The following is a 144,179-nucleotide window of genomic DNA, read 5'->3' as shown; positions in this document are numbered from 1 at the left end:
TGGTCAACTTTGTAATTTTGTAATTTGGATTGGTATATATATGTAATGTATTATATCATATCCACATGTAAGATAATGAGCATGTAAGAATGTGAATGTGAATAATTGAAGATAAGCAGCAGATAAAGAGTAAATTGTGAAGGCCATATCAAAAGAGGAGCAGCAGAGACATATTCATCACAAAAAGGTGATCAATACATTCAAGGAAACTCTATTAGCAATCTAGTTGTAAGTTAGAGATCTACCGTTTCATTCTAACAAGTGAACCAATCAAAATCCTTTCACAAGGTAGACTTAACAGTCTTTCTTAAAACTCTTAATAGAGTGCATACTTCATTTTCTATTTGTAAAACCCCTAACAAGGTGAAAGTAGCAATCCTAATTGCTCCTTACAGGGCAGATCATTAGAAGTGATCAATGTAAGCCTTAACAGGCCAACTTTATGTTGTAGTATTGAAGTTTTGTGGGTTTCATCCCCACCCCAGTTTTACTTTCTATTTGGAAGGCTTTTGGGTTAGCAATTCATTATGTTCAAGTGTTGTGGATGCTTTTATATTTTCAGTTTCACATGCATGCAATTAGATCAGATGTGATAAATTAAATGTTAAATGGTTCATTGGATTTAGAATTAAAATTGGTGTAGAAATTTTTGAAGTTACTAATTCACCCCTCCCCTCTCAGTAACTTAGCATAGTCTTGGATATTTCCAACATTTCCCTTGACCTTATCTCCTCACATAGGTTGAGTGCATCAATTTTATGCCCTCCCCCATCCACATTGATGACTTACATCTCCTCTCCTCTTCGAGATTGACACTTGCAACATGCAACATTTTTTTTGCCTAAGCTTATGTTTAATAGTGAAGTTTTTGGTTGGCTTTAAAATGAGCTTTCTCAAATAAAAAGCTTCCACAAACATGATAAGATTCCTCCAACCCTTGTGATAACTAAAACCAATCAATTAAAAGTCTTCTAATTCATTCATTTTGATTTCAATATTTTTCAAATTATTTTCCCTTTCATGATGGATCATGAACAATAATTGATAAGCATTCATTTTTTATTCCTTGGTTCTATGGGTTCTCCACTTAGAGATATTAGTTCTCAATAGAGATATTAGTTCTCAATTGTATGCCAAAATAGAGTTAAATAATTTCTCAGAGTTTTTCTTATTTACATGAATGCTAATGATATTCCTATGGGGGAGTATCCTAGCATTGCTAGAAGCATTTGGGAGATTGCTAGTATGATCATATGTTACATTCATGGAAGTATTTGTCATTGATGTCAATATACTAAAGACTAACAAAGTAACATATAGTGTTTGAGATCATATGATTTGAAGATTGAAGATGAGATCAAGCACAGTTGAGGACATGCTCTATAGAGTGTTGTGATGTCGTGGTTAAGAGCACATGCAAAAAATTGAATACTAATGATAGTTATTTGAGATTTACAAAAGACAATATATAAACAGAGTTCCTTAGAAGTGGTTTTTGGTAATTGGATTATATCTCCTAATAGGGATAAAATTTGGTTGAGTGTAGTTAGACAAAGGTAGATGACATCACATTGTCAACGTGGTTGAGTGCGTGAAGTCTAAAGCTACACGTGAAGATTTGTAAAGACTATGAGTCGATAGTGTTATGTAATTGTGAAAAGATGTAACATAGCATGTATTGTTTTATCTTAATGAGGTCCTATTGTAATTGTAAATTGAGAAAGCCTCAAGGCCAACTCAAAAAATTAATATGAGGACTTGGTATAAAGAAAAGTTATTTTCCTTGTGATTATGTATGTGATGCAAGTAAGAAATTAAGCAAACTATAAGTTTGAATTATATGTGAGTAAGTGATCTAAGGGATTTGTGTGATGTGAGTTTTTAGATCTGGTATTGAGATTAAATAGAGGCGCTATGAAAGAGAAAAGTAATTTTATTTGGTAGAGAGTGCTAGTGGATAGTTGATATTTTGGTATTATTTTTAAATGAATAATATAGAGGCTAGTTGGACAGTGAGTTCAGTGGTATTGCCCCTAAAGTTGTTTGGATAGTAAGTCCTTATGCCTTACACAACTCCTAACTGGGTTGGCACAACTCCTACTAAGGGTGAAATCTCCTCACATGAATTCAAAGTTCCTAATAGGGACTAATATGTACTATATGTATTTTATTGCTCCTAACAGAGTCCATCATTTTGCGAGGAACTTATATATTAGTACATCACTATCTAGGTACCATCCCCACTATTAATCTCAGATTGGTTTTGACAAGTGAGTGTTTATACACTTAATTCATTTACTTAGTTCATGTTAAACAAGTAACATATGTTGAGCACAACATAAAAGTTAGAGCATGTCAAGTAAACATTGAGTGTCCAATCACTCATGTGTCGAGACATTCAAGTGTCGAGCAAATAGTATGTGTCGAGTGATTCAAGTGCTAAGCAAGTAGTGCATGCTGACTCATTCAGATGTTAAGTGATAGTATTGAAGTCATAGTTAGTGCCGAGCACTAGGGACTTCAAATGCTAAGTAACACAATTTTGACATAATTGTTTGTATTGACACAAACTACTATGTAAACCATTTTTGGGCCAACTTAGGGATTGAATTATGATATTTTGTTGATAAGGATAGATCTTATATCTGAATCCCTATGTGTTGCATACATCCAATTAGATAAAGGGAAGGTTTAAGCGAAAATATGGATGAATCACAGCCTTTAATTCATACCTAATTCTAAGTCACCTAAGTTTTCTTAAGGAGGACAAAACCCTAAATGTTATATGTAGAGTATGAGTGAGAAGGAGAGTTTGCATGCACAAATAGGACATTCATGGTGACCAAGGTATTATGATCTGAGATATATTGTAGAATTAGTTAAAGGAGAATAAAGGAAGGAAATAGTGAACACCAAAGAGGCATCTGATCAAGAAGGATCAAGAATACATTAGTATAAGGTGATCTAACATCAAGCAACAAAGTGCTAATCACAAGATCATTGTTGAGACATTCTAACTAGTGAATCAATCAAATATCTTAACAAAGTAGTCCTAACAGGTTGTATTGAAATCCGCTAACAAGGTGCTTACTTAATTGCGAGTTAAAATCCTTTAATCATGCACACTTCTTACAAGGTGTTGAAATCCTTTAATAGGGTAAGACATAACAATATTTGTAAGCTTTAAATAGGACAAACCTTTCATAAGGTAGATCATGTTTCATGATCAAACATTGTAACCTTCATTGGATACACTTTATTACTGCAATAGTGAAGATTTGTGGGTGTCATCTCCACCCTAGTTTTACCTTCTCATTGGAGGGTTTCTAGGTAATCATATCTTGTGTCATATATGTGTGAATTCTTACTTGTTTACATACTTTAGATGTCTATGCTTTACATAGTATTTTAGTATACTAATTAAATTGTAAGATGGGTGTGTGGTGAATGTTTTTATGGGTTAAATTTTAAAGCACTGATTCACACACCACCACCCCCACCCCCCCCAAAAGATTTTATCTTTCCTATTGTAATTCCAACAATTGGTATTATAGCTAAGTCCTTTGAAAGTAAAGCTTTGTAGCTTTGAGAAAAGACCTTGATAATGGAAGTCTACAAGTTGAGAAAAGTTATTGAGAACCAAGAGATTGAAATACAACTCATTCTACATTAGTTTAATGAAGCAAGAAAATATATAAAGAAAACATTGAGAAGAAGGAAGGAAATTGCTATTAAGGAGAATGACACACATTACCAAGAGATGGACACTACTAAACTATTTACAGATGGAAACTCCAATGAATTTGATGCAGTAGTTGCAAATCTAATGGAAAAGAATAGAACACTAGGTGAAGAGATCAAAAATCTTAAGTTAGAGCAAGAATCACAAGCCATATTACTATATGAGGTGACTGAATAGAAAAAGAAAGCTATGGAAGACAAAGCCATGATTGAAGATGACAAAAGAATTTTGACCAACAGATTGGAAGAGAGAACATCAGAAGTAACTAGGATTACTAACATGCAATTGGAAACTTTGGGTCAAATGATGATTACAAATCATGAACTGAATGCAAAGGATATTGAGATCACAACACTGAAGTTGTAGAATAAATAGTTGAGCAATGATCTGAGAAGGGAAAAGGATTTTTTTGAAAGCTTCAATAAACCTAGTGAAGCCATCAAGTACTTTAAACAATTGATGAGATCCCTTAGATCTAACAATGATACATCTGGACTGGGATACACTAGTACTAAAGAAGGAGAATCATCCAAAAGTGCTAAAGAAAGAAGTGATAAAGGTAAGAACTCAAAACCTACTTGTCATAATTGTGGTAAGTTAGGACATACTGCTAATATGTGTAGGAGCAAGACTATAAAATAAAATGTCAAGAAAAAGAACATGGGTCACTACCACAAGTGCAATAGACAAGGTCATCAGGCACATGAATGCAGGACCAAGACCATGCACACTCAAATAATTGAAGGATATTGTTATAACTATTAGAAGTATGGACATAAAACTTTTGAGTGCAGATCCAAATCTCACTAGTCATCGAACAAGCAAACAAAGGTAAAGAACAATGTCAACTCTTATAGTTGGGATTATAATACAAGGTATAGTTGTCACTGTTATCAAGAATATGGAAATGTTCCTAAGAATTGTATTAGAAGACATTTCAAAAGTGATTACAAAAGGTGGTTGAGTCAAACTACATGTTTTAGCTATTTGAAGATTGGTCACATCAGCATATACTATCCAAAAAGGTCAACGGTGCCAAGTTGTGAGTTCAACAAAGGAAAAGGCAAGGTAGATATTGAAAATGTCAAAAATGAGATGAAGACATGCAAGAGAAAGGAGGATTGCAAAACATCAAGTGCAAATGGGATCACTTCACCCAATGGGTCAAGTGATCACACCTCATCAAACTAAGCAATCAAGAGGTATGTGGGATTGATATTTAAAAGATTTATCATACATCAGTTCCAAAGATTTTAGCTTTGAAAAGATTACATATGCATGAATTAAGATGAAAAGTGGTGTTAGAAATCAAGGAAAAAAAATTAAGTTTTGCAGTTTTTCATGTTACTACCGAGCATGTAAAGTTTCATATGATTGTTGAGTGAAATGTTAGTTGATGTTGAGCTTGTAATGGTTACCGAGTGTATGGAAATACATGTGGATGTCAAGTGAGATAGAAATTTAATTGATGCCGAGCTTACAGCTGTGTAAGCACTTAGCATTAAATGCAGTGTTTTAAGGGCTATTTGATCGATTTCTTGTTCATCTGACATCATTTGAATTCAAAGAAATACATGAAGAGCTAAAGGAAAATTGGAGAATTTGATTTGAAGCATTTTTAGGAGATTTAAATAGTTGTTTGACACCATTCAAGCAGAATTTATAAGGTATTTACCATGTGTTGAGCTATGCACTTTCAAATTTTGCAAACCCTAGATATATGTAATGGTGTCTAGTTCTTCAAAAGTGAAAGGTGTAGAGGGAAAAGAAGTTCTAAAAGTTTATTTAATTAGCAATGAGATCAAACAACCTATTTTCAAGGCAATTCTAGATATAGCATATAAGCAGGATCCCTCAAGTGCGTTGTCTATGATACCACCACAAGTCTTGATGATTCAAGATGTTAGGAATTGTTACACATGTAAGATAGGATGCACAAGAGACATGGAAATAAGAGAAGCATATTGAAAGCTATGCAAAAATGGAGCATTAAAGGAAGAATTCAAAATTGTAGAGAAGAAAGAGTTAACTCGTACCCTAGATTTCCCCAACATCTTCAAAACTGAGTGGATTAAGATTATGTTAATCAAAATTCATGATAGCTCAATACGGTTAGATAATGGGCTAGTTAAAATCACAAAGAAGATAGTTCATTGGGTAATAGGGTATTCAACCCTAGATCAGCCAAAGACCATGAGAAGTGATTAAAAGGAAGTCATTAAAAAGAACACAAGAGCTATATGGAATAAGAGGGGAATGACTATTAATACTATCATAGATCCCCTGATAGCTTTTGCAATGAGGGTAATAGCACACAAATTGTATCAGTCTAGTAGACTAAATAGTGTACCTTGCATTGTAGTGGATATGGGCTAAAAAAATTGAAGAAGGATCATACTTATGATCTTGTCGAGTTGTAGTTGCAACAATTGATTGAGAATCTAGGAGCTATAAGGAAAACCAAGAGTGTACAGTATAAATTTGGATCTATTCTAGTATGTATTTCTTCTATGTGCAAAATACATTTCCTACATTTGGTAAGGTTGCATGGAAGGTAAATAGATCAATTGCAGTACAAATAGGAGAGTTCATTGAACAATTAGGTGATAACTTTGAGTCAATGATGACTAGTTATTTTGAAGATTTTAAGCAATCTATGAAGAAGAGATTAGGGATGCCAGTCTCACTAGTGGAGGAACATTTTGATGATGTTTTCTTCCTAGTTGATATTGATTTCACTTATGTACAAGTAGCAATTCCTAGGGTAAGATGGCTAAGACCATTAGGATATAAGATCAATGTTGATGAGGCCTCTGCAACAATCACAACATTACTTGCAGAAGAAGTGGACAAGGAAGCCATAGCATCCAATAATTATGACTTGGACAAATCAAAGATCACCATGGAATTGAAGATTGCTTCTATGATTAGGAAGAAGAACAAATTGGTGAAGAAATTGAAAGAAAAATTTGGTAAGGAGCTGAGGAAGAAGAAGAAGAGGAAGATGAGGAAGAAGAAGAAGAGGAAGATGAGGAAGAAGAAGAAGTTACACAAGCTCAAGCACCATTGGCACTAACACAAGGTTAGGGAGAGGATCAACAAGAGGAGGAAGTAGAAACTATAGAAGGTGCCAAGGAAGAAGAAGCTAAGGAAGCACCTATAACTACTGAGAAGAAGAAAAGAAAGGAAAAGACTAAAGTAGTGATAAAACCAAAGAAGGTTGCAAAACCTAATCAGCCCAAACCTAAAGCACCTACCACAAGGGCTAGTACAAAAGTCACTGCACAGAAGGCTAAAGAGGTAGCCAAGCCTAAAGAGTAGGAAGGTGGAGAACTGCATGTACCAAGAAGAAAGTATGTTTCTCAGGCTGAATCTGATGAGGAGAAGATTGAACTTGACGAAAACAGCCAATTCCAAGTGATGAGTTACAACCCCTCCTTAGACCTAGATAATTTATGTGAGAACATTAGAAAAAATGTTGACTTATAAAGTTTCTCTCACATTGAGTTTGATAATCTTGGAAATATTGAGAAGAATCAAGTAGAAGAGGCAGTCAATTCCATGATGGCTATATTTAAAAAGACTCCTCTAGAGCTTGCCAACTCCATTCCTTAAAGCCTATATGATAGAGTTGAGTAGAAATGGCACTATTGTTTAGATAGAGAGAATCAAATTAGGGAGACAACCCTCACTCAAGTTATGCCAGAACATAGCAATGCAAAAATTTCTAAAGCCATTAAGAAATATATTTTCATATTTGTGCCAAAGTATAGAGCATTTAGCATAGTACATAACAACATAGAGGATGTTGTACAAAAGTCCAGGCAAATGTGGAAGATTACATATGGACTATTCACAACCAAAGAAGCTACATAAGAACCTATTGAGGTAGGAGATGATGAAGAAGATGATAATGATAAAGGCACAGTAAAGGGAGGCACTGATATGAATATTGATAATCAGGCACCAACTAAGGAAGAGCAACAACAAGAATAGAGTGTACAAGATACACTAATGTCGAGTGCCAACCCTCCATAAGTGACAAGTGTAATCACTAAAACTATCAAAGTAAAGGATGTTTCTGACACTACTACTCAAAAAATTAATCCACTTACAGAGGAATATTTGAAAAGGATACTTGTCCAATCCACTCTCCAAGCCAAATTATGTGACGACCCTATATTGGTAAGTGTTGATGAAATACAAGAGATAGAATAAAAAACTATAGGGGAGGAGATGAAAACATAAGAAACATCTACAATCACTCCTCAAGTCACAAGTGTACAAACTTCACAGCCCATTGTTATTTATCAAAGGAAGGAGACAACAAGTTTCACTATCAATACACTGATGTAAGACACTCCAATCTCAGAAAATGCACAAGAAGCTAAAAAATACAAGGTTGAGATAGTTGGAGTGGACAAGGTTAAAACACTAGGTAATGATGGGACTACATGCCAAATAGGTCAGGTAGATGTACCTACACCTCCAGCACAAGATTAAGGTGCAACTATTACCACAGAGGTAGAAAAGGACAAGCTTTAAGAGACTAGTTTGACACCCAAGCCTAAGGAGCTACTAGCAATTCAAGCACTGGTGACATTACTAGAATCTAGTACTCCTTCCAGTCAAACTCTTTAGAGGCTAAGCATAGATGCTACACCATTGCAATACTCAGTGCCAAGTCCTAGGTCATCTAAGGTGGAAGAGGTAATTACCTATGGAAATGTTAGCCTAGATGAAGATATTATATTACGAAAATTTGATTATGCATCAATCACAATTGAGTAGATGGGTATACTACAAGAGGCCCTAGCAAAGAAAAAATATCAAGAACTTCTTAGAAGGGAGAATAGGTAGAAGCAAGCTTTGATTGACATCAAAGAAATTTTCTTGGATGCATTTAGTCTACCTACTCCTGACGAAACAAAGCCCATAATTGAACAATTGATTAATATACTAGAAAGGGTTAGTGACACATACCTAGATACTAATGTCAAGCTATTAGAATGGTCTGAAAGGAAGTTTCAAAACAAGGTAAATGAAAAGATATCTAGTGGTATTGCAATAACATGGGTTGAGCTAGTAACCAAGAAAGAAAGTGTGAAGAAGGCACTAGAGAACATTTTGTCTCTATACACCAAACTGTGTAATCTTACACTCTTCACACAAGAAATAAGGAATCACATCCTGAGTTTGGAGACCCAAATGCAGTCATCTGATGCTCTATTTCCCAAGTCTCCAGCTCAAAGTGAAAAATGTTTTATGACCCTCTTGCAATCTCAAAGTCAGTTAGCAACATTACAAGCAGATGAGGCCAACATCAGGGCTAAATTGATTAGCATCCAGTCTAGATTAACTCCTCATATGGAGATTTTACACAAGGAGCTAGGCTATGCAGAAATACTTATGAAGAAATACTCCAATCTTTCTACATTAGATGGCTTAGTACACATTGCTGCCAAGCTGGCCATCCAAATAAAATCTTTGGAGGTAGCTTGTGATAACTTGGATGTAGCTCTTAAGATTATACTTGAGGTCCATAAATCTTTTTTGGAAAAATATTATAAGTGTATTACACATTGACATTAGCGTCAAAAAGGGGGAGTAAGAGCAATGGGGGAGAGCATAAGAGCAGAGAAATGAGATATCTATGCAAAAGGGGGAGCAAGAAATAGAGATAAGTGTAAGAGAACAACAAAATGCAAAAATTGGTTCAGTAAGGAACAGAGGAAGAGTATCAGTTGATAATAGATTTTCGTACAGAATTGAATCAACAACTTAGGGGGAGTTATGAAATTTTGAGGTGAAATTTTGTATAGAAGCCAAACAGACATCTATGTTATGCTTGTAGGAATAATATTATTAATGTATGACCAAGTGTTTTTGACACTCATGTCAAAGGGGGATATTGTTAATCTCAGATTGGATTTGACAAGTGAGTGTCTATACACTTAAGTCATTTACTTAGTTCATGTCGAACAAGTAACATATGTCGAGCACAACGTAAAAGTTAGAGCATGCCTAGTAAATAGTGAGTGTCAAGTCAGTCATGTGCCGAGTCATTCAAATGTTGAGCATATAGTATGTGTTGAGTGATTTAATTATCAAGTAGGTAGTGCATGCCGAGTCATCCAGATGTCGAGTGATAGTATTGAAGTCACAATTAGTGTTGAGCACTAGGGACTTCAGATACCGGGTAACACAGTTGTGACATAGTTGTTTGTATTGGCACAAACTACTATGTAAATAATTTTTGGCTAACTTAAGGATTGAATTACAATATTTTGTTGATAAGGATGAATCTTATATGTGAGTCCCTATGTGTTGTATGCATCCAATTAGATAAAGGGAAGGTTTAAGAGATAATATGGGTGAATCACAGTCGTTGATTCATACCTAATCCTAAGTCACCTAAGTCTTCTTAAGGAGGACAAAACCCTAAATGTTCTATCTATAGAGTATGAGCGAGAAGGAGAGTTTGTATGCACAAACTAGACATTCATGGTGACCAAGGTATCATGATCTAAGATATATTGTAGAATTAGTTAAAGGAGAGCAGAGGAAGGAAATAATGAACATCAAAGAGACATCTAATCAAGAAGGATCAAGAAGACATTAGCATATAGGTGATCTAACATTAAGCAACAGAGTGCTAATCATAGAATCATTACTGAGATATTCTAATAGGTGAATCAATCAAATCTCTCAATAAAGCAATCCTAACATGCTGTATTGAAATCCTCTAACGAGGTGTTTACTTAATTGTGAGTTAAAGTCCTTTAATCAGGCACACTTCTAACAGGGTATTGAAATCCTTTAATAGGGTAAGACCTAATAGTCTTTGTAAGCTTTTAGTACGACAAACCTTTCACAAGGTAGATCATGTTTCATCATCAAAAATTGTAACCTTCATTGGATACACTTTATTACTATAGTAGTGAAGATTTGTGGGTGTCATCCCCACCCCAATTTTACCTTCTCGTTGGAGGGTTTTTGGGTAATCATATCTTGTGTCATATATGTGTGAATGCTTACTTGTTTACATACTTTAGATGTATATGCTTTACATGGTATTTTAGTTTACTTATTAAATTGTGAGATGGATGTGTGGTGAATGTTTTTATGGGTTAAAGTTTAAAGCACTAATTCACCACCCCCCCCCCCCCCCCCCCCCCACCCCCACCCCCCCACTCTTAGAGTTTATCTTTCCTATTGTAATTCCAACACCCCATCAGGGTTTTCCCTCTGATCAAGGGTTTCCCTAGTTAAAAAAGATGGTTTTATTGTGTATAGTTATCTTTTTACAGTTATTTCACTTGTTGATTTCATGTTTCAAATTTAATAAGGTTGATAAATGTTGTCTTGATTGGATAACAAATTCACTCTCCCCACCCCCACTCTTAGTTATCTTGGAGGAATTTACTTTCTAACAATTGGTATCAAAGCATCGAGTCCTTGAAATAAATGTTTAATAACTTAAGGAGATCTATGGAAAGTCATTTTAGAAAGGATAGTCTGAAGTTTGATGGAACCAACTATGATAGTTGGAAAGAGAAGATGAAGACATATTTGCTATGTATGGGTCCAGGATGTTGGTTGATTACTAAGAATGGGAAAGAAATGATTGAAGAAGAAAATCTTAAGATTGTACTAAAAGATAGAGATAGTTGTTCATGTAAACATGCTTGCCATAGAAGCACTCTTGTTAGCCCTTCTAGAAAATTAATACAATCACGTAAAATCTTTAAGATTATCGCAAGAAATTTAGAAACTTTTGTAGTCTACTTATGAATGTGATAAGAATGCTAAGAATGTTAGATTATAGAATTGGAATTTTTTTTCAAGAAGCTAAAATTATGGAAGTTGAATCTGTAAGAAGTTATTTTGGTTGAATATCAAAAATTATTGCAGGAATTAAGGCTTGTGATGGAACAAGAGATGACAATGAAATTGTATGGAAGATCTTGAAAACTTTGACATTTGCATATAAGTAGATAACACATATTATTGAATATGTTATACCTTACACAAAGAAGTTCAAAAGAGAAAATCTTCTTGGAAGATTTGAAATAGTAGAGATAAGTTTGAGATAGAGTGGAAATTTTTCTAGAATTGAGACAATACTCAGCGTATTGAGTGTTAGACCTTCATTGATAAGGAGCACAAGCAGTAGTGGAGAATATGATAGCAACAATAAAGGAAGAACTAAAGAAGACAACAAGATTGAAGAAGGAATTACCTAAATTGTGAGTAGAGAATTTGAAGGTAAGAAAATCTTTAAATGTTGGACTTTTGATGAATATGGTCTTTTTCCTTCTACATACCCTAAGAGAGTAAAGAAGTAAAAGAGGAATTTCAAGCCTAGGAGGCTTGGAGAATGTCTTTATGCAAATGATGAAGATCTAGAAGCTAGTGTGGAAAGATTCTTGAGTTAAAGTGATAACGAAAGCGATGAATTAGGATATGTTGCAACTAAGGAAGAAAGCCCTAAAAATAAAGAAGTTAGAGAAGATAAGGCATTAGTGTCACAAGTTGAAAAGAAGAAATTTGATTGGATCATAGAAAGTGGTTGTTTATATCATATGACTCGTGATATGAATAATTTTTTTGAGTTCAACAATTGTGATGGAGGAATTGTCAGAGTTGGAAATAATGTAGCTTGTCATATAAAGGGAATATGATATATTCCTCTTGATGGTAAAACTAACACTAATGATGTTTATTTTGTTGATGGTCTCAAACATAATCTTCTGAGTGTTGCATAGTTGGTTGACAAGGGATATCAGTTGCAGTCTATAGAAAGGACATGTATCATCAAGGGTAAAGATGGTCAATTGATTGGTACATGCTCAAGATTAAGAGGTAATATTTTTTAGTTGAACCCTAGAGAGATGACATGCTTGGTTTGCAAGTTGATAACACTTTATTATGACACAGAAGGTTTTGTCATATAAATTTTGATAACATTGTAAAAGTAAGCACTACATTTTTGTTAGAGATTTACCTAAAATAGTGAAGCCTACTAACATGGTATGCAAGGAATGCATTATGAAAAAGTAGAAGAAAAGTTTCTTTTCTAGCAAGAAGTTTACTACATCAGCAAAGTTGGAGATAATACAAACATATTTGAGTTGTCCTACAAAGACAAGAGCATTCTATGGTAAAAGGTACTTCATGATTCTTGTTGATGATTTTACTAGGATGATGTGGGTAGCATTTCTTAGAGAGAAATATGAAGCATTTGAAAAGTTTAAAGTTTTTAAGAACAAAGTTGAAAATGAATCTAGATTCAAGATTAAGTGTTTAAGACATGATAGAGGTGGAAAGTTTACCTCGAATGAGTTTAACATATTTTGTGAAGTAAATGGAATTAAAAGGAAATTTTCAACCCCTAAGGAACTTGAGTGGAATGGTACAATAGAAAGGAGAAACAAGTCAAAAATAAAGGCAACAAGATCTATGACATTTAAGAACAATGTCTCAAAGTCTTTTTGGTAAGAAGTGGTTAACACAATAGTATATACAATGAAAAAAGTTCAAATCAAATAAGGTATTGGTAAGACCCCTCGTGAGCTTTAGTTTGGACATGCACCTTCAGTTAAGTATTCAAAAATTTTGGAAGTAAGTGTTACATTAAGAGAGAAGATGACATAGTCAGTTCGATGCAAGTAATGAAGGCATGTTTCTTGGTTATTCATTGAAGAAATCATACATATGTTTTAATTAAAGAACTAAGTCTATTGTTGAGAGCACAAATGTTAGAGTTGATGAGAAGTTTGGAATTCAAGAAAGAATACTTGATTGTGGTTTTGATGAAGAGACTAACCCAAAGGCTAACCAAGAGAATGTCGATTGGTTTTATGAGATTGACACAAAAATAAATAATGTTATACAAATTGTGGAATAGAGAGAAAACCAAGGAGCGAACCTAAAGTTGAAGTAATAGTTGAGATAGTGACACCAAATAAGAACTTGATAGAGAATCATCGTGTTGATCAGATTATTGGTAGCAAGGACATAGGATTAATGAAAAGGAACAAGGTACACATAGAATAACTATGTTTGATTTCTCAAGTAGAGCCAAAAAGTGCAAATGAAGCTAGTAAAGATGACTTTTGGATTCAAGCTATGAAAGAAGAACTAGATAAAATTGAGAAGAATGATACATGGGAATTGGTTTCTAGACCTAAGGACAAGAATGTTATAGGAACTAAGTGAGTTTTCAAAAATAAGATGAATGAACAAGGTGAGGTTGTGAGAAATAAAGCAAGAGTGGTATGTAAAGGATATTCACAACAAGAAGGTATCGACTATGAGGAAACATTTGTACCTATTGCTAGAATAGAAGAATTTAGAATGTTTTTGGCATATGCAGCTAAAAAATTCAAAGTGTATTAGATGGATGTAAAGTTAGCATTTTTGAATGGAGAACTTGAAGAAGAAGTTTACATTGAGTAGCCTGAAGGTTTTCCTTTGACAAATGAAGGAGATATAGTTTGCAAATTGAAGAAAGAATTGTATGGATTAAAACAAGCATCTAGAGCTTGGTATGTGATGTTGGACAAGTATTTGGTAAAATTAGGATTTGATAAAGGTACTGCATACAGTAATCTATATTTGAAGAAAATTGAAAATGGTTTACTAATTATTGAAGTGTTTGTGGATGATATAATCTCTAGAGGTGATGGTGTAGCAAGTAAGAAATTTGTTGGTTAAATTAAGAAGGAATTTGAAATGAGCATGATTTGTGAGATGGAATATTTCTTGGGTTTGCAGATTGTGCAGAATAGTAAAGGTATCTTCTTATCACAAGCTAAATATTTGAAAGACTTATTGAAATATTTGGTCTGGAAAGTTGTAAACCTATTGGTATTCCTATGGTAATTGGTCATAAGTTATCTAGCAAAGATGAGACACCTACTATTGAGAAAAAGAAGTACAGATCTATGATTGGAGGTTTGTAATATTTGACTCATACAAGACCAGATATAACTAATGCAATTGGCATTGTTGCGATATTTAAAGATGATCCTAAAAACCCACATTATGTAGCACTAAAGAGGATTTTTAGATATTTGAAGGGAACGCCTAATTTTAGATTATTGTATGACAGATCAAACAACTTTACCTAATGTGCATATACAGATGCGGATTAGGTAGGTAGTATGGATGACAGAAAGAGCAAAAGTGATGGAACACTTTTCTTAGGAGGAAGATTGGTTTCTTGGCTAAGTAAGAAATAAGATTGTATCTCACAGAGCATAGCTGAAGTAGAGTACGTAGAAGTAACAAATAATTGTAATCAGATCACGTAGATGAAGTAGATGTTGAAGGACATTAAAGTTGAGTTTATAGTACCTGTTGTCATACATTTTTCTAGCACATGTACAATAAGTATGTCTAAGAATCATGTGTTACATTCCAAGATAAATCACATATCTATTAAGTATCATGTTTTGAGAGAGAAGGTTGTAGAGAAAGAAATTAGACTGGAGTGTATTAATACAAAGGAGCACATAGTAAATATATTTACAAAGCCTTTACCAAAGGATACATTTGAGTATTTGAGAGGTATGTTTGGGGTTATACCCCTACCTATTTATGAGTAGATGATGTAGAGATTGCACTAGTCCAATAGTACAAAGCAACATTATTTATCTAAACTGAATGTTAGATGCTTCCTCTATGGGGGAGTATCTATGTTTGAGCTAATTCATGAAGGACTCTTGGTATTTAACAATGTCTTTTGACACTTGAGCTTGATGAAGATATTTGTGCAGTTGAATTGACATAATGATGCCTTTGATGTCAATGGGGGAGAGGAGTACATGAAAAACATCTCTTGGATATGGGGGGGAGTTGGAGAAAATATTGATGTCAAGGAAGAAGTATATCAATGGGGGAGTAGCAACATTGATGGAGAGTTGTTCCTAAGAGATTGATTTGATTGATGAAGAGGATTTGAAAAGAAGATGACTATAGCAATGGAGCGCTTGCAACATAATGGTATATTTTTGTATTCTTGGAACTTAGATTTTTTTATCTATGTTGCCATCAATTCCAAAGGGGAGATTGTTAGCATATATACTGATGATATTCTTATGTGGGAGCATCCTAGCATTAATGGAAGAATTTGGGAGATTGCTGATATGATCATATGGTGCATTCATGGCAGTATATGTCATTGATGTCAACATACTAAAGACTAATAGAGCAACAGATAGTGTTTGAGATCATATAGTTTAAGGATTGAAGATGAGATCAAGCGCAGTTGAGGACATTCTCTACAGAGTGTCCTAATGTCATGTTAAGAGAGCGTACAAAAAGTTGAAGATTGGTGATAGTTATTTGAGATTTATAGAAGACAGTATATAGATAAAGTTCCTAAGAAGTGGTTTCTAGTAATTGGATTATATCTCCTAACATGGATAGAATTTAGTTGAGCACGATTAGACAAAGGTAGAAGACATCATGTTGATGACGTGGTTAAGTGTGTGAAGTACAAGTTTGCACGTGTGAAGATTTGTGAAGACTGTGAGCTGACAATGTTATGTAATTGTGATAAGATGTAATGAAGCATGCATTGTTTTATCTTAATGAGGTCCTATTGTAATTGTAAATTAAGAAATCCTCAAGGCTAACTCAAAAAATTAATTTGAGGACTTGGTAAAGGAAATTTATTTTCCTTGTGATTATGTATGTGATACAAGTAAAAAATTAAGTGAACTGTAAGTGTGAATTACATGCGAGTGAGCGATCTATAGGATTTGTGTGATGTGAGTTTATGGATCTACTATTGAGATCTTTGGTGTAGTAGAGACATAGTGAAAGAGAAAAGTAATTTTATTTGGTAGAGAGTCCTAGTCGATAGTTGATCTTTTGGTAAAGGAATAATACTTAGGCCAGTTGGACAGTGAGTTTAGTGGTCTTGTCCCTAAAGCTATTGGATAGTGGGTCCTTCTGCCTTCCATAACTCCTAACAGGGTTGGCACAACTCCTAATAGGGTTGGAACCTCTTCACATGGATTCAAAGTCTCCTAACAAGTGCTAATATGTACGAAATGTATTTTGTTGGCTCCTAACAGAGTCTATCCTTATGTGAGGAACTTATATATTAGTACATCATTTGCGAGTACCATCCCCACTGGAGTTTTCTCTCTAATCAAGGGTTTCCCTAGTTAACAAATCTGGTGTTATTGTCTATGGTTATCTTCTTATGGTTATTGCACTTGTTGATTGCATGTTTTAGATTTAATAAGGTTGATAAATGTTATTTTGATTGGATAATTGATTCACCCCAACCCCCCACCTCTATTGACTTTACTTTCTAATATTTCAATCATTGTTATTATATTCTAATTAATATTCAAAATTATAATTTTATATTGTTATTATTAAAAAACTAACATTTACATTATTTGTATATTCTACTTAATATTAATATATCATATTTTTATTTTTATTTAAAACCCAATATTTACATTATTATTCATTATGTTAATAAATTACTATTGATAATCATATTTTTAATTATTTATATATTATTAATATGTTTAACTATGCTTTTAGCTACAAGTTATAAATTATAAATTATTTAACTGTATTTTAAATATGTTTACATTTACATAATGTAAATGGGAACTTCCCCCTTCAGGATGGTAAAAGTTAAATTTTGATGGAGCCTCTAGAGGTAATCCTGGTCCAACATGCTTAGGATGTATTATTTATTTAGATAATTGATCTTTCCTAATTAAGCATGCCAAACCTTTAGGAGTAATGTCTAATAACTTAGCCAAATTAGAGGTCCTAATAAAAGGCTTGACTCTAAGTAGAGAGATAGGTGTTAACATAGTAGTTATCAAAGGAGACTCACAAATTATCCTAAATGTATTTTAAAAAAAAGAAAGACCCCAAACTGGATCCTTAATTAGAAACTTGAATATGCTTTATACATCATTGATCAATTCAAATAAATAATCATGAAACACATTTATAGAGAAGGTAATAAAGAAGTAGACAATCTTGCTAACAAAGGAGAAGATGGAGAAGAGATTCTAACAAGACAAGCTAATATGTAAGTATAGGTTAATCACTTTCTCTTGAAGTAAAATTGGTTTAGAACTCTTACAATCAAAATAAACATGTTAATTTCTTTTGACAGGTTTTGTATGTCTATGTATAATTTGTATGATTGATCAATTTAGCTGATATCATGAAAGTTTAATGTTAATAAGTGACTTATTTTTGGTTATTCTAAATTTTTCCTTATATACTATTTGATTTTAAAATTAAGTTAAGAGGAGATAAGTTTGATATCTCATTTTAACAACTTGATTGTAGCCAGGCTTAATTTTTAGGTTATAGTCACATGGAATTATCAAGAGTAAAGCTTTAAATTTGAAAATAAATAATAGACACTAATTGATTAAATTTATTTGAGATATTTATGTAAGAGCTACAACAAGGATACCTATCCATCTCAATCTGTGGTGCCCCGTTGAGTTGGTTTTCTTATCTAAACACAATGCGAAAATAAATAAATAAATGTTTACATTCACATTCTTCAACTTTTCAATGACTATTTATCTTTATTTTTTCAATTCCACTCTACTTAAACATTTTTATATAGGTCTAAATGGTCATTTATCTTTAATTTTTCAACTTCACTCTATTTGAGCATCAATAGAGCATTTTTGACACTTTTGAGTCCTTGAAGCTCTTTTCAATTAATAAGTAGGAAAGACAAATGACATGGGAAGTATATACAAGTGCATGTTTAAAAATATTACAGTTCTAAAATCCATGTATATTTAATTTAATTGCCTCTATAAATAACTACTTAACCCTTTGAAATGAAAGTGAAGTCAAAATAGCCCTTAAAATAAGTAACATGTTTAAGGGCTAAATATTTCATGCATGCAAACAAATTCTAATTTTATTTAGCATCAAATATTATATGTGAGTCAACTTTGTTCTAGGTGTGAGATGGGAAGCCACTTCAAAATTGTAAACTATGACAAAATTTGTTTGATGGTAATTATTCCTTGTGATTCTATCTCTAACTGTTATTTATTAATCAATTTTGAGATCATTTGAAAGCCACATTTCTAGCATGCGATGGGTGTAGATAGATTGCTTAATTTATGAGCCTATTGGTGAACAATCATCACTCATGAAATGAAACTTATAAGTACATAAGATTATGATATTATCAGATGTTGTTAAGAAAAGGGGTAATAATCATTTTAGTCATTATTGTTTAGGTGGCTAATTATTTAGTCATTTATTTTAGTTTGGTTGACTAATTATTAGTTACTAATTATATAGTCATTTATTTAGTAATTTTTAATTGTCTAACCTTATGGTATTATGTGATGACCAAATTATTCATTTATACTTGTAAAATACAAAAACAATGTTTGAATTTGATTAGTTTTAGTTGTGTGACTAAACTTTTTGGTCACATGACTAACATTTTTAGTCATTTGGTCACATATTTTCCAAAATGTACTAGTGATAATTGAGATAGAAATACTCCATTTATACTAGGACAACTATCATATGGTCATTTAATTTGCCCAAATAATCATTATGTTACATTGTGTATGAATGACTATAAATGTAGTGTTTTTGTAAACTATAACCATACAAATCTAATGACACTTGAGAGGTAATGAATAGTTTAGTCCATACAATCTTCCATTTCAGTGTACACATGTATATTTTTATTAAATAGATCAAAATCATACACAAGAATCCTAACTTATCCACATGGGGTAATACTTTAATTTCTAGACATTTCTAAATTTATTATTACTAGGTTTAAATAGATTCAAATATAACACTACAATGATTCTTGATGAGCAATGAAAGTAGTGATAGTTGATGAGAAATAACCATGTATTTTGATATTCAATGGTAATGTACCCATGTAAGATGACAACAACGGTTTAATAAAATTAAGAAGATGTTTATTTTGTTGACAGTTATGTATGGACATATTATTTGATAACTTACTTAAAGAGTACTATAATAACACTGTGAAATAGTAATTGAAGTCAAAATGAAGATCAAAGAAATAATACATTGAAAAGAAAACTAGAAATGAATTGAACATCAAGGAAGCAATACAAAGAATACAAATAAAAATGAATTAAACATTAATGAAACAATAGAAAGAATACATAATTTAACATTGTGGAAACTATACAAACCATGAGGATGCAAAATAATGAGTAAAAGTATAGGAAAATAAAAAATGCAATGAAACTAAAAATGCAATGAAACTAGAAATGCAATGTGCATCATAAAAATAGTAGAACGAACAATATATGAAAATTGTAAGTATGTAATTATATGAAATAATATGCAAGGTTTGAAGCAAAAAAACTAAAAAATGAGGAAGTAAGACCATAAGCAAGGGAGCATTCAAAACTAAAAATAAAATTGAGAATAAAGAAACAATACAATGAACAATTTGTGAAGAGAATAGAAGTACATGGTTGTATGTAGTAATGAATAAAATAAGCATTTCATCAAACAACAAGGATGTTGCAAAAAAATTATTTAAACAAAAGGGGAGATAAGCATGATTGTATAACAATAAGGATATGAAATAGTATGTTTATATATCAATTAAAAAGGCTTTGAGGGTATATAACAAAACTGTTCCACAAAAGAACATATCCTTAAGAGTAGCAAACAATACTAAATAGTTAAAAAAAAGGGTGGGAGGGAAAAAATATGTTTAGAAAATTGACAAGGAAAGAAATGCAAAGGAAATTGGATAAAGAACATTATGTCCCAAACATCATGAGGTTGAAAAATATTAAATATTTAGAAAACTATAAATATTACAAAGATGAAAGAAACAATGCACATGACATTTATTTAATGCTAGAAACTAAGAATAATACAGTTATGAAGAAATAATGATAGAAATAATAAATGTTTTAAATGTCTAGAATTGTTTTGAATTCTTCCTTCTCTTCTACAGATGTTGTGTCTTTTAAATGACTTAAATGTGGGAAAAAAAAAATGTTAATATGTATAGTTGTGTGTTTAAAGCTTCTTGTATTGGTATGGCATATTTAATGTATGTACTCTTAGTATTTTTGAAATTTGAATTTTCATTGAATTCACATAGTTATCTCCAATTTCTTCTTTTACTTCTAATTTGATTTCCCTTCGATGAAAAATGGTGGCCTTGTACAATTTAATTCATGGATGTAGGTGGTTTATTCTGAAGTGACTAATACTTGTGTACTTGAGCTAAAGAGATGGAACAAGAAGGATGGATAGGTGGGATAGGTTTTGTAACAAAATGTTACTCTAGTCATGTTGTAGTAGGGACAATATGTCTTAGTATTTGTATCTGTATTGCATCACCAATTGTCATTTTATTTTAGGTCGGTGGACTTCCACAAGGAACTTTTAAGTTTGTAATTTTGGTCATGACTATGGTAGTGAACCTCACTTGAATTTTATGTCATGGTTGATTTTTCATTTACATTGATATGGTACTTTGGATTATATGCTCCACTTTGGGGCATGAAAAAACTTGTCAATGAAATAGACAGGTGGTGATTGTTTATGGTATTGACTATCCAACAAACTAAAATGTAAATTATATAAAGGAAGTTTGAAAAAACATAGTGTGTCCCCTTTCGTAAGATATACATTTAGTTTGTTATTTAGATGTTTTCATTATGTATGGCCCACTTGATTGACCAAACATAAATGTACTAAATGTTTATATGGATGCACACACGTACACAACACATATATACATAAAATAAAATACTCACTAATAGATACATGATATTTTGCTAGTTATCAATTCATTTTGTATGAATTTTTAAACTTACATTGATACGTACTGATGACTAGTAAATAAGTGTGCTCCTAATCAACCCACTCATATATCATGTTCTAAAACCCACACATTTTTTTACTCCTCTTCCCCATCTTTGAGAGGAGGGGGCAAAACATTAGCCAATCTAGACCTCTAAATCTCATTTTGTCTATATCCTGCAAAAAACATCAATAGGTAGGCACAAATCACACATTCTCTAGGCATCATGAGCTAATATATTTTTTTTAGGTATTACTTCTAAATAGGAATCAATAGGTAGGCAGGGATCACACATTTCCATCAACATGCATTGTTTCCAACATATAGGATTTTCTAGGCAATAATTCATTCATTGTTTCCAACATTTATGGACAATGATTTAGGTATGGGTAGTTTTCAAAGGTTTTGTCAATAGTGTAGGATTGAGGGCTTTGCTTTACAACTTGTGAGACCAAGGAATTTTTCTTTGTATAATAGGTTAGGCTCCGTCTCTACTAGTGGTTTCCAATTCCCCTTTATTACAAACCACTTTCTTTTCTTTCTATTTTGGTTGCCTCCAATAAGCATATGTGTATTCATCTTTATGCTCTATTTTGACTTTTCTTCTACTATATCCTAGCAAGGGGTGTTCACCCATCAATATTCACACACAAGGAATAAGAGATCCTTGGGGTCTATTGAGAAAGAGATCCATGGGGTCTATTGAGAAAGAGATCATTGGGTCTATTGAAACACATCATTTAAATCAAGTATAGATTATCTCTACCATCAAATTAAGAAAATGGGTATGGATGAAAGCTAAGAAATCTCGGGGTATTATGAAACATAGACCTATCCATTTATAATGGGAACACACAACTAAAAAATGCATACAAGAGAAAACTATTTTGGCCCTCCACAACAAATATGTGTTAAACAAGATTCCTTTGCAAGGTTAAAAAATACAAGTCCAAAGACAACAAATGTATTGATGATTATGTCACATATTGTCCAACTTCAACACCTCTCACTTGGTCTTCTCAACTCTATGTGCAAGAGTTACTAAACTCCAAGAGAAAGTCGGAGGCTTTGGAAGTCAAAGAGCATACAATTCACACTTAATGGTTGTAAATCAACTATTAGTAGAAAATAATAAAGTTCTAAAATAGAAAATGGCATTGTTGCATGATATTGTCTTTGTTGGGAAGACTGAATGACAAGATATAAAAGTAGAATGACATATTATGAAAATTTTAACTATAGAAAATGTAGATATGGTGAATTTTAAAGTATCTTAGCTTGAAAGTAAAGTTATTGATCAGGAAAACAAATATGGAGTGAACGAAAAAGAGGAATGGAAAGGAGGTTCTTCAAAAAATTATAATGTTTGGTCACAAATGTTTTATAACTATGATAATAAGAAGGCAAAAGAAAACACTTGTGGTGAGAGAATGCAAGACAAAGAAACCAAGGAAAGGTAAATCAAAACAAAAAACATAATTATCAAAGGAGTGAAGGATTATGGAAGAAATGAATGCACTATCAATCTTGGAAGTGACTTCCTAAGAGAAGAGCTATTTGGGAAAGGATGGATCTATCGAGCATGGAGGGTAGGAAAACTCGGTGATGAGATAACTAAGCCCATAAAAATCATTATGTAAAGTGTACACAATAAACAAAGTCTCCTAAAAAGGCAACAAATCTTGTGGGAATCTTACTTCTTTCTAGATAAAAATCTAACTACTAAACAACAAGAGGAAATAAAGGAGGAATTATCAAAGTTTGCAACATCAAAGGAGAAAAAGGGCATGGTCATATGTAGGAAAAGTTTTTATTGCCTCTTTAGTAAGGAACTTTGCAACAAGGGAATAATGAAAAAGTAAGGATAAAGATTCATCTCTAAGTATTATGCATCAAAACAAATAGCAATCAAATCCTAGTAAGGTTCTCTTAATATTAGTTTTTTGGAATCATAGAGGTTATCCATGGAGGTGGGGACCTAGGTTAGAGCCTATTGTAAAAGATAGATACAAAATTTATCTCATAGAAATGCGTGAACATGAAGGGCACAAGACACCTTTAGCTAAAGGGTATTTGAAAATGGTTGTGAGGAATATAGTTATAGAAAATGACAAAAGACATGTATGTATTGTGATCTTAGTGAAGGAAAAAGAAGATTGACGCATTAAACTAGAAAGAGAAGACTCTAAAAAACAATTCATATGGTTTGAAAACTCATAAAATAGAAATCTTATTAGGATTGTAGCATGTTATTTTTTCTCTGCTAGTTTTAAAAACTTACAACAATAAAGGTCTTGATCACAAAGATCCCTTCACAACAATGAAAAGGGATATTATAATTTTTTTCCCAACCAGGTGAAGCCCTTCTAGTGGAGGACTGTAATGCCAAGGCTACAAGTGAACAAGCTAGTATTCTTTATTGTAAGGAAAATTATAATAGTATTTGGTTGATAGAAGAAAGCAATCATCAATGGGTAATTTTTTTTGAAGACAACGAAGGTTGCAGTTCTTTTGGGGAGAAACTACTTACTCTCGGTGGTGCATTTGATTTGTCATTTGCAATGGTTTGGCTAGATGGTTAAGTGTAGTCATTCCACTTGCAATACTATCTACAATGGCATAAGTGTAGTAGATTATGCAATTTTTTTCACATGGCTTATGTGAGAATATAAAGGAGATCATAATTGGCGAACAACTTTGTGATCTAAGTTTTGATCATAATCCTATTTATTTAAGCTTTTATTGGACTCAAAAGTAGTAGTGTGAGACAAAAACATAGTGCATTCAAAAATCTTCGTCAAAGTGTAAAATTATTTTGACTCAAAGAAATTGTAGCACATTCAAGCTAGTGCTTGAGAAATTTGTTAAGAGGTTTTTTTGATACATGGCCTTTACGACAACCCACTAACAAACAATATGAAGGATATAGTGACAAACTTATAGAAGTTCATTTGGGTGAGTTTATTATAAGACTTCTTTTCTATGCATATGGCCTTATTTTGATCTTTAATTCTTCTATTGGCTTATAGAAACACCACATTCTCTTAAGCATTTTTGTAGAATGATCAAGATGCAAGTCAATATCAATAAGACAAAAGGGATGGTTTCCTCTAATAAAAGAAAACATAAACAACATAAGTTTCACTTTGAAGGTAGTACTCTTGAAGAAGTGTCAGACTACAAATATCTCATAATTGACTTCGATAGAAATTTAAGTTGGGAGAGGTGCAGAAAGAAGATTATTTTGGGAGGTTAGAGAGCATTTTATGCTACCCAAAATATATCTAGATAGGTAGAGCTATGGGATTGGAAACTTAAGGATTTGAGCAATACAAATCCACAAAGCCCGAAGAATACTTGCATACAAGAACCTGCCACAAAGAAGAAAAAGAAAAGAAAAGACAAGGGTTTTGCTCTAAGAATATGCAAATTATATTATCAGACTGAAAAGAATGAGAGATATTTAAAAAAGATCAATCTTTATAGGAAGAGATCAAAAAACCTAAAATGGAAACCCTAAGAGGTAAATGACATTTAATAATTACTAATTAATTATTAAATAGAAATGCAAAGTGAATAAAGTGAAATCTTAAGAAGGGAGTAAAGATAATTTAATTAATTAAATTAAATTAATGCTTTACTCTAACACCCCTCTTAAGATGAGCAATAATGCAACTACAAACAATGTAGAAAAAGCACGAAAACTACAATGCAATGCTTAAAGAAAACCTGGGTCCTGGCAACAAGGCCTGATGAGGTACCCAATCACAACCAATTCTCTATGATATAGGGAAATAAAGAAACCCACGTGGGAAAAACTCTATTCCAAAAAGAGATATCAAAGAAAAAAGTACAAATCATATGTCTTAAGAGACTCTCTCAAAACCATAAGTACAATGAAACCCCCCATGATAGAGGCTTGAGACTCCATAACCCCCCTAGAATGGCAGAACTCTTGTGTCGATGAATTTACCAATGTGGCTCCAATTTGAAAGAAACAAAGACAATGGACAAGGAGGGTGAAACCCCTAAATGTAGAGTGAATTTGGAAGTCCTAACTCATGCGCAAAGGAGAATGCATGAGAATCCTAAAATAGAATCTGCAATGTAGGTGGGATAACAAGTGTGTTGAATCTATCGTATGAGAGGAGATGTGTGTCCTATGTTATATCCTCAACAACTATAGTAGGTGGCTCAATGACTGGAACTAAAATGGTAGGAAATGTTGAAGAGTAATCATGTGTAATGGATGGAATTTGAACAGGAGGTGGAGGTATAGAAGTCACAACACTAGTTTCAAGAACAACACATAAGTTTAAGTGACCTAACTTCACCTTAGTAGTCTCTCGTAAAGAAGGAGAGTGAGTCTCCAATAAAGGAGATGGTGAACCAAAATGAGAGAGAATTTAGATGGGAAGAGTGATCAACAATACCTATAGCAATAATATTGATTGTCTCACTATCTCTAATGTGCACTAAATCTTGTGCAAACTCAACTGTCTTCCCTATCCCACTGTGTGTAATCTAATAAATAGAGAGAAGGTTAGAAGAAAAAGATGGAACACATAGTACATTATGAAATGTACCATAATTAATGCCAATAGAACCTTTCACATGTACAATCATAATAATGTTGTTCCCCATCAAAATGTGTGGAGTAGGAGAAGCCTAAAAAGAAGAGAACAAATCCTGAGAAAATGTCATGCAGTGTGAAGCACCTAAATCCAGTAAACATCTAGAAGAGTGTGGAGTAGTAGTTGCATATAGTGTATGACTCTTTCCTACATCTTTATCATCTAACTAAATTGATGATGATGAAGAAAATCTGTGAGAAGTAGAAGGAATATCAATGTTGCTCTTTTGAAGGAGAGCTGTCAAATTTGAAACCTATTTGTCATAGCCATCTAACTTCTTCTCATAGTAATGTGATTCATCATGATTAAGCTTATAATAATAAGCACACTTCGGTCTTTTTGGATCTGGTTGATCTCCCTTAGGAGGAGGTGGTTCTGATGAATTGTGAGGGCTAGAATCAATCTAAGACTCTATAGGAGGTGACTTATGTTTTTCTCCTTCATCCCAGATGATGGCCGAGCTACCAATGCATAAGTTTGTGAGCCTATGAGAGAATCAAACTAAGAGAGTTTAGCTTGCTTTCAAGTCAAACAATCATAAAAAGGATGACATGGTAAATCTATTACCCAAAGCATCTTTGGTCGAATAGAAGGTAGAAGCAAAAATTAGAGAGTTTCCATGAAGCTTAGAAAGAATCAAGTAAATGTACTCAATGTTAGTCTTGGTTTTCCCACAACCCTGTAGTAAAGATCTTTGTTGTTTGAACTTCATCAAGAAGTCCTCAATAACAGGAAAATATTATGGTACAAGAGAGGTAAGCTCTACCTCAATCTGAAGTGCTTTGAACTTGTTGACGGTACCAAAAAAGTCATTTAACTTGTCCCACATTTCTTGAGGAGCAGAATACTCATCAAGATGAAACTATAAGCTATTTTAAACACTAAAAGAAATTAGACCCATGGCTTCATCCATCTTATTCCTGTGTTGTAAAGTTTGATACTGACTCTGAAATACTAGCTACATTGTATCTAAACAAGACCATAAACCCTTTAAACCAAGAAGTCGCTCCATATGAGATTTTCATGTCTGATAGTTGTGTGGATTTAAAAGTACCAGACAAGAAAAGGTCTCAGCGATTGTTTTAAGAAGGGTTTTTTTTTTTTGATATGCTGATATTATAATAGAAAATAATGAAAAGACACCCCCCATGATGCAAAAAATTGAACCCCAACTTGCAAAAGGAATGTGTATACTATAACAACTAGTTTTCTGGGGTTTTAATTAACAACTAACATACTTAAAGAATATAGTTATTACTTCAATTGCATAGGAAGACAATTATATCAGTCATGTTCATGTGAAAGAGATTGACAGTTAAAAATAGTTAAACAAAATTTCTTAACTAAGAACTTAAATCACCATCAATGAATTTACTATAGAAATTAAAATCCATATACAATGGAATTTGAACCAAAAAATCATTGTAGGGATGTTTTTGCAATCACCCATATTAGTCCACAGATACTACTATAACAATATCGTCTAATGACTTTCATCCAATATTGCTATATCAAAATCAAATGATGATTACCATTAAATACCACTATATAAAATTAGGGCATCACATACCATTGTATCAATTAGGGCATTGATTACCATTGGATCATTTAGGGCATCAGATACCATTATATCAATTAGAGCTTCATATACCACTGTATCAATTAGGGCTTCAAATACCACTGAATCAATTAGGGCTTCAGCTACCACTGTATAATTTAGGGCTCTAGATACCACTAAATCAATTAGGACTTCAAATACCATTGTATCATTCCTTTCCTTCTGATTTATTAACTATGACAATAACTTAAAATTATAAGATATGCTCATATTCAATATTCATATAAATGAAAGACTAAAATAAAAATCTATCAGATAAATCTATCTCTCGCAACTAAGTGTAAAATAACTGTAATGATGTTAAAACTCAATTAATCTTACTTTAGTCTTACATATGCATCATAAAAGTAAAATACCTATTTCTGACAAACAATTGAATGTATAGCGTATCTTTGTCTATTACATGTCTGACAACTTGGAAGAGGTGAAACATTGTTAGGGGCTTAATCATCCAACCTCAAACCATAACTTATCCCCGCACAATTTCTATTGAGAAAGGCCCTCCCTACCTAGAATAGACAGGGATCATCTTGTCATCTATTGAGCATCCTAGTATCTAACCACACCACTTGACTTGATAGCAGGAGATTACAATAACAAGATCATGCATTAGCTATTAAATGATATTATTCTAGATTTAATGTATCATATATGTCTTTTATTCTCTAAGTCATTGCAGACTCAATCTCACCTCTTCACTCTTTTCCATGGCTATACAACCAATGAATCCTAGGTGCTCAGATCTTAGAGCAATTGGCTCAATCTATTGATTCCCAAAAAATTTATGAATAACATATATGTTCTAGCTGATCACAATTTGTGATTTGAAAAAGATATTCTTAAAGATTGTAGAATTTATCATTTAATTAATTAATTTAATCATATCTAATTTCTCTTTTTCATTCTTGCAGATTCATTCCACCTCTTCACCATTTCATGACTACTAGCTAGTGAATCCTAGGTGCATTAAAAATTATGAGCTCACTACCCTTTTTCACCTCTTCACCATTTATGGCTTCATTGCTGGTGATTCCTAGGTGTATTTGAATGAGCATTCTACTCTTAATATCTTCTCATGGTTTGTAAAAACATAAAACTTTGCTAATGATATCATTATTATTCACAATGGTTCTTACACATTATGAGACTCCTAATTCAAAGTCACCACTCAACTTCTTTAATGTTGGTTTGAGATACAAAGAGAAATAAAGAAAAGAAAGGGAAATTCTATATAAATTGCAGGAGACAGTCAGCATGCTACCTATGATGATCACTATCTTAAGAAATAAATGGACTTATATACTTAGCTGGCAGTAGTGGAACTTACATTCAAACAAAGGAAAGAATAAATCGAAGGGAATACTTCATGACTTGATATGTATAAAGTTCGCAGCAACTTGGCTTATGTTTGGCACCCTCTGAACTCAGTAGTCTAGCTGGAAGTCTTGCTTGGCTCAATTGCAACCCACCAATAGACCAGGGTTTAATTCAAAAATCTCAGGGTGCTGCTAGATGTATGAAAATTACCATGAATTTTGGAACTTGGCTTATCGCAAAAGGAATTTGGGAATAGTGGTAAAAAAGATGGTAAGGAAATGAGAATAGTCATGTCCAACTCCCATCACAGCTTCTATTAAAAGGACTAGTTGTGGATTCTCGACTTCCATTGGTTAATTAAAGATTTAAAACCATTCAGATTCCAATTATTAATTCGATTTATCATGCCAAATGTTACTCGGTTAAAATCAAGAATATTAAAAAGAAAAGAATAGAGTTGGAAGATTATAATTTGAATATTATAATAATTCAAATGTTATTATATCTTAAATATTATTATTATAATATATACTTGCATACGTTCATGTAAGTATATCAATGGGGTGACATCATTATATTAAGTTGTTATAATATAATGATGCCATTTCATTTTTATATTTATATGCACGTACATAAATATTTATTATAAAAATATGATGAAAGATCAATTAAAATCCTTTGAGGTACATTTTATATTTTAACTCAATTATTTATGTTTTTCAAATTATTTATTTAAATAGCTCATGCGGGTCCCACAGATTTATCCTGTTTCAAGTTGCCAGGTCCTCAACCCATTTGCCTAGTGATGGTGATGCTCTTGTGCCTAATTCTTTTCTAACAATGCTTCCACCCCTTCGACATGTTTCTTGCAAAGAAATTCTTCACAATTAAATCATATTATCATAACAAGTTATAAATAATCATAATGGCTAGCTACCTTTTCAATTCCATGAATTCATGATAAATAATCAACTAGCATGTTATCTTCACATGAAATTATAACGACTAACCATCTTATCATTTCACTAGATTATAACCAATTTAACTGTCAACTGACTTCATGTGAACCTCAATGAATATATTTCAAATTAGGTCAAAAATTGGGATGTAACATATAGGTTACATTCCAATTCTAAATACTCCTTTATAATGTTCATTACAATTTCAATTTCATTGAGGACGATGAAACACAGGGGGAATGGTATCTTACATCCCAAATTTTGACCTAATTTGAAATATAGCCATTGAGGTTCACATGAAGTCAGTTGACAATTAAATTGGTTATAATCCTGTGAAATGATAAGATGGTTAGTTGTTATAATTTCATGTGAAGATAATATGCTAGTTGATTAATTATCATGAATTCATGGATTTGAAAAGGCAGCTAGCCATTATGATTATTTATAAATTGTTATGATAATATGATTTAATTGCAAAGAATTTCCTTGCAGGAAACACTTCGAAGGGGTGGAAGCATTCTCATAAAAGAATTAGGCACAGGAGCATCACCATCATTGGGTAGATGGGTTGAGGACCTAGCGACTTGAAACTAGATACATTTGTGGGATTTGCATGAGCTATTTAAATAAATAATTTGAAAAACATAAATAATTGAGTTAAACTATAAAACATACCTCAAAGGATTTCAATTGATCTTTCATCATATTATTATAATAAATATTTATATACATGCATGTAAATATAAAGATGAAATGACACCATTATATTATAACAACTTAATATAATGATGTCACCCCATTGATATACTTACATGAACATATGCAAGTATATATTATAATAATAATATTCAAGATTTAATAACATTTTAATTATAATAATATTCAAATTATAATATTCTAACTCTATTCTTTTCTTTTTAATATTCTTTCTTTTAACCGATTAACATTTGGCATGATAAATCAAATTAATAATTGGAATTCGAATGGTTTTAAATCTTTAATTAACTGATGGAAGCCGAGAAGCCATGACTAGTTCTTTTAATAGAAGCTATGATGGGAGTCAAACATGACTATTCCCATTCCCTTACCATCTTTTCTACCATCGTTCCCAAATTCCTTTTGCAATAATTTGAGTTCCATAATTCATAGTAATTTTCATACATTCGCCAGCACCCTAAGATTTTCGAATTAAACCTTGGTCGATTGGTGGGTTGCAATTGAGCCAAGCAAGACTTCCAACTAGATTGCTGAGTTCAGAGGGTGCTAGACATAAGCCAAGTTACTACTAACTTTATACATATTAGGTCATGAAGTGTTCCCTTCGATTTATTCTTTCCTTTGTTTGAATGTAAGTTCCATTGTTATCGGCTAAGTATATAAGTCCATTTATTTCTTAAGACAGTGATCATCATAGATAGGATGCTGACAGTCTCCTACAATTTATATAGAAATTCCCTTTTATTTTCTTTATTTCTCTTTGTATCTCAAACCAACATTAAAGAGGTTGAGTGGTGACTTTGAATTAGGAGTCTCATAACGTGTAAGAACCATCATGAATAATAATGATGTCATTAGCAAAGTTTTATGCTGTCACAAACCATGAGAAGACATTAAGAGTATAATGCTCATTCAAATACACTTGAGAATCACCAGCAATGAAGCCATAAATAGTGAAGAGGTGAAAAAGGGCAGTGAGCTCATAGTTTTTAATGCACCTAGGATTCACCAACTGGTAACCATGAAATGGTGAAGAGGTGGAATGAATCTGCAAGAATGTAGAAGAGAAATTAGATATGATTAAATTAATTAATTAAACAATAAATTCAAAAATCTTTAAGAATATCTTTTTCAAATCACAAATTGTGATAAGCTAGAACATATATGTTATTCACAAATTTGTAGGGAATCAACAGACAAAGTTGATTGCTTTGAGATTCGAGCACCTAGGATTCACTGGTTGTATAGCCATGGAAAAGGGTAAAGAGGTGAGATGGAGTTTGCAATGACTTAGAAAATTAAAGATAGATATGATAAATTAAATCTAAAATAATATCATTTAATAGCTCATACATGATCCTGTTATTGTAATCTCCTTCTATCAAGTCGAGTGGTGTGGTTAGATACCAAGATGCTTAACAGATGACAAGATGATCCTTGTCTATTTCGGGTAGGTAGGGCCTTTCTTGATAGAGATTGTGTGGGGATAAGTTATGGTCTGAGGTTGGGTGGTTAAGCCCCTAATAATTTTTCACCTCTTCCAATTCACTAGTACATTAGGCCCCCATTTTCGACCAAAATTTTTGACCAAAGGCTTATTTGGGTTGTTAAATTCATTTTTTTGAAAAAATGGACCCGATATGGTCAAAATTTCAACCATGGTTAAATTGGTTAAATTTTGACCTTCACAACATAAGATGTGGATAATAAAAAATGTCACCGCAGTGTTAATTTTGTTTTGTTTTGGCGCGCACGTGACTGCAGTGGGCAAGAGTTTTGTGCAAGGTCAACAGGAGAGGAGAAAGGAGGTAAGAATCTGGTCATTAGATATCATTCCAAGTTTTTTATCTATCAGAAAGTTGCAGAGGCAGATTCCAAAGCTATTCAATGCCTTTACATTTTCTCTTTCTCTTCTACTCATCACAATTTAAAAAACAAAGCCACTGTTAATTCTTTAAGGTCACAAAGTTGTTTTATAGATGATGATGTTTCTCATAAAAGATTTCTGAGAAACCCGCTACAGTCAAACTTGGGCCTAAATACACCTCTTTATTGCCCACATCTTATCTCGTGTTTTTTATATGGCTCAAATTTGTGATACAAAATTATAGCGCATTGCGTTAACCTTAAAACTTTTCTAAAATGGGATAAGAGTTCTCAAATTACCTGCTCGACTAATTTCAGTTTTGCAGACTACTCTTAGTTCGCTGGAGACCTGTATTCTCTCTATAAGGTCCTATCCCTTTTGGGGCTCAGATTTTCTCTCACCCATTTGGATCTATGTCCAAATATTGAATTCATACTAATGGATGACAATAGACTTTTTTTTAGCAAGCTTCACAAATCTAGAAGTTAGTAAGCACATACTTTACTTGGTAAAAGTCTTGAAATACTAAAATAGTTTTCTATTCCAGTGAAGCCTTGAAAGTTTTTGGTTTGCTTCTCCTTTATTAATTCTTCAGCTATAATGAAAATTTGAAGTAGAGATGGCAATCCCATCCTTTGCTTGGTAGGAAAAGACTTGAAAGATAGAATTGTTTTTTGTAGCAAACCAACTCCTCTCTTCAAGGGGATTTTAGGTCCCCCCAGGCTCAGTATACATGAAAACAAGTTTGTTATGTTTACTGAAGTCTTATAAATGAATGCTCAATTGAAACCTGTCTATACTGTGGAGACTAATAAAATGGTGTCTCAGTATATCAAAAAACCTTGCTTCTTTCAAATACAGAAACATGATTTAATCATGATATGAAAATGAAAATCATATGGCTTGTGCTTCTAAAAATGTAGAATTTAAAACCTAATGACTAAAAATTCTAATCTAAACACATATCATAGGGTTGAGATAAGAAAGAGTCTGCTATTTGGGATGAACAATGTTGGTTGCCAAGCATCTTGGTAGAACTCACACCTGGTGGACTTTAAACCAAACCAAGTTTTTGCCTAAAATGTTAAATGTCTTTTGAAGAAATATCATCAAAAAAATGCCTTGCAAAAATCAAATGCAAACTCCTTGCATATGAATTCCATCAAACAATTGTATGATTATTGAAAGTTGTAGTTAGTAAGAAATTACAAACCAAATAGGTAGTATTCAAGCTTAATTTCATCAAACATAGCAAGGCTTAATACATCAACATTTAATCAAACACATACAGTGATAAAAGCTTCTGATTTTTTATCATAAATTGTCATACAAATGACTGATAACCATGCAGTTTACTAGTGCACAATCACAATAGTATAGCACCAGTTGACATGAAAAAAAACTACTTCAAAACTTGTCTATTTTGTGATTTCATTTGATCAAACATATAGCAGAAGTCTTTCAAGCTCGTACCTCAAAATTAGACTGCTACAGACATTCATGAAATGACAAATCTTTAATTATTATATCACCTTAAAAAGACTCTAGGAGTTTTCAAATTTTACAATACCTCAACGCTACAAACTTAAGAAATTTAACTAGTCAATAATATGTTCTAGACGAAGGCTTGCAACTGTAAAAGACTTGGACAACTAGGGTATGATTGGGACTACACAGACTGTTTATTATCTTTCATCTCTGCCCATGTTCTCAAGCTTTGATGTGAATGGCTACCTCAAATATCTGTTCCAAATCATCTAGCAGCTAATAAACCTTATCAAATACGAAGGAGAAAGTTTCCATATCCTGTACTTGGACTTCTAGACCTGCTTCTATTGCATGTCCTATTCCAGCTATTAGAAATTCTTATTTATATCCAAAATTTGCAATTCAATCCCAATATGAATTTTGATTGAATCCACTAAACTAAACATATGGGTTTTTGTCTAGTTTTCACTTATTTTAAGGATCTTTATCCTTATCTATTTTCAGCAACAATGGAGAAAAAGTTTCAATATTCAATTCTCATAACATATCTCAAATGAAAGGATGTCCTTTCTTATATAACTTTTTAGTTGTTGAATGCTTGTACTTCTAGCAATGTGGGATAAAATATTCTTTACTTTTAATTCCTCCTTATGAAGTAGACATTCTTTACTTTTGATTCCTCCTTATGAAGTAGCTTCTCAAACCAGCTGGAATAACTTAAAGTGACTTTGCATTATAACTTTATTATAGTCACTTTGTATTTCAATTAATGATATGAACTTAATAATTACTTTCTTATTAAAGTATTACAATATTTTAAGTCCACCATTAATCATTGTAAATCAATTCTGACTTCACCAAGACTTAGCCCACTACATTTACTGCTAACTAGGGTGCTTTACAAAAAGTAGTAAGGGTCCATCTCTATCAACCCTCGATTTACTATAATTAGTAAATCTTTGAATACCTGATCAAAACGAAGGGGCCAAAGATCATCACTGCAATTGAGGCCAATCTAGGTGCCTTGTTAAATATAGAAGTGTTGGATAAATGACTTACTATAATTAGTAAGTTTATTAAACTGAACCAAATGAAGAGCAATCCTAAATGCTTGTGTACTTCAAAAGGGTAAAGGCCTCCCATTCTGCTAACTGGGAACCCTCTAACCATTTGACTTAGCCTATGAGGGCCAATGATAAGCTAATCCAAACCACCAACAAAGGTCAGATAAAAGGGGACATTACACATTCCCACACAAACATTTTAAACCAACTTTACAACAACCAGTCGTGATACAGTTTAAAGTATAGATACTACAAATTCAAAGGAATGAATGTTGTTTGCTTTGTTGAAGGACACTCATATAAGCTGCAACATCATTTTCCATATAATTACAATATTCAAACTGGAAACTGGGAGGAAATGAAAAAAGATGATTTAATAATCCAACACAAAGATTGACTGCAAAGGATCTGGCCTTTGTACAAAAGAAAATCTGAGTATAGGTAGATTCTGTAGATTCAATTACAAATTGTTAGAATTTCAATAGCTAGGAGTCATATGGTTCATCCTCCAGAGAAAAAAATGAATCAACTTTTCTAATTTTCTTGGATGATTTGATTTTTCCTCTTAGATTTCCTTTGACTATCTTTTCAACTTTTGCAACCCATTCGATCTACCAACATTACTTGTTTGATTCAAAGGGGTTGGTGCCTTTCACATTTCTCTTAATTCATTTACTATTTTACTTGATTCATTTCACCTGCAACCAAATTAGTTGTCAATCAATAAATATACCACATGACATTGATTACTTTCTTAATTTGGTCAGTAGATTGAAAAAATCAGTTTGAGTTTTCTTTTCCAATGGAAGATTCGCATGTTAGGAATTATACCTGATTTTATTATTAGAACATTTATCAAATTCAATCCCAGGGTGATACGACTTGTCTACCAATGAGAAGCTAGATGCTAAACTTAATCAATATATGGGTTTTTAGGTGTAACCACCTCATCAAAGACAACTCCCATAGCTACAAATAAACCTTGGGTAGGAAATGTTGGAGACACTGTCAATATTAACATTATCATAGCTTTCCTCTAACAATGTCGGTTGTTCACTCTATATTGTTGAACATGGAGAAGCACAAATTAAATCATAGCTTTTCATTAACATTTTAACCATTTGAATAGAAGTGCATAAGTAAATAAAAAACACACAACACACACCACACAAGAAAACCAAGACTTTATGTAGAATACCCAAGAAGGGAAAAACCATGGTGAGGATGAATTCAATATATGAAAGAAGTATTACAAGAGGCTCATTGTTGTACTTGCATTCTATTGATGTGATTTTTATGACCACTTCAACATGTAGAATCAAATACTTGGTATTCCAACTAAAAGACCAAATCTTCAATAGTCTCTTGAATAAGGAAGCTTGTATGCTAAATGATGTATACACTATACAGATTGTGTGATCAAATGAGAATATCCCAAAGTTTCTTCTAGTTGTGGGCTCTCATTCAATTGTAATGATGCGATATGTTGGTATCACAAAGAGACTTATGTTATTCAATCAATGGATATCGACTTTGCAAATGCAGAAGATTTCACAATTGATGCTCTTCAACTTCTTCTAGAAAACAAATTGCAACCAGGCAAAGGGTTTAGGAATCTAATCAAGCTCTAACAATGTAAGAGGCTATTGATGGTGAGATGCAACTTTTAACCAGTCCACGCTTTGTCGTGTCGACTATGCATAGAAGGATGCCTACATCTATGGATGCAGGAGTGATGTTCATATTATTAGTACTAATCAATATTTCTTAGAATTCTTGATAGGAAATAATGAGGTTATGCAGCACAGTAACCATCTCATGATGCCACCAATCATGAGTTGCACCATCTAGATGCAATGTTGCAAACTTAATTGCATGTACTTTTGTCATTGCACGAAGAGTCAAGAAAGTGTTTAATTTACTAATCTAATCTCTATCTGCGACCTTCATTCTGCCATCAAATGTACAAAGCTTGAGCCTGCTAGTAGCATGTTGAAGATCATTATTTTGGTTCCTTAGTCTTCTTTGTTGCCTTGGCCTACTATGCTATCTCTTTTTGAGTCATGAATCTATCAAAGGGCAAGTGATCTTTAACTCTTTGTGCCAATGCTTCCCACTCATCATGCATGGCCAAGACACTATCAACAAATGCTACACCTTCTTCTTCTACACTCCCTTCCTTAGATTCTCCTCAAGAACATTGGATGTGTAGGCTTTTCATAGGTCCCAGTAGAAAATCTTCTTGCCCAAGGGGTCCCATCTCCACTATCATGCTCTTCTTGATCATGACTTTTTCCTCTACGCAAGACATCTTCCATATAGATGCGGCAAGCTACAACAAAACATTTGTCACCAGTTGTTTGTCCCACTACAAAACCCCTGAATATATCCATTGCCTCTCTTTCTTCATTATTTCCTACATTTCTAGGTGGACTACCACCTCTCCTATCACCCATTATCTTTAATGGTAATCTTGTAACTGATCAACATGTTTTTCTATGCTTCCCCTATGTGTATAGTACCTATGTGGATCAAATCATTGCAGTTGCATATGAAACCCCAACCTTGTAGGATGACAGGAAAATGCTTTGATACTGCTGTGATGAACCCTGCTAGTTCTCTTTATCCAACCTGTGACTATTTTTGGTTTGTTTTTGCAATGTTTTGGATTTTATTTGTATTTTTTAGAATATATGCTTTTTATGCTTTCCTTTTTTTGAAAATAATACAAATAAAACACAAAGCTTGCATGAAATGAAATCTGAAACTACTTGCAAATCACAGGTAGGAGTTTCTTTCTATTTATTGATATTTACATTGCAAAGTAATTGCAATTGTTAAATACTGAAATGAGTTTTCATCTTGGATAAAGAACATGGAATTAAATCACATCCCTTGGAGATTTTCTAGAAACCCCTCCAATTTGTGCACAATGTTCTATTTATAGCTGGGAATCCAATAGGATAACAATGAAGCATAACTTCTAGGCAGTTTGGCCTAGAAACTAGATGTTGTGCTGAGAGTCTCATGTGGGGTCTGTAATGCTGTACGACTGCCTTTAAAATTTTTATTTTTAGTCAACAAAATGCAGCTGAAGACCAGCCTTGGGAAGTATCTGCAAACACGCCTTTATTTTAATTACAAAGCTCCCTAGCTTCACTAATTTAACTAAAATGGACCTTTGCATGAAGCCCACAATCAAACAATGATTCAACTAGTTTTTTCATAGCTTTAAGATTGCACAAACATTGAAGATATCATCCTTCAATGCTAAAAATGTTTGAAACCCTAGGTCACATTGCACTCTTCCCTGGAACATCCAATATAAAAGTCAAAACTTATAAACAAAAAATCAATCAATTTCATTTCTAGGGCTTTTATAATTCCTCAATAAAGTTTGACTCATGAGGCTTCACCAATATGTCACTTTAATGACTTATATAACTATTTTTTGCGTTTGAATTAAGTTATGTCATTATTAAAGGCATACTTTTCCATTAAATATAATGGCTCCTCAATAATACTTTATGAAGATAAGTAATAAATTTACAATATAACAATTATAAATAGCTTTATTACTGTTACTATAATTTTAATATCTCATTGATTACTCATCATAAAGGACTATTATTAAAGATATTAAAAATTGTTCTAAAGATTGCATTAATATGTTTTGATCTTTTAGTCTTCTTTATTAGTTGATGGATTAATCACATTACTCATTGCTATCAAGATTAGTCAAGGCATGCTGCTGTTAGCACCTAAGTAACCTTCACCTTGTGACATCTCTTGGAAGCATTTTGCAAATAATTAACATACATTGTCTATAAATCCACATTTTGCAAACATCTAGGCCTTCTAGAAATTATTGGATCATTTTAGTTACATTTGAAAATATTAATTAACAAAAACCATATGTGTAGATATAAACATTAATCACAACATGTCCAATTTATTTGCAAGTATATTTTCCTGTGAAGAAAGACCACGCCTGACAATATGAACCCAGAACAAAATAATGAGACAATGGCTGCATTGTGGGCTCAGTTCCGAAGAAAAACTGATAAATGTTATTGTCCTTGCAAAAAGTGTAAGGGCTTAAAGAATCAAATAATTCTAATCACAACATCCCAGAGTCATTGTAGGCAATATGGTCATGTTGAAGGGGGCCACGATTTTCGTCCATTATTGAATGTGGATTTCCTACTGGAGGAACATGGAGGTGTGAATATCTAAGCTGAGGATAACACTTCCATGGAAGAAGATGATAACGTGCCAGAGGACATGATTGAAGAAGATGGTATTGGGGCAGGTGATGAAGAGGCTCACAATGATGGTACTAGCGAATCTGATAATAATGATGAAGATGGTCTTGATATATCTTTACTTAAGAAGGCACACGAGCCCTTATACGAAGGCTCCCAAACAACTCTACTCTCAGCTATAGTGTTGTTGGTGAACTTAAAGGTTATGAATAGTATATCTAATGTAGCAATGTCATGTATGCTAAGGTATGTCATTTTTGTCATCTTCAATGTTAGCATACAATTACTATTCATTATATTAACAATGCATATTTGTTGTTGTAGGTTGATTAGTGAGTTTTTGTTACCACCATCAAACATTTTGCCTCGTTCGTACCGAAAATTATCTAACATTATGGATCAGATCGGAATGAAGTATCAGACAATACATGCATGTCCCAATGATCACATTTTATATCATAAACAACGTGAATTTGCAACAAAATGCCCTGATTGTCATGTTAGTAGATATCGGTTAGATCAAATAACAAAAAAAGTGCTTAACAAGGTTCTTCGGTACATTTCCATTATTCCACGTCTTGAACGGTTATTTAGGTGCGCTAGCTTGGCACAATTTATGGATTACCATGCATGCAATAGAAATCATGATGACATTATGCGAATGCCTACCGATGGTTCTGCATTTAAAGAGATAGAAGAAACATGGTCACACTTTAAAGAAGAACCTCGTAATATGAAACTTTCATTGGCGGCGGACGGTGTCAATCCATATGGAGATATGAGATCCGTTTACTCAGTATGGCCTATTTTTGTTATTAACAATAACATTCCTCCTTGGATGTCCATAAAGAGGGAGCACATAATGTTGTCAATGATTGTGCTAGGTATTTTTTTATTTTATAATTATCTAAATTAATTTATAAATAGTGCATGAAAATGGTTATAATAATTACGTAATGTTTATGTTCATTCAATTGCTAGGTAAATACCAAGTTAAAGATATGAACGTGTATATTGAGCCCCTAATTGAGGAGTTGTTGAAGTTATGGAATGACATCACTATGTATGACATCTCTAGACCGATAGGACATCAACAATTTCAATTCTATGCAATGCTTGTATGGACAGTACATGATGCCCCTAGGCTAACTCATTTTTGCGGTATGTTATATTGTTAAGATCACATATTTTTGGTCTGTTATAGTGCTTACACATTACTATTGAATGCTTAAGTTGTGCATGATAATTGTACATGATCCAATTATACATGATATTTTAGGTCTTCAAACAAAGGGAAAATTTGCATGTCCAGTTTGTGGTCCAAAAATGAAATGTCGTCATTCGAGAAGTTTAGGAAAGCAGGTGTTTGATGAGTTTAGACACTTTCTCCACAATAATCATAGGTATCGAATTTCCAAAAAACATCTTTTCAATGGGAAAGAAGAGACATCATCAAGGCTACGAAGAATGACACCTCATTTATGGAAGTTGGAATACGATCGACTAAATCGTCGAGGTAATGTCCAATTTGTCGTCGGAAGTTTACAATTTGTATTTTGATATTGTCTTATATTTACTAATGTTGTAATTGATGCTCATGAAGGTCGTAAAGGCATCAATGACCAACTTACTAGAAGAATGAAAAGTTATCCTACTCAATTTAGTAGTTTACCATACTACAAGGATCTCCCAATCGTGCATTTGTTTGATGCTATGCATATTGAAAAGAATGTAACAGAGACACTATGGAAAATGTTGGATGGAAGGCGTGATAGAGAACAAATTGCTAAAAAATTTATTGACATTCATGAATCCAATCATGCACTAAAAGTTTTCATTGAATCAAATAGGAATGGAGACCGCATAAATACAAGTGCCCTTCCTTGGTTATTAACGGAGCAACAAAGTGATGCATTAAAAGAAGTCATAAAAAAAAATTAAAAAAATTCCAACAAGATTTGTTGCAAATATAAGCACTCTTCTATCAAAGAAAGGTGATTTTGGGCTAGGGTTGAAAACACATGATTGGCATACCTTCCTCAAGGTAAGTCATGTTTTCTATTTACAGTATATTTGTAAGATTTAATGTAGTACCAATTGCATTATTTAATAATATATTGAAATGATCATTTTTTAATGATTGCAGTTCGTCCTACCTCTATCTCTTCCACAACAGTTTGACAATAGTATTAAACAAGTTATATATGATCTTGGAAAATACATGAGGTTAGAAGAGTGTTTTTTCTTAGATTTGTAGCTTTTTATCTGAAATCTATTGTATAATTTTATTTGAAATCTCCTTTATGTGTTTTTGCATGTTGAATCTCTTTTAGGTGGTTATCATCTAAAGAAATTGATAAAAAAGATATAAAATATTGAAAGAGAAAAATTCCACAGCTTATGTGTGAAATGCAAAAGTGTTTACTTCCAACATTTTTCAATGCTCAAGAACACTACCTCATACATCAAGTTAAGGAGATTGAATTGTGTGGACCTATACAAGCTAGATCAATGTGGATGGTTGAGAGACATTTGAAATTTATGAAGGGCTTGGTTCGACAAGAGCACGTCCTAAGGGTTTTATGATAGAGGGGTATATGATATACCAGACCATGGTGTATATCAGTGAATATCTTCCAAAGTTTGTAGTAGGTATCCATGTAGATCGCATTTGGGATCCCAATTGTAATGACAAATTCAAAGGGGAGTACCTAATGAGGAAAGGTAGATTGAGGAGGGTGAGAGGTAATTATAAGTTTTTTTTTGTAATTTAACAATTCTTATCCATCATTAATATATATAAGTTGTTTCTAACTGGTGTAATTATCTTCTTTATAGTTGGTCGTGAGTGGGATGCACTACACTTGTATAATGCAAACAATCTTAATTAGATGATAGTATGGATTGAACAGTCTCAAGAAAATGGTCGCTCATTAACATGGGATGGTTTTGCATCGTTGGTTAAAGAAGCTCATCGTAATGGAGATCCCAATGTTACGCCAATGGTACTTGATCTAATATATGGCTTAAGAGATACAAAGGTATGCATAAGATTACTAATCATGAGACATAAGTTTAATATCAACTCACAGATCAATGAGAAGATTCTTGACATATTTGAATAATTGTAGGTCAAAGAACACAAAGCTATGTACTACCATGGCTATAAATTCCACACAAAAAAGTTAGATGAAATGAAGAAAACGTGTGATTTTGGGATAAGTGTTGTCTTCACGGTCACCAATATTTCATCTAGAACTGACATACATCCTCAACAATTTGAAAATTGATACTATGGCATTTTGGATGATATACTTGAGTGCGACTTTAATTCATTCAAAATAGTTCTATTTGTCATCAAATGATTTAGGTTACGACTGAATCGAAATGATCCCGATATGACTATTATTGAACACGATAATGAATTTACTATGATTAATACAAGGTCATTTGAGCCAGTCGGAGATGAGCCCTATGTTCTTCCAAGCCAATGCGAGCAAGTGTTTTACTTAAGTGTTCCACACAAACTACGTTGGTCATTTTTTGTTAGACATGACTCAAGAGGAAGGCCGGTAAAGTATAATGTGATCGAAGAAGAAGATATTGAAGAAGCACAAGAGGAAGTAAATGATTATCAGGAACGACAATTACCTAGTGATGAAGAAGAAGAAGATGGTGATGATTTTGGTCATGCTAATGATAATGGTGATAATGATGATGATGATGCTGACGACGATCATGATCATGTTGATGAAGATGGTGATGATGGTCATGATGATGATAGTGATCAAGAGGATAATGATGGTGATGAAGATGGTGGTGGTGACGACGACGATCAAGGTGACAAGTATGATGATGGTGATGATGATGATGATGATGATGATGACATGGATGAAGATCATGATGATCAATAAAATGTCCAGGTAGGATCAATGCCAACTATGATGGGGTCTTGTATGACCAAATATTTCTTTCCAAACCATATGTGCACATATAAACATTAAGTAGAACATGTCAAATATTTTTTTAGATATAAACATTAGTTATGCTAAATTTTTAACTTAAGACAAATGATTTACATATACAATCTACTTTATTATTAATTTTTTTTTTGGTAAGTCTATTACTTTAATTTGACTGCTGATTTCTAAGACTTGCTAATTTTTTTCATAGGGCGATATGGATGCACCATCTCAGACATCTTCAATAGAGGTAAACATTAATTATTGTAAATTTTAATGTTAATATAGAAACAAATGTCATATTATTATGTTCTTTTCTTTATGGCTTTGGAGTTATTTTGATGAAAGTATACGAATATTTGATGTCACAAATGATAGGAAAAAGCTACAATGATCGCTGATCAAATGCAATCTGAAATACGGGCGTCATATCTACATGACATTGGCCTTAGTACTAACCCTATATTCATCACCCAACAAATTACACAAAGATACACTGATGAACTTGTTAACATTATCATCAAGGGTGACAGAAGTGAGGAGAAAGAGGCACTGAGAATAGAATTGGACTGTAGAATCCAATCTTTGAAGGTAAGCAGTAATTCGACTAAATCAGTAATAGAAGTTCAATAGATATTAATATTTTATAGTATCTTATGGATCATGATCTCTAATTTTATGTGTTCTTGTATAGACATATGTGCCAGTTGCGACATCACATGGTGAACATGGTCAGGGTTGTTACGCAGTACCTTCATGTAAGTAACATTTTGTTTGTTTTGATCAACATTATAACACTTACCTTTTTTTTTGTGGACTTTTCTCGCTAGTATCCCATTTGATCTTTATTCATTGCAAATGTCTTTGCTAACAATATTCTATTCTTCAGCTCATGATGAAGTGCAAACTCCTCATTCGGTTGGAGGTCCACTATTGTCTACCGCATTGTCGGCAACAAGGACCATGCAAACATCATCGTCTATGCCCACTAGAACTAGTAAAACCTTGTTTTGCTATATTTTGTAATGTGCTATATTTTGTAATGTCTTTCTACAAGTTGATGAACAACGAAGTAGCATATTAGTGCTTAAATGATGTCTACAGAAGCCTGCATACACACAAACACATGCATACACACACCACACATACATGCATACATACATACATACATACATACATATATATACCCACACATAGAGAGACATGGACATAGGCAGGGAGGTGACCAACTGAGAGCAGAACTAAAATTGTCATTTAATTGTTATGCTATTTTAGTTGATAGACCAACAGAGAGCAGTATTACTGAAGCTGATCTATTTCCTGGAGCAATTCATTTGATTAGTACTGGTTTGTATGAAGGGACATTGTTGCTGAATAAGAAAACTATGTTTCCATTAAAAGAACGAAAGCTTCCAAGTGCTTTAAAATTTATATTATTTAAAGTGTAAATTTAGTTTACTTTTACATTACTCATTTTGGACTGATAAATCCTTTATGTTTTTGTAGGTAATAATGCTTTCTTTGAACATCTTTTTCATATGACATTGAGACTATTTGGACCCACCATACATAAAAGGTACATAGTTTCATATCATTGCTACATAATTTTTCTTTTCTTCTATTTATTATAATATATTAAAGTTATTGATCTAACAATCTATTTGTTTTTAAAAAAATGGAATTTACAAGCAGTGGAATTAAAAAATCAGCTGATTGCATCTATTGAGGATGAATTTCAGAAAAACATTTTTGACACTGGCCTACTTCTGAAAAGAGTAGCAAAGCATATAAAGGCTGTGAAGGATCAATATAGAAGGGCTCTTAAGGATAACCCAAAGTACGACCGTCCTCCTATGATTCCACCGATGGAGTGGAATGAAATAATAGAAGATGCAAATGAGAAAAGGCTATGTGAAGATAGAGATAATGAAGTAGCACAGGGCAAAAAGAGGTATGTCACTATAGTATTAAGTACATTGTAATCATGCACTAATTATTAATATTTGTAAATATATAATCTAAGATGTTTGAAATTGTTCATAGATTGCAAGACACATCCGTGGCTACAAAAGCGAGAGTAGAAAAGGTTGGCCAACACAAACTTGGCTCTGGTGGCTATATGAATCTCTAGTCTCGACTTGTAAGTAGAACAATGATTTTTTTTTAAAAATATATATATATAATGGTGCAAATAGTTTTGTTTAATGAAACCATACATGGAAAACTGACGTTATCAAGCAAAAAAACACAGGACACAGATTTCAATGTGGAGGTCACAGATGAAGATAGAAAAATTGCCTTGAAGGAAGGCTATAAAGTTGTGGTTGCATGCCTACGTGAAGAATCTATAAGCCTTGCCCAAGAATCCAGTGCACCAAATGATATCTCATAGGTAAATTGGTCAGCTGAAAAGTAAATGAAATTAAATAGTTGAGAAGATTCTTTTTTGGTATTAGTTTTAAATGTAAATTGACTACATAACAATGTGCATAACATTTTACTGCAGCCTTCATATCCTACGACAGAACCTGCTCGTGACGAAGGCCATGATGTGCATTATAGTGGTGGAGGTATTAATTTGCTATTGGAAATTAATTATGTAATTATGAATACAAATTTAACATCTTCAATTGGAATTTGACGTGTATCCTTTTTTTGAATATTTCAGAGCATGTTGAACATCATGCTGAAGGAGTGGACCGTGTTCCAAGTGTTCAACATGTTGACGCGGTGGCAGATCAAAATGTTAATGTACATGATGTGGCATTGTCAGGTAAGAAAAATGCATTTTATGTTGTACTCGTACTTAATTACAAACTTGTAACAGTTAGAAAAAGAAAAAGAGTATGCCAATTTATCCCATTCACTTGTTCTTGCAACAAAGCCCCCTTTAGTGCAGCAACCTCCTACTCCTCCAGAGAGAAGGAGCCATCGTAATTTGAAATTAGACGTGCCAAAAGAGGAGGAGAATGATGCAGATATGGATGCTCCTATGTGCGCTTTTCTTAAGAGAGCTCATAAAAACAAAAAAAAGAAATGATGTTTTAAAAATCTTCTTTGATAAACCTTGTTGGATAATGAAAGAACTTTGTTTTAAGTAATTATGTATGAATGATGCGTATTAATACAGATTTTTATTTTATGTTAATGAATATTGTTATGTGTTAATGAAGTTTTGATTAGTATTGTGTATTAATGAATTTTATATCATATTAATGAATGTTATGTGATTGTATTGATTGAATGTTATAGTTCATAAATGGATGAATGAATGAATGAAGTATGTAATTAGATGATAATGGGTACTTTAGATTGATGTTAGGGGGAGGGGGTGAGGCCAGATGAGCTTCCACCTTCACGTGGTTAGCCTTTTTAAGTAGAGAATATTATAGTATTCTTGAAACCAAGTGAAGCTCAAACTAACATAAAATGGACACTTTGCATGTCGTAGGTCTAAAATGATCCACAACTACTACTGCCCATGACATCATTTCCTTGGTTCTGAACCCGTGCAAGAGCAACCTGGCTTGGGTTGCACCCTTTTCTTAAATTAATCTTACTTAGCTTTAGGAATAGATCTTAGTTCCGCTCAAGATTCTCACCTTAAAACCTCAGATTCCCTTGTTTAATAGATCAATTATTATGATATGAAACAATCAACAATGACAAAATCAAATCAAATTAATTTTCACCTTTATTGTCAATCTTGTCATGTAGATTTTTGTTTAGATTTTACTTTGTTGTTCAGTCTCAATGTTTGAACTCAAAATCAGATCATCTTTAAAATGGTACAATTATTAAATGGAAAAAATAAAATCCTATCCTTTACCTTACGAAGTCATTATCTATCACACTTTGAAGAAGTTTTCCTCCTATGCTAAAGAAACCCATGCCTAAAGGACTGTATGGAACAATCCCAATCCCCAACACCCTATGAATGGAATAAAATGAAATAAAATAAATATAAGTAAGCTTGTATTCCTTATCTAAGTTCAAATGGAACAAAGTTCAAAAAAAAATCTTATTAAAAACTTCAACTTTTGGTATATACTGCGAACCCAATTCACAAATATTTATTCTCAGTTCTCTACAATCTATAAAGTAAACATTGAATCACGGACTGTTGAGGTATTATATCGTCACAACATTTACCTGGAGGTGGGAATAATTTGGGCCTCAGAATCCCTACTCCAGAGAGACCATTCAAGCTGCACAACAGTGATTGGATGCACTGCATGGGCCCTACGAATTGTTGAAGCAGAGGCTTCAGACAGACCCACATATTTTATATTTCCTTCTTCTACCAACTTCTTCAGTTCACCCATCTGTATAAAAGGAAAACTCATTTGCTTGTTATCAGATTTCTTTTGTTTTGCTAGGCCTCGGTAAAGAGCCAGAGGGATACAATCTTGCCCTCCAAAGCCATACAACCTTGATTATTAAACACATATTTTCTAGTGAAATTAGAGGTTTGAAAATTTGATTTTTTTTTGTTTCTAAGACAAATTCATTGACTCATGTTACATTAGCTTCATAAGAACTCATCTGTCATGACAACAAGTTGGACTAGTACTGCAATTAGTGACCTTTTGGAAAGGCTTAATGCTTCACCTTATGAGCATCATCTAAATGTAATGAGTGCTACGCATTCCATTCATTCTTATGAAAAATGAGTTCTTGTGAACCACTATTAAAATAACTTGTGTCAATGCATTTCACTAGAAAACCACACAGTTGAATCTTTGTAGTAAAATCACAATTTGACTTGCTGTAGAAAATATGTCATACTTATCAATCTCAAGAATTGATATGTAAAATATATTTCTCACATCAAATCAAATTCAAGATTCAACTATGTAGCTTTTGGAGAAAAACCATTGCCCAAAATTTTATAAATAAGATTAAAATAAAAAACCTGTCACGGTAGTACATATTTTGAATCTTAAAACTTACAGTGCCATGACAAAATAGTATTTTGGTGCAAGGTTAAGGGTTTGGAATTTGAAGACTTATAGTAGCTTCTATGGGTACAGTAATATCCACCCTGTGCTGGTAATAAAGATCAATGTGGTCTATATCAAGCCTCTTGAGGCTTGCTTCACAGGCAGCCCTGACATATGCAGGACCTCCCTTCACACCAAATTCTCCATTACTCCAAGTCAATCTAAACTTAGTTACAATATGCACCTTCTCTCTGATACCTTTCAGAGCCTATTTAGGAAGGAAAAATAAAAGCATTATGCACGGTGTTAGAACAATCAAGCTCAGAGAATTAATAGATTAAGAAATGGAAATAGTAAGAGTTGGAAACAAGATATGCATCTTGATAGCTCCTTTTTGAGAATGGCAAATTTCTGCATTTTGGTGAATTTTTAAAAATCTTGTCTTGATAGGGTTGGGATCATTTCTCAAAATTTTAGAAAACCCTAGTCATTTTTATAATCATCATGTCTCTTTAACCCTAGGCCTTAAGTATGAGCGAGTTTTCATTTTAAAGAAAGGAAAGAATCAATTTTTCTTTGATCTTTTCTGATCTTACGAAAAAGGAATTGACGTAACATCGCGGGCTTGTGTTGTGGTCTCTTCGATCTCATGATAGTCCTTGTATCATGTCATCGAAGGAGAATTTCATTTCTTTTTCGATCCCGCGGTGATCTTTATATCGAAAGATTGTATTGCGTTGTGTTTTGCTAATAAAAGGGGTCTTTTATGATCCCATGATTAGTGTTTGCTCATGGCATCGGGAGCAGAAGACAAAGGGGATCACGATCCTGCGATAAAGCTTTTGTCGTCAGGTCGCAAAGCAGATAGATGGAGCCCGACGATCTTACGAGGTGTGTCGTATGAACGGAGAATGAAATCAAATGGGTTAAGACATTACGACGAAGGCATTGTCGTATGATTGAATGATGGATAAAGATGTGTTATGATGGTGAGACACCCTGTTGTCGTAGGATCGTGGAATTCATGAATGCAAGCGTGTCACTTGCTGACATGACAAATGTCAGATTCCTGTTGAAATTGAGCCAGTATATAGATGCCAAATGTGTTCAGAATCAACATTAGTGGGACCAAGGGTAGTGAGATGGCGCATGGATAACGGTCTTCGATCTTATGATAAGTTCTTTCATCGTAAGATCTCAAAACTCTAAGGAAGGGTTTCCCGATGATGCGACTAGGGTTTGTCATAGCATCGCATGGATAATTTGTGTAACCATGATGTAACAGTGTAATATTTTTAGCTTAACCGTAACATCGTAGGACAAAATATGATGGGTTGCGATGCTACGAGGCGGTGAGTTCAACTGCGATCCTGGGATCGTAGGACTTATGACTATGACTTACGATGCCCCAAAAATGTTTGTCGTGGGATTGTAAAACATAATGAGTAAGCTGTCGATGCTGCGATAAAGGAGTTATCGTAGAATCATGAAAGAATGTCATTTTTGCCGATTGCTCGATGTGAAGTTTTTTATAGGACATCGTGGAATCGGAGAGCCGTTAACATAATATTGTGATATTACAAAAGGTCTTTTCAGTTGCCTTGTCATAACTTTGACCAATGCCTAACAGTTTTCTACCAAGCATTTGACCAATGCCCAATAGTTTTCTACCAAGAATTGGTCAAAATTTCAACCAATGCCCTGTAGTTTTCTACCAAGCATTGGTTGAAATTTCAACCAATGCCTTGCAGTTTTCTACCAAGCATTGGTCAAAAATTTGACCAATGCTTAGCAGAAAATGTGTTGGCAATTTCAAAAGTTTTCGACCAACGTATTGGTCAAAAATTCGACCAACCTACTAGTTGGTCAAAATTTCGACCAGAAATTTTTTGACCAATGTGTAGGTCAAATTTGGTCAAAAACTGGGTCAAAATTTTGACCAATAAAGGTCAAAAAATGAGCCCAAATGTACTAGTGCAAGTTGTCAAATGTATAACAAACAAAGATAAGCTATACATTCAATTATTTGTTGGAAACATGTATTTTACTTTTATGATGCATATGCAAGACTAAGGTAAGATTAATTGAGTTTTGTCATCATTATAGTTATTTTACACTTAGTTGCGAGAGATAGATTTATCTAATGGATTGTTATTTCAATCTTTCATTTATATGAATATTGAATTTGAGCATATCTTCTAATCTTAAGTTGTTGCCACAATTAAGAAATTAGAAGGAAAAGAATGATATAGTGGTATCTGAAGTCCTAATTGATTCAGTGGTATCTGAAGCCCTAATTGATTTAGTGTTATTTGAAGCTCTAATTGATTAAGTGGTATTTGAAGCCCTAATTGATACAGTGGTATTTGAAGCTCTAATTGATACAATGGTAATCGATGCCCTAATTGATACAATGGTATGTGATGCTCTAATTTTATATAGTGGTATTTAATGGTAATCATCATTTGATTTTGATATAGCGGTATTGGATAGAAGTCATTATATGATATTATTATAGTAGTATTTGTGGACTAATTTGGGTGATTGCAGAAACATCCCTACAATGATTTCTCAATTCAAATTCTATGGTATTTGGATTTTAATTTCTATAGTAAATTCATTGATGGTGCTTTAAGTTCTTAGTTGAGAAATTTTGTTTAACTATTTTTAACCGCCAATCTCTTTCATATGAACATGACTGATATAACTATCTTCCTATGAAATTGAAGTAATAATTGTATTCTTTGAGTATGTTAGTTGTTAATTAAAACCCTGAAAAACTAGTTGTTACATATACAAGAATAGAGAAAAATACTTCAGTTGTGTATCACAAATACTTGGTATAAAATAATATTGAAATGATAGAGAATCTGGAAAGTTCTTGAGAAGAGCTTTCTGAATCTTTTTACAGATCGAAAAATGGAGCTATAATGAGAAAGTTACGCTCCCTGAAAGATTGAAGACATCATCCAAATTCGAGTGAAAAAAAAGGTACCAAACTAGGAAAAAATCCAAAAAATACTTGCACCATTGTCTCCATCTCTGAATTAGCCTTCCTGCGCTTCTTTCAGATTGAAAAATACCCTCGTATGCTCAAGTTAGAGCGAAAAGACTGCCAGGGCCTCTAGAAGGCAAGCAATTTTAATTTTTTTTTAACAAAAAAATTGAAAAAATACATTGAGCAGAGCTTGGGCAGTGCGACCTGGTGGCAGTGGCTCTCGAGTGACGCTTTGGCTAAGCGACGACGAGCTCTAGCAGTGGTGATGAAGCTGTGACAACAGGATGGTAGTGCAACGACGGTTGCGGTGGTCACGAGGCTGTGGAGCTCGTTGCAGTTCCATTGCGATTTACAAACCACGATGATGGTTACTACGGGTAGTGTAATCACGATGATCAAAAAACCATTGTTTTGCAATTTTTTTGCCTCAAATTATGTGTAGAGGCCATACGACCTTGTTATGAAAAAAAAATTGCCTCCCTAGTCAACATTATCCAAAATCAACAAATCTTATATGATTATAAGGGTTTTGACGCCTTCTAAATCTAATTGTGAGGTCTGTTTGACCTTAAAGTGCTTTGAAAATAAAAGACCCCCTATTTTCATAGAAAATGCCAGATTTGTTCTGTCAAACCGTTGTTCTTCTTTTTCTCCAAATACTAAACTAGCTACAACAGATCCAACTTTGATACTATGAAGGATTTGAGCAATACAAACCCACAAAGCCCGAATAATGCCTACATGCAAGAACTTGCCACAGAGAAGAAAAAACAAAGAAAAGGCAAGGGTTTTGCTTTGAGAATATGCAAATTATATTATCAGACTCAAAAGAATAAGAGATATTTACAAAAGACCAATCTTTATAGAAGGAGATCAAAAAATCTAAAAGAGAAACCCTAAGAGGTAAATGACATTTAATAATTACTAATTAATTATTAAATAAAAATGCAAAGTGTATAAAGTGAAATCTTAAGAAGGGAGTAAAGGTCATTTAATAAATGAAATGAAATGAACCTTTTACTTTAACATAAATTACCCTCTCTCTTTTGGCCTTTAGTGATTTTGGTTGTTCTCTATGTTTGTGAAAATGGGCCAACAATACTTCTAATTTATAGTGTAAGGAGCTTTCAAAAAAATTCAAAGATGCTTGATCTCACACAAATTCAAAATTAAAAGTTCAATCCCTTATGGTATCCTATTCAATGAAGTGGGGACTGCTCCTATCGCATCAATTGCTGTGTTGTGACTAAGATATTTAAAAATAGTTCAACAAATGGATGAGGATAAATGACGTAAGGTTGTCTTTAGCAATAGAAAAGAAGGAAGACTTGGAAGCGATAAACAACAATTAGTTTAATAAATGAGATATTTACTTGAACTCATGCCCCATAAATAATAAAGAGATAAAGGTCTCTGCCACGAATAAAGTTTACAAGCATCCTTAGGATAAAGGCTTAACAAGAAAAAAAAGTACTATATTGCAAAGTTCAATCTAACTTGTAATTATCATAAAAAATATTACATTAGGGTCAATATCTCTTGGCGAGCCAAAATTCTTATTGTTCAGTTAAGCACAAAATATCATCAACTTCTCTATAAAATCGAGCATTGGAAGATATCAAAAGAAGCTTCGAAGGAAAGAGTGTATTTTCGGCACCTCCAACAAAGTGGAAACAAAAAATAATTCATTTTAGAGTGTGATGCCTTCAAGGACAACACAGACAATTTTGCTACCCAATACTTGAACGTGTTCCAACGATTGTGGTAGGAGTTGTTGATTTGATACTCATTGATTTTATATCCATACTTATTGACTTAATGTCCAATTTTTTTGATAACATTGCACCCAATAGTAGTGACTTTAAATTTGTTAGTCCAATGATGAACACCCATAATTGAATGAAATGTACCCTTAGTTTTTAAAAACAACTAATAATGTGATGTCACATCAGTTGGACAAGTATGGCTACTCTTTTTGCACAATTCTTGATCTTACTTTTTAGTTGGACTGTTTTGGACAATTTGACAAAAAGAATGTTGATGTGGCAACATAATTGATGACGTGGACTTGAAACTTTAGTAATAAGAAAATGACTTTCCAAATAAGCTACTATAAAAAATATGAACAATTCAAATTTTTAGGTAGAATTTTGATAAGCCTGAAAAAAAAATGCTCTAGTTATCTCGAAAACAGACTCTTGAACATATATATTCAGCGAAAGGACTCTTGATGAGCGAAGAACGCTCACCACTAAGTTGAACCAAAAAAAGACCAGAAAAATCAATTTGTGAAGCGGTCGGTCCTATAGGCTATCTTTACCCTCATGCACCTTAAATAATTTATTTCTCCCTTCCCATGTGACCTAGAGCAATACCCATACGCGAATATGCCTTGGTCTCAAATACCGAGTAACATGTAGCAAGAATGAACTCGGGAATCCTTCCATCCATATTTATCACGGGGGGCGGCGGCAATGGCTTGTATCTTGCGACCAGCGGTCGTAAGCCTTGAGGTTCGTAGTTGTATTCTGTGTCGTCCACTTACTAAATCACTTTGCAGAGGTCGCTTACTTCACAGGGGTCTTAAATCAGCCGTCCCACCACGTTTGGTTGGGAAATTTCATGGCGGCCACGTAGAGGGCTTGAATTCACTAAGTCATGGCTTCTGTGTTAGGGCAACGGATGTGTCCGATCCTGGCTCTGTTGATTCTCCCATGATGCAGGCAATGCAAAATAAGGTAACTTTTTCTTTGCATTCCTTTCTTAAAAATGGTTACTTTAAAGTCAGTCTACTCCTAAGGGATTCAAGGTGAATCGAACCGATGCCCTTCTTATGGTCATTATGGCTATTTGCCTCTTCAACAGACTGTTGTTTTTCGAATTATCGACAACAGGGTTACAGGTGTGAGTATATACCATATTGATTAGAGCACAACCAACATATTGAGAACTCAGTTTGGTCTAAGTCTTGAACTTGCTCAAAATAGTTGACGTGCAGTTTGTAAAACTGGGCAAAATATTCAATTAAGGCTTAATCTAAATCACCTAAAAGTTGACCAGAAGCGCATTCACCGAGTTCATGTTACAATTCCTGTTGGATTCTCGTTTGGACGCTTCATAACTGGCCTAAATGTTGAAGTGCGTTTTGGTAGGTTTTTCTTTTTTCTTTTGCTTCTGCATTTTAAAATTATTGAGTGGCAAGTCTCGAAAGTCGAGTTAGCTGGTCTAGCCAGTTCTCACTTGTTTTAGGACAAGTTTTCCCAGACTTCAAGGGTCTGAAAACTATAGCCTATCTTTAGCCGAGGGGCATTGAACTCTGGAAATACTTTTGTCAACTTCCCAGGCCGAGTGGGAGGGCTTTTCAAACACATTGCCTTAAATCTCAATTTCCCAAAAAAAATGAATAGCCAATGTTCGTCTGATTGTCATAATAGTTTATTGCCATCCTTGATAGTTTGATAGTTTAAGTAAAACTTATTTGTGCTGTAGCATTGACTCAACATATGTGTTGGCTCTTTCAGATTTAACTCTGTTAAGCAATTTTCAATTGCTGTTTCTGAAATCGATTGTGTAAAGATTTTTTTCCATCAATGTTTCGGATCACACTCTGTGATCCATCATCAGGATGAGAGAGAAAACAAAAGGAAAAAATGAGATGTGTTGCAGATTGGACCTCTCTAAAGAGAAGGGGAGTTTGAAGAGGTGGGAGAAAGGTCAAATGAGACCACAAGAAGTCAAAACAAGCCAAAAAAGGATACAAAGAGAGAGAACCAAAATAATTAAAAAAGAAAGAACCCCAGATAGACCCATAAGAAAATAAAAATAAAAGAGACACAAAGTACTAAGGAAAATATATAAAGAGTTGTAAAGAAGTAAAACTTAAAAAATAATAAATAAAAAGCTAATCGAATTATAAACATAGAATATAATACTATGGCAAAGTACTTAATTAGTTGATAAGCAATGCCAATTCTTCCCCAGTTTTGAACTTTCCAGGCTAAGAGGGGCAGGGTCATTTTAAAATATAACCTTTCAGATTGATTTCCACAATCCTATACTCATCAGCTGTACTGTTTGCCAGAATCTTTTACAGCTATCCTTTGGACTTCCCTCGGCTGAATGCGGTTAGGTATTATTGAAACATTGCCTTACATCTTTATTTCCACATATTGCACATATATGGCAATTACATTTTATGTCATAATAGTTTTTAGTTGTCATTTGTCATATAAGAAAATTCAGTTGCTGCAGTATGGCAATATTTTATAGCTATTCTTGACATTTAAGGAAAATTTAAACTGCTTCGTCTGGATTAGTTTAACGGCTATGTCAACTGTTTATTTACTGAACCCTTGTTGAAACCTTAGTCAAAGAATAATGGAGGGCACACTCTTATTTCAATACATGTGTGGGATGAATTTTGTCCTCTTATGTGGAAATCGTTATGGCCTCATCCGAATGTATTTATTTATTTTCTCAACAATTATTGCAATGCCATTGTTTGTGAAAATTCCAGAACAGGTCTGATGCTTCATTTTAGTCATTTAGAATGAGGTGTGTGTTTATTGGTAGAAAAATATTAACAGTACTAGACAAGAAAGAGGATTTTTTTTTTGAGAAAATTTGGGTGAAAGCAGCAAGTTTTGTATGATTTCATTTAAACTCAGTAAGGGCCCTTTCCCTTAATGTTCACTCCAGTAAATAGACTGCTACCATAGTTTTCTCTACGCAGCCATTTTGACAGTTGAACGGATGCCCGATTCAAAACAAATGCAAGCAGATACACAACTGGAACATTTTATGATGTATATAACAGTGATCACTTGACCCGCCCATTTGATTTATTTAGAGACATGAATCATTCTTATTACATCTAGTTGCTAAATTGAGAGCCGATCTTGTCTGTTCAGATAAAGTAAGAAATTGGAGCAGAGTTTACCTTATGTATTGTGCCCACTTGAATTCTAACTGTATGCTCATCCATCTGTAGTGGCACTCCATTGTGAAATGAAAAAATAGAGCCATTGAGGCCACACTGAATATAGATAGGTATGAAGCAATGTCATGCTTGAAGCACATTCATTAATGAAGTAGCAGAGAATTGAGAATCATACTCACTTTTGCACTGCTCAGTATCATATTTGAGCAGGGTGAGTGTTCTCTCTAAACAAGCCCCCTTACAATCTATAAAGTAGGTAGAGCTAAAATGAGTCTATTACTTCATGTATTGCTCGAAGAACCAATGGAGGAGTTGTCGAGGGAGAGAAAAAGGATATTTTTGAGTGGTTCACATAAGGTGATCTCAAGATTGATCGAAGGAAGTCTTGTCTCCTCTCTTTGGCTAGTAAGGATGGACAAAAAGCAACCTGAGTCCAAAGCCTCCTACTAGAACATTGACCCTTGAAGTTTCTCTTGATGCCTTAGAAATTTTATTTTAACACCACTTCAAAGTAACTTACATGGGCATAATATCTTAGTAGTTGGTTCACTAGTGTTTCAGATTTCTGTTTAGCGGTCAAAATCACCAATTGTAATATAGAAGCTGCTAATCAACATTCAGAAACATTTTCAGGGATCAAATGGTTTAATTGTTGGCTGATATATCATTGTAGATGTAGCGGATATCTAATCTCCACATCTTCAGTAATAGTAATGATTCATTTTGACATCAATATGACTCAACTGTACTTGCCACACATTTTTGAAAATGTTGGCAAAGGGACATTGGTCAAACAGGTGAATTTTAACCTGAATTTTGATTGGTCCCTTAGGGAGTCATTTGAAAGCTTCAGGGATTTGCAGAGGCTTTACGTCTTGAATGCTCAAATAGTTACTAAATGATGATACACTTTGATTCTAGCATCTCATTGTTATCCCATTTGCATCGTACAACAATGGTCCAAATGCTATTATTTCAGATTTGTATCATCATGTAGACTGAATTTTGAACAGAAATATGGTAGTGCTTTGTTTTCTTGATTATAACCAAGCATAGTGCATAATGCATATGTTGTAGGGGTAGTGAATCAGTTGTATGTCAATAATAACTTTAAAACACTTAACTAAATTACGAATCTGAAAGATCCACAATAATGTAAGATCCACAACACATAAGATCCACAACACATAACATAATGATAGGGAAAACCCTGGTGGGAGTCTAACCAACAAGATGAATGTACTTTGCTAAAAGTACTGCCTGGTCAAGAGAAAAATAGAGAACAATAGGATGCACAAGCACCCATAGGCGTACTGCTCAATCCGCAAGGTTCACTGCCCAGAGCACACTGCTCACAATACAATTTCGGATCTGGCCTTAAGTCGGGTTCACCAATCTTATCATCAATTACAAAGTGTGGACATATTGTCCATTACAATTGAAATGACTAGTAGCATCTGCAATGCCAATACAGTTCCAATGAAGTACAAACTTTGCCTCAAACGCAGATTACAAATACTGCTAGCTTCGCTTCTTACTCACACTTTTAATTGCACACACACTCCCACACTCAATTACGGAATTATCTTATATTTATACATGTTGAAAGGCCGATCTAGTCCCAACAAAAGATATAATACCGTAAGCTCAATCTTTAATGTGATCCAAGTCAAGTCGGCTAAGACTTAGATAGGACCCAAATCTTCAACCATGAAAATGCAACAACATTGCCAAGGCGTCACTAACAATTGTAGCACGTTACTCCATTAAATCAGTTAGGAGAAGAATGAAGAATTGCCAATGCACTACCAAAACACCAAATCCAATAGCCAAAATCAATGTGTGCCAAGCCAATGGTCATCACACGATCCAAGAACACCCAAAAGCAGCATGACTAGAATTAAGAACCTTTGCAACATCTCCGACACAAAATCCAAACTTATTTTCAACTTTGATCAATAAGAATACCAAAATACTAAATTTTGTCATATCAAAAGATAGCTTGCAGTATTCAGAATCATGAATGGCATCAGTTTAGGACACAATGATGTGTCCAAGTACAAACACCAGCTTTGCAACCTAAGAACAATGTAATGTCCCCATTTTTGTTAGTATGAGAATTTCAGGGATTAGCCCATTATTGTAATTCTTGTAAGCTAATTATTGTGGATAGAGGGTCTTCTCAGGTAGTGGCTTGGCTTGGGAGGGTCTTGTGTTCTCCACAATTCAGTAATCTACAGATTGGTCTTCATTTGGCTCAGATTGGACTTCATTTGGGCTTAGATTTGTGTACTTACTATTTTTGGGAAGTTGGGTGTTGATTGAGATGGATCCTTTCTATTTTTGGAAAGTGCATTTGGTCACATGGAGAAATAATAGGTGTGGTTCCTACTTTAGATGATATATTTAAAGGATGAGTATTTTGTGAGTTATTATATTTTTAATGGCCAAATTATTATTAAATCATTAAATGACTTATTATAAAGTTATAGTTTAACTTTATGATTTCACTTAAGTCGAGGGTTGAGTAATATTTGGATGGGGCCATTTGTTATATGCCTAAGCCAAGCACTAAATATTTAAAGTGATGTTGTGTTGGAAAGTTTCAAGAGATGAGTTCTTTGGGTAAACTTTCGCAGTTTCCAAAGTTGAGTTCTTTTGGAAACTTTTATCAACAAAGTATTATAAATATGAGCTCATTTCATTGGAAAAAGCACGCTTGAATATTTATTTGCTTTTGTTGTCTTGTGGCTTTTCTGAGGTTCTGAATTTTGTTGCCCTTGTTGAAGTATAAGGGTTGAGTCAGAGATTCTGAGAAGTGCTTGTCAATTCATAGCTGAGGTATTGTGAATTGTTTGATTTGAATTTTGTATCTCCTATTTTCTCTGTGGCTAAGGAGAAACTTGCTGCTAATGATTGTGTTTGGATTTGTGAAGGGATTCAATAATGTTTTCTAATATCAATCTAAATCTACATTCTTGAGGTTCGATTTGGCTTTCAGATTGACTGCGATCATTTGTGAGACCACGTTTTGGTATCCTTTATTATTTTCTTTTTTTGATATATGGTTGAGGGTTTGTGGAAGTGTGGAAATTGTTCTCTTGCAAATTATTGCTGAAGTATAATAATTTGCCTTCTCTTCCTTTATTGTCTCATTCTGTGGCTGAGGAGAGATATTTGTGAAAGGTGTAAACATTGATTACAAGGAAGTTGTGAATTGCTGAAGTAATAATTACCTGCATTTGGATCTAGAGTTTGATTGTATTACAAACTAATTGGTAAATATTTGCTTAATATTAACAATGATCAATAGATCAATGTATACAAAAAGAATGAACAATGTTTCCTTAGGAAACAATCGTAAAGAATAGAAACATTCTATTCTAGCTAATAGAAAATTAATAGTTAACTATAGGCTAACTAAAAATTAGAAACATTCTAATAATTACAATAGATTACAGATAGATAACCATTAGATAATAATGTCAAAGATGGTAGCTATGATAGAGATCCTTGGAAATATGAACGTTATTACCGTTATTGTTACGTTCAGTTGAAAAGGACACTTATGTTTAAATTGTAATATTAAATGTAATGACATGTGTTATTCGACATGCATTGAGGCATGGAAACTCAAAGAGTTGTTATTTTATTTGTAATACAGAGTCTTGTTTTGGGAATTTGGAGAGACCTTCGGTTGGAATGTGAAGAGTCTCTCCTTAAGTTATTTATATCGGATTAAGCAATAGACATTGTACACTTGAATTCTATTATCAATAAAATGATAAGTTTTGTTGTGTAGCTGGGTTTTTCCCTTCATTCTAGAAGGGTTTTTCCAGGATATTTTTGGTGTCTTTGTTTCAGTTTTATCTCTTTCTTTTTGCTGGTTATCTTCATTGATTTCTGGGCTCTAGTTTTAACATGGTATCAGAGCCAGAATAAATAACAACTTATAAGTAACTTTTTCTTGTTTCAATATTGTGCTTCAATTTATATATCTGTGTCTGAGTCTTCAGATCCTTAATATTGTTTTTATTAAATTATCTTTTGCTCAAATCCTATGGTGATGTGCACGTCAGGTGGTTCAGTGGCTTTCGTCAGATCTCTCATGGGCGGATGTGTCTAAATGATGCTCAGATTGATTGATTAAGAAGCTTTCTTTGATTTCTGTCTCTATTGCTTATGCTGTCTCGTTTATCGATTTCGTGTGTATTCAATATTGGGCATCTACTTCGATGTAACATTTAAGTCTATTTATGCTTTTAATTTAAGTTGCGTATAGTAAAAATCAGGCAAATCATTTTGATTGGGTATATTGTAAATTCTAAGCAGGGTGTATTGTTTTTCTTTTCGATTAAGTGAAAATGAAGGTTTCACCTTGGTAATTGATGACTAGAGTTTATTATTTTATTGGTTCTTGTGCCATTTGTCTTCCTCTATTGTCAATGTTTACCCTTGATATGCTTTGTGACAATGTAATGTTGTCGATCGTTTTATTTTATTTTTGGTTTGGAATAGTATTGATGACTGTTTTTTATAAGTTTCTTCCGTAATGGGTTGGTAGTCTCATCTTTTATTTATGTGCAGTGACATTATCATGCGCACCCTTTATTATTTTGGATGGTGATTCTTTTGATTTCGTGTGCTGAGAAGAGTTTTTTGGGTGTTATTTGTTTCATACTCTTCTCATATGATTGTTTTATGGTGTGATGCATCCTTCCTTAGGTGATCAACAATTGATCATTTTGGCGTTCAAGCATCTATCGATTATTAGGGAGTTTAATGCTTGGGAAATATATCACATGCTGTGTGGCGAGCATAGTGCAAGATCCTAATTGTCCAAAGATAGACATTGTACAACATCATTGAGTTTTCCGTGCATGGTGATCATTTTCGGCAGGGGAAACAAGGGAGTCCCTCTTTGTTTTGCAATTACCATAGTATTGAACATGCATGGTCCTTGCAATCACCATAGTATTGAACATGCATGGTCCTGGTCATAGCGGGAGCTATGCTTCAAGCGCATGCTATAGGATAGGCTGAATTAGTTGCAGACTTCTCCTCGCTTGCTACTGGAGTCAATAAGTATCATGTGTTTGTCATGCGAATTGCAGAAGACGTAGCTTGAGTATTCGTCAAGGATTTGAATGGCATCTTCATCCCAAAGTTGTGGTCAAGGAAATAAAGTGTTTGTTTTACCATTTGCAGTGATAAGAGGAATAGTTCCTGCAATAGAGACATACACCAATCCCTTGTTGGGCTTAGATCATAGCTTGAGATAAGTATTATTGTTCTATGTTCTGTTTTCTTTCACGTGGTATTAATATCATATTTTTATATGAAAATTTATATTGATACTATGAGCTTTTCATAAGCTGTAGAGGCACCATTCTGAATCTCTTTGTGTATGTGTGAATTATTGATTGGAGACTTTAGTTGTGACATTCAATTCTGCAAAAATATCAATTAATGTCATTCTATGTTATGTCTTGACGATATTAGAGTCAATACAGTATTGTAGTGTAAGTCTGGTTGGAATCATCTGTGATTACAATCGCTTAGTTATAGAAACAGAGGCATTGTAATTGGTACTGTCTTTGACTAATATTGTGAAAAGTATTCTTGTGTGAAAGGATTTTGTTGAGAAAGCAGCATATACTTCAGGAGTAATGTTTTGCTCTATGGGAGTTCAATGGTTTTATATAGCTGGTAATAGTGTTTTCTTTTCAGTATTCATCTCTTTATAAAATAGATTAGTTTACTAATCTCTCTTCGTTGCATGATACAACAAAAACAATGATTAAGAGCTGATGTTTTAGCTTCAGAGGGAGGTTTCATAATTAAGAGGGACTGCTTATGGAATTCCCTTGCATTATCATATTTGCCTATGATGCTTATGGTATTTGTGAAATTGACTTAAGTAGAACTAAGTCTTATTTTGTTATGCCTATTTTTATTCTTGTGTGAATAAATGAGACTGTAAGATCAGCTATGATAACTCTTTCACTATGCGATAGTGAACATTATTTTGAGAGTCCATGATTTCATCACGTTGAGAGATTCTGTGATGGGAGTTGGATGTCATGTTGAGAGATTCCATGACAGTTCACGTTGAGAGAGTCCGTGAATAAAGGCTTAGCTGTGAGTCTTGCAAATCTTTTTATGTTGAGTGATTCCATGAATATGAGTAATTGTTACAGAGTTTCATGTTGAGTGATTCCATGAATGTGATTAATTGTTACAGGGTTTCATGTTGAGTGATCCCATGAATGTGATTGATTGTTACAGGTTTTCATGAATTTTATAGGATATATGGGATGAGATTTTATCATTAACATTTTGGTTGCAGTCTTGTGTGATTGTTCAGTTAAAGATCTCTCTTTGGCTAAGAGGGAGTGTTGAAGATGGTAGCTGCGATAAAGATCTTTATCTCTGGAAATATGAACGTTATTACTGTTATTGTTACTTTCAGCTGAAAATGACACTTATGTTTAAATTGTAATATTAAATGTAATGACATATGCCATTTGACGTGCATTGAGGCACAAAAACTCAAAGAGTTGTTATTATATTTGTAATAGTCTTGTTTTGGGAATTTGGAGAGACCTTTGGTTGGAATGTGAAGAGTCTCTCCTTAAGTTATTTATATCGCATGAAGCGATAGGCATTGTACACTTGAATTTTATTATCAATAAAATGATAAGTTTTGTTGTGTGGCTAGGTTTTTCCCTTCATTCTAGAAGGGTTTTCCCAAGATATTTCTGGTTTCTGTGTTTCAGTTTTATCTCTTTCTTTTTGCTGGTTATCGTCATTGATTTTTGGGCTCTTTTTATAACAAATAATAGACTTTATATTATCGTAATACCCTCCTTTAATGGTTGATCTATCTACAACATTAAGTTGTCCATCGAATTTGACAAACTTATCAGGACCAAGAGGCTTGGTGAGAATGTTTGTAGTTTGATCCATTGTAGGAACATACTACAAGTCTATAGTCCCATCTTCAACCAATTGTCGTATGTAGTGACAGTGAACATCCACATGCTTGGTTCATTCATTGAAGATTGGATTCAGTGCTAACTTGATAACGCCTTCGTTATCAACAAACAAAGTGGTCAGTCCTGTTGGTGACATTTGCATATCCCCAAGCATCTGACGAAGCCAAACAACTTCACAACTTGCCTTAATTGTCCTTCTGTATTCAGCCTCTGTAGAGGAGAGAAACTACCTGCTACTTCTTACTGGTCTATGTGACAGTACTTGATCCCAAATTGAACACATATCCAGAAGTTGACTTTTTATCATCAATAGAGTCTGCCCAATCTGAATCAGTGAATCTATTGAGTCTACGATTAGAATGCTGTGAGTAAAGAAGTCCATAATCTGTAGCGCCCTTCACATAATGAAGCACACACTTTGTTGCCATCCAATGATCAGCCTTGGGAGTTGTCATAAAGTGTGAGAGGTAGCTGACTGCGAATTTAATATCACCTAGTAGCAGAGAGGTAGATGAGGATGCCTGCTAGTTGCCTGTATGTAGTATCAACAATGGGAGGAGAATTAGATTTGGTTGATAACTTGAGACCTTTCTCCATGGGTGTAGATGCAAGTTTGCAATCCTGTATATAGAATTTGTTTAACAAAGCCCTAACATATTTGGACTGAGAGATGAATATACTAGAAGACTGTTACCAAACCTCAACACCCAGGCAATAATGCATGAGCCCAAGGTCAATCATATCAAAAGACTAGCATAAATTTTGTTTAGACTAACAGAGCCCTGGCATATTTGGACTAAGAGATGAATATACTAGAAGACTGTTGCCAGTCTCAAAACCTAAGCAATAATGCATGAGCCCAAGGTCAGTTATATCAAAGATTGGCATAAATCCTGTTTGATTCCTTGAATCAAAGATATTGAACTGCCAATAATGATCAAATCATCCACATAAATAACCAGAAGGATGATTTCATTGTTCGTAGTCTTCATATACAAATTTCTGTCTGAAGAATTCCTTTGGAAGTCACGCTGTGTTGCCATGGCTAGGACTGATCTGATTGTGCTCATCTTTGCAGTAGAAGCAAAATTCTCCTCATAATTAATGCCTTGATGCTGAGAAAAGCCCTTTGCAACTAAACGAGCTTTGTGCTTATCCAAAGTACCATCAAATTTGTGTTTGATTTTGTAAACCCATTTGCAACCATTGGGTTTCTTCCCTAGTGGAAGATCAGAAAGGACCTAGGTGTTATTCTTGAGCAGACTTTGGTGTTAAGATGTCATGGCCTATTCTCACTTTGGAATTCCTTTAGCCTCGGAATATGTTTGAGGTTCAAACACATTATAAATGTTGGCAATAAGAGCAAAATTAACTCTCTGTACGTGTGCCCTTTTTCCAAGCAGTGCTCTCATTAATGAACTCATCATCTCGAAGATTAGCAAGTGTTTTAGCCCACCACTTAGGTCAAAGAGGTGAATGACCAACATTAGTATCAGGAGATGCTTTATGACCAGGTTCCTCATTGGAAGAATGTGGTTAAAACTTAGGTGAAGCATCTACAGATTTGGGTGATCTTGCAGGAGAAGTTAGAGGTGTTTGTACAGGGATCACTAACATAACTGGAGCTGCAGGAGCTGCTAGAGCACTCCCATCAGGTGGACCTAATGGAAGCCTAACTCCCAAATCATGAGCCTTTGTAGGCTGGTCTGCAAGATCAGGAATATGAGAAACAAGCATGAATGGTCCTCATTGCTCATTAAAGGCTACATCACGATTGATAGGAGACGAGATGTCTTAGTGTCGATCAAGCAATAGGCTTTGTAAAGACTACTGTATCCAACAAGCATGAGTTTCTGACTCTTGGCACCCAACTTGGTGCGTGACGCACCAGGGATCCAAACAAAAGCAAGAGAGCCAAAAACCTTCAAGTGATTGATTTTGGGCTTGTGACCTAACCATGCCTCTTCTAGAGTCTTACCTTTGACCGCCACTGTGGGTGATTGATTCAAAAGATAAACTGCTTTGTTCATTGCTTTTGCCCAAAACTTCTTCGAAACATCTTTGTGTTCAAGCATGGATCGAGCCATCTCGGTGATTGTTCTGTTTCGACGTTCAACTACACTATTTTGTTGTGGTGTGTGGGGTGTGGTTAACTAGCGTTTGATGCCTTGAGTATCCAAGAAGCTAGAGAATTCATTACAACAAAATTCCCCCCATTATTTGATCTAAGAGTAATAATAGATTTCCTAGATGCTTTTTCAACTAAAGGTTTAAACTTCAGAAAGACAGTAAATGCCTCTGGTTTCTTTTTAAGTAAACATTCCACATTTTTCTACCGAAATCATCAACAAACAACATAAAATACCTGGACCCAAGAACAGAAGGAGTGACAATAGGGCAGTAGATATCAACTTGAACAAGTTAAAGTATCTAAGAGGCTCGCTATGAATCACTACTGGTGAAAGATGTGCAATGTGGCTTCCCAGCTTGGCATGCATCACAAACTCCAAGCTGTCGAGTTTGAATCTCTGGCAAATTGAGGACAAGCTCTTCCCAAGCAAGCTGAGAGAGATAATGTGTTAAGTTTGTAGTTGCAATCATATTGATTTGATCATGAGATACACTGTTGATGGTAAATCAGCATTAGATAAATATTCTTATATATATTATATTATATATAATATATATTTATTACATATATTATATTACATATAATTTCATATATATATATATATATTATACAAATGGTTATCTATATAATTATTATATTAACTAATGATGATTAACTATAGAGACATGTCTCTTCATGAGACATGTCTTCCTCTCATATTTATGAGTCTTCAATTTGCATTTGGAAGACATCAATTATATTGGCAATGTTAGTACATTTGCAGAAAATGATCCATGTTACTCAACATGGTATTAGAGCCAGGTTCCTTCTATAAAGTCTAACAACTTGAAAGTAGATCTTTAGAGCCAATCTAAGGAAGATCCAATCAGATTATATAAGCAGGGATGAATCAGATATGAAGGAACAATATCTGTAATTATCACTTGTCACCATGAAGAAATACATGGATGTTGTTTGAATGTTCAGTCTGTAGCTATACTCTTAATTGCCAATATGGATCAGATTCTAGTGGTAGTAGCGATTCAGAAGGAATATTGCAATATAACTTGTCATGCTTGAGGGAAATAATTCCAAATTGCAATGTGCACTCAATTTTAATCCTCTATGACCTTCGGATGCCTGTGACCACGACCTCTATATATACAAATCTAGAAGTATGATACACGAAGAAAATCTGTGTTCTTTGATATGTGATGTGCACTACATAATGAGCTGTGTATGATGATCCATTGATGTCGTGTGTCTACAAAGGATGTTCGTTGTCAAGTAACAAAGATCTATAGTGATACTGCCAACCACCCAAGTATATAAGGAGGTCTTTCATACATTGGAGCATTGTTGTTTACTTTTTAAAGTTTGTGCAACTTGAGATATTCATTTTTTGAATACTCGTATGTTCAAAGCAATGAAGACAACAAACTGGTGTATATATCGAGTGGAATATTATATAACCTCGTTAATGTATAAAGTCAGTCTTGACCAACTTCTTTATACAAGTGTGATGCGCATGACTTCAACGTCTTACCAGTTCGTCTTGCATTGTTTCCTTCTATTGGATGTACAAGTGTTAATCAGACAAAATCTGTATGGTAGGTAGGGACAAATTTACAACTTTATGTTGACAAAGAACAAATAGAATCAAAAATGGTTTATCGAGGTGAAACATCCCTAGCAAATATTGTGGAAGATAGAAAACAAAAGTTGAGTAGATATTGTTTTAGTTTTATTCTAATATGTGTTGGGTCGGGCTAACGAGCAAGGAACAAAAGCATTTATTTATTCATTTGAAATAGTTGTGTTGAATGAACCAGCACCTCCTCTACCATTTCAAACTATTTGATGTTGGATGTTGCCATGTAAAACTACTTATGGCATCAAGCTGAGCAGAGATATATGTTAAGATGCATTTAGTATAAAAAAAAAGAAGGAAACGTCATTATCATTGAAAAATCTTTGCTATACGAGTGAATGACTTGGTGGTTTGAAGGAGGGTGTTGAGTAACATGGATATTTTCTGCAAATGTAATAATATGGCCATTGCAATTGATATGTTCCAAATGCAGATTTGGATCTCATATAAATTAAGAGGAGACATGTCTTTTCATTATCTCATGAATAGACATGTCTCCAAGGTTTGATCATCATTTAATTTATATAATTAATAATAATAATTTGTATATATATAAAAATAAATAAATAAATTTAAAAAAAAAAAAAAAATATATATATATATATATATATATATATGTATGTATGTATGTATATGTGTATATATATGTGTGTGTGTGTGTGTGTGTGTGTATATAAATATATGTAAATGTATAATATATATGTATTATATATAATATATAGTAATATACTATAATATGTATAATAATATATTATTACATGAATACGTATAAATAGAAAATGACGATTTACCAAAAACAACAATGTATCTCAGATCAAATTTATCCAACTAAAGCTACAACTTTAATAGAGGGTGTATGAGTGTTCATGAAATATCTAAAGTGAACATGAATTGTTTGATTTTGCAAATAAGTGTATGAGTTTTAGAGAATAAAATCTTTAGTTTATAGAAGGAATGTTGAACTTTGACCAATCAGAAGTAGCACCTAGGAATAGCAGAAATCAGTATTTACTAACCAAAAGATGCATTTAGTCTAAAAAAGGAAACGATGCATTTAAAATTCTAAGTTATCTATCGCATATGCAAACAGACAACTGTACACAACCATGGTTTCTTGGCCATCAAGCTATTAACGAGGGCATTTATATTAAAGCAACCTTCCTTTCTTAAGAAAGAATTTGGAAGTAATGTGGGCCACTGGTATTATAATGACAAATAAGCAATCAATATATTAAGGTGTGCTGCTATACCATGCTCATTATTATTCTGATGTGGTAACAGGAGTTTGCCATTTAATAATTATGGAGTGGAGGCTTCTGATGCATGAAGAATGGCAATCTACTTACTACCACTGAGCAAGAGGAGCAGTCAAAGGAAATATAATTGTTAAGTTGAATAGGATCGTTGCAAATGTAGTAGGCACTGCTAAAGATAAGGAATGTTTCAATCACAGAACTGTTATTGTTCTCTAGATCTTGCTTTGTATTTATTGATTTCAATACTTACAAGAATGAATTCATTTGATATGTCTGCAATGACCATTCACCCTTGTATCTTAACATAGATTAGTTAGCAATGACAGTTGCTAATGCAGATTGGTTAATATTACACCGATTCATTATTGTGTATAACTTGCACATAATACTTGCATGAATGATAATGCCAAATAAGGATTGACATTTCTAGTCAAACCGATAATCATATGAGATAAACAATGGTCGGCATTTACAGCCATGCCGATTATCATATGAATATATGAACTTTTATCAATGAAGTATATGTAAGTGCATCGGTTGTATTCAGAAAGCAATATCAGAATAACACAAAACTTATGCATTGATAAATATGTATATATACATATATCAATATGCAAGTCATATGATATGATATATGCATGCAGTTCATATTTGTTACTCATAGTGTTTGTCTGACCGAAGCTACATACTTTAACAATAATAGTATATTGTTTAGGAAGAAAGACAAGGCCCATATGTGCTAGACAATAAACATTTCAGTAGTTAATAATAATGAAAAGAAGATAGTAATTGCTAGGAAAATGCGATCATAGGGAGGAAGGTAGCCTCGGTTGGTGATAAAGATTATTAAGAAGACATCAATTGTTGCCACTAACCAGATCCAAGAAGACGAAAAGCATTTGGGATACTTAAGAAGATTGTAAATAGGATTTGAAAAGAAGCGTGCAAATACCAAAGAAGGGCCCACATTACCGAGTAAGAGGTTTGGAAAATGGGCGGTCAACTACAAAGGGCCAGTGACATTGGATAAGGTGCAGATCGGGCATTGCAAATGGTCACACATGATTTTACCACATCAAGATCATAATGATCGGTCACCAACCGACCAAGGTATGTGGGATGTTATTTAATAATTGTTTTCATCTTATTAATGTTAAAAGGGAATGTGTATTCATAAATGACATTAGGTATATGGTAATTATAAAGGTATATAAAGTGCATTTATTATTTCATAAACAATTACTAATGAATTTAGTCTGTAATAGAAATCTATAATGCATGTAAGATTATAGATTGAAATAATGAATATCAAGAATTATAATAAGGATTGATTATAATATATTAATAAATTTGTTGAATATTGGACTATACTTAATTCATTATGAATCAAAATTTTAAATGTTCTTATAATTAAAACTACAATAATAGTCTTATTGAGAAAAACGGTTAAAAGTGATTTTTTTATTATAAGAGCTACGTGCCTTGATTTTTTTTTCCTCTAAGAATGTTATTGCATGTGAGGGAGTTTGAGATTCCAAGGGAGCCAAACATTTCATTAGAGGCAACCTTGAAAGAGAGGGAGCAAATAGAGGAAACATATATTCTGAAGAGTAAAACATATACGACCTCTTTAAAACCAAGGTAAACCCTACTACATATCAAAGTGGAAGGTGAGAAATATTCTACAAGGAAACTACAAAGACCCTCTTGAAATTGGAAAATCAGATAGGATCAAAGCCTCTGTATAAAGGGAACTTTACATACTCACACGAAGGAGATGATGATATGAGGATATGAAATTATCGCTCATGAGAACTAAGTATCACTAACAATGTTGATGGAATGAGTGAGAATTTTACATTGTGGGGGAATAATAATCAACGTTTCATTCCCATTGGTTGACAATTGTTGATATAGAGACATCGTCTTATTTGATATATATGGACTTTCATTGGAGCAACTTGTATCAAGAAAATTAATGTGCAGATAAGTATTTATTATCCTTGAGTATTATATTTACTTGCTTATTGTAGTCTCTCTCTTATTTGTAATTCTACACATACTATAAGAATTATTTGCCTTGATCATTTCCTTTGTATTTGAAGTTGATCTTGTAGGAAAAGAAGAATGACACATTAGGCAACTTATGATGGTAGCTTGAAAGAAGTTGTGATCAGGTTGGATAGAGTGAGATTGGATAAAGTGAGGCTCTTGAAGCAAATATCTTTGATGATTGAGATTATGAGTATCCTTAAACATTAAGAGGGAGTATGACACTTCTTCGAAGGCAACACAGGAGCTTAGAAGATTAATACTCAGAGGGATTCTAGAAATACATGTGTGTAATTGCATGATTTTGATGGGCCTACTTTTGAGTGCATCATGAGGATGTATTGACTTATCACTAGAAAATTAGAGGATTGATATCAGATTCAAAGTGAGTCTGACAAGAATCCTTGGGGCAAGAGAGCCTCTAAGGGAGTACCTATTGGACTTGACTTCCCAGGATCATTGTTAAGAGGGAGAATTTTGAGGTGCAATCCTTTGTGAATGGTATCGTCTCTATGAGAAGAAGTTCTAAGTGAAGTTCCTTCTAATGCATTCTTCTCTTTGAGAGAGAATTGATGTGAAAGCCTTTATACCACCCTCTGACTTGGTTCATGTTGATTACTTTTCGCATATGATATGTAATGAAAGGTGACGATCTTTCATTGACATATATAAATAGAAGGTAACCATTGTAAGGTGACAATCTTATTAATGGTAGACCTGTTATCATGATAGACTTCATTAAGTTGTTGTTCCAGAGTGCTGGAAGTCATGATAACAAATGTATCATGATTAGACAGAAGGTAACCATTGTAAGGTGATGATCTTATAAATGGTAGACCTGTTATCATGACAAACTTCATTGAATTGTTGTCGTAGAGTGTTGGAAGTCATGATAACCAATGTATCATGATTAGACTTCATTAAATTGTTGTCTTAGAGTACCGGAGATCATGATACTTGTCATGATAGAGACCATGACATTGTGACTTCTTGTTATTTGATAGACTATATTAAATTGTTGTTCTAGAGTGCCGGAAATCAGACAACTCATATCCCTTCGAGGATATTACATATTCTTTTGGTAGGCATCAAGGATTTGATGCCATTGCACATACCAAAAGAATATACATAAGATGAATATCATATGATTGATATTTCTTGTTGAATCATACTTCAGATTATATTAAAAGATAACATCTAAGTTGATGGATTTACATTAATATCCTTAAATATGCCATTCCAGGAATATCATACCAAGATGATATCTCTCCATATACTCAAGAGCATAATGTGTTCTATATCAATCCTCCCTAACTAAGAGGGAGTGTTAAGTTTGTAGTTGTAGTCAGATTGATTCGAGATACATTGTTGATGGTAAATCATGATTAGATAAATATTCTCTTATATATATTATACATATGTTTATTTATATAATTAATATATTAACTAACGATGATTAACTATAGACACATGTCTCTTCACGAGACATGTCTCCTCTCATATTTACGAGTCTTCAAATCTGCATTTGGAAGACATCAATTATATTGACAATGTTAGTACATATGTAGAAAACGATCCATGTTACTCAACATAATGCACATTTAAGTGCCCATACTGCTGATGCCAAAGTGTGCTGACAGAAGACCGTTGAGTAGTCATACCTAAGTTTCGAGATTCACCAGAATCAGTAAGTTGGAAAAGACCACGATCCTCGAGACCCATTGCAACAATAGACTGAGTCACCTCATCAGTGATGGTACACTGATGTGAATTGAAGGTGACATCCAACTGTGGAGAGTGTCGCAACAACTAAATGACTTAGAGTCCATCCCTCAAACGTAGGAAAATGAGATTCCTCCCAATAGATTGAATTTGAATGTTGCCTTTGCCAACAACAGTGTACTCTTCTCTGCCACCAGAAATAACGAAATTTGAATAAGGCTGGTAGTCAGTGAATCAATTTCTGTGGTGGGTGAAATGACAAGAGGCACTTGAATCAATGTGCTAGGCATACGACTTCACATCATTTGTAGGTCTTTTAGCCATGAAGGCGTAAAAGGAAGATTCAATTTGCTTAGTGTGCTTTGCATTGTTTGCTTTGGGTTGCAAACTAGATTGCCCAGATTGGGTAGATAAGTATTTTCGACATTCAACCTTCATGTGACCATACTTGTGGCAATAGTTACATTGAATTCTTTTTTTATCTGGAGCCTTTTGAATCTGGAGCAGAGGACTTCTGCTGAGAAGATTGCTGAGACTTGCCTTTATCCTTATGAAAGGATTTAGTAGCAAAGACTTGCTCTATGGAGGTAGAGGTGGAGCTGTAGCTGCTACTGAATTGTTGTTTCTACTGATCTTGCTGAAGCAGAAGTGTGTAGAGATTTGTGAACATCAGATTAACACCAATAGAAGTGATGTTGAGAGTCTCGATAAAATGCTCGTAGGACTTGGGCAAACTTTTGAGGGTTATGACCACAATGTCCTCTTCCCTCCATCTTGCATCCAATGGCAAACAACTGATCACGGATTTCCTGAATACTATTCAGGTGTTTTTGAAGCAATTTCTGCTCATCCATGATAATAGAAAAAGGGTGTTCTTGAAAAAGAAGGCTTTGCTTTTGTTTGGAGTCTCATGAAGATTTTTGAGATGCTCCCATATTTCAGCAATTGTCTTGCCGGATGGAATTTGAGGGAGTTGATCATTAGCTACAGATAATTTAAGAAGCATCACTGCCTCTCGATTATTTAGATCCCCTGTATCTTGATTAGTACCAGTTATAGTTGGACGCTTTGTAACACCCAGAACAATTTGATCAATATTCTAATATTCAGAGATTTCTAGTATCCGTTGCTTTCATGTGCTATAATTCCGACCATTGAATTTTGAATTGCCCTTGAGCAAAATATTAGTTAGAGATGCCATAACATGTTTTTCATTGAAAAAGTGTGAAAATCTGTTAAGGCATGTACTTCGAGGCAAAAAAAATGAAAGACCCAAAAAAATTGAAGGGGTAGCTATAAGAGAGCTTGAAAAACCTAGAAAGACTATGTTGTTGGTTTACAGATTTGCTGGCTCAAAAATTGAGGCACTCAAAAAAATCTGACAACCCAGTTGAGCTCTCGAAAAACCCACCAAGAATATGTAAAAATATTTTGGATTTGGTACAAAAAATTAGGGTTTCGAGCAAAACCCTAGCTGACTGCAAAATGAGCTCCAAACAATGGGCAAAAAGGTTGCAGAATTGGACCACAAAAATGGTGATTACCAGAGGTGACGTGTTTTGTTTGAGGTTGTGACAGTCTTATTTGGCAAAAACTAGATGAATGCAGATGTTTTTTCATTTCAGAATAGAGAAAAAAGACGTCTTAGTTTCAACCAAAAACTAGGCGCAAAGATGAACACGCACAGATTAGGTGACGTGTGTTGTTTAGGTTGCATTAAGGGTCGCAAATATCAGACGTGAGTAGGAAAAAAAAGACCCTTTGTTGGGCACGATTTTTTACCAACAAAAAAACATGAATATTGACGGCTGTAGCAGAAATTGGGTGTAATTTTAGACAAACTCTAGTTTGAAGCAAATGAAAGTAATTTCGAAAATACTAGGCAGATAATTATGAGCAAGAAATTATAAATATTTTCAAAAAAAAATTAGAGTGTTGGCTCTAATAGCACATTATGAAGTAGTTGGTAAATATTTGCTTAATATTAACAATGATCAATACATCAATATATACAAAAAGAATGAACGATGATTCCTTAGGAAACGATCGTAAAGAATAGAAACATTCTATTCTAGCTAATAGAAAACTAACAGTTAACTATGGGCTAACTAAAAATTAGAAACATTCTAATATTTACAATTGATTACAAATAGATAATCATTAGATAAAAATAGACGCTATCTATTATCGTAATAGATTGTGCATTGAAAGAGGGCAGATTTAGCATCTGGTGGCTGCATTAGACTTTATCTTTGCACTTGCAATTATAATTGGATGTTGCCTACAATTCTAAACAACCTGCAATCAGGAAATAAAGGTTCGGGCAAGTGCATACCAGGCTGCGTGTGTTAATTTCAGGCCTGCGATTTCAATTCGTGGAGGCCACACACTTATCAAAGGCAGCAGCAGGTTTATTTGGAAGCTGCAATTTGTTAATCAGCAGCGACTGGGAGTACAAAGGTATACTGACAGTGAAAGGAGTGATTAGGGAGCCGCCCAGCTTCAACGTGGCTTTGAGTGAATTGCATGCGGGCCCATGTACAGTCATTTCCATCAAGGGCTGCGTGCTAAATCAGGGTTTTCCATATAGTCAGTAATTCCTGTTACATTGATTGTTGTGATTTCCATCAAATTTAAAATTGTTCTTCATAGATCATTTGTTGCATTTACATATATTGTTTAGAAAATTTCAAAAAAACATAATCCAAAAATCTTGAAAAATCAAGAAAACCCCAAAGTATAAAAAACATCTATATTTTTCCATCAACATTTCAGTTAGAGACAAGAAAAGGTCTTTACAGTGGTATCAGAGCGGTTTCCAGCCAGCCTACGGGAATTGGACTTTGTTTGATTAGTGCTTCATTTGGGGATTTGGTTTTCAGCGTCATGGATGGCGATAGGAGATTCATTCCAGGTAGATATTATACTCGCAGAGGGCGTACTTCTCCACCTAGGGATGAAGAACTTGTGATACAGTCCCGTATTCTACAACAATTGAACGTGATAGTAAATGAGTTGAATCAAAAGCACAAACAGATGACCCAACTGATTTCAAATGTGATTTTTTAGCAAAGCATGACATTGCTTTTTTGAAGAGTGAAATGTGATGATATAGTGGTGGCTACAGATGTGCGGGACATTTCTTATGAGACACCGCATGAGTTGGACATGGTAGATGTAGAGTATGATGGGAATTCATGTGAGGTTGAGTTACATGATACAATTGTTGACATAAATTCCCGAGATTGTGCGTTTGATGGCGATGTGGTGATAGTGGAGGTAGGAGCATGCAAGGATATTGTCATATTAGCAACCACAATTGTGTTGGTTGAGCCATCTACTGAGGAGTTTAGCGGTATGCATGCAATTGTAGATGTGTGCTTTGATGATATTACACATGCTATTGATGATGAGGTGAGTGATGTAGAGACAGAGTTATGTTATACTACTGATCAACCCAGTGTTGATGTTTACTTTGTGGACAATCCTATGTTCGACATGGATGCAACATTGTCTTATGACAATTCCCTTTTTGAGATTGATGTTGAGCACTCACCTGAGTGGAGGTGGACTCAATTTTCATCATTTGCAGATTTGGGTTAGTTCTCTGTTGTGACAGTTGGTGATGTTCCCATGTCCACAAAATTTGACGTGGTTACACCTATTGTTGATATAGTTGGCATGAGTGCATATGGTTCTCCTACAACTACATCTTTTTCAGGGATTGTTGATGATCAAGATTCCAGTCCAGTATATATTATATGGATGGCTACAGGGTAGAAGAGTATGATGAGATCTCTTATGGAGTTATCTTGTGGTGATGCCTTGACTTTTACATCATCGGCATAGGTACTAGGCGCTCTATTGCAAGCGATGTTGACGGTCTTGATGATATTGGCATGCAGTTGGTTCAGTGTTGACAGGGATGCTACATACTTCTTCATTTGGGACCCAAGTGGAGGATAAAGTTCACCATGTTGCCGAATTGCTCGAGGACAAGCAATTTCAGGGAGGGACAACTGTAATGTCCCCATTTTTGTCAACATTAGAGCTTCAAGGATTAGCCTATTCTTGTGATCCTCATACGCTAATTATTGTGCATAGACGTTCTTGCGTGGTTTGGCTTGGGAGGATCTTGTCTTCTCCACAATTCAGTAAACTACAGGTTGGTCTTTGTTTGGTTCATATTGGACTTCCTTTGGGCTTAGATTTGTGTACTTATTATTTGTGGTAAGTTGGGTGTTGATTGAGATGGACCCTTTCTATTTTTAGAAAATACATTTGGACACATGGAGAAATAATAGGTGTGGCTCCTATTTCAGACAACATATTTAAATGATGAGTATTTTGGGAGTTATTATATTTTTAGTGTCCAAATTATTATTAAATTATTAAATGGCTTATTATAAAATTATAATTTCACTTAAGTTGAGGGTTGAGTTATCGTTGGAAGGGGCCATTTATTATATGCCTAAGTCAAGTATTAAATATTTAAAGTGATGTTGTGTTGGAAAGTTTAAAGAGATGAGTTCTTTTGGAAAACTTTCGCAGTTTCTAAAGTTGAGTTTTTTTGGAAACTTTTATCAACAAAGCATTATCAATATGAGCTCATTTCATTGGAAAAAGCGCACTTGAATATTTCTTTGCTTTTGTTGGCTTGTGGCTTTTTTGAGGTTCTCAATTTTGTTCCCCTTGCTGAAGTATAAGGGTTGAGTCTGAGATTTTGAGAAGTGCTTGGCAATTCATAGCTGAGGTATTGTGAATTGTTTGATCTGAATTTTATTTCTTTCGTACTGTATTCTCTGTGGCTAAGGAGAAGCTTGCTGCAAATGATTGTGTTTCTATTTGTCAAGGGATTCAATAATGTTTTCTTATATCAATCTGAAACTACATTTGTCGAGGTTCAATATGGCTTTCAGATTGACTGTGATCATTTGTGAGACCACATTTTGGTATCCTTGATTATTATTTGCTTTTGCTTTGATATCTGGCTGAGGGTTTGTGGAAGTGTGGAAATTGTTCTCTTGCAAATTATTGCTGAAGTATAATAATTTGGCTTCTCTTCCTCTTCTGTCTCATTCTCTAGCTGAGGAGAGATATTAATGAAAGGTATAAACATTGTTCACAAGGAAGTTGTGAATTGCTTAAGTAATATTTACCTGCGTTTGGATGTGGAGTTTGATTGTGCATTGAAAGAGGGCAGATTTAGCATCTGGTGGCTGCATTAGACTTTATCTTTGCACCTGCAATCATAATTGGAGGTGGCCTGCAATTCTAAACAACCTGTGATCAGGAAATAAAGGTTCGGGCAAGTGCATACTGGGCTGTGTGTGTTAATTTCAGGTCTGCGATTTCAATTTGTGGATGCCACACACTTACCAAAGGCAGCAGCAGGTTCATTTGGAAGTTGCAATTTGGAAGCTGCGATTTGTTAATCAGCAGCAACTGGGAGTACAAAGGTACATTGACAATGAAAGAGGTGATTAGGGAGCCGCTCAGCTTCAATGTATGTGGCTTTGAGTGAATTGCATGAGGGCCCATTTACAGTCATTTCCATCAAGGGCTGTGTGCTAAATCAGGTTTTCCATTAGTCAATAATTCCTGTTACATTAATTGTTGCGATTTCCATCAAATTACAAATTGTTCTTCATAGATCATTAGTTCTGTATTGCATTTCATTTGTTGCATTTACATATATTGTTCAGAAAATTCCAAAAAAACATATAATCCAAAAATCTCGAAAGATCAGAAAACCCCAAAATACAAAAAACATTTATATTTTTCATCAGCATTTCAGTTAGAGACAAGACAAGGTCTTTACAAACAATCAAATCCGATCCATACTGAACCAAATATTCAACCATTGAACACCATACCAATGTAACACCAACAATCAGTAAATTGATCATAGCTCATTCAGATATAATTATGCAAATCTCTGTAGGTTGACCAGAGTCAACTACAGACATATCAGAAACTCCAACAATACTAACAATAAATCTTCAATATAACATCTGAATATCAGAAATCATCCGAACTGAACAATGTCTGCAACATGAATAGTATGTTGACATCAGTGACAGAACACTAATATCAGCACACATCAACAATCTCTTACATGCACAACCAAATTTCCAACACATACAACATTTAACCTGTAGTTTGAAGATGTGATTGTTATGAAGGTGAACTGCTATGAGTTATAGAAACATAAATGGTGAATTTCATTTTTAATATGACTATGGCCAATCAGTTTTATGGTTCTGCATGGCACACAAGAATACCTTTCCTCTTGGGAGACTTTACACTCAAAGCCTTCATAGATGCACGAGATATGGATGAATTGTTTTGAATCTCATGTTGTCTGTGCTTCACTGACCCACTGAGTTCTATTTTTCTGAGATGGGGATGTCTCTAGGCGCAGGGTATCCCCCACCATCCTGCCACTAAGATGTCTAAAAATTGGCTGATTTAAGGACATTTTCAGATCATTTGCAAACCTAAAATGGGCAATTTATGAGGTTTTGTAGCTGTAATTGCATACATTATAATTATTGCTGATTATGATGGCTAACACCCCCCCTCCAAAAACAAAAAAACTAAAAACCCGTTCTGGGGTTTCTATTTTGGTGTTTCCATCGTTATTTCTACTGTCATATCTATCCAGCAATTCATTATCTAATTCCATTTTCACCTCTATGTTTAATTTCTATGTATAAGTTTTCTTATAAACAGTGTTGAATGACAGTATCGCTGTCTATAAAATATCAGTCACATACGATTCATATTTTTGTGTTTAGTGTTTGCTTTTGCTCTTTTACTAATTTGCCAAAGTTTCATTTGAAATATAGTTCTTATACATCCTTTCATAAATAAATTTTCAAGTAATTTATGTATATCAGCACCAGCCCCCGCACCCCTTGCTGGCGTCCCCAAACTTAGGCTCTCTGTCACTCCGTCCCTGAAACCTGTCCCTCTGTCCCAAATCTCGTGGAATATTGCTATTCTACTGATAGTTTCTCACACATGACTAAAGATTTATGTTGCTCTCTATTTCTTAGCTTCTTTGGTCTAATTTGTAATTGTGCCTTGGGTTACATGATGGGGTTACCTATTTTGTTTGCAGCTTTCAATATATTTGAACTAAATGCCTGATTTTTTGTCTATAAAGTGTGTGTTTTTATTTTATGGTTTGAAGAGAGTACGCTTCATTTTACAGCTTTGACATATGAAATCTTAATGGTCATCAAAGAGACTTATAATCTGATTGGTGCAATACAACACAGAAGTTGATATGATACACAAATATACCTTTAAGATCAATCATTTCACATTTTTAATGGTCTATAAAATACAATGATCTAGAAATACCATCTTTTCTAGATAGCACACACCATAAATTGACTTAGTGCTATGGATAACCTTATGATTAGTTCTAGTGATTTTTTTCTAAGTTACCAGTTGGGGTTCGGGGATGGGTGCAGGTACAAGAATTTGGTACATGGGTACGTGAATTTTTTTAGGGTTTGGCTATGTATGTGTGTATATATATATATCTGCATTAGATATACAAAAAAGAAGAGAAATATACAAAATTCTAAAACTAAATCATTTCATAGTATGATACTTGATCATTGATCAATGCGAAATGCCAAAGATAGTGGAATTTTTTTGAATATGCATATATGTACCCAGTAGGTACCCTGTGCAAACCAAGCAGGTACCCATACTGGGTGCGTACCCAAACCAGGTACAGGGCCTGTGTACGTGTACCCAGTAACATAGATTTTTCTGGACTCTGCTATATTTCAATTTTAATTGTGTGTTTAAATCTGACCATTAGGGGTTCAGAATTGCTGGTTGCAGGATACAACTTGCCAGCCGATATGTACATGCATTTAAAGGGGTAAAATGTTTACTGGGATATGTAGTCTGTATATTTCAAAATTCCTTTTTACATCAATCCATCGAAGTTATCCAATACAAATTGCACTGTTTTGGGTAACAAGGGACTTCAAAAGATTGAATTCTATGCTAAGTTGTTGTAGGTACATTATGAACTGGTTTGGAATGCACCATATTGAATTTCCAACCAATATATATTTATTGAAATATTTAAAGCTACTACAGTGACATTCTGCTTTCTAGGTTGATGTTAGTGTCACCTTTTCTAAAACTCATGGGTAATGAGTTTGAAAGTCAGAAGTTCTCAGTTGGTTTCAAGCTGTAGAGAGTCTTACTGAATATTAGCACTTTTCAAATTTTAAGTCCTCATGTTGCCATGTGGGTGTTAGAACTGCCAATGAATGGTCTTGTAGCCACCAGCATTTAACTACCTATTCACTGCTATATCTTATCATCCTTTATTTGAACCTGAGTGGAATTACATCCTAGCATTATGAATTATGATGTTGACCCATTTCATCATGAATTATTATGTTGACCCATTTTGATTTGTAAGAGTTTGATTTTGTCCATGGATCATTGATCGCAAGATGTTCTTATGTCAACTGGTTGTGAAGAGGGAGAACATTACTCACCCTTTCTCACCCTTGTCGATGTTAGCATTTGGCTTGCAACTATTTTTTCCTTTTTAATTCTAGCACTTCGAACAAATAACAGTTATTGTTCTGAGAGAGTATAAGTTTTAATAGTCTTAGACATTTTAATGTATCAAACTATAATTGTTATCTAAAAGGGTTTTGATCTAATCAATATGATACATTTACAGTGCGCACACATAATGTCAGCCATCTCACGTGTATAGTCTTGTTTAAATTCTGTTGATTCAAAAATCTAATATTTTCTAACTAAGAACACTTTAGGGAATATACTTAAAGACATTCTAACTGGTTTTAGATTTGTAATGACTTTGTAAGTATATTTGGTGAAGACATTTTGTGGGTTATTTGGATATTTGTTGCCAGTCTCTTATACTTTGGGAAGTATAATTGCATGCTAAAATTTTACAGAGGTTGTTTTAGAGGATACCGTTTATGTTATTATATTTAGTCTTTAGTGGACATAAAGTAATTTTGGCCCCCATTAATTTTCTGAAGCTAGTTTCTCATTTAGATGACGCTTTGTATTATTGAGAATTATCAATTGTATAACTTTTACTGGCTCCTTTCTTTTCTTGCCATAGTAGTGGTTAATTGTTTTCAAACATTGATTGCATATATAAAAAAGATAAAAGAGCAATTGAATGCTGAAGAAGTTATCGTCAAAGATGCTTATGGCGATGGTCGTCATGTAAGGTATGCTCCTTGATTCCTCAACTTGATCAAAACATAGAAATATCTCATCTCTAGTTTTTGCATTCTTAGCTTCTTTTGAGTCAGATGTGATAGATAATTGATTTTTTAAATTTCTTTGTTGATAGCTTTTGAATCTACAATTTCTTGTTTGAAGAAGATGGCATTCATGAAATCTTGATCCATGAGTGTTTCTAACATGACTTGTAATGCAATGGTGATGAGGAGCTCTTTTAAAAGTGTTACTGTTATTTATGTTTAAATTTCTCTTCACTATAACAATTCGCCTATAACTATGCTGAGCATTTGGCATAGTTGTATCATGACAATAATAGGGTATATTCTAGCATGACTCATATACAATATTTATTAAATAAGTCCAACTTAGACTAAACAAGCCAAAAAGAAAATGGTTATTGTGGTTTCCAACATCGCTTGTTGATTATATTTCTATAATATTAAAGAAATAATATTGATAATTGCAGCACATCCACACTAATTGTCTGTAGGTAGAGGAAGATAGAACAAATACAAGATGTTATATGTAGAAATGTTGAATAGCTTAAATATGAAGAGCTATTTTCAAGGGGAACAACCTCCAAATGAGAGTAAATAAACAATAGAATTTTAAATAATGATTCAAGATTTGATAACTAGTCCCCTTCTACGATATATTTAGTTTTGGCAACTCAAAAGTCTTAATTAGGATCACTAAGCAACATTTTGAGTTAGAAAATGCAATGACATGCATTTCACAGGTAGGCTGGTCCATAATGTTAGTACAACTCATAAAACATATATGGCAATGGGATGCTTCCTTGCCCCTCTTCAAATGTGTTGAGCACAATGCAAAGCAACTCATGATGCTCATTATGCAGTACTTGTAAAGTTTCTACAAATTCTGATCAACCAATGCTGAAATAATATTTTTGGTCTTGCTGAAAATCGATCTCCTTCAAGTCTGGAATGAATTCTGGAAATTATAATTTATCTCTGATCTAAATCATCAAGGAGCAGATTGCTAGAAGAGCAGACTTTGGTAATTGTGTGTCTTCTATCCACAAACTTGTTCCTATTTTATACATAGACCAAGGGTCTTGTCTTTCCATAAGACACATCCCTTCTAGGTCGGCCTTCCATGAATTAATCCCTTTTCATAACAAATCGGCGGCCTTTATCATTTAACTAATAGTTAATTAGAAATCAACTACAATAGTTATTTTAAGAGGCATATAAATATACTTAATAAAATGCGGATCATTTAGAGTGAGAAGTATTTGTCATGAGACAAGTATAAGGGAACTTATATGCATATCGGATCTGTTTGATCAGGAATATCAGAACATTGATATAATCAAGTTATAAGGATTTAACACCTCCTCTTAACTTGATAATATAAATGAGAGAAACATATCTAGCAACATTGTTTAAGCATAGAATTGTGCTCTATATCTATCTGATTCTTCCATGCATTTTAGTATCATGATACACATGATAGTTATATTACCAAACCTGTAATATGGATTATCACTAACACTCTTGATAACAGTATTACATGTAATGCAATACATAGGATAAAATTTGGAGAATGATAAAATTCTTCCTTTATCCAAATTGTGACTCATAGGTACTGGCACGCCTACAACACAATATGATCCTGAGTTAAGATCTACTAGTTCACAGGATAAAAACTGAAGAATGATTGAATTCTTCCTTTATCCATGTTGTGACTGATAGGCATAGAAATGTCTATATTACAATGTGATCTTGAACTCATTCAGATCTGGCAGTAGTTATTTACTGTTAAGTAGATTCTCTAAGAGATCATCATCTCTCATAATGTCTTTTATACAAGTGTTCATTATCGTAGAGATCATCACCTCTTAAATAATGAATAGAAATGGTGGAGCCCATAACAATCAATAGCCTGAAAATAATAATTTTATCTCAAAATAATTTCATTAATAATTAAACAATACAAATGTATCATAATTCAACCATACCAAGTCTTTTCTTGAAGTGATCTATCTTCACTTGAGAGAGAGGTCACTTGAGAGAGAGGTTTGGTAAGAATATCTACCGTTTGATGTGCAGCGCAAATATATTCTAATTCTACAGTATTCCTATCTACCATATCTCTTACATAATAGTAAGGAATTTCAATATGCTTGGACTTGTCATGAAAAACTAGATTTGCAAAAAGCTTGATGGAACTCTAATTATCACAATGAATAATAGTAGGGTTCATGGGTTGACCAAATAATCTCACAAGTAACTTTCTAAGCCAACCTTCCTCCCGAGAGGCTATTGCTGTGGCAATGTATTCAACTTCTGTGGAACTCTGTGCTACTGATGCCTGCTTTATACATATCCAAGATATCATTGCTAAGCCTAAACTGAAACAACATCTTGAAGTGCTTTTCTTATCAGTAACATTTCTAGCCCAATCTGAGTCTGTGTACCCATGTAAGTCCAAGTCAACTTTTTCATACTTGAGCCCAAGGTTAAGAGTGCCTTGTAAGTATCTCATGATGTGTTTGATTGCAACTAGGTGAATCTCCTTTGGCTCACACAAATCGACTTAAAGCATTAACAACATAGCAAATATCAGGTCTTGTATTTACCAAGTACATAAGAGAACTAATCATCTGTCTGTAAAGAGTAGGATCTATGAGGGTGATTCTGCTGTTGCTTCCTTAAGTTTATGTAGATTAGTCTCCATAGGAGAAGACGTAGGTCTACAGTTCCACATTCCAAATCTCTTCAAGATGTCTAATGTATACTTTCCTTGATTAAGTATGATGCTGTCAGAGTTCTGCCATACTTCCAATCCTAGGTAGTAGGAAGTAATGAATGACTCCTAAATCTTTCATTTCAAATTCTTTGATTAGATTTTTCTTGCATTGATCTATAAGATGATCATCACCTGTTATTAGTAAATCATCAACATATAGTATCAAAATTATCATATCATCTTTATCTTTTTTATAATAGAGATTTGGATTAGCATCATTCTTGGAGAATCCTAAACTGGACAGATAGTTATTGATTCTTTCATACCATGCCCTTGGAGCCTGTTTAAGCTCATAGAGAGCTTTCTTGAGCTTGCAAACAAAGACTTTAGGGTTATGAGTTTCAAAATCCTTCAGGTTGTTCCAAATACATGTCTTTTGTAATCTTTCCATTCATAAATGTTCTTTTCACATCCATTTGATGTACTTTCCATCCCTTCGATGCTGCAATAGCTAGGACTGCTCTTACAGAGGTGTATCTGGCAAGTGGAGCAAAGGTTTCTTCATAATCAATTCCCTTCTAAGAGAATCCTTTGGCTACGAATTTGGCTTCATGTTTTTCAATGCTATCGTCAGCAGCATGCTTGATTTTAAATATCCACTTAGAGGAAACAATAGATTTTCCTTCAGGCCTTGGAACAATTTCGCAAACATCATTCTTAATAATGAATTGGTATTCTTCCATCATAACATTCTTCCAAGTTTTATGTTTAATAGCATCTAAAACATTGGCTGGTTCTGATTTAGATGAATCACTCATGTTTGCTGCATAACTAGAAAATCTTTTGGGTCTTTTGCTTTCTCTAAAGGTTCCAGATGGTGCAACGAAGTTTTGTTCTTCCTCTACAGTCTTAATAGCCCAAAGTGGTCTTTTCTTAGGATTTTGAGTTGCCTCAAGATTAAGATTTTGAATTTCATCTTCAATTTCTTCACTATTCTCCCTTTGAAATTTAGATTCATGTTTTTCTTTAGAACTAGGTATATATGTAGGATCTTCAGAACTAAGGGTTCTTTTGAATGCTAAATCTTCTTCAAATATTACATCCCTACTATTTTCAATATTTTTTTGACTAGGTATGAAAATTCTATATGCCTTCGATATTTCACTATACCCGACAAAAATACCTTTCCTCCTAGAGGGTTCTAATTTAGTTCTCTTTTCTTTTGGAACATCTATGTATACTGGGCAGCCAAATATCCTAAGATAGCTTATATTTGGTTTAACCTTAGAAAAGACTTCTTCAGGGGTTTTATCTCTAAGGTGGACGTGAGGACTTTTGTTTTGAATATAGACAACAGTACAAGAGGCTTTTGCCCAATGAGAAAATTCTAAATTTTGATCAAATATCACAGCTCTTGTTGCTTTTATAGTTTTTATATTCTTCCTTTCTGTTACCCCATTTTGCTGTGGGTTGTATGGAACAATATACCCCACCTTAATTCCTATTTCTTTACAAAAATCTTTAAACATGTCTGAAGTATATTCCCCTCCATCATCAGTCCTAAAAGTTTTAATTTTGTGTCCTGATAAGTTTTCAGTTATGGTTTTGAATTTTTTAAATCTCTTAAGGATTTCTTCTGATTCTTTACATTTTAAGAAGTAAATTCATGTTTTCTTAGAGAAATCATCTATAAAAAGTATATAGTACCATAATCCTCCAAGAGAAGGAAAATACATAGGTCCACATAAATCTGAGTGGACTAATTCCAAAACATTGTTAGTTTTTCTAGTGCTATCATGAAATGATCGTTTGGTGTTCTTACTGAAAGCGCATCCTTTGCGTATGCTTGAATGATCTTTATTCAACTTAGGTAAACCGATAACCATCGTCTCCATAGTTGATAAGGCTTTGAAGTTTAGATGTTCTAACCTTCTATGACATATTTCGTTTATCAGCAACTTCATGAATTAAGGCTTGGAATAGGTTCTATGTTTAATTCATATAAGTATCCCTTTCTTTGACCAATCAACTTTGATTTCTTAAATGAAAAGTTTTTAGACTAGGTCATCACTTTAACGTCTATGAATGCAACACTATGTCCATCATCTTCAAGTGCTGTAATAGAGATTAAATTTCTCTTTATTCTTGGTACATAGAGAAATACCCGGCTTTAGTTTCAAGGTGCAGTTCTCAATTCCTTTGACTGAATGATTGGAATTATCACCTATGGTAACTTCGTCATTAACTTCTTCTGATATTGAGTCTAGTACTTCTTTGTATCCTGTAATGTGTCGAGATGATCCACTATCAGTTACACATGCTGTGCTTGATGCTCCATTTGATAGTGCAGAATATAGTACACGTTTCTCAGGATCATAGTTTTCTTCTTTCCTAGTAATGTTTGTATAGTTTACTTGCTATTTTGAATTCTTAGGGCAATTAGATCTACAGTGTGCAAATTCTTCATATTTGAAGCATCTTATTTTGGATAAATCTTTTTTAGGTTTGTCATTTCTTTGATTACCCTTCTTCTTGAAGTGCTTTTTCTTACCTTTATAGGATTTTCTGTTGAGAACATGAAGTTCTTCATCTTTAGTTTTCAATTTTCCTCATTTCTCAAGTTTCCTAGATTCTTCTTGAAGGCAATCTCCTTTAAGTCTATTGAAGTCTGGAAGATTGTCTCTAGCGCTTACTCCTTGTGAGAATGTTTCCTATGAGTCCAGTAACCCATCTATAGCCATAAGTGTTAGCTCTTTGTCTTCAATTATGGTCCCTATACTTGCAAGTTCATCTCTTAGACTAGCCACCCTTAGGAAGTATGAATTCATAGATTCTCCTTTCTTTATCTGTATATGATTTAATTGCCTTTTTAGTGCAAGGGTTCTAGTTGCATTTTTAACCTCATATGCATTTAATAATGCACTTATTATATTAAATAATGTTTGATGTTTCATTAGCATAGGTACCATTTCATTTTTACCCCATCTAATATGATTTGCTTGGCTTTCCTGTTTCCTATAATCGAGATAGTTTTATGAGGATCAGCATCAGGTCGCTTGGGTTCTTTATCAACAAATTGTATTACATCATTGTCTTCAAGAATCATCATAATTCTGAATTTCCAAGCAACAAAGTGTTCTTTTCCATCAAACCTATCTTCGGGTCTGATTGTGCTAACCATTGAAGGTAGGAGGAGTTGCTAGATATTTTCAAATCTGATTGTCAATGTGCAGAGCCTAGGTTTGACTACCAGAGCTCTGATACCATGTAAAGTTTCTACAAATTTTGATCAACCACTATTGAAATAATGATTTTGGTCTTGCTGAAAATCGATCTCCTTCAAGTCTGGGCTGAATGTTATTGTTTAGGAAGTCTGAAATGAATTCTGGAAATTATAATTTATCTCTAATCTAAATTGTCAAGGAGCAGATTGCTAGAAGAGTAGACTTTGGTAATTGTGTGTCTTCTATCCACAAACTTGTTCCTATTTATACATAGACCAAGGGTCTTATCTTTCCATAAGACACATCCCTTCTAGGTTGGCTCTCCATGAATTAATCCCTTTTCATAACAAATCGGCGGCCTTTATCATTTAACTAATAGTTAATTAGAAATCAACTACAATAGTTATTTCAAGAGGCATATAAATATACCTAATAAAACGTCGATCATTTAGGGTGAGAAGTATTTATCATGAGGCAAGTATAAGGGAACTTATATGCATATTGGATCTGTCTGATCGGGAATATCAGAACATTGATATAATCAAGTTATAAGGATTTAACAGTACTCTTCCTCTTATGATGTATCTTCTACCAGCATTTTCTGCTACTTTATAATATGTACTTGGAGATGGTTCTAATTGCATTATTTATTGGTTAAAGATTTTAGATTTTCAGTCAGATACAATATCATGCATCTGGATATAGAGAAGAGTTGACGGAGATTCTTAAAAACTGACAATAAAACTTAAGTAACAGCCAGCAAGGACAAAAATGTTAATCTATAATGTAGTCTCCCATACAATGATGCCATGTCAGCATCCACATGGCCTCCAAGAAAGAAGAACAGAAAAATAATAAATGGAAGAGAATCCATGATGCCAAAAATGAAGGACTGATACACATTATTGAGAGAGGTATAACTGTCCAGACGAAATGGGAGATGCTGAAGACTTTTCAAAATATGAAACTCTTCTAAATTATCCACATAGCAAATACAACATGAGTGTGAAGAGACGGGTTTGGAATTTAGTACGATGCCTTAGCAACTAACCAGCAGGTACTGAAGAACGCAGAGATGAGAAACACAGGTATTAGATCTATCTTGCAGCTATTACTAAATTCAGCACTCCCTTTTAGCTAGAGAGAGATCTTCAAAGTGCCATCTCATGGCAAGTGCACATAGCTGCAACAAAAAATAATATCAACAAGAATATCGTCATAGATTTTCTCAATAAATCATTATCTCAGCATAACAATATTCACCATAGCTACTCCTAGAGGGTGAATCAGAAAACAGCAATTAAAGTCATGGATTCACACACAACTTTCACCATTACTACCTCCAAAGCATGGATCCATAATAGCTACACCTAGAACGTGGAAAAAGGGAATTCACCTCGAGCTTCTCTCACAGAGAACTCATTAACAAGGGATTTCACCTCGAGCTTCTCTCATAAAGAAGAATTCATTAACAAGGGATTTCACCTCGAACTTCTCTCGTAGAGGGGAACTGATTAACAAAGGGTTTCACCCCGAACTTCTCTTCCACAGAGAGAAGAATCATTAACCACATGCAATGAATCATTGAGGCTGAGACTCTCTCTCAGCAAGAGCATCATTCTCCACAATACCAAGCTTTTTTCAGAAAAAATAGAACTTCATTCTTGGAAGTGGCTTGGTGAGAATGCCTACAATTTGCTCTCTAGTAGAAATGTACTTGAGTTCAATTGCTTTCCGTTGAACCATCTCTCTCATGTAATGATATTTAATTTCCAAATGTTTGGTTCTATCATGGAAGACTGGATTAACCAAAAGCTTCACACAGCTTTGGTTACCACACATAATCATTGCAAGTTCCAAAGGCTGCCCAGACAACCTTGCAAGTGATTTTCGAAGCCACACAACTTTTCTTGCAGCCATATAAACTGCAAGATATTATGCTTCAGCTGTACTTTGAGCAACATGAGATTGTTTCCTGCTGTACCAGGTAATCATGTGCTAACCTAGGTTGAAAATGTATCCTAAAATACTCTTTCAATCAGGCACACACCTTGCCCAATTTGAATCAAAGAACCCCTGCAAGTTCAGCTCTACACATGAAGAATATTTCAAGCCATATCCCACTGTACCAGGGACATATCTCAATATGTGTTTGGCTGCCACAAGATGGATTTGCCTTGGTTCACACATGAATTGCATGAATTGACTCAAGGTTTTAATTGCATTACATATGTCAGGCTTCGCATTAACCAAATACATCAAACAGCCAATTTAATTGCTTGTACATCATAGGATCCACTAAATCTGAAGAAGTTGTATTGTCATGTAACTTTTTAAATTTTGCTTTCAAATGAGTCACCATAGATTTACACTCTAACATGCCAAATCTTTTCAAAATATCAATTGCATATTTTCCTTGACCCAAAATGATTTCATCTGGTCTTTGCATATCTCAAGCCCAAGGAAATGGTGCAACAAACCAAGATCTTTCATTTCAAACTCAGAAGCTAGCTCTTTACATTTGATAATGAGATCATTATCATTAGTGATAACAAATCATCAACATAAAGCACAAGAATCAACACCTTGTCATTATTTACCTTGAAGTATAAATTTGGATCAGCATCATTCTTTTAGAATTCCAAACTCAAAAGATAGTGATTTATTCTCTCACACCAAGCACGAGGAGCTTGCTTAAGGCAATACAGTGCCTTTTCAGCCAGCACACATGAGACTCTCTATAATGAATCTCAAAGCCCTCTCACTGCTCAATGTACACTTCCTCTTGAATCCATGATGCCAAAATCGAAGGACTGATATACATATTTATTATTATCGAGAGAGGTATAACCATCCAGATGAAATGAGAGATGCAGAAGACTCCCCAAAATATTAAATTCTTCTAAATCATCAGCATATCAAATACAACATGAGTGCGAAGAGAAGGGTCTGCAACTTAGCACGATGCCTTAACAAATAACCAACAGGTACTGAAGAAAGCAGATACGCAACATGGGTATGAGATCTATCTCACATCTACTGTTAAATTCAACAATTAAGATGGGCCAAAAGTCTTAGATACAAGCTGTTTGGGTATGGAGTATTATGGGTATCAGATCTATCTCACATCTACTGTTAAATTCAACAATTAAGATGGGCCAAAAGTCAAAGCCATTCATAAGAAAACAAGGAAAATATAGCATGAGATGTATTTTCAAGAATGACATGACTAGGTTTTCTTCCATGCAATGTATTTTCATTTCAAACTCAGAAGCTAGCTCCTTCTTACATTTGATGATAAGATCATCCTCATCAGTGATAACATATCATCAACATAAAGCACAAGAATCAACACCTTGTCATTATTTATCTTGAAGTATAAATTTGGATCAACATCATTCTTTGGAATTCCAAACTCAAAATATAGTGATCAATTCTCTCATACCAAGCACGAGGAGCTTGCTCAAGGCCTTACAGTGCCTTTTCAGCTTGCACATATGAGAATCTCTATATTGAATCTCAAAGCCCTCTCACTGCTCAATGTACACTTCCTCTTGAATCCACAATTCCAAAATCGAAGGACTGATATACATATTTATTATTATCGAGAGAGGTATAACCATCCAGACGAAATGGGAGATGCAGAAGGCTCCTCAAATTCCAAATTTTTTCTAAATCATCCACATATCAAATACAACATGAGTGCGAAGAGAGGGGACTGGAACTTAGACAATGCCTTAACAAATAACCAACAGGTACTGAAGAATAACCAACAGGTACTGAAGAATGCAGAGATGAGCAACATCGGTATCAGATCTATCTCACATACTGTTAAATTCAACAATTAAGATGGGCCAAAAGTCTTAGCTACAAGCTGTTTGGGTATGGAGTTTCAAGGTCGTTCATCAGAAAAACAAGGAAAATATAGCATGAGATACGTTTTCAAGAAAGAAATGACAAGGTTCTCTTCCATGCAATGTATTTTCATTTCAAACTTAGAAGCTAGCTCCTCCTTACATTTGATAATGAGATCATCATCACCAGTGATAACAAATCATCAACATAAAGCACAAGAATTATTTAATCACAAAGCCCTCTCACTGCTCAATGTACACTTACCTCTTGAATCCACAATGCCAAAAACAGAGGACTGATATTATTATGGAGAGAGGTATAACCATTCAGACGAAATGGGTGATGTAGAAGACTCCTCAAAGTATTAAATTCTTCTAAATCATCCGCAGAGAAAATACAACATGAGTGCGAAGAGAAGGGACTGGAACTTAGCATGATGCCTTAACAATTTGTTGGCAAACAGATTGTCCTTCTATAAACTCTTGAATGCCCAAATTCGCAAGAGACGATCATCTACGAGCAGTTGGATAATCCATCATCAGGTTGATAGATTTCCCCTGAATTGAAATTACAACTCCCTTGTGAATGCTATTCAATGAATTTGTTTAATTCTTAAACTAATTTTATACGTTCTTGACCTGAGAACGGGAGAGGAAAACCAAGCCAGTCCTAGAAAGAACTAACTTAGGCAGTGAGTTTTAGATCCTGAACCTAGCCCATCCTAGAAATCCACACATCTTATGACTCCCCGGCATTGGTAATGCAATAAAGTATGAGATACTGGTCTGAGTGTGCAGACCGTACATTACTCTTCTCTCCTTGTATACCATTCTAAGGCATTAAATACATTACACTTCGCAATAGGATGGGCGGTGATCCTTGTTATGCATTAACTATAACTATTTAGTTATGTTAGTTAATACATTTGTTATCTCCTATTGAGCGCCGATTTCTATAAATGAAGTGTGGGCTGACCTAGAGAGGGTCATGTCCCTTTAAGGGACATGCCCTTTGGTCACAGTATAAGAGGTGGGTGTGATTGAAGTTTAAGGACACACAAGACATTGAAGTCCGCTCCTTAAATCAATACTGCCCCAAGACGAATTGTAGGAATTATAAGCATTTCCAGAATTATATTATTTCATTGAAACAAGACTGTTTATTGAAGATCATCTACAACAGACTAAGAAAGATACAATCTAAGTTTGATTCACTTCAGAATTTGAAGAAACTTTACAACAGAGATATCTCCCTCAACCTCGAGTAATACTCTGATTGCCTTCAGTTTGTTGTATTAAAATAAAGAAACAAAATTATGTTTGTCCATTGATCTTAATCTAACTTTAGAGAGGTATTCAAAATCACACATGCAATGGCACAGTAAATTATTGGCATAAAACACATTCAATCTTGTCTCTGCAACACGAAGTACTTCACACCAAAAATTAGCCGAACTTTCTATTGATTATCAAAAGAATTCATATAGAAATCAGAGATGGAGTGTAACAGAAAACAACTGAACTGATTCATCTTCTACACTAGAATGACTCACAGCAAGAAGCCATTTATCGGTTACAAAAGACAGCAACAAATGCTGAATACTGATCTTGCATAACGTGGCAACAAATCTCGAGGGTCTTGGAGGGTCTTCATGTTCTTGTTCAAAAACTCCCGAAACGAAAATAATGTTTTGCTTGGTTTATCGCTATAACACATAGTGATGTTTCATTTTCATCGCTCATCGCCACAACATCTAACTACTCAATCCAGCCTCTGATGGGATCATCACTATAGGATATAGCGATAAACTCTCTTTTGTGTACTGTGAGCTCGATCTTCACATCGCTATGACCTATACCAATAACTTCATCGTCCATCAGTATAACTAAGTTTCATCTCCTGTGCTTGGCGATGATTGTTGAAGGTTGTGGCGATGGACATCTCTCATCGCTCATCGCCGTAATTGAGTTTTGTCTCTTGCTCTTAGCGATAAGCCTGATCGCTATGACCTATGGTGATAACTTCATCGATTGTCGATTCCTCATTACTCATCGCTGTAACAAAGTTTTGTCTCCCGCACTTAGCGATAAGCCTGATTGCTATGACCTATGGTGATAACTTCATCGATTGTCCATTCCTCATTGCTCATTGCTGTAACAAAGTTTTGTCTCCTGTGCTTGGCGATGATCACTATGACCTATAGCCATAAACGTTTCTTGATGCAGGAAAATATAATATGACAATAGTCTGTGTATGTGGCGTCTGTTGACCTTTCAACTGCTCCACAGTGTACATCTTCATGTAGAGCATCATCTGTCGATCTGAGCTTAGGTGGACACTCAAGATGAATTGTCAGACTAGGCCCATCCTTTGTAAGCTTGGGGAAATCTATGGCTCCCGTCACGCAGTGAACATTATCTGATGAGCATCTTCCTTCGCGGAGATAGGAGCATCGCCAGATCTGCAGAATCTTTAGCTTCACACTTAGGGCACTTTGAGTTAGATCTTTAAATCATATCCATCGATCTGCATCCCATTTGACGGCCCAAACCTAATCACATGAATCCCCTGTTTCTAACACTTTGTATTTTGTCCTTCAATGGTTGTCATCATCTGGAATATTTGTTCAGTCCTTCTGCTGAGTTTCTTTATAAGTACACCCTTGTGTCATGTAATTCTTTTTGTGTGTGTTTTTGGAGTAGTAGCATCCAAGTACGCTGCAGGAGAGCATGTGATGAAACATGTTGCAGAACAAAGCTAGTTAGGATAAAATTGTTGATGTTCTTGGAGGCCTCAAGAAGCCATTTAATTGGTGTCTATTTGTAGAGTTCTAGTGGCAAGAAATGGAAAATCTTTACTATTTATTTGAGTTTGTATATCAGTGCTTCCCTTTTGTGTGGTGCAATTCTTCTTCCTGAGTGTTTTTGGAATGGTAGAATTAAGTGCAGTGTAGAGAAGCATGTGTTGAAACAAGTTGCAGAGCAACACTAGTTAGGACAAAATTGTTAGTGTTCTTGGAAGCATCCAGAAGGCATTTGACTTGTAATATTTAAAAGTGCCAGTGGCAAGAAAAGGAAAGGCCTAAATTTTCTGAACTTTTCCCACGTGAGGTTTGTCCAAGGTAAATTGCCTTATGTTTGAGCTCTATTTTTCTGTGTTTCAGTTCTTTCCTTGCTTCTTTGCAACTGCCTTCTATTTTTGGCACTTGAGCAACTTGTCCTGTTGAGAAAACTAATAAGGGGACAAGTATATGAACTATGTTCTGATTCATGTTCGCAAGTTGTCTGTCAGATATCTATGCTAATTATAGATCAGATTATTGTAAGATGAAGTTGTTGCTTGAATATTACTACATTTATTATGTCTTTAATATTAGCAAAAGGCTTTGTATTTGTCAATGGTATCAGCAAGACCTATGTCATTCAGAGCATCTAGATCACTCTGCCAACATTTTCTCTTCTTTCTTGTGTTGTAGTTGGCAGACAGTGATTGGTGGCAGTATTACTTTATCAAAGGAGACTTAGGTTTTATTAACTATCTATGCTCTGCCAATATCACATGGATTTTTTCAAATCTTGTATACTTTGTCATGCCAACCTTTTTTTCTTGTTGTCTGCATATGGCTAGTTCCAACATTCTCTTTTTGGCAAGGAATTAATGGTATTCACTAATTAGTGAATCAGGACGAGCTGTGAACAGAATTGTTAAAGTAATAATTGGGGATTTGATAGAGGAACTTCACCTGTTATACTAACATGCTTTCAACACTTTTTTTTATGAATCTAAAACATTCTGCATCTTTTGAATAATGTCATTTATTTCTCATATAATGTATGTCTGGATCCATTTTGATTTTCCTTCTGACTTATCTTATTGATGAGTGCATTCATCAGTATTGATGTTATATCATCAACCTTTGAAGGACAATCCCAAGTGAATAGGCAAAGGATGGTCTACAAGGCAATATGGGAAGAGATGCAAAGTGTTGTTCATGCTGTTGATCAAATGACAACAAAAACTCCTGCTGAGGTTGCGGATGCATCTAAGTAATATTTAATGTTGGATATTGAAGGTTTCATGACCTAGGTTCAGCTTTCAGTCTATACATTCAATTTTCCTCAATTTTCCTCAAGTTGTATTGTTACTATGGACTATAGAACGGGCCTCTATTTGTTCTTCAGCCATTTGTTCCTTCGCTCTTGACATTTTACTTGAACATTCAATCATCACAAGGTTGAAGACAATAAGCTTATGTACTCTTGCATAAAGGATTCAGATTTATAAAGCTATAGAAATTCAAGGCAGATAGATATGTACAAGAACAATCTCTTAGGATGCCTAGACTACTGAATTTGACATGAGAAGTTAAAGGATTCTGGTTTGTGTGGGATATATTCTGTGTCAATGCTGATACAATATATGAAAATGAATATCATTTAAGAAAATTTTCTTAAATACTCTTGAGAAAATAAATGAATATACGCTTATGTACTCTTGCATAAAGGATTTGGATTTATAAAGCTATAAAAATTCAAGGCAGATAGATATGTACAAGAACAATCTCTTAGGATGCCTAGACTACTGAATGACATGAGAAGTTAAAGATTCTGTGTCAATGCTGATACAATATATGAAAATGAACATCATTTAAGAAAATAATTTTTTCTTAAAAAGTCAAATACTCTTAAGAAAATAAATGAATATAAGCTTATGTACTCTTTGCATAAAGGATTTGGATTTATAAAGCTATAAAAATTCAAGGCAGATAGATATGTACAAGAACAATCTCTTAGGATGCCTATACTACTGAATGACACGAGAAGTTAAAGGATTCTGGTTTGTGTGGGATATATTCTGTGTCAATGCTGATACAATATATGAAAATGAATACCATTTAAGAAAATAATTTTATTAAATACTCATGAAATACCTAGCTGTCAACATTCTCTATTTGTCAGTTTATATATTACAGTATTCTATAGTCATTTACGTGGGTAAGAAAAATATGAATAGTATGTACTAAAGGTGTGATTTCCATGCTCCTTGACCATCTGCAATATCATATTTTCCTTATTAATCCTCATTGTGATTGAATTTCTGGTCTATGCAGATATACATTCAGACAGGAATTTGAGCTTTCATCTTGTTTTTTATGTGGTTGGGTACCATATCGTTTTTTCAATTTTGAAAACAAAACTGATATTTCTGGTATTAGGATAAGTTTCTGGTTAGCCCAAACTTACAAACTGTTCTTTCAAAAACAAACAGTCTAGAAACTTTTCAAAACTGAGCAAATTAAATACTTACCTATGCTCCACCAAGATTTGGGGATGGGGACAGCAGGGAACAGCAGGACGTATTTGCGGCATGAAGGTACATTTAGGTAACTTTTTAGGGGACAACAGGGGATGGTTGTTGAATAAAGGATATACCAGTTTTCTTAATTATTGCCAACACTGAACATGTGTTATTGCATTAAAAAGTAACAGGTTCTGACTGAATTTTGTGGCCAAATGTTTCAATGTGCAACTGTGCATCTTCTTATGCAACTGAGTTTCATTACTCTGAAGCAGCATCTATTGTAGGTTCAGTGGATCAGCTGCCAAAAAATGGTGACAACTGGGACTGATTAGAACTTTGATTCATCTACAGCTCAATTGGTAATGAGTTTCAAATTACACTTACACAATTAACATGAAGTCTGGCAAACCCAGTTGTCACGTTCTTCAAATCCATTGTACCTTTCCTTGCAAGATAAAAATAAACTCAAGTAAACTGTATTGCGTATGGAAAAGGCTTCCAAAATGAAGTCCCCATTACTGCAAAGTTGGTTGATTTGGGTGTTGAGGAGCTGCTAAGAATGCTGTTCGTTCTCAACCACTGCAATACTGCACTTTGGAAGCAAACTTAGCATGTCCCTGAATTTTTTCCAAGTCTCTGCTCAATTAAGGGATGGGCAGTGTAGTTCCAAAATGCCTCCTTGTGTACCCATAGCATTTCTGACATGGTAACAGGGTACAAATGTAGGAGACGTGTCCCCATGGAACACAGATAATTACTGTATAGCAAGTACTTGAAATGTTAGTTGAAAAGATGTATAATTGATAAGTAGGACATAATTTCCAGAACAAGTCAAATTGTCATATTGAGTCAAACTCATTGACCCATGTTTCATGAGTAGTGATTCAAGATGAATGCATCTCTCATGAGAATAAATGGAACACTTGGCACTCATTGGATCCAAATAAGATAAGATAGATTTATTAATGTCCAACAGGAGACCAACGAGGGTATAAGGGATTGGAAACAGTACAAAAGGCAAATGCCAGCAGGGGGGAGCACCAAATGGTGTCCTTAGAAAGAACGTGAAAGCAAAACAACAAAAGAACCAAGAAAAGGAATAACAACAGCTAAGAACTCCTCACAGGCGAGTAGTAGTCCACAATGGAAAGGTGGGCGTTAGAGCAATTAGGTACTTTGAAAGGTTGTTGCCGAGTGTGATCTTTGTAGGGTTTCACTAATCTGATTAAAGAAAGAGGTGATGAGTTGCATAGGGGTCGATGTCGAGCAAAGCTGGAACTGTATAGTGTGCTCGTGAAGCTGCATAGTCTCCTGAAGGTAGAGTGCAAGACAATGCTGCTCAATATATTTGAAGAATGAGGGAAGAGACCGACACTCTCGGAACAAACAATAGAATCTCCCTTGGATCTCATAGTAAATGGGACAACAAAAAATAAAGTCAGACTTGGTCTCAACCTCTTTGAGGTCACAAAGCCAACATATCCTATCCTCCCTGTCGATCTGGGGATCAGTGTGAATATGTAGCTTGTGAGATCCCACTATAAAAGATCCCAAGGAGATGCAAAGAGCATGAGTCCAACGATGAGTGAGATACTAGGGGTGTAAGATGATCCCGTCTTGGATATCAAGGAAGTGCTCAGCATAGAAGGCCATCCGTGGGCGAAGCCCACATGGGGGATTCCTCCAGGTCGTGATAACATACTGTTTGTTGATGTCAAGTCTAATATGCTCATTCAACTCCTGCTGAGATGGAAGAAGATGAGCTGGAGCGTCCAAAGAAAACTGAAAAGGGGGAAGGCAATCCAAACTAATACCAATTGAGCCCAAGAGGGCAGAGACTTGGGTGTACCAGCAACGAGACCTGTGTCCAGAGTCTGAACCTGCAACCTCCATAGAGGAATAGTAGGCCAAGTAGGAATATCTGTGACAACCATTGGAGGAATCATCAAAGCTTTGGAGTTGGTGAAGAAGCCAAACTAAATCAAAGATGGTCCCCAATCTGAAAGGGTGAGCACCAAACTTTGCTAGAATGATGCTGTGCGGTGTGGACCAATGGCATCTGATAATGCGTCAAAGGAAAAGAGTTTGGACTCTCTCAACAGAGGCCCAATGAGGCTCCAAGAGGGAGGGGCCCCAAATAGAGCCATAAAGGATAGTTGGCTTGACCAGGGAGTCAAGAAGGGACATCTTAGTCGTAGTGTCTTGGAAGTGGTGTCGAAAGCACTATCGCTCAAGAATAGCGAGGGGGCCGAGCCCCTTGTTGAATTTGGGTTGCATGGCTGGTCTCAGGCTGAACTGAGGTCCAGAAAACTTAACCCCCAAGTAAGTATATGAAGATGTAATCTCGATCTTGTTACCCTAGAACTAAAAATGGAGGTGTGATATCCTCAAACAATTGAAGACCATAACCCGAGTCTTACCCAGATTTACAACTAGCTCACATGAGTTGCAAAAAGAGGCCAAGCTATCAAGGAGTTGTTGAAGACCATTGGGGGAAGATGCTATGAGAGTCACATCATCAACAAATAGAAGAATAGAGATCAACACCTGATGTAACTAACAATCATTGCTAGGGAGCGAGTAATCATGGAGAAATGCCTCAAGCTTGTCGATGTAGATGCCAAAGAGAGTGGGGGAGAGAGGGTAACCCTGTTTCACCCCGATAGTGCTCTGGATAGGGTCAGAGAAGCCTTGTGGAGTCCTGACTCTGCTCACAATACACTTGTATAATCGCATAATAGCTGTAAGGAGAATCTCTGAGATCTCGATGTCCCTACGATGCTGAAAGAGAGCCGCCCAAGGAATTGAGTTGAAAGCTTTGCGAAAGTCAACACAATAATAGTAAACTTTCACCAAGCGATGGCGAACCTCCTCAATGGTGGCCCGTAAGGTCAAAATGTGATCAATGTTTTGAAAATTTGTACAAAACCCAACTTGACCTTTAGCCCGACAATGTCGTTGATCGAGCTCTTTGGACAGGATACCATTCAACACAGTCGCATAGAGTTTGGCAAAGGTATGCCCAACCATGATGGTTCTATAGTTCCCAAGGTCAGAAGCTGGCCTAGATTTATGTTGTGACCAAGAGTCGAGAAAGCCAACACAAACCTCTCAATTAAAGAGCACTATAAGAAAGAGACCCAGAACAAAGATAACCAATTTGAAGAATTCAGCTTGGAATCCTTCCTCATCTGGAGTTCTACTACCATTCATAACTCTAACTGCCTCACAAATGTGGGAAAAGGAGAAGAGGTGACAACAGGTGGGGAAGAGGATGAGATGTAGAGGCGGCTAGTCAGGAATATCATAGAGAGTGGAGTTGTGGGAGGCAAGGGAGTGAACGTCCAAAGTTGAGGGAGGGGGGTTGCGGGGGGAGGTGGGGTGACGAGGAAACATACTGCGCCAAAAGAGCTTTGGAGACTAGAAGAACATGGCACAAAGAGATCTACATTGCAACAAAGTGAACTTCTGTTTCTTATGGTGAAGACAGCGGCAACAGTCAAGCCTCAACTGGGAGGAAAAGGAGGAAGAAGTGGGTGGAGCAAAGTGAAGCATGCGGTGAAAGGATTTGCAGTCCTCATTGAACCACTGGTTCATGGGGCAAGACTTGCGAGTGGGACGAGGGGTGAGCGAGGAGGTGTAGTGGGGAATAGATAAAAGGGTAGACTCCCACAAGGCGGACACAAGTGAGTGGAACATGGAGGTGACGTCTTCGGAGTTGGAGAAGGGGTGCTGGGGGAGAAGTCATTTGAGGCGATGGATGAAAAGCTCCAAGTTGCCATCGGTGAAGTGAAAAGAAGTGTGAGTGTGGGCGGGGGGGGGGGGGGGGAGAGGGGGGATGCCACTAGAAGATGAGGGGCAAGAAGAAACAAATAAGCAAGGGAGAGGAGGTGTTAGGGTTGCCCAAAGGATGATGCTAAGGAGGGCATGGTTAGCTAGAGGAAGGCGAGAGATGGTAAACCGACAATTGAGAGGGATGGAGGAGGCTGTAGAGAGAACATAATCCACAACGCTAGCACCACCACCATGTGGTCAACAAGTGAAGAGTTCGGAGTCAGGAAAGTAAGAGAGCCCATTCAAAATCACTAAGTCAGATGATTCACAAAGCTAGTAAAGGGCCCCTGGCGATCCTTGAAGAGCCAATGCAGATCCACAAAACCAGGATCAGAAGCAGCCATACACATGGGATCAACCCTATGATCATGGAGGGGAGGTTGTAGGTCTCTGGTCGATGCGTTAAAGTCTCCCAAAATGATGATGTCCCCCATGGCAGAGAATCTGGTAATGTGCTCAAGAAGGTCCTCATAGGGGTCCCCACCCTCAGTGCTTTGAATTGCATTCTACTTAGATGCTAGCGGGAAGTAGTAGACAATGATATAGGTATCTCTATAGAGTGAGGTCCCTCGATCAATGCGAATCCACATGAACCTGGCATTGCTGTTAGAGTGAACCAAGTAAATAGTACTAAAAAGGTGGTTCTGAATAAGACAGGCGACCCCACTCGAACCTCTGACCCCACCAGAGCACCAAACCTCGTCTTTAAAAGAGGAGAGCAATTGATAGCTAGAAATACTGGGAAGAGGACACATGAAACTCTCACGTGTCTCTGTAATAAAAAGATCAATAGAACCAACATCATCGATAAGTAAGCCAAGCATAGACCAGAGGATACCATTATTATTCCAATAGTTGAGGCACAAAGGGCTCGTGCTCAATTACCATTGAGCCCATCATTTGGCCTTAGAGGTCGCCCTTGAAACCCAACCTGTAGGAAAGGTGTTGCAGATTACTGCTTTAAGATTATTGATGATTGCATATTTACCCTCTTGTCCGGCTGCCACAACGAGGGCACGAGATTGCTTGAGTTCGGCTACCTGAGATTGGGTGAAGTCCTCATCTAGGTAGATCTTAGGGGAAAGAGAGAATAACTTTCTCTTTTCCCTAAGAGCTTGCAACTTGTTAGAGAGGGAGAGGAACCAGATGAAGAGAGTGTCCTTTGGGCCTAACCAACACCTATCAAGAGTGATGTTTGAAATGTCCAGCTGATCCTTGAGGAAAGAGTATCCAACAATCGAGGGATCATCAATGGAGGGGAGACCAAGGACTCATAGGTTAAGTTCACGGGTCTGCCTACCCCGCTCGTCGTCCATCTTCCGTTGTACTAACTTTTGAACACCTGAAACGGGAGCCTTAGCCGCAGAGCTACATAAAGAAGCCCAAGACTTCATCTTCAATTCAGTCTTCGTTAATAGTGAAGAATGACTATCCATGATCTCCAATTGTTTCTCTTTGATAGTGTAGAACTCCCTGAGCTGCATGGTAGCAGAGTCCAGAGTAGCCTTGAGGCATGTATTTTCAGTGACTAGAGATTGCACAATGTCTCGTAGAGTGTGGTTCTTGGATTCCAACAAAGCCAATTGTTTTGTGAGTTTAATATAGAGTGAAGTTGACTAAGCAACAACATTTCACAAGACAATATTAGTGGACTCCACTATAGTTAAGTGATCAACGAGCTGTTGGAGTGTAATTGGATCAGATAAAGGTGCCATAGCTCATAAGGAAGGAAGGTACACCTGCAAGAAGCCCCTGGAAATTCACAACTTTACCACAGATCGGGTATTCTTTCAAACACTTGTCACAATGCCACCAAATACCTCCAAATGCCTCCAAATGCCTCCACTAAATGCCTCCACACAACAGTGAACATAGGTATAGTTCACTAGTTAGACATTCTGTCAAACAATTCACATGCAAAGAATCAAACACTGCCTTCTCCCCCAAACCATGTGTTATGGCACCTGTGTGTTAAAGGCATCAAGGGCACGATAGACAGGCTGCGACAGTTGCGACTCACGTTAGGAGAGTGAGTGAGAGTGGACTGGCCCAAGGGCACATAGTCATAGGTCACGGCTCCGAGAGTCACATCTCAGTAGATGCTCTCGGCTCATGGCTCAGTAGATGCTCATGGCTTAGTACTCTCAGCGCTCGGCTCACGGCTCTTGGCTCATGGAGCAGAAGAATATGATAATAAAATATCAACTCATATGAGAATATCGATACCTATGTGCATAAAGTGACATAACTTGTTTGTGGAATCAAATGTGTTGGTGGAACCATGAAAGAAGATGAAACTGTCTCAAAGATGCTAAGATCTTTGCCACCTAATTATGAGAAAAAAGTTTCTGCAATTGAAGAAATCAGAACTATATCTAAGGTGAATAGAGATTTATTGATTGGTAAGTTATCTGCATTTGAAATGACTAGATACAGTGGTAATTTGCCTAAAGTTGAAACTGCAATTTGTTGGTTCCTCAAATGGGGGGTTTGCCCTAAAGATAGAAACCAAGACAATCCTTCAATTTCTTATGGAGAAGCCAATTCCAACGATTAAAAGTATGTAGGTCTTGGACCAACTAACTAGGACAACTCTACCCTTTTGCACTTTGGGCTCTACAACACCTCAGAGGGTAATCCTTGAATTCTATTAAAATATTTACACTAGAAAACACCAACTAAATTTAAACAAACATCTCTCATGCATGACTCAACAAAGATAGGAGAATATTGGAAAATGGCTAGCAATCCATCGATCCTCAACTAAATTAGAGCACGGAATAACATAATATAACAACAATAACAACAACTTAACAAGATTTAACATGATTTATTAAAAACAATTTAGTAAAGTAAAGTAAACCCACAGACCTAGTAAGACCTTATAATAATGACTAGTTTTTTAATTTTCTGGGGTACAAACTCATGAAATGTGACTCATATAGGGAAGAGAACCTCCAAAGGAGATGTCAAACCTTGTAGCTAGATTATGCCGCAACAGAAATGCTCAAACAAACTAATAGAAATGAACATTAAAGTAAGAAATATCATTGTATTATCAACAAGTCCACCTACAAATTTAAATTTTGCATCACCATTGTCAAGATACAACTTGTAAGAAGACAGATACATTCATGACCTTTGACAATTGATCATCCATCAAAGTTATGACATTTCAATGGACCCTAGTTATCCTAGTTGCATCTACTGAATTTCTATCTCTCTTTTCTACCCAGTTCTTATCTTTCAATCCTTCTCTCTCTAGACAAGAGCCACTACCCTAGTTATATACAAGATCATCAACCACAAGTTGGTTTATCCAATCATTAGATTCCAAGACAAAGTAAAACATTTTACAAATAGATAGGTTAAGACTCAAATCCATAAGAACAACCACAAATAGATACATCATACAATGTGAACATACAAGAGGGTCAATTAAACATATTACAACATAGAACAATGCACCATTATGTTGATCTCAGATTGGTTTTGACATATGAGTGTCTATATACTTCAGTCATTTACGAGTTAAAACTTAGCTCATGCTGAACAAGTAATGCATGCCGAGCATAACATGTTAGATAGTGCATGTTGGGTAAACAATAAGTGTTGAGTAAATAGTTAGTTTTGAGTCACTCAAGTGCTATGTAGTCAGTATGTGCTGAGTAATTCAAATGCTGAGTGACAACATTGAAGTTGCAGTTGATGCCGAGCGTCAGGGACTTTAGATGACGAGTAAAACAGTTTTGACATAATTGTTTGTAATGGACAAACTACCATATAAACTGTTTTGGAGACGACTTAAGGATTGTTTTGTGATCCTAGATGATAAGAACGAATCTTAATTGTGAATCCCTATGCAGTACATGCAACCAATCAGTTAAGGGGATGAATTGAGCGGCTAGATGGATGAATTACAATCGTTGATTCATACCTAACTCTAAGTCACCTAGGTCTTCTTAAGGAGGACAAACCCTAAAACATGGTGTGAGCGAAGAGAGAAGTTTGCATGCACAAATGGAGCATTCATGGTGGCTAATGTGTTGTGAATTGAGATACATTGCAAAATCAGTTAGAGGAGAACAAAGGAAAGGAGTTAGAGGACATAAGTCATACATCTCATGATCGAAGAAGGATCAAGGATACATGCAAAGAGGTGATCTATTATCTTGCAGTAGAGTGCTAATTGCAGGATCATTGCTAAGACATTCTAACAGGTGAATCAATTAAATTTGTTAATATGGTAGTCTTAATAGGCTATTGTAAATCCTTTAACAGGGAGCTTACTTCATTGTAAGTTGAAGTCCTTTAATCAGACACACGTCTAATAGGGTGTTGAAATCCTTTAATAGGGTAAGATCTAATAATCTTGTAAGTCTTTAACAGGGTAGATTTTTCATAGGGTAGATCATGTTTCATGATCAAACATTTTAACCTTCGTTGGATACACTTTACAATTGCAGTAGTGAAGATTTGTGGGTGTCATCCCAACCCAGTTTTAGCTTCTCATTGGAGGGTTTCTGGGTAATCATATCTTGTGTCATATGTGTGAATGTTTATTTGTTTTCATGCTACAGATGTATATGCTTAATTTGGTATTTCAGTTTATATGCAAATTGTGAGATGGATGTGTGGTAAATGAATTTATGGTTAAAGTTTTGAAGGACTGATTCACCCTCCCAAAGTTTATTTCCCATATTGTATTTCCAACAATTGGTATGAAAGCTTTGTTCTTTGGAAAGGGAAGCTTTGTAGTTTTGAGGAAAGATCTTGAAGATGGAAGTCTACAGGTTGGGAAAGACTATTGAGAATCAAAAGATTGAAATACAATTTGCACTACATCAGTTGAATGAAGTAAAAGATGAGTTGAAGCGATCATTGAAGAGAAGGAAAGAGATAACTATTGAAGAGAATGACACACAATACCGAGCGATTGGCACTATTGAATTGTTTGCAGATGGTAACACAAGTGAGCTTGATGCAGTAGTTGCAAACCTGATGGAAAAGAATGAGCCCTAACTGAAGAGGTCATAAATCTTAAGATAAAACAAGAAGTCCAATCATAATTGCTAGAGAGGTGACTGAGTAGAAAAAGAAAGCTGAAGAGGACAAAGTCATGATTGAAGATGACAAAAGGATACTAACCAACATACTGGAAGAGAAGACATTAGAGGTGAATAGGATTGCTCAGATGCAACTAGAAACATTGAACCAAATGATGATTGCCAATCATGAATTGAATGGAAAAGATATTGAAATCACAACATTGAAGTTGCCGAATGAACAATTGAGAAACGATCTAAAAAGGGAAAAGGAGTTTGCTGAAAGTTTCAATAGACCTAGTGAAGCCATCAAGTATTTTGAGAACTTGATGAGATCGCCTAGATCCAACAGTGATATTATTTGATTCGGTTACACCAATACTGAAGAAGTAAAATCATCCAAAAGTGGTGAACAAAGGAGCAACAACGGTAATAACTCCAAACCTACTTGTCATAATTGTGGAAAATTAGGACATATTGCCAATGTTTGTAGGAGCAAAATTGCAAATTAGAATCCTAAGCAAAAGTTCATGGGTCACTGCCACAAGTGTAACAAGAAAGGACATTAGGCACATGAATGCAAAAACAAGGCCATGAACACACAAAGATTTGAAGGATACTGTTATAACTGTCAAAAGTTCAGATAGAGCATATGAGTGCATATCCAAGCCCAAGTGGTCATCAAACAAGCAGACAAAGGTAAAGCACAATGGGAATTGGGATTATAATACTAGGTATAATTGTCACTATTGTCAAGAGTATGGACGTGTTCTTTAGAATTGCATAAGATAAGATAAGATAATATTATTAATGTCCAACAAAAGACCACAACGAGGGTCTATGGGACTAGAAGCTTACACCAAGAAAATAGTAGACAAGCGGAGCACCAAACGGTGTCCACAAAAGAACATGTACAACAAAAGAAGAAGAAAGTAGGAGACATCACTGAAAAGACTAGGCATTCGTCCTCGCAGGGAAAAAGGTCCAACAATGACTAATCAATGCGGCTACTAGAGGCCTCGTGATGAAGTTGAGTGCTACGAGAGTGTCACTGGCGAAGAGGTCCCCTATGGGGTCTCACAAATTTGGAATGACCCATATTAGGGAAACTGTAGGGACACTTAACACACTGAACCAGAGTTAAGGGCGAGAAGGTCATAATAAGCTATGTTTGGGCCTGACTCATGGGAAATAAAAGTTGTAAAGTATGATCACGAAGCTGCAAGACTCATGGAGATAGAGCACAATGCAATGCTAATTGGTGTACCTGAAAAAATCCAAGAGGGATCTGTAATCTTTAAACAGACAATAAAATCTCCCTCTAATCTCGTAGTATTTGAAAAGAAAACGAGTCTCACATTTTGCCTCAACAAGGTACAAAGTGTGCACACTCGATCCTCTCTAGCAATATGGTGATTGACCTAGATCTGGAGTTTGTGCGAGGCCACCCTGAAAGAGCCAAGGGAGATACTTAGGGCGCGTGTCCAATATTTGTATAAGTACTTAGGGCAAACAATAATCCCATCTCAAATATCTAAGAAGTGCTCAACTTAGAAAGCCATCTTCAGACGTAGTCCTCATGGAGGATCCACCCAGGTCCGTATGATATACTTCCTGTAAATGTCATGTCTAACATGCCCATTCAACTCCTACTGAGTGGGGAGTAGATGAGCAAGAGCATCTAATGAGAACTGGTATGGAAGGAGAACACATTTCATAAGTGATTACAGTAGATGGTTAAGTCAGACTACATGTTTTAGTTGCTTAAAGACTAGTCACATGAGCAGACATTGTCCAACAAAGTCAAAGGCACCAAGCAGTGAGTTCAACAAAGGCAAAGAAAAGACACATGTTGAAGAAGTCAAAGTGCAAATGAACAAAAAATGGAAGAAGGAAGATTGCAAGGCATCAAGTTCAGATGGGATCACTCATCCAATGGGTCAGGTGATCACACCATCCCCAATTAAGCAATCAAGAGGTCTGTGTGGGACTGATATTTAAATGGGATACCATACATCAGTTCCAAGGATTTACTTCTGAAAAGATTATATATGCATGTAGAAAGATGCAAATTGTTGTTTAGAACCTAGAAGAAATCTTTAAGTTTTGTTAGTTTTCATGTTGTTGCCGAGTATGAAAACTTTCACTTAAGTTGTTGAGTGAAATCTAGTTGATGTCGAGCTATTGTAGGTGATAGTGTTGGTCGAGCTTGTAGTGGTTGCCTAGTGGGTTGAAATTACTATTGAAGCCTAGCTTATAGTTGTGTAAGCACTGAGCATTAATTGCGAAGTTTTAAGGGCTATATGATCGATTCTTGATTCATTCGACATCATTCGAATTTGGAGAGAGCAGGAAGAGCTTAAGGCGAATTGAAGAGATCATTCCAAGTGTTTGCAGACTGGATTTAAGCGCTGTTCGACACCATTCAATAGATTTGTGAAGGTATTTATCGTGTGCCGAGCTACGCTGTTTGAATTTTTGCAAACCCTAGGTAATCAATATGGCATCTAGTTCTTCTGCTACTAAGATTAAAGAGGGAAAGGAAGTATAAAATGTTCAATTAATGAGTAACGAGATCAGACAACTGAACTTTAGAGCAATTCCTAACATTGCATAGAAGTAAGACCCGTCTAGTGTGCTATCAATGATACCACCAAAAGTTTTAATGGTTCAAGATGTAAGATGATGTTACACATGTAAGGTGGGTAGCATAGGTGACATGGAGATCAAAGACCTATATGGAATATTATGTGAAAAGAAAATATTGAAGGAGGAATATAAGATTGTAGGAAAAAAAGGGTTAACTCGTGCCCTAGATTTCCCCAACGTTTTCAAGACAAAGTGGATAAAGGTTGTTTTAAGTAGGATTCATGACAATTTTGTGTGGTTAGAAGATGGACCTATCAAGATTACCAAGAGGATTGTGCAGAGGGTATCATGGTATCCAAACCTAGACAGACCTAAGACCATGAGAAGTGATGCAAAAGAGGTTATTGAGAAAACCACCAGGGCAGTGTGGAATAAGAGAGGAATGACAATTGACACCATCACAGATCCCCTAGTTGCTTTTGGAGTAAGGATGATTGCACACAAATTCTTTCAATCCTGTAGGTTGAACAATGTACCTTGTATTGTGTTGACATAGGCTATAAGATAGTCAAGAAGGATCATTCTTATGACCTTGCCGAGGTACAGTTACAACAGTTATCAGAAAACTTGGGAGCCATAAGGAAAACTAAGAGTGTACAATGCAAGTTTGTTTCAATACTTATTCGTATATTTTTCTATGTGTAGAACACATTTCCTACTTTTGGTAAAGTTGCATGGAAGACAAATAGATCTATTGCAGTTTAGATAGGTGAATACATTGAGCAACTAGGAGGAAATTTTGAGTCTATAATGACTAGCTACTTTGAAGACTTTAAGAAGTTAATGAAACAAAGAATGAGGATATCGGTGTCACTAGTTGAGAAGCATTTCAATGATGTTTGCTTTCTAGTTAATACTGACTTCACATATGTTCAGGTTGCAGTTCTAAGGGTGAGATGGCTAAAGCCTCTAGGTTATGAGATAAATGTGGATGAGGCATCTGCAATAATTATTGCTTTGTTGGCAGAAGAAGTAGATAAGAAGGCTACAACCTTTGGTAATTATGATGAAGCCAAGTCAAAGATAACTATGGACTTGAAGACAACCTCGGTAATAAGGAAGAAGAACAAAATTATTAAGAAGCTCAAAGAAAAATTTGGTGAAGGGGCAGAAGAAGATGACAATGAATATGATGATGATGAAGAAGGGTAAGATGTACCTGCCCAAGCACCACTGACCATTACTCAAGGTCAAGGAGAAGACCAAGTGGAGAGGAAGTAGAAATTGAAGAAGGTGCCGAGGGAGAAGAAGCCTATGAAGCACTTGTAGCCAAAGAGAAGAAGAAGAGAAAAGCTAAAGCTCCTGCAGTTAGCAAACCAAAGAAGGTTGTAAAACCTACATAACCTAAGACAACAGTTCCTGCTACCAGGGCCAGCACAAGAGCTTTTGCTAAGAAGGTTCAAGAAATGCAAAGCCAAAAGGAAAGAGAACCAGGACAACTACACAAGAAGATGAGTCTGAGAAGAGACAAAGGAGAAAGTACATTGCTCCAGCTGAATCCGATGAGGAGAGGGAAAAATATGATGACAATAGTCAATTCAAAGTGGTAAGTCACAATTATTCTTTTGATTTGGACAACTTGTGTGAGAATATAAAGAATAATGCTGACTTATTTGGATTCACACATGTTGAGTTTGACAAACTTGAAAAGATTGAGATGAACCAAGTTGAAGAGTCAATATATGCCATGATGGCAACATTCAAGAAGACTCCAATTGAGCTTGCCAACTCTATACCCAAGAGTCTATATGATAGAGTTGAGCAAAAATGACAGTTTAGTCTCAATATAGAAAGGCAAATAAGAGAGACTACACTAGCAAGTGTGATGCTAGAATTGGATAAGGCCATAATGTCAAAAGCCATTAAGAAGTACATAGGGAAATTTGCTCCCAAATACAGGGCATTTAATATTTTACAAAATGACATTGACGATGTTGTTCAGAAGTCCACTCAAATATGGAAAGTAATATATGGACTGACAACACCTAAGGCAATTGAGCAAACACCTGTTGAGGTAGGTGAAGACAAATGTGAAAAAGAAGTCACTGAGGTTACTAAAGATGAAACTGAAAAAGATGCACATATGGAAGGCACTGTGAATAATGCAGATACACAGGCAACAACTGAAGTTGAGATGCAAATAGAACATAGTATACCTGATATACAGATGCCGAGTGTTAGTCCACAACATGTGACAGATGCAAACATAGATAAAGTAAAGATCAAAGATGTTTCTGATACTGTAGCTTAGAACATCAACCCCCTAACAAAGGAGGATATGAAAAAGATATTACTAAGACACCACCACCAAGGCACAACTATGCAATCATCCTGTATTGGTGAGTGTAGATGAAATTGAGAAGGTAGAAAAGACATCTGTAGAGGAGGAAACACAAGACATATCTATAACCCCTCAATTTACTGTGGTACAATCTACAATGCCCATTGTAGTGCACCAAAGGAAAGAGACAACAATGGCAAATATCAGCACAATGGTGCAAAATGTGTCAGTACAAGAAGTTGCTACAGAAGCACAGGAAGGGACATAAGCTCAAATAGGTCAGGAAGATACCCCTATACCTACAACACAAACTCAAGGTGCAATTGAGATTGACAACCAAGAAAAGGATAGGACTGAAGAGTTAGTCTTGACTACCAAGCCTAAGGAGCAATTATCAATACAAGCACGAGTCACTTTGCCAAAAACTGTTGGTCCTCCAAGTCAAACTCTTCATAGGCCGAGTGTAGAAGCTACACCACTACAATCATCAAGGCTTAGTCCTAACACATCCAAGGCAGATGAAGTTACATCATTTGGTGATGTCAACTTGGGTGAGGTGATTGTGTTGCCAAAGTTTGATCTTGCAACAATCACTATTGAATAGATGAGCATACTTTAGGATGCTCTTGCAAGGAAAAAGCACCAAGAACTACTGAGAAGGGAGCATAGGCAGAAGCAAGCAATGCGAGATATCAAGGATATATTTCTTGATGCATTCAGCCTGCCTACATCTGAAGAAGACAAGCCTATTATGGAGTAGTTGACTAATATAGTGGAGAAGATAAATGATACAAACCTAGATTCAAATGTTAAACTACTTGAATGGTTTGAGAGGAAATTTCAAGGCAAAGTCACTGAAAAGATATCAAGTGCCATTGCACTTAGTCAGGTTGACTTAGCAACCAAGATTGATAGTGTAAAGAAAGTATTAGAGAATATTTTATCTCATTACACCAAGTTGTGTGATACAACTCTGTTCACACAAGAAGTGTAGTGCCATATTGAAAATCTGGAGAGAGATATGAAGATAACATGTACTACTCTACCCAATTCTTCAACTCAAAGTCAAAAGCACTTCAGTAATTTGATGAACACCCAAGGCCAGTTGGCAGCCCTGCATGCTCAAGATGCAAACATTCAGGCTACACTGATCAGTGTCCAACCCATGTTGACCCCACACATCGAGATACTACAGAAATAACTAGCCTTCGCAGAAACAGTGATGAAGAAAGATCCCCATCCTTCTACACATGAAGGCTTAGTTCACCTTGTTGTCGAGTTATCTATCTAAATCAAATCATTGGAAGTAGCATGTGATAACTGGGATGCAACTCTGAAGATAATACTTGAGGTCCATAAAACTTTCTTGGACAAACACACTATATGTGTGCAACCCTTTGACATAAGTGTCAAAAAGGGGGAGAAATAAGAGGAAGAAAAAGAAAGTCAGACAAAAGGAGCATAGGTTCAGATTTAGAACAACACAATCAACTCAAGGGGAGTTATAAGATTTTGAGGTATGATTGTTAAGTCAAGTTTTGCAAAATTTTGAAAATTTGAAATTTTGTACACATGCCGAACAAATATAGTGAGTATCTGAGTTATGCTCATAAGTTAAGATTATTTATGCATGACCAAGAATTTTTGCCACTCATGTCAAATGGGGAGATTGTTGATCTCAGATTGGTTTTGACATATGAGTGTCTATACATTTAAGTCATTTAGAAGTTAGAACTTAGTTCATGCCGAACAAGTAATGCATGACGAGTATAACATGTCAGATAGTGCATGCCAAGTACACAGTTAGTGCCGAGTAGTCAATATGTGCCGAGTAATTTATATGCCGAGTGACAACATTGAAGTTGCAGTTGATGTCAAGCATCAGGGAGTTCAGATGCTGAGTAAACATTTTTGATATAGTTGTTTGTAAAGGCACAAACTACTATGTAAACTATTTTGGAGCAGACTTAAGGATTGTTTTGTGATCCTAGATGATAAGAACAAATCTTAGTTGTGAATCCCTATGCAGTACATGCAACCAATCAGTTAAAGGGATGAATTGAGCAACTAGATGGATGGATTACAATCGTTGATTCATACCTAACCCTAAGTCACCCAGGTCTTCTTAAGGAGGACAAACCCTAAAACATGGTGTGAGTGAAGAGAGAAGTTTGCATGCACAAACAAGGCATTCATGGTAGCTAACGTGTTGTGAATTGAGATACATTGCAAAATCAGTTAGAAGAGAACAAAGGAAAGGAGTTAGAGGACATAAGTGATACATTTGATCAAAGAAGGATCAATGATACATGCAAAGAGGTGATCTGTTATCTAGTAGCAGAGTGCTAACCCTAGGATCATTGCTGAGACATTCTAACAGGCGAATCAGTTAAATCTCTTAACAAAGTAGTCTTAACAAGCTATTGTAAATCCTTTAACATTGTGCTTACTTCATTGTAAGTTGAAGTCCTTTAACTAGACACACTTCTAATAGGGTGTTGAATTCCTTTAATATGGTAAGATCTAACAATCTTGTAAGCCTTTAACAGGGCAAACCTTTTACAGGGTAGATCATGTTTTATGGTCAAACATTGTAACCTTCATTGGATACACTTCACAACTGTAATAGTGAAGATTTGTGGATGTCATCGCCACCCCAATTTTACCTTCTCAATGGAGGGTTTCTGGGTAATCATATCTTGTGTCATATGTGTGAATGTTTATTTGTTTTCATGCTATGGATGTATACGCTTAATTTGGTATTTTTGTTTACATGCAAATTGTGAGATGGATGTGTGGTGAATGAATTTATGGTTAAATTTTGAAGCACTGATTCATCCCCCCTCTCAGAGTTTATTTCCCATATTGTATTTCCAACACATTAAGCATTGTATGTTTTGAATCTTCATCACAAGCCGCAATTCGCCACCGTGACTATTAGAACAAGATGTGAAGTTAGACATAGGATCTCCATGATGCCTAGACCATGCCATAAGGATTACATAAGAAATAACTAAAGAGATAATATAATATAGATTGAGAGTGAGAAGCATATACAAGGAAATAGAGTTAGAGGACATAAGAGGAGATAAATGGTGTGAAATATATAAGCGATAGAGAGGGGAGAGAGATATAATTTTCTAAAATTTATACAAATTAATATAATTATGTAGTTCCATCTCCCCTTTATTGATTAAATGAATAATAATAAAATTAATTTGAACTAATTTGTTAGTTATTAGTTTAAGATTATACAATTTCAATTATATTTATAATTATAACCGAAGAGAGGGGAGAGAGATATAATTATGCAGACCCATCTCACCTTTACTGATTAAATTAATAATAATAAAATTAATTTTGAACTTATTTATTAGTTATCAGTTTAAGATTATATAATTATAACTAATCTTAATAAAATATTATAAAATTGAATAATTTAAACATTAGAGTGAAAATACGTAATTTTAAAATTTAAAAGTGAAAAAAGACTAAAAAGTTATGATTAAAATTATTAAATTATATTATAATGAAAATTTATGGTTGGGGTGGTGTCCTTCGCTGCAAGGCCTTCTCCTGCACTTGTGAGGAAGCCTTCCACTAGTATGACGTCCCTTGTTCATAATGAGGCAAAGACTATTTTTGTTGGTGGTTTTGGTCAGGTGGGCCATTTGATGCTAGGCATATGAATGTTTCCTCCCAACAAGATCAACCTGGGTCATTTCTTCTAGATAACAAGTAGATGTCTTCTAGCGTGTTGGCTAGGGTTTTGGCACTTTTCGAGACTATTGCAGAGCAAGTTGGTGTTGATGTTGGGTAGCTTCAATTGGATAAACTCATGAGACTAAACTGAAGTTACACAGAGAGAGAGAGAGAGAGAGAGAGAGAGAGAGAGAGAGAGAGAGAGAGAGAGAGAGAGAGAGGTATTTGTGTGTGAAGTTAATTAAAGAATAAATTATGTATATGAGATATTATAATATAATTATGTTGTAATCATTTTAATGATTAGACATGCCCCATTAAGGGACATGTCTCCTCTTAATATAATCTCAATACATAATGAGAGATTGCTGCACTTATAACACACACACCAAGGGGCAATGCTATTACATTTGAAGCAGATATGAAAAACCTGATATTAGAGCTAGAAAAGCCTCCTTACTTGTCCTATCAATGCTTAAATCACCAAGACTTAACTTTCCATAGGTGCTCAAATGAGTTTGTTGTTATGGTGTTCCTTTGTCTCGCTTCTTATTCTTTCACCTTCTTTAACTCTTATATTGGATCTACCTTGGATGGCCCTCCCATGTAGTGGAAAGCTAGCCAATTAAACGTTTTTCTTATTCCTTCCATGTTATCCTTTTCCTTCCTTATCGTTTGGTGGGTCTTCCTCAAATATTGACATGACCACTTTTCTGCTTTTATCATTATCTGTTGTGTGAGATGGTGCTTGTATCATTGCTTTCATGGATGTTTCCTTCACATTAGGACATAAAACACATTTATAATGGGGCTTTGTCATTATTACACAAAGGGAAATAAGTAATAAATGGAGGAATTATGAAAGGTGTGTTGAAGTGCTCCAAACACACTCAACACAGAATAAGGGATGTGAACATGGTAAGAAGCTAACCTACCAAGGTGACCACTATGTGGAAAAGTCCCACTGCATACAACGACAAGGAGTGTATAATAAGGAGAAATAAGCAAACCATATGCAAACAGTAAAATTGCAAGGTCAACATACAAACTAAGAAAATGAGACAATGGACTCGACCCCTAATTATAATGGACACAACTATCCTCCCTACAAATTGCACCATTGACTAAATCTCAAAAAAATGAAAACATAATGATTTTTTTTGAAATTTTCCGCATTTGATTTCATGATTTGTATATTTTGTGATTGAGAACAACAATTTTTTAAAGAAAAATTTGTTGTGTTTTCGTGAATTTGAAAAAGAATCATGTTTGACTTTTTATTTTTGTCTTTGGTGCATTTTGTCTGGAGATTAGCCAACGCCAATTATAATCACTAACTTCTCCTAGGCAGCAATAATCAAACATGTCTCTCCCGATGAGTTTTCATACAAATATATGTGATGAGATAACCGATTAAATATATAGTCCTATGTGGACAATAGACTTATCATATGAAGTTAAATCTAAACAAAATCAAATTACTTCATAAAAAGGGAGTACAATGGGCTCTTAATAAGGTATGCATGTTTGGTCCTTTAATATAAGTAAGTATGTACACTTGCAATTAAAATGTCTTATGTATATTGATTACAAAATATGTTAATATATTATATACCATTATATTTGTTAGGGTTTTATAGTCAATCGGATAACTCTTCTTGAAAATTTATGAATTTTCTCATACTTATGAATATGCACATATATAATAATAATATAACGTTTAATGTCATGTCTAGATATAATATGTTATATAAATTCACCGATTATACATCGGGCTGTAAATGAACTAATAGTGACTTATTAGTCATGACCCGATGGTTGTTACTACGAGTCACCACCATCGGGTGACTACGTCGCTCAACAAGCATATAACCACTTTCAAGTATGGTTAATATAACATTGAAATACAATCGAAAATCTCCAGCCTGCAACATTTAGAGTACACTTTGTATTGGACAGTCGACAGCAACAAATAATACTCAGTATTGGAGTCCATAGTAAAACATACAATTTGACATCACAAATAAAGGAATACACACTAGTTATTGTCTTGACCTCCGACTGTAATAACAGATTGTGCGGCTTCTGACAGTCATCTATTACATTCAATCAACTATCTCTCAATTAGAAGGAGACTTCTAAAAGTTGTATAACATCTAGAATTATAATCAAAAGATATAATCTGGAATTTATCATGGTATCAGAATAATCAACGATATTGTTTAGACATATCTTATAGTACTATCAACTAATTCTATTTATAACCATCAACATGACTAATGGTATGAGACTAGATGATATACTTGAAGGAGACCTAGATTTTGTTGGATGGAAACTACGAATGAAATTAACTATAAAGGAGAATGCTCTAAAGAAGTTCATTGAAGACTCAAATCCTCCATTTAAGGGAGGTGACGAATTGGACAAATTTGAGAGATAGAAAACACTAGAGCCATGAAACTGACCGTGGATGGTGTTAAGACTCATTTACTTCCAATCATTTCCGAACTAGACACAACACATGAAATGCTCAAAGCCCTAGAAGAAATGTTTCAAATCAACAATACCACCAGGATAATCACTCTAAGAGACAATCTCTCCAATATCAAAATGAACAAAGGAGAAACCATCTCTTCATATTTCATGAGAATAATTGAACTAAGAAATCAACTATCTACAATTGGGCACATATGTGAAGACAAAGAACTTGCCACAATGGCTTTAAAAGGACTACCAAAATCATGGGAAACCTTCAAACAAGGATTATGCTCTCGATACAAAGTTACCAAACTCAACAAAATCAAAGCCGATTATTTACAAGAAGAATGTATGCTAAAAGCTCGGAATGATGATACTTCTTCCTCAAGAGAGGACATTCAAATCCTTACAATTTAAGTAGACAAGAGAAGGAAACGAAAATTCAAAAGGAAACCATGAGACTACGCCAAAATGCAATGTTATAGATGTGATAAGTATGGTCACCTTGCATACCAATGTCCTCACAGAATCAAGCAACATGCTTCTTTTGCCAAGGCTAGTAGTCCAACTGTACAACAAGAAAACAATGCCTTTTATTCAATACTAACTAGTGAAGTATCAAATAGATCAAACACTTGGCTAATAAGTAGTGGAGCATTGAGACATATTACTGGGTTCAAAGAGAAATGAGACACAACAAAAGAAGACTATAATGATGATGCAACTGTTAGAAAGTGAAGTCCACCAAGATAACTTAGAGGGGGGAAGGGGAATCAGTTATCCAACTATTATAACACTTATGAACCTTATTAATTCTTAAGCATGTGAACAATATAATCAGCAACCATAAGAAGATATACATACACAAGAACACCAGATATGTTTAACTAGAAAAACCCTTGATCAAAGGGAAAACCCTAGTGGGGATGATACCCACAAAAAGATGTACTAATATCAATGTTCTGTGTAAGAAGATGGACTCTGTTAAGAGCCAATGAAATACATTCAATTCATGTTAGTCATTGTTAGGAGACTTTGAATCTCTATTAGGGGATTCCAACCCTTTTAGGAGTTGTAGAAGGCAGGACCCATTGCCCAAACAACTTTAGGGGCAAGACCACCGAACTCACTGTCCAACTGATTTTTGTATTATTTCTTGTAGAATAATAGAAATGAATAATCTTGAACTCCCCAGTCCTCTTGACCAGACCAATCCTCTTCTAATCTGTATACCAGATCACCAACTTTGCGTCCAAATAATCCCTTGGATCGCTTACACATATTTACCAACTTCACATATCACTACACAATTTGCACTTCACACTCTTGCTCTCATCAAATATACACACTTCACCAAAAGAAAAATAACCTTCCTTTATACCATGTCCTCAAAATAATTCTTTGAGCTGACCTTGAGGCTTTCCCAATTAATTATAATAGGATCTCATTAAGATATTACAAAATATTTATGTAATTACAAGTCATTGTCGACTCACAATCTTTACAACTTCTCGCACGTGCAACCTCTAACCTTGCACAGTCACTAACATCATCATTAGGGTGTCTTCTATTATAGTCTAATTGTGCTCATAACGATTCTATCCCAGTTAAGAGATACCAATTAATCATCATAAACTACTTATCAAATACTCTACCTGCTTATTGTCTTCTGTAAATGAAGAATATCTTTCGTATGTCTTTGACTCTTTACACACTTATCCACATCATTAGGATACAGTGTAGAATACATCCTTAACTGCGCTTGACCCGATCATCACTTCACACTTTGTACGACCTCGTTCTCTATCTGCTTCTCTACCAGTCTTCATAGAAACTAGCATATATATATATATATATATATATATATATATATATATATATATAACGTCGAGAAATCGTTCTTGAGGTGCCTATTTTTATTTAATCTCAAGGTTATTTTAATCGAAGTTGGGATTTATGAAAATAAAAATAGGCGCCTCGAGAATGATTACTCTTGACGTAGTATATATAGGTATATATAAGCTAGTGGCAGTCGCGACACAATAGGAAAAATATTTACTTTTTATTTATATTTTGATAAGGTTATTATAAAATTGTTAATTAATTTTTAGCTAGAATTTTTAGTTAGAGTTAGAATTAGAGTTAGAATAAGGGTTAGAGTTAGAGTTAGAGTTAGAGTTAGGGTTATATTTAGGGTTAGAATTAAGGTTAGGGTTAGAATTAGGGTTAGAGTTAGGGTTAGGGTTAGCATTAGGGTTAGGGTTACAATTAGAGTTAGAGTTAAAATTAGAGGTAGTGTTAGTGTTAGTGTTAGTATAAGAGTTAGAGTTAGAATTAGAGTTAGAGTTAGGGTTAGAATTGGGGATAGGATTAGGGTGAGGATTAGGGTTAGGGTTAGAATTAGAGTTGGAGTTAGGGTTCAAGTTAGAGTTAGAGTTAAAGTTAGAGATAGAGTTGGGGTTAGGGTTAGGGTTAAAGTTACCTAGTTAGATTTAGGGTTAGGGTTAGGGTTAGAGTTGGGATTAAGATTAGAATTGGGGTTAGAGTTAGAGTTGTATATAGTGTTAGGGTTAGGATTAGGGGTAGGTTTATAGTTAGAGTTAGGGTTAGGGTTAATGTTAGGGTTAGGGTTACAATTATAGTTAGAGTTAGAGTTAAAGTTAGGGTTAGAATTAGGGGTAGGGTTAGAATTAGAGATAAAGTTAGAGTTAGTGTTGGTGTTAGAGATAGAGTTAGAGTTACGGTTAGGATTAGAGTTAGAGTTAGATTTAGGGTTAGAATTAGGGTTAGGATTAGAAATAGCATTAGAGTTAGAGTTAGGGTTAGAATTAGGGTTAGGGTTAGGGTGAGAATTAGAGTTAGAGTTAGAGTTAGAGTTAGAATTAGAGTTAGGATTAGAGTTATAGTTAAAGTTAGAATTAGGTTAGGGTTAGGGATAGAATTGGGGTTAGGGTTAGAACTAGGGTTAGAGTTAGGGTTAGGGTTAGGGGTAGAATTTGAGTTACAAGTAGAGTTAGAGTTAGGATTAGGGTTACAAATATAATTAGGGTTACAGACTAAGTTAGAGTTAGGGTTAGGGTAAGGGTAAGAATTAGGGTTAGGGCTAGAATTAGGGTTACAAATATTGTTAGGGTTAGAATTAAGGTTAGGGTTAGGGTTAGATTTAGAGTTAGAGCTTGAGCTAGAATTAGAGTTAGAGTTAGAAAAAGGGTTAGAGTTAGAGTTAGGGTTAGAATTAGGGTTAGCACAAGGGTTATAGTTAGAGTCAGGGTTACCATTAGGTTTAGGGTTACAATTAGTGTTAGTGTTAGAGTCAGGGTTAGAATTGGGGCTAGAATTTAGGCTAGGGTTAGAATTAGAGTTAGAGTTAGGGATCAAGTTAGGGTTAGAGTTAAAGTTGGAGATAGAGTTGGGGTTAGGGTTAGATTTAGGGTTAGAGTTAGAGTTAGAATTAGGGTTGGGGTTAGGATTAGAATTAGGGTTAGGGTTAGAGTTAGAGTTACATATAGTGTTAGGATTAGGATTAGCATTATATATAGTTTTAGGGTTAGGATTAGGAGTAAGGTAAGGGTTAGAGTTAGGGTTACAATTAGAGTTAGAGTTATAGTTATAGTTAGAGTTAGAGTTAGAGTTAGATGTAGGGTTAGAATTAGCACAAGAGTTAGAATTAGAGTTAGGATTAGAGTTATAGTAAGGCTTAGGGTTAGGGCTAGAATTAAGGTTAGGGTTAGAATTAGGATTAGAGTTAGAATTACAAAGTGTTAAGGTTATGGTTAGGGGTAGAATTAGGGTTAGAGTTAGAGTTAGAGTTAGGGTTTGTGTTATTATTACAGTTAAGGTTATTTTTGGGTTACTAATCATATTATAGCTGATGTTAGTGCTATTATTACACTTTACCTTAGTGTTAGGATAACTAACAGGTTCAATTTTAATGTGGGTTAGTTCTATTATAGTGCCCATGACTAGTGTTATTGTGATACAAGTTATTAACCTTCATAATAATGTAATCCCTCCCTCTATCTCTCTCTACCCATTAATATCTCCCCACCACTATCTAAATACACCCTCTAATCTATCTCTCTAGTCTCTAGATATGCCCCCTAATCCCACTCTCTAATCTCTAGATACACCCCCTTATCTCTCTCACCCTACTCTCTAGATACTCCTCCTAATCTCTCCCTCCCTCTATGCTCTCTAGGTTAAGGTATATAATTTACTTAATGATTACTACAGTCATATATAGAGGAAGAGTTAGAGTTAGGATCCAAGGTTTACAATTTCATTTATATGACACTCGATGTTATGGTTAGGGTTAATAAGTGGTTAAATATTACACTAAAATAAGGGACATGCTTAAGGGAAGTATGAGATTTATGTGTAGTGTTGGAGTATTTGGAGTACAACTATGGTCAAATTTGGGATATATGTTTTACAAATGACTCGAATAGTGGAAAAAATTTAATACATGAAAGGGAAATTATAAGTCCCACCACAACAATTTAGATGATTTAAAAGAAGTGTGAAAGAATATATAAGAATCAATTTTATGGAAATTATTTCTCCATGATGATGTGAGAACAATATATATTGTTGAATTTTTAATAATGCTAATGCAATTTTTATTGCAATGATTAAGAATCGTAATCAATAAATATGTCTATCATTAAGGACATCTATTTAGACTTATGATTTTCTTTCTTAATTAACATATTTAGTAGCCACATCCATTAAAGAAATGTTTTGTACAACAATAAATTTATTTTGTCTTGTTCTCTTCTTCATGAAAGTTACATAGAACAATGGGGAAACAAAACCGCCAATACAACTAATTAGGAGTAAAATTTTGAAAATGGAGACAAGAGTGAACCATATACAAAAAAATATCTTTGTAATGGCGTAAATACATGTCACATTCATCAATGATTAGGATTCTTTTGCGTCCTTTATTTGAACAATGATTGTGAAAGACTTCTTTCATCATTGATGGAAATCCATCCACTTTTGTAGATATGTCACATAGGAATTTTTATGTATCTTCCATATGCATTACTCTCATTTTCTCAAGATAGTATCAAATGATATTTGATTTTCTGTTCGAGGCATCCATAAATCAAATAGTAACCTGCAAACTTATAAAAAAATCAACACATATAAATAATCATAATAGAAAAGTATTAATAGTTAACATAAATTCTTTCAAATGAATAATGTTCAAAATAACATAAATAAAAATCAAAACTATTTCAAATGAAATAGTTAGATTGTAATGTTTGAAATATGGTGGCATTGCCTTCCACTTTTCCAACATTACAAACATAAATATTAATAAAAATCTATATATACTATAAAAATATATTTAAATAAAACACATACATAATCTAATTAAATAATGACAAAATATAAACTAAATATATGATTTGTTTATTTTAAATTAATCATTAACTTTAATAAAATACAAATTTTATTGATAAGGCGACCTTGCAATCCACATTAATGATAAAATTTAATTATGAAACATAAAAAAATATAAATATTTTGAAACATGCAAATACAAAACTATTATGAAACATACAAATCTAAAACATGCAAACCAAAAGCATTTTGAAATATGCAAATCTAAAACTAATATGAAACATGAAAATGTAAAATAAATTGAAACATGCACATTAAAAATATGCAATTGAAATGTATTATCAAATAGATTTTGAATCAATTTGAATTCTAAATCTAAATCAAACATACAAGACTAAACTATATGAAACTTATTGAAATTGAAATCTAAATCAAAGAAGAATATTATAACTAATTTTGAAACTAAATCTACATTTAAATCTAAATACATAACTAAATCTAAATCTAAATGCAAAACTAAAATTAGAAAATAAAAATAAAAATAAAAATCTCACATGCACAAAAATTATTCCAAAACTTTAATCTACTCCTCTTCAAAAATTCTAATCTGCTCCAATAATCTCCACCTCTTCATCCCTGTAAAAACACAAAATGAAAATGAAATTAGGAGCATTTGTTTTATAACCTATCAGAGACTCCTCATATCCCCCAATAGATATCCTTTGACATTCCACGAATTTGTTTCAAATTCCCCCACTCCCCAAAATAAATAAGCATATTGAATGTGCATGCAAAAATCTATTTAACAAAAAGAAAATGTTTTATATTATCAAATTTAATGAAATTATTTCAACACTATTTTTTTGGCCTTTTTTTTTTGGGTCTTATTTTTTGGCCCTATTTTTTGGGTCTTATTTTTTGACCTCTTTTTTCGGGCTCTATTATTTCAGCATCCATTTGGCTTAACATTATTTTGGCCAGCTATTATTTCGAGAATGTTTTTTTAATAATTTAATAATGATAAAATATATACTAAATATATGATTCATCTACTTTAAATAAATCATTAACTTTAATAAAATACAAATTGTATTGACATGGTGGCATTGTCATCCACATTAATGATAATTTATACTTTGAAACATGAAAATATAAATAGAGTGGAACATGCAAATGTAAAACTATTATGAAACATTCAAATCTATCTAAAACTAATATGAAACATGCAAATCTAAAACTAATTTGAAACATGGACTTTTAAAATATGCAAATAAAAAGTATTATAAAATATATAAATAAAATAGATTTTGAATGCAAATCTAAATCTAAACCAAACATGCAAGACTAAACTATTATATGTAAGCCTAAACAATTTTGAATATAATTCTAAATCTAAATGAAACTAATTAAAATTGAAATCTAAATCAAAATAGAATATTATAACTAATTTTGAATCTTGATTTACATCTACATCTAAATCCAAATGAAAATCTAAATAAAAAATAGAAATCTCACTTGTAAAAAAATTACTCCAAAACTTTAATCTAGTCATGTTCAAAAACTCTAATCTAGTCCTCCAATAATCTCCACCTCTTCCTTCCTGCAAAAACATAAAATGAAAATGAAATGAGAAGCCTTTGTTTTATAACTTGTGAGAGGCTTCTCATATCCCCCCAATGGACATCTCTTCACATTCCATGAATTTGTTTCAAATTCCCCCGCTCCCCACAAAAAAAAAGCATGAATGTGTATGCAAAATTATATTTAACAAAAAAATAAATCTTATTGAAATTATTTCGACACTATTATTTTAGCCTCCATTTGGCTTCCTATTATTTCAGCTAGCTATTGTTTCGTGAATGCTTCTTTATTTTATGATTTAATAATGTAATATTTAATTTAGAAGTTTGTAACTGCTCCCTTTTTTTTTTATTGACAAGGAATCTTGGCATATTCTCGTGTTGTGCATTTGTGCTACCATTGTATAGAACGCCTCTCAGCGTAACAATGCTATGTTGACATCAATGAAAACACAACCATGAATGCAACATGTCAATCATAAAAAGTCTCTCCAATGCTTAAAATACTCTCCCAAAGAAATACCATCAACATTCATGCTAACAATCTCCCCCTTTAGCATTGATGACAACATAGATGAAAAACATCTAAGTTCGAAGAATACCAAATTAAACTCTAGTGTTGTTGCTATTGTTTTCTTCTTTTCAAATCCTCTTCATAAATTAAATCTAAAACTCATAGGAACACTTTTCTGTCTGCTTCCTTATTCTTATGTGGATGGAAATCAATTGTTTACAACTTCTCCCCTATTGATATAACTAGTCAATGTTTCTCCCCATTGACATCAATGAATAATTCTCCCCCATACATACATCTCCCACATACTACCAAAAGATGTTATCATGTACTCTTTCTGCCCCATTGTGCTAGAGGATTTTTCTCATCAATACTTCTCCCCCATTGACATCAATGAAAAAGGATTCATTATGTCAATCATCTTCTTAGAGTCTTTAACTAGCTCAAGTGTCCAAAGACAATGTTCTATAACAATTACAAAGAGTCCTTGATGACTTTGCTCATCACATATACTCCCCTCTATAGGAAGCATCGACATTCAATCTAGACAAACAATAGTGCTTTGTACTACTAGACCAATGCACTCTCTGCATCATCTACTCAGAAGTAGGCAGGGGCATGCCCCCAAGCATACCTCGCAAATACTCAATTATATCTTTAGGCAAATCCTTTGTAAATATATCCACAATTTGCTTTTTTGTACTTATAGACTCCTAATATCTTTCTTTGCAAGTTTCTCTCTCATAACATGATACTTAATAGATACATGCTTAGTCTTAGAATGCAACACATGATTCTTAGACATACCCTACTTGTGTTATCACAATGTATGATCACAGGTTTTGAAAACCTTTCCACATGTCTTTCAACATCTATTTCATCCACATGATCTGATTACAATTGTTTGTTGTTGCTACATATTGTGCTTCTGCTATACTCTATGAAATACAACCTATTTCTTGCTCAAGCAAGAAACCAGACTTCCTCTAAGAAAAATGCTCCATCGCTGGTGCTCTTTTTGTCATATAAACCGCCTACCCAATTCACATCAGTATAAGTACATGAAGTAAAATCACTTGATTCGTCATACCATAGTCCAAAATTAGGTGTACACTTCAAATATCTAAATATATTCTTTACTGCTGCTTAATGTGATTCCTTAGTACCAATTTGAAATCTCACTCCTATCCCAACTGCATTTGATATATATGGTCTAATGTGAGTAAGATGTTACAAATCTCCAATCATAGATCTATACTTCTTTTGCTCAATTGTAGGTGTCTCATCTTTGCTAGATAACTTGTGACCAATTATCATAGTAGTACGAATAGGCTTACAACTTTCCAAGCCAAATCTTTTCAATAGGTCTTTCAAAATACTTAGCTTGTGATAAGGAAATACCATCACTATTCTGCACAATCTATAGACCTAAGAAATATTCCATCTCTCCAGTCAAGCTCATCTCAAACTCTTTCTTCATTTCATTAGCAAATTTATCACTTGCTTCATCATTTCCTCCAAAGATTATGCCATCCACAAATACTACAATAATCAACAATCCATTCTTGATTTCTTTCAAATACAAATTGCTATCTATCAATACCCTTAGCAATCCCAATTTTGCAAAATATTTGTCCAATCTTGTATACGAGGTTCTAGGTGCTTGGTTTAGAACATACAATGCTTTCTTCAATCTGGATACCATGTCTCTTTCTTCTATCAAAGGAAATCTTGCAGGTTGCTCAATGTAGACTTCTTTGAGTTCTTCATTCAAAAATGTCGACTTTACATCTATCTGATACACTTTGAACTTCTTACTTTCTGCATAATCCAAGAACATTCTTACTGCTTCGAGTTCACCAATAGGGGCAAATGTTTCTTCATAGTCTATGCCTTCTTGCTGTGAATATCCTTTGCATATCAATCTTTCTTTACTGTTCACAACCTCACTATGTTCATTCATCTTATTTCTGAATACCCATTTAGTTCCTGTAACATTCTTGTCTTTTAGTCTACGAACCAATTTCGATGTCTCATTCTTCACAATCTGATCTAGTTCTTCCTTTATTGCTTGAATCTAATGATCATCCTTGCATGCCTCATCTGCACTCTTTGGTAAAACTTAAGAAATCAAACATAATTCCTCATGTACTTTGTTTCTTGTCATAACTCCTTTGTCTTTGCTTGCAATAATCTGGTTCTTAGGATGATGCTTTGTCAAATTCATGTTCGATGTAGTGTAGTTGTTTCAATTCTTACTACTTCTCTAAGTTCAGATATTGGTCCTTCTCTTTGTTGAACAATTTGAACATCATTCCGCAAGTCATTGTTAGTCTTAAAGAACAATTTAATATTTTCTCTAACAAGTTTAGGATTATCTTCTTCTTGATCAGAAATATAATCCATTATTCTCTCTTTAACTCCAAACTTTTCATCCACTTTTACATTTGCACACTATTAGCCCTACTTTTTGAGTCACGCTGATTGATCCGTTGTTCCCCTTGATATGTTGTTTTGACTTACACACATAAAGTCGAACCCCGTTGTGAAAATCTTGTGATCAAATCCGTTGAACCACTTTGAACCTCCTTGAACCTTGGTTCAAAGTAGTTCAACCAAAGGTTTTTGGACTAACCTTTGTTTGGCAGGTGGGACCTACCAAGTGCGCCATTGGCTTTTTTCTAAACCACTTTGAACCTCTTTGAACGTTGGATCAAAGCAAATCTGATACTAGGAATTGACACTCAAGAATGTGAATGGTGTTTGACAAGACAACTTTCTTGAAGGTTTAGGATATGATGTACTGATGATGATATAAGCATTCCCTTCAAATCATTTCCGCCTAATATGGGTGACAAGTTGGCAATGTAAGTGAAAGGAACCAAATCTTTTATTTTGAATGCTAATACATGTTGTCAGAAGAATAATAATGATTGTAAAGACACTTCCCTCAAGCGAGCATTTAATGAAGAAACATCATGACTCCTTGATGCGTGTATACCAGTCTATGATAATATCACCATAAAAACCTCATCATTCGGTGGTACTTTCCTCGGTATGCTAGCTTTTCTTTAAAACAAAGTTTGAAACTCATTTGTCTTTACCCTACTTCGTGGTTAATCAAGAGCTGAACAATGCGAGAAGAAAGATAAGTATTTTGGATATTCAACGGTTTATAGGTGAGAATTGAAAAATCTTTCCTTTCTGCTTTTGTAATGTCATTTTTCTTTTGGGAGAATGGTTTGGAAAACTTGTTTTTCTTTTAAAAGAATGAAGTCTATCATGTATTTTTTCGGAAATACCTCTAGCCTTGAGTGCCAGAAACCTATAATTTTTGATACTAATTTGATGGGGGTTGTGGTCTAGCAAATGGAAGAAATATTCTTAGAGCAAGATGAGGATAAAGAATGTCTAGAAGTTCTGACAAGTGGTCTCCTCGAAGCGTTCACCTTCAATATTACATTTCTAAGCCTATAATTACTCCAATTTTGTATAGATCATTATGACATAAAAGCTATGAGCATCCTAAACAAAAATGAAGAACCCTTGCTGTCCATTACCAAAGAAACCATCTCGTCTGTCCTAAAGTTGCAAGAATCTACCTTTGCTAGTTTCAGTCCTACCTAGTCCTTGGTTAAATATTGAGAGGATCCTTCAAAATACCACAACAAAATGTCCAAGAAATGGATAGAAACATTTTATAGGGGAGGTTCGAGACTGCCTAAAGTACTCACTACAGATCATATGAAACCCTATATACATGACTTGATGGTTTCGTTGCACAAAAAAAGGGGTCAACTGATGTTTTGGTTTTTGAAGAGTGTATGTTTCATTATCTAGCTACTATTTTAATTGGTAAACACTTTCTAAACTGGGTAGTGTTGATAGCCAATTCATTAAGGATCCAACTCAAGCACTCACAAACCTCTAAACAAGAGTTTTATATGTCTTCCTATCTGACTTACTGCCTTGCATGTGCTAGTGATCTGACCTCTATCCCTCATGAACCTTGGAGTGAGGACATAACGATATATCAATATTGTCCCTTACTAAGGACATATAGAGTGTTAGAGGATTTCAGGAGAGTACATGATGTTTTTTCGGGAAATGTACACCTTAGTCTTTTTAAAACCTATATGCAGGGGATGTCCCCAAAGGTTGAAAGACTGATTCAAACCTATCTAAGTTTCTACATCCAGTTCCCTAGGTTCACCTATCTGAGAATAGGAGGTTTTGAAGAAAAACCCATTAAGTTGACCCGATATGCTCTGGATTGTTTTGTCATGGCTGAAGCATGTAGACAAATGTTCTCTGTAGTAAAAGACAATCTCTCTAAAGAGAGATGTGAGTCTGTTTTCCCCATTAAACTTGGCTCTTTCGCTTACAACACAATGATTAATGCCTCAACAAATGGGAGTGACCTATTGAATTTCAATTTTGGGTTCTACCAAGGAAGGAGAGACTTTGATAATAAAAAGCTTGTGAGACTAGTGCTTGGTATAAAGGACCAACTTTAGCCCATGCCTCACCTCGAATATTTGTTGGAAGACTGCAACAACAAACAAGAGGCCATTAAAAGAGACCACTCTAGGCTAGCATTTTCTCAGATCACCTCATTAAAATTGAAGTTCAAACAGGAGGGACTTATTGAAGATAGTTTAGAAGTTATTGAACCAGGTTGGGAAGAAATGAATGAACAAAATCAATAGAAGGTTGGCTAGAATAGAGATGGGGAGGATGACATAAACTTCAGGACTAGATCCATATTGGTCTGCATAGATAATTGGTTAAGAGGGAAAAGAACCAAGTGAATGACAATTTCTTTCTCTAAATCTTAGATTTTTGACATCCCCCTTTCATCTGATGTTTTAGGTTGTGTTTCAATAGTTTAGAGAAAGAAAGAGACTGTGCCACCAAATTGACTGATGGCTCCCAGAACCAAGCCCAAAACTAGGTCTATCGTGTTGGTTCAAGATACAACTCAAGTGCTCAACCACATGGATCAAGAGCGAAACAAAGGAGAAGATCTCGCACTATCACATAATCAAGAGATGGATGCATAATTGATAGGTACTACGAATATAATTCAGCCCATCTTCATGAATCCCCCTAGAAGCAATGAAGGGATAATGGTTGCAAGTACCATTCCACCTAGTTATCTAATTCTGTGAATAAGAAACATAAGTTTCAGCTTATGTCTATGCCTATCAAAGACATAGTCACCAAATATGTCACTCGTACTCCAAAGAACAAGAAGGTAAAGAATGATGCACATCTGACCAAGGATCCTATCACAGGGAAGGTAACAGCAAAAGTGGCCACCTATAGGGAGAAAGAAGATTCAGGTGAAGTAGAGGCTGAAGATTTTAAGGTTACCACCATGGATTTGTGGGTTCTTACTAGAGACACTAGCAACTACATTTTCAAGTTCTTAGCCAACCACATGTTGGGTCAATATGAAAAGGATAGTAAGCAGAAGAGGGAACTAAAAAGATTGGTTATTAGTATGGCTGAGTATATTGATTCCCTAATGAATGTTGATGCACTTTTCTTAATCTAGGTTCCACAGTCTTTTGACCCCGACTCCTCCAACTGTCAGCAGTTAGTCAAATAGATGCCAAGGGGAAGACTATTTTTAGAGGCGATAAACGAATGGGTTGGATTTGTCACAAAGGAAGGAGGAAGATTCATTTTGGATTTTACCACTACATATGCAGAGGGAGAGGTGCTACTTGGGGAAGTCCAAACTCTCATTCCTATGTGGGAAACAGATCAAAGTTGATGCCTGGCGATTGTCTTTCACGTGCATGAAGTAGAAAAATATGGTGTGATAAAACTCCTCTCTGAAAACCCCATGAAGGCTATAGATCCATGCATGCTTTTCATTTTGAAAAGTAACATGAGTTGGAAAGATTCCCTATATAAAACTCTGATAGAAGAGGTGCATAAATGGATACTAAAGGACATGCAAATAAACAATGCTACTATCATTCTACAATTTGAAGATGGAAACATAGATTCAAAGACCTTAACAAAGAGTTTCCATGACATCATGTTCAAGAATAGGGATAGCGATAGTCCTACCCCTCAAGATCTTGCTAACATGGCCAACATGGAATCTATGTTGTACTTAAACACAGAGCTCATGCTCAGGCAAAGCAAGCGGATCAAGGAATTGAGGTGGCATAAAGACACTTGCAAGTCAAAGTTTCTTAGTCTAAAGAATCCACACTCCCATGCAATTCAAGAATTCACAAGCTCTTTCCAGAGTTGCAAGTTGGTAAAACAAGCCACAATGGAAGATGACAAACTTGACAAAGAGGTTTGGTTATGAGGCAGTTGTTCTTTTTAGTTTCTTTATATAAAAACTATTTTAACTGTTTACGCTTAGTAACTATTTGCAACTGAGATGGTTGGGTTATGATGGAGGCCTATCAGATTTTAAAGCTATATATGTTGGGGCAAAAATTGATAAAATGTTAGCATTTAGTTAGAGAGAAAACAATCTTAATAGTAGTATTACTTTGGGCCATTTTGAATAGTGATTGGTGGAAAGTAAGGATAATATGTGAATGTTGTTTTAAGACTTTAGGCTTAGAAATTTTTATTTATATATCTATCAATAGATATAATAGTTCAAAACTTTGCATTTGAACTCAGTTGCTTGCAGTTACTTTGTGAACTGTTATGTGAATTTTTGATGACATTGATTACTATCTAAAATTGCTACACCTCATTTTCAATTTTTATTCAGTTTCATGTTGTTAAAGTATCTCAACTTTTCCTAAATTATGTTTAGTATTGAGAAGACTTTGTGTTTCTCGGTTGCTTTTTATCTCTGAAAATTGTGTATATCACCTCCGTACCAAGAGTACACGAGAGATCCGTAGGCACTTTATGGTAAAAGTACGTGTATGTGTTTACTATGTTGTTAAATTAAATTAATTGATAATCTATCAGAGCGAGTTTTACCTCTTACAATTCAGAGGGAAATGGTTAAAGAAACATTTACCCAATTGTTGCGAGTTTCATTGGTTTCCTACCTTGGGTGTAGAGCAAGTTATTTAACTTTAAAAAGAGGAGAGCAATATATTCACTAATAGACTTTTGGTGACTCTACTGGGGATTCTTTGGAAAAAGGAGTAAGTCCTTCAGATTGATAATGAACTATAATGGTTCCATCGCATAATGATGTTTTCCCTATCTTGCAACCTGATTTAGGTTTTGTGGATACACAATAAAACATCATCTTAGACCTGACTTCCATTGCTTGGAAATATTGACAGAGCAATCAACAATTCCAACAAGTCCTTAGGGTTTTACAGAGGGATGAAGAACATGTTGAAGCTTTAAGGGGTTTACCTGTAGTTTTGGAGGTGATAGTGGTAGATAGACTTGCCCAAACTTCGACAAGACCTTAAACTAACTAAACATGTTCAAGCCTGGTTGATAAGAGATACACCAGAGAGGAGAGAGATAAAGGGATCATTGATGAAAACTTTGAACCTCTAACAAACCTAAATTTTCTCCCTAACTTTAATATCTCAAGAAAAAGGAGAACTAAATCTTGAAGCAAACCTAGTTCTCCCCCTAAATATTCTCCTATCTCACCTCTTGTACGAGCCCTCATTCCACCAAGAACTTTAATATCCTCTTACATTAATATCCGACCATAGAATTTTTGGTTTCCAAATATGATTGTCAATCAACCTTGGGGACAAAATATAGGAACCTTGAATCTTGGTGTGAATCCCGCTGCTTTGCCTAAGGGTGCAACTAAGATTTTGCCTAAATTTAGTAGTCATGGATAAGTTTCTATAGATGATCATCTGAGTGCTTTTCACACATCTTGTGGTGTTATCAATGTACCTGCTCAAGAGATAGAGGTGAAACTTTTTGTCTGGGATGCAGCGGCTGACTAGTTCAATGATTTACCTCAAGCTTCTATAGCCAGGTGGGATGATATGAAAATAACTTTCGAGAGTAGGTTAAAACCCCTAAAATGAATGGATTGTATTGCTTCAATTATGTCTGTTGAAGAAAGAAATTCATCAACCTATGAGGGAGTTTGTGGCCAAATTTAATAGGTTATTACAGAGAATTCCCGTAGCCTCCAGGCCCAATGGAGAGAACCAAAAGATCTTCTTTGTGAATGTCGTTTTGCCTGACATAAGCTTTCATTTGCTAAAAGACACAATAGCTGATCTAGCTACAGCTCAGACACAAACCATTTAGCTAGAGGACACCCTAATTACAACAGGCAAATGGAAGAGAGAAGTGCAATCATCTGGGGCTGCATCTATGTCTACTCCTATTAGTTTTCATTAGGATTATTATATTTGTAATGGCACTAACATAATGCCTGATATGTGTTTTCCAAATAGCAACATCGTTGTATTGGTATGAGGAATAAACCAAGATAATAGACATGTCCATTCGGGACATGTCTATTCAACAATATGATAAATATAATGACATTAATATATATATATATATATATATATATATATATATATATATATATATATATATATATATATCATTATGATTATATTAATTTTTTTTGACCTCACAGGTTTATCCTACAAAAGCTATCAAAACATCGACAACTCCTATTAATCCTTTTATTCAAAGGTTGAGGAATGATATGGAAATGCTCAAAAGACAAAAAAATAAAGCTAGTACAACTTACCACTCACCATACCAAGACATTAGTTGAAAGCAACATCAATTGGGACATTGGAAACTCCTTTTTTGACCGCACCTCAACAAAGGCTACAAATGGAGGAAGTGCCTAACGAAACCATGTGTTCTTTTCACTTAACCACAGACCATGATGGTGGGACATGTCCTGATTGGTTGAGTTGCGTCTAGCTTAACACAACAAGAGATGTCATTATTGGGGAACACCTAGTGAAGGGTGAGGGAGCCAAAGTGTAAAGTTCTAGTTCTTATTCCTTGGAATATGAGTTTGATATAGAGAGAGGAGGAGATATTTTGGTGAAACTACAAGACCTTGCATGTACTATTCTCACTCAAAATCAAAGGGCTCAAAAATTTAACATAGGTACTAATGTTGTCAATGCAAGCTCTAAAGGGAAGGATCCGATGTATAATGACTCTCTTTCCAAAACTAAAATTGCAGACTTCAAAATTTTATCTAGCATAGAATCAACCGCCAATTCTTTTTCCTTTGATATTGTTGAGTTCTATAAAACCTCCACCATCTCTATTTCCCCAACTAAATACCTTAGGATGAACCCCAAAGAATTAGAGAAATTGGTTCAGTATGTAAAAATAGAACCACATTCAAACACTCAATTCATTGAATCTCATGCAGCTGAAGTATCAATGGCCCCTAAGAGACCCACCTTTGTTTTAGAAGGTGCTCCGCAAGAACCTAATGTTCGGCCTTGTACCCATGCTGTGGAAAGTGAAATAGAAGAAAAGAAGCCTTTGATAATATCATGCCATCCCTTGTTACTAAAACCCTTGGATTCCCTCTTACAAAAACCTTTGGGCATTGTTACTCCATGGATGGAAAGCAAGTGCGACTCATGGGACAAGTTAAAGACATGCAAGCTATCCTCGTTGTATGCCTAGACAAGAGATTAAAATTGACCATTTTAGTGGTAGATATCCCTGCTAGCTATGGAATGCTGCTGAGTAGGACCTTTTGTAAAGACATGGGAGGATAAATTAAAATGGATTGGTCTAAAGCATTGATTATTGTAGGAAAAAAGAAGATAAATTTGGAGCCATAAACAAAGAACAAATATATTGTGGTTATCTCATATAACCCCAAAGCTCAAATATTGTATGAGGAATGTCAATTTGGAAGTTATGTAATTCTTGCCGACAGTTCACTTGAGGTAATTGTTGACATTTCTAAGATGAAGAAATTATGGACAATGGAATTCAATGGCAACTGCTCCAATTCAGGATCTATTGCTCGAGTAGTTCTGATTCCCCTGTTAGGAGAACCTATTGTTTTTTCTTTCAAATTGGATTTCAAAAACACCAATAATACAACGGAATACAAAGCCTTGTTGTTGGGTCTGCAAGAGGCCAAAGAAAAATGAATAAAGAAGTTGATAGTAAAGGGTGATCTCAAAATAATTGTAAAATAGGTAAGAAACCAATTTTCTGTCAAAAGTGATAGATTGAAACATTATAGAAACTTGGTTTGGGATGAATTAGAATCTTTTGATGCTTTCTCAATTGAATTTGTCCCTTGTTCTCAAAATTCTAGAGTTGACTCTTTGGTAGTTTATGCTTCATTACTTCTACCACATCTTGACTTTAAAAATGATACTTATAGAATAAAGATGATTTATACACCAAGTGTACCAGATACTGTAGATCATTGACAAGTCTTTCATAATGGTTCAAAACTGAAGGATTTTATTGGATATATCCAAAACTTTGCTGAATTTATTTTTGAAGGTTCAAAAAAAGATGGTAAAGAGGTTGGTTAGATGAAGTAATTCAATTGAAAGGAAAAAAAACTCCAAAGGGATTGGTTTCTCTTGAACGCCTTTTCCGAAGGAAAGATGATAGTGCTATTAAAATAGATACAACCCCCAATGCAGTTTTGAAGGAATATAATAAAATTGACATTGGTAATGAAGGTGACCCCAAATGGGTCTCTATCAAAAGAAGGTCTGTGAGGGAGAAAGATAATCTAAAAAGGCTACTACTAAAATACATATATATTTTTGCTTGGGGTATGAAGATTTATATTTTTTTAGGAAGGAAGAATTCAGACATCATATACCCATGAAGCCTAGAGCGACTCCCTATCAACAAAAAGTTGGGAATTAAAATCCAAAGGTATCTGAGGCCATACTGAAGGAAGTGGAGAAAATGCTAAAGGCCAAAATTATCTACCCTATTCATCATTCAACTTGGATAGCCAATATTGTACCTATAAGAAAGAAGAATGACGAAATTAGAATTTGTGTGGACTTTAGGAATCTTAACCAAGCTATCCTGAAAGATAATTATGCACTCCCAACAATGGAGCATGTCTTGCAAACTGTAGCTAGATCTAAAGTTATGTCAATGCTTGATGGCTATTCGAGATATAATCAAATAAGTATATCTTTAGAGGACCAACATAAAATGACCTTTATCGCACCATGGGCTACTTATGCTTACAATAGAATGCCTTACACATTGATTAACAGAGGAGCAACATTCTAGAGTGCGATGAATTCCTCTTCCAAGGATTTACGAGATAAAATTATTGTGGTCTACTTGTATGACTTGAGCGTTTCCTCTAAGAGGAGAAAACATCATCTAAGAGGTTTTGAAGTTGTATTGCACCAGTGTAGGTAGCACAAAATATCCTTATACCCTAAGAAATCATTTTTCTTTGTAGAAATAGGTAAACTCTTGGGACACATTGTTTCTAAAAAGGGGATAAGGATTGATCCTGAAAGGATTAAAACAATTCAACACCTCTCTTGGCCTATGAATAGAAGTGATCCAAAATCCTCCTTTGGTCAAATAAATTTCCTGAGATGCTTTGTGACCGAGTTCTCAGAGAAATTAAGGAACATGTTAAGCATGATGAGTGAGAAGTGCTCATTCAAGTGGGTTGAAGAAGGGAGAAAGGCTTTTGAAGACATCAAAATGACCATTTCTCATGCTCCCATGTTGGTCAATCTTGATTTCAAAAAAAGATTTTATCATATACTGCTATTCCTCAAAACACACCTTATCTCACATTTTGGCTCAAAAAAATAATCAAGGTGATGAAGATCCTATTGCTTTCATGAGTATACCTCTAAAAAAGCATGAACTAAATTATTCTCAAGTTGAAAAACATGTGTTTTCTACGGTTAAAGCAATAAAGCAATTTAGATATTGCATTTTGCATTTGCACTCAACTATATATGTATCAAAGACTACAGTCAAAAGTGTGTTGACTCAACAGGAAATCAAAGTTAATAAAAGAACAATATAGATAGCTAGAACTCAAGAGTAAGACCTCACTATTAAACCCACTAGTTTAGTTAGGGGGCGAGGATTGTGCAGGTTAATAGCAAAAACCAAGGAACCAGTGCAAGAAGAGACACATGATGTTCCTAAAGTTTTACTAGTAAGCTTGACTGATCCCTGGTACTTGAATGTGGTATACTATCTGACCTATGGTGAATACACTAAAGACTTGAATTAGAAGGAAAAATGTAATCTTTGGTTAAAGGTGGCAAAGTATGTAATCTCACAAGGTACATTGTACAAGAGAGGGATTGATGGAACTTGCCTAAGATGTGTGGATAGTGAACAACAAGAGAAATTATTGAAGCTATATCTTTTTGATGTGTGTGGTGGGCATTTCTCTTCCATGGTGACTATCTTCAAGATCCTTAGAAACTATATTTATTGGCTAGGGATGTTCAAAGACATGTACTAGTACGTCAAAAACTGTGATAAGTGTAAACTTTTCACTGGTTGTCCTTAGCTAGTGGTGTTACCATGGGGCACATACTTTATATGCCCATTGAACCCGCCATTCAATGCTAGTCATATTTATATCCTGACAATAACAAACTATACTAAATGGACAAAGGCAGTTCCTACAAAGAAAGCAAATTCTCAAGTGGTGTACAATTTTCTAATGAATTTTATTTTTGTTAGATTTGGGGTCTTGCATAAAATAGTTATGGATAATGCTACATATTTTTCCTCTAAAGAAATTTTGATGTTCTACTATGAACATAACATTTCTCTGGCTCACTCTTCAGATTATTTTCCTCAGGGTTATGGATAGGTGGAATCCAACAACAAAGACCTAGTCACAATAATGAAGGAGTTAGTGAGTGACCATGCTAAAAATTGGCACAAGAAGTTGTATGAGGCATAATGGGCTGATAGGATCACGCCAAAAAGGGATATTGGTGTCGCTCCATTTGAACTAGTCTATGGAGTGGGAGCACAAGTATCCTTACCACTTGAATTGTTAGCTATGAAGTTACAATCAGTGATCGAAGATCCATTTTTTCAATACTCTTCAGCGAAAAGGGTAATGTACCTAACCAAAAATGAAGAAGAAAGGGATAAGTTGGTAGATCACATCACTGAGCATCAAATGAAGGTTAAATAGATTTTTGATGTGAAGGCGATGAAGTTCTACTGTGGGGTAAGAGATGGGAACTAAAGGGAGCGCATGGCAAGTTTGACTCTTTATGGAAAGGCCCCTTTATTATTTCAGAGGTCATTGATTCAAATGCATTTTGTTTAAGTTATCCAGATGGTACTCATTTTCCCTTTACTTACAATGGGAAAGACCTAAAATTTCTCAAGTTGTAATTCCTTTTGTGTGTCCTTACCCCTTGTACATATTCTTTGTTTTCGTTGTTTTTCTGTTCGGCCTTTTTGTTTCTAATTTTTTTCTTTCTATCAATTTATGTTCCCAACGATTTAAGTTCTCTACGTACTTTATGTACACAGTCCCCAATCAAAGCCCATGTTAGCATTACTTTTTGAGTCGCCATGTTTGATCCTCTGTTTTTCTCTTTTCTTAATAAAGTTTGTTTTTCAAACTGTGCGTTGTTCTCCTTGAAATGTTGTTTTGATTAATGCGCATAAAGTCGAACCCCGTTGTGAAATTCTTGTGATTAAATGCCTTGAACCACTTTGAACCTCCTTGAACCTTGGTTCAAAGTAGTTCAACCAAAGCTTTTTGGACTAATCTTTGTCTTGCAGGTGGGACCTACCAAGTGTGTCATAGGCTTTCTTCTAAACCACTTCTGACACTTGAGAATTTGAATGGTATCTAACAAGAAAATTGCCCCAAAGGTTCAGGAGATGACATCTTGATGATGATATAAGCATTCCCTCCGAATCAGTGTCGCTTAGTACGAGTGACAAGCTGGCAGTGTACATGGAAAGAGTCAAATCTTTTATTTTGAAGGCTAAATCACGTTGTTAGAAGAATAATAATGATTGTAAAGACACTTCCCTCAAGCGAGCTTTTAATGAAGAAACATCATGACTCCTTGAAGTTTGTGTATTGTCCTGTGATAATATCTGCATAAAATTCTCATCATTCAGAGGTACTATCCTTGGTGTGCTAGCTTTTCTTTAAAAATCAAGTCTAAAACTCATTTGTCTTTACCTTACTTTGTGGTAAATTAAGAGCTGAACAATGGGAGAAGAAAGAGAAGTATTTTAGTTATTCAACGATTTATACGCGAGAGTTAAAAATCTTTATTGTTTTGCTTTTGTAATATCATTTTTCTTTCAGGAGAAAGGTTTGGAAAACTTATTTTTCTTTTAAAAGAATGAAATCTATAATGCATTTTTTTGGAAATACCTCCTGTCTTGATTGTCAGAAACCTATAATTTTTGATACTAATTTGATAGGGGTTGCGATTGAGAAACTGCAAGAAAGATTCTTAGAGCAAGATAAGGATAAAGAATGTTTGGAAGTTCTAACAAGTGGTCTCCTCAAAGAAACTGTCTTTCATCATGCATTTCTAAGCCTAAAATTACTCCAATTTTGTATAGATCATTATGACATAAAAGCTAAGAGCATCTTGAACAAAAATGGAGAACCTTTGTTGTGTATTGCCAAAGAAACCATCTCGTCTTTCTTGAAGTTTCCAAAATGTGCCTTTGCTAGTTTCAACCCTACCCACTCCCTAGTTCAATACTGAGAGGATCCTTAAAAATACCACAAAATAATGGCTAGGAAATGGACATAAATATTTTATAGGGGAGGTACAAGATTTCGTAAAGTACTCACTAAGGATCATATAAAACCCCATATACTCGACTTCATGGTTTTGTTGCACAGAACAAAGGGGTCAGCTGATGTTTTGGTTTTCGAAGAGTGGATGTTTCATTATATAGATTTTTTTTAACTGGTAAATAATTTCTAGACTGCGCAAAGTTGATAGCCAGTTCATTAGGGAGCCAACTCAAGCACTCACAAACCTCTAAACAAGAGTTTTATATGTCTTCCTATTTGACTTAATGCCTTGCATATGCTAGTGATCTCACCTCTATCCCTCATGAACCTTGGAGTGAGGACATAACGATATATCAATATTGTCCCTTACTAAGGAAGGATAGAGTGTTAGAGGATTTCAAGAGAGTAAATGATGTTTATGTGGGAAATATAAACCTTTGTCTTGCTAAAACCCTTATGAAGAGGATGTCCCCAAAGGATAAAAGATTTATTCAAACCTATGGAAGTTTCTACATCCAGTTCCTTAGGTTCACCTATCTGAGAATAATAGGTTTTGAAGAAGAACCCATTAAGTTGTCGTGGTATGCACTAGATTGTTTTGTCATGGCTGAAGTATGCAGACAAATGTTCTCTGTAGTAAAATACAATCTTCTTGAAGAGAGATGGGAGTCTTTTTTCCCCATTTAATTCGGCTCCCTAGCTTACAACACAATGATTAATGCCTTAGCAATTGGGAGTGACCTGTTGAATTTCAATTTTGGGTTCTACTGAGGAAGGAGAGACTTTGATAATAAAAAGTTTGCGAGACTAGTGCTTGGTACAAAGGACCAACTTCAGTCAATGCCTGAACTCAAAAATTTGTGGGAAGACTGAAAAACAAATAAGAGGTCATTAAAAGAGACCACTTAAGGCTGACATTTTCTCATATCACCTCATTAAAGCTGATGTTTAAACTAGAGGGACTTATTGAAGATAGTTCAAAATTTACTGAGCTAGGGTTGGGAAGAAATGAATGAATTCATTCAACCCAAGGTTGACTAGAACAGAGATGAGGATGATGATATAAACCTTAGGAATAGATCCATATTGGCTTGTACAGATAATTGGTTAAGAGGAAAAAGAACCAAGTCACCCTGCGAGAAGCAAATTGTACGACCCTGACGCAGTGCAAGGCAAGAGTATCCCCAAAAGGGATTTCCTAGTCCCCAGCTATATAACCACACAGTGGCAACACAACAACAAGAAATAATAATGCAAGATCTGATACCAAATCACTATCCTTTATTCATAAAATATAGCTGATTGTATGCAATGTGCCCAACTATAAGGCCTTCTAGGTTAGGGCCAAATACAAAAAAAAATTACAAAATACAATCAATTCTGCAAGATCCAACTTACAAAACCCAATCTCAACTAGTCTAGATAGACAACTGGATAAGAACACCAAGAATCCACACTTGCACCTGCAGGTCCACCAAGAGATCCTCTAGTTCCTAAGCCGTAGCTCTAGCTCTTCAAATTCGCATCTATCCTTCCTTCCATCCCCACTCCCTAATGACTAAAAGTCTCCACAAGACCACTACTTATACTAATCTAAGGTAGAAGTCGGCCTAGAACACAAATTAAATACAAATACATAAATTAAATGCCACAAGTTGGCCTACAATAGTAATTAAATGTCCAAAAATTGATATATGAGTAAAATCACGATATCTCCTACTTCCAATTGAATTAGAACTCATGCTTTGAACCATAAGTAGAAATATAGGTCCTATGCAACTCCTTAAATGTGCAAAGGCTGATTCCCAAAGGAGAAGTGTGCATCCATCTTGAAAGTCACACATAACAGACTGTCACGCAAAATTGCTGAAAATTGATACTCCGGGAGAATTGCCATGTCTCCCAACTTATAATGAATTAGAACTTGTGCTCTTGACACAAGGAAGTACTCTAGGCTCTCTTCAATACTTGAAGATTCATTAAGGATAACTAGTTATACAACCTGCAACAAGCACCCATAAACCAGGAAAAAAACATAGTTTCAGCAACAAGGTTCAAACAACTCAAACTTCAATTTAATCCATCCAATCTCTATGCATTCATGATGAAATGTTCCCCAATGTGTCTCTAGCATGTACCTAACCATGAAAAGCATAACCTCACCAAAATCCAAGCTCGATGCTCCTCAACACTAAACCAAAATCCCTCCAAACATGCAAGATTGCAGGACAACCTAGGATGCTCGTGCATCAGACACCCAGTTTCGAAAGGATGTTTAGTAACTGGAAGTACATCTTTTGGGATTCAACATATAAATCCCAAACTAGTTCTTCACATGCATGTCCTCCAAGTCTTCAACTTGCACACTCTTTCCCTTGGTTTTCTTCTTCTTCACATCCACCACAGGTGTTACATAAGTCTGCTTTCCATGTTGATCTCCAACCTTCTCAAAATCTGCCAACTCAACTCAACTTGCCAATACTTAGGTTCCTCCTAGAAAGCTCTTCATATTGCAAAGGAATCAGGAAAAACTTCCTACCACCTTTCTCAATAGTAAACACATTCCTAACACAATGATGCACAACATTGCAATCATACTACCAAGGTCTTCCAAGTAACACATGACAATTGTTCATATCCCCAATATCACACAACACTTGATCCTTATACTACCCAATCTAGAAATCAACTAGGCACTGCTCCCTCACTTCTAAAGAATTCTCACCTTGCAACCACCCAATCCTATAAGGATAAGGATGTCTCATTCTCTTCAAACCAAGTTTCTGAACCATCTCTTCTGCAACAATGTTATCAATACTACCACTAACCACAATCACCTTGCAGATTTTGCCACCAAACTTACATCAAGTCCTAAACAAACTAGTCCTTTGACAAGAATCCAATGTCCTCTCACCAACTAGTACTCGTCGAGCTAGCAAACTCTCTCCTTGCTCAGGCTGACTATTTTGGATTGTAACCTCATTCACAATAGCAGTTGTCCTTCCAATCAGACATTCAAAAGATCTATGCCCTTCTTGACTACACTTGCAAAAATTACCTCTGAACCTACCTCTACTTGTCATCTTTTTCTAATCAATAGGTTTTGGTTCACCTTCTGCTTTTGGTTTAGCTTGTGTCACACTATCCTAGTTCTCCTTCCCTCAAGAGCTACCTTGATTCTTCCTCTTTAGCTTATCCTCTGCTCTCAAAGCATACTAATAAGCATCCTCAAATGAAGAAATATTCAGCATACTAACCTCATCCTGAATATTGAATCTCAAACCATTACTATACTATGCTACCTTCTCTTTTGAAAATTCTCTATGCCTAGACCGAACAATCAACTTGTAGGACTCCTTTGTATAATCTTTCATAGTCATATCCTTCTACTTTAGATTCTGCAACCTTTTAAACAACTCAAGCTCATAATCAATAGGAATGAACTTAGCCTTCAACTTAGTCACCATCAATTTCCATCTAGTGATCTTCATTTCACCTTCCTCTTCTCCATCTCTTTATAGTTCTTTCCACCAAAGAGCAACATGTCCCTTCAACTTAGTTTGTGCCAATTACTTAGAGTAGATCCTCAATATCCTCAACCTCAAGGTAGTCTTCCAATTCACCAATCCAATCAATCAGGTCTTCAAGATCCAAAGTACCTAAAAAATTAGAAACCTCCATCTTATGCTTTAGCTTCAACTGAGATCTAGGTCTAGCAAACTAAGCAACCCTATTTCCCATAGGTCTCTCCATATGATCAATTTTGGCCTCACCACTTGATTCAACAAATTCAAAGTCTTCAGCAACTTCCTCATAACCATCTTCAGTACCCACATGCCTAGGTACACCACCTAAACACTTACAATTTCATCAATCATGTCACTCTTCATCAATGCAATTTCAGATCTGAACTCTGCTCTCATCTTCTTTGAGATCTATTCTTCTACAACATCACTAAGATCAACAATTTCCGTAGGGGCCAATCTTATTGGAGCCATCTTCCAAAATTTTAGCAAACCCTAAGCAACAAATCCACCAATCCAAAATATCAATCAACCACAAGGTCAACCTTCTTTGCAAATCCTGGTGTCAACTAGGTCAGCTTTGGCGATCTGTCAACACACTCAGGAACAACCTTTGCTCTGATACCACCTGACGTAGTGCAAGGTAGGAGTATCCCCAAAGGGGATGTCCTAGCCCCTAGCTATATAACCACACAACAAAAACACAACAACAAGAAATAATAATGCAAGATCCGATACCAAATCACTATCTTTTATTCATAAAATATAATTGATTACATGCAATATGCTTGGCTATAAGGCCTTCTAAGTTAGGGTCAAATTCAAACAACAATTACAAAATACAATCAGTTCTACAAGATCCAGTAAGATGCAACTTAAAAAACCTAATCTTAGCTAGTCTAGATACACAATTGGATAAGAACACCAAGAAGAATCCATACTTGTACCTGGAGGTCCACCAAGAGATCCTCTAGTTCCTAAGCTGTAGCTCTAGCTCTTCAAATTCACATCTATCCTTCTTTCTATCCCCACTCCCTAATGACTAAAAGACTCCACAAGACCCCTACGTATACCAATCTAAGCCACAAGTCAGCCTAGAACACAAATTAACTACAAATACATAAATTAAATACCACAAGTCGGCCTGCAACAATAATTAAATGTCTAAAAATTGATATCCGACTAAAATCATGATATCTCCTAGCTCTTATTGAATTAGAGCTTGTGCTTCATACCATAGGTAGAAATCTAGGTCCTCTACAACCCCTTAAATGTGCAAAGGTTGATTCCCCAAGGAAAAGTGTGCATCCATCCTAAAAGTCATGCACAATAGAGTGTTGTGCAAAACTACTAGAAATCAATACTCCGGGAGGATTGCCATTTCTCCCAACCTATAATGAATTAGGACTTGCACTCTTGAGAAAAGGAATTAATCTAGGCCCTCTTCTATCTTTGAAGTGCAAAGACTCCCATTAATTAACGATAAGTAGTTATACAGCCTGCAACAGACACCTAGAAACCAAAAAAAAACATAGTTTCAACAGCAAGGTTCAAACAACTCAAACTTTAACTTAATCCATCCAATCTCTATGCAATCATGAGGAAAGGTTCCCCAGTGTGTCTCCAACACATCCCTAACCATGAAAATCATAACCTCACCAAAATCCAAGCTTGATGCTCCTCAACACTTAACCAAATTCCTTCCAAACATGTAGGATTGCGGGAAAGCCTAGGATGCTCCTGCATCAGCCCCACAAAGGCAATTTCTTTCTCTAAATCTTAGACTTTTGACATTCCCCTTTCATCTAATGTTGTAGGTTGTGTTTTTGAAAGAAAGAAGTGGTGCCACCAAATTGACTGATGGCTCTTAAAACCAAGTCCAAAACTAGGTCTACGATGTTGGCTCAGAAGACAACTCAAGTGCTCAACCCAATGGATCAAGAGTAAAAATCAGACAATCAACAGATGGATTTAAAAATTATAGGTACAATC

General features: G+C 34.9%; 2 protein-coding genes across 2 annotated transcripts; one reads left to right on the top strand and one right to left on the bottom strand.

Moving 5' to 3' along the window:
* Positions 1–47,315: 47,315 nt before the first annotated feature.
* LOC149575047 (putative aldo-keto reductase 2) lies at positions 47,316–49,934 on the bottom strand. The gene is made up of 4 exons (XM_089815989.1): positions 49,836–49,934; positions 48,505–48,701; positions 47,643–47,816; positions 47,316–47,421 (listed from the first exon to the last, which is right to left on the bottom strand). Exons 1-4 carry the CDS (start codon positions 49,932–49,934, stop codon positions 47,316–47,318), a joined length of 576 nt encoding a protein of 191 aa, XP_089672115.1.
* Positions 49,935–53,644: 3,710 nt separating this feature from the next.
* Positions 53,645–95,681, top strand: LOC149575046 (BolA-like family protein). Its single transcript, XM_089814910.1, has 3 exons — positions 53,645–54,169; positions 81,349–81,416; positions 95,120–95,681. The coding sequence occupies exons 1-3, from the start codon at positions 53,906–53,908 to the stop codon at positions 95,274–95,276; spliced, it is 489 nt and encodes a 162-aa protein (XP_089671036.1). The 5' UTR covers positions 53,645–53,905; the 3' UTR covers positions 95,277–95,681.
* Positions 95,682–144,179: the final 48,498 nt, after the last annotated feature.

The sequence above is a fragment of the Cupressus sempervirens genome, chromosome 2, assembly GCF_028749045.1.
Source record: "Cupressus sempervirens isolate cs-2001-9-10 chromosome 2, ASM2874904v1, whole genome shotgun sequence".
NCBI classification, from domain to species: domain Eukaryota; kingdom Viridiplantae; phylum Streptophyta; class Pinopsida; order Cupressales; family Cupressaceae; genus Cupressus; species Cupressus sempervirens.
Note: the sequence above shows the minus strand (reverse complement) of the source record. Positions and strands in the feature narration are given on the sequence as shown.

Bases quoted from the DNA above. Each gene is read 5' to 3' on its own strand.
- LOC149575047 (XM_089815989.1), bottom strand. From the start codon at position 49,934: ATGACATTCTTTCATGATTCTACGATAACTCCTTTATCGCAGCATCGA. The intron at 47,817-48,504 runs TATAAGTCTTCA...TCCTTTTATACA, and splicing joins ACTGTACCCATAGAAGCTAC to GATGGGTGAACTGAAGAAGT. The intron at 47,422-47,642 runs GTAAATGTTGTG...TTCCATTCATAG, and splicing joins CAAATTATTCCCACCTCCAG to GGTGTTGGGGATTGGGATTG.
- LOC149575046 (XM_089814910.1), top strand. From the start codon at position 53,906: ATGGCTTGTATCTTGCGACCAGCGGTCGTAAGCCTTGAGGTTCGTAGT. The intron at 54,170-81,348 runs GTAACTTTTTCT...TATATAAAAAAG, and splicing joins TGCAGGCAATGCAAAATAAG to ATAAAAGAGCAATTGAATGC. The intron at 81,417-95,119 runs GTATGCTCCTTG...TGCATTCATCAG, and splicing joins GGCGATGGTCGTCATGTAAG to TATTGATGTTATATCATCAA.